This window comes from Hypanus sabinus, unplaced genomic scaffold, assembly GCF_030144855.1.
Source record: "Hypanus sabinus isolate sHypSab1 unplaced genomic scaffold, sHypSab1.hap1 scaffold_836, whole genome shotgun sequence".
Lineage (NCBI taxonomy): Eukaryota > Metazoa > Chordata > Chondrichthyes > Myliobatiformes > Dasyatidae > Hypanus > Hypanus sabinus.
This window is the reverse complement of record NW_026781689.1, coordinates 925-104028: the sequence shown is the minus strand read 5'-3', so window position 1 is coordinate 104028 and position 103104 is coordinate 925. Positions and strand designations below refer to the sequence as shown.

At 41.8% G+C, this 103104-nt stretch overlaps 1 long non-coding RNA gene across 4 annotated transcripts; it reads right to left on the bottom strand.

Annotated features, from left to right (window-relative positions):
* Positions 1-19669: 19669 nt before the first annotated feature.
* On the bottom strand, positions 19670-71169 carry LOC132390296 (uncharacterized). Of its 4 annotated transcripts, none has more exons than XR_009510854.1 (5): positions 70613-71169; positions 67399-67479; positions 61247-61357; positions 33750-33905; positions 19670-20221 (listed from the first exon to the last, which is right to left on the bottom strand). It is a non-coding gene; the product is annotated as an uncharacterized LOC132390296 (long non-coding RNA). The 4 variants fall into 4 exon arrangements; XR_009510851.1 differs by lacking the exon at positions 19670-20221 and adding an exon at positions 24898-26685; XR_009510855.1 differs by lacking the exon at positions 19670-20221 and adding an exon at positions 30690-30701.
* Between the last annotated feature and the right edge of the window lie 31935 nt (positions 71170-103104).

Genomic DNA, 103104 nt, shown 5'->3' with positions numbered 1-103104 from the left:
CCTCTCAGATTGCCCCTTCTCCAGCCCTTTAACAAACCAATCAGCTCTTTATTTCACTCCCTCTCCCAGTTTCATCTATTATCTGCCACCTTGTACTTCTTCCTCCCCTCCCCTCACCTTCTTATTCTGACTTCACCCCTCCCTTTCCAGTTCTGAAGAAGGGTCTCATCCTGAAACGTCAACTGTACTCCTTTCCATAGACATTGCCTGGCCTGCTGAGTTCCTCCAGCACTTTGTGTGTGTTTCTTTGGATCCCCAGCATCTGCAGAATTTTTCAAGTTGGTGGCATTCTGAAATATCCTAGCAAGTCAGTTTATCACCTGCTACATTAAAACACAGTTGGAGCACTGGTCAGTCAACTGTTCGATGCTACTGATTCGTGACCCTGAGTGTACCCTGTTTCATTGGAAGACCAGTCCTTTTAAGACTGACAGTGAACTTAAAGAGGATAATACACACAGCATGCTGGAGGAACTCAACAAATCAGGCAGCATCTAAGGAAGGAAATAAACAGCGAGGTTTGATATACCTATGTCAAGCAGAGCTACTCTTTAAATACTGATGGAATCTGATGAGATGCAACATTTCAAATACAAAACCACAAAATTGCAGATTAGGAAACATTCACAGACAGGTTAAACGCAGATAGGAAATCTGCTAATGAACACCCACCAACCCCAGCTGATGAATCAGCAATCTCTCACAGACAATCAATAACAATAGTGAACAATGGATGGGAAACAACATCACCAACAGAGACTCTGTAGCACCATCACTGACCTCCTGAAAAATCCTAGAAAGGTTCTTGGTTATAGACCACTCCATCACAGATAAAACCCTCTCCACCACTGAGCACATCTACATGGAGCACTGTCATAGGAGCACAACGTCTATCATCAAGAAACCCCACCACCCACCCATGCCATGGTCCCTTCTCACTGCTGCCATCAGGAAAAAGGTACAGGAGCCTTGGAACCCACACCACCAGGTTCACAAACAGTCATTACCCCTCAATCATCAGGCTCTTGAACCAGAGGAGATAACTTCACTCGTCCCATCACTGAACTATTCCCATAGTCTATGGACTCACTTTCATGGACTCTTCCTCTCATGTACTTTATATTTATTGCTTATTTATTTATTATTATCTTTTTCTTTTTCTATTTGCACAGTTGGTTGTGTTTTGCACTTTGGTTGTTGTCTGTCCTGTTGGGTGTATTCTTTCATTGACTTTACTGTGTTGCTTGGATCTACTGTGTAAGTTTGCAAGAAAATGAACCTCAGGTTTGTATATGGTGACATATATGTACTTTGAATTTTTGATAATAGATCTGCAAACCCAAAATGTTAGTACATAGGGAAAGCATGGTGGTATAGCAGTTAGTGCAACACTATTACAGCACCAGTAATCCAGGTTCAATTTGGCGGCTCTCTGTAAGGAGATGGCACATTCTCCCTGTGAATGCGTGGGTTTCCTCCCACATTCCAAAGACGTATGGGTTAGTAGGTTCATTGGTCACATGGGTGTAATTGGGTGTCATGGGTTCGTGAGTCCAAGCTTTCCAATGTTGTGCCTAACTTGCTGTGTTTTTCCCAGCAGGAAGAGTTCTGCTTTTATTTTATTATTGCTTCTCTGTATTTGATTTGGGAAAGAGAAAAGATAGATAAGGTGGCAAAGGCAGCAGATAATATACTTACCTTTACTGGCTAAAACATTAAATACAAGAACAGGGTGTGTCACGCTAGACCAAATAATACCTCAGAAAGACCACCATGTTAGCATGGCATACAGTTCTGTCTGGAAGGATGTGATTTCTCTAGAGTGTGTAGAGATTATCTGTGGCACAGAATAATACCATTCAGCCCATTATAACCATGCTGGAAAAAATAATTGATAACAGGTTAATCCCAAGTCCAAAATCTTGGCTCTTAATGAAAGGATCATCTTTAGTCAGAATCAGGTTTATTATCACTGACATTTGAAATGAAATCTGTTGTTCTGTGGCAGCAGTATAGAGCAAGAGAAAAAAATGCTATAGGTTACAATAAGAAATTTAAAAATAAAGATTAGGATTCTTGAGGGTTTTTCACCTGAGGTCATGAATGAGCATTGCTAAGCTCAAAGAGGTTATGTCGGAGCTTTTTAAACAAAGGTTTAAAGCCATCTCTTCATTATCCTACTCATCTTAGAATCACTCTGTAAGATGGTTCTAAAGAATGGTTTCGCTCGAGTGGAGAAACTCAGGATTTTTTAAAGACAATGGATTGACTGTTTAGTACCTTGTTATAAGAATAATCGCTTCTCTTACTTTTGGTGAACCTTCACAGCTAAACTTCCTTGTGATTTAAATGTTTTACTTAGAGAATAAGATTTTAATGAGTTAATGCCAAGTGTGATTATATGTTATGACTTTTGATAAGTTTTTTATTACTTTATACACTTTTCTAAAGGTTTTTTAAATCAATATGGCTTATTTTTGGGTATTTTTCATTCTATTGTTTTGAAACTGTAATAATTAATCTATTTGTGTTATGAGGGCTAAGTTTTTTATGGCCATTATTTAGTCTAGCCTGGAATACAGTTGATCTTGGAATTAATTTGGAGTCAAATCAGCAGGTTGTTTTGGGAGGGTGATGTCATTAGCTGTAGCTGCCAGCCTTCTTTTGGCTGGCCTTCTGACTTTGGGAGGGGTGGGTGTCTTTCTTTGGGACGTTAGCCAAATCTGTTGTTTGGTTACCCTATTTCAAGGCTTATTCTTTGGTTTTAATGTTCATTTTACTGGTTATTACTTTAATTTCTCTATTAAATAGAATAATGGGTCATACTATTAACTTACCCAGTCTTAATATGAAAGGACTAAAACACCCTGTGAAGCGGAATAAGATTTTTGCCTATATATTAAAAAAATTAAAGCCCCCAATTATTTTTTTACAAGAAACACATGTATGTAATTGAGACAACTTGGGTCTTTTCAGTAGATGGAAAGGACTACATTTTTACTTCTCTTTCCATCTCTAAGTCTAGAGGAGTTTCAATTTTTATGGATAATTTAGTTCCCTTTGTCCAACATAAAGTAGTGCCTGATAATAATGGGTGTTTTGTCATAGGGTCAGGAAAATTAGATAATAAATTAATGGTATTTGCCAATCTGTATGCTCCGAATACATATGATCCAGGTTTTTTGAGTGTTTTTTTTTCGTTTCTGCCAGACTTGAGCCTTTTCTCATTGGTGATGGGAGAAGATTTTAATTGTTGGTTAGATCCAGTTTTAGATCGGTCATCCTTTGAAACAGCAACACTGAATAAATCAGCTTTGTTTATTCAATCTTTTTTAATGAAATACGGCATTGTTGATATATGGCATTTCTTACATCCACTAGGTAGGGAGTATTCGTTTTTTCTCATGTCCATCATACTCAGTCCAGGATTGATTACTTTCTTATTGATAGTCAAATGATTCCTTTAGTTCGATCCTGTGAATACAAAGAAATTGCTGTTTCGGATCATGCTCCGGTACTTTTATCTTTAAATTTAGCTGGTCTTCCTCAAATAAACAGATCTTGGCATTTTAATTTAACTTTGTTATCTGATAAAGATTTCTTAAAGTTTCTGGAGAGACAAATTATTCTTTTTTTAAGAGAATACTTTGGAAGAAACTTCTAGTCTTATTAGATGAGACGTCTTTAAGGCTTTTATTAGAGGTCAAATTATTTCCTATACTGCAAATGTCAAGAAAAAAAGCTAATAAAGAGAGAACTGTTAGCTAATCAGTTAAAACAATTAGACTAAATATATGCCTTGGCTCCAGATCCTGTTTTATATGAAAGGCATGTTGAAATTTGAACTAAATATGATCTTCTTTTAACATATCCAATTGAAACTCAACAGGTAAATTATTGGCTAACCAATTAAAAACCTTTATAGCTAAACGGCAAATTAAAGAAATTTGTAAAGCCAATTGGTGATAGGACAACTGACCATTTAGAAATAAACGATATTTTTAAAGAATTTTATTCTATTCTTTATAGTTCTGACTCTCCCAAAGATAATACTGTAATGAATAATTCTTTAGATCAATTAACCATTCCTACACTTTCTGTTGATAACCAAAAACAGTTGGATCAACCTATTTCATATGAGGAAATGTAATGTTAAAATTGTACAAGGCATTGGTAAGGCCAAATTTGGAATATTGTGTGCAGTTCTGGTCACCGAATTATAGGAAAGATATCAATAAATTAGAGAGAGTGCAGAGACGATTTACTTGGATGTTACCTGGGTTTCAGCACTTAAGTTACAGAGAAAGGTTGAACAAGTTAGGTCTCTATTCATTGGAGCGTAGAAGGTTGAGGGAGGATTTGATCGAAGTATTTAAAATTTTGAGAGGGATAGATAGAGTTGACGTGAATAGGCTGTTTCCATTGAGAGTAGGGGAAATTCAAACGACAGGACATGATTTGAGAGTTAGGGGGCAGAAGTTTAAGGGAAACACGAGGGGGTATTTCTTTACTCAGAGAGTGATAGCTGTGTGGAATGAGCTTCCTGTAGAAGTAGTAGAGGCCAGTTCAGTTGTGTCATTTAAGGTAAAATTGGATAGGTATATGGACAGGAAAGGAGTGGAGGGTTATGGGCTGTGTGCGGGTAGGTGCGACTAGGTGAGATTAAGGGTTCGGCACGGACTAGGAGGGCCGAGATGGCCTGTTTCCGTGCTGTGATTGTTATATGGTTATATGGAAATTGTCGAGCCTGTACATTCTTTGCACTCAGGGAAGGCTCTGGGTCTTGATGGATTTTCTGGAGAATTTTATAAGGCTTTTTCCTCACTGCTTATATCTCATTTAAGTGCAGTTTTTTTGGACTCCTTTAAGTTGGGTAGGTTGTCACAATCTTTTTATGAAGCTTCTATTTTGCTCACTCTTAAAAGGAATAAGAATCCAACTGAATGCTCTTCATACAGACCAATTTTTTAATGTAACGTTGATACTAAAATCTTATCTAAAGTTCTGGCCCGTAGAATTTAAACTATTTTACCATCTATCATTTCTGATGATCAGACGGGATTTATTAAAATTGATCTCTTAATACGCAAAACCTTATTGGAGGCTCAAAGTGCAACAATAGCAAGAGGTTCCAGAGCCAGGTTAAATAACAACAGACTAAGAGGGCAACCCTGCCAGGTACCTCTATATAACCTAAAATAAGACTTTTGATTATTAGTTATAATAATCAAACCATACTCTTTTATTTAACCAATAAAAAGATTGATAAAGAAAGAAGAAAAATTGATATTCCCATTTTAATATTCATTGTTTATTAAACGCTATTTATTCCCCTTCTAAGGAGATATCGGAATGTGTGATTTTTTTGGACGCTGAGAAGGCTTTTGATTGGGTTGAATGGAATGACTTAAAACTTTAGAAATATTTAATTTTGGGCCCGATTTTATTCAATAGATTAAATTACTGTATCTATCTCCTTCTGCTAGGGTCCTTACTAATTTTCAGTATTCCAAACCTTTTAAAGTTCAATGTGGAACTAGACAAGTTTGTCCGCTGAGCCCTTTGCTCTTTGATTTAGCTTTAGAACCCTTAGCCATTGCTTTTCGAGAAAATAATGATGTTATTGGTATTCTAAGGAGAGGGACTGTTCATAAAGTTTTGCTTTATGCTGATGACCTATTGGTTTTTATTTCTAATGTCAAGGCTTCACTACCTCCTGTGCTTTCTCTACTTACTTGTTCTAACCAGTTTTCAGGATACAAACTGAATTTACATAAGAGTGAACATTTCCTCTGAATAATCCAAGAATTATAAATACCTATTTAATGAAAGTTTTCTGACCTTACTGAATTTTGTAAAAAGGACACTATCAAACTGGTTGCCTTTTTCGTTATCCTCGATTGGCCGAATCAACTCTATTAAAATGAACATTTTACCTAAATTTATATACCTTTTTCAGGTATTACCTGTTTTTAATTCCTAAATCTTTTTTTGATTCTCTTGATTCTATTATATCTTCTTATATATGGAAAAACAAACGTTCTTGACTAAATAAAGCTCATCTTCAGAAATCTAAGAAGAATGGAGGTTTAGCTTCACCAAATGTTAGGTTTTATTATTGGGCAGTCAATATACGAAATCTTGTGGCGACCCATTTCCTGGCACATCCGAACCGGCTCACAATTAGCCAGCGTTCCGGCTAAGGGTGATAGCCTACGGGGATTTGCGAGCACAGAGCTTTGGAGCCTCTGCGCCACGGGGGGCAGGTTGAGGGAGGCTTAAAAGCAAGGCTGGGGATTTCGAATAAAGTTTTTTCTTCGACTGCAGTTACCGACTCCGTGTCGTAATTTTAGCGCTGCATGTAGCACACTGCTACAATCTTACGCTTTGGTCATATTATATTAACCATGAGAACCTTCTGATATGGGTTTCTTTAGAAGCTAACTCTGTTAATAAATTTTCTATTATTTCTCTTCTCAGATCCTCACTCTCTTTATCTTTTAGTAAACTAACTGAAAATTTGGTAGTTAAACATACTTTAAGAATCTGGGTACAAATTAGGAAATTCTTTGGTCTATTGAGATCTTCTTTGTCGAGTCCCATTTGTTTTAACTATTTTTTTAAACCTTTGATGGCCGATTCAGTTTTTAAAGAATGGGATAGATTGGGGATTACAAACGTTTGTAAATGCTTACAGGAGTTTTTGTTGGAGGAAGTCTTCTTTCATTTGAGCAAATGTCAGTTAAGTATAGTTTATCCAAAACTCATTTTCTTAGTTATTTACAAATTAGAGACTTCCTGCGTTCTCAACTATATACATTTCCTATAAGTTCTGATAAAGACTTAGTAGATATAATTTTTAATTTAAAACCTTTTTATAATGGTTCAATATCCAATATTTATGGTATGTTGCTTGGAATAAGAAACGTTCCTATAGACAAAATTAAAAATCTTTGTAAATTGAAGATTTACAGACTTCAATTTCTGTGGAAACTTGGAATGAAAATTTTTAATTGGTGAACACTTCCTGATTATGTGCTCGTCATTCCCTTTTACAATTTAAAGTGGTTCACAGGACTGTCATGTCTAAAGATAAGCTATCTCATTTTTATTTGGATAGATCTTCTTTCTGTGATAGATGTAATAATGGAGAAGCTTCATTAATTTAAATGTTTTGGACATGTCCAAGCCTTGAAAGATACTGGAAGGAAATATTCCAAACTTTCTCTGTACTTTTCAAGGTAAATTTCAAGCCTAACCCTTTGGCCGCATTATTTGGTATTGCTGGAGGAAAAGACTTTATTTTGGAGACACCTGATTTGCATATTTTGTCTTTTACTTCTCTTATAGCTAGGAGGGCACTCTTGCTTAAATGGAAGGATGCTGTTCCGCCTACTCATGCTGAATGGTTACGGTATTTTATGTCATGCTTAAATTTAGAGAAGATCTGATGTTCAGTTTTTGAATCTAGCCAAGACTTACATAGATCGTGGGGGCCATTTTTGAGTTATTTTCAAAACCTTTGATTTGTTGTAAAAGTACAGATGATGGTTAATAATAATTTTTATTATATGATAAGGGTTCCCCCCCGCTTTTTTCTTGCTTTTCCTAACAGCTCTGACTTTGGTAGTGGGTTTAAGTTTTTTTTTCTGTATAACAAAATTATTATATTTCAATAATATGATTTAATTTACTTTTTATGAATACAGGATTTTGTGATTGTAACTGTATTTTTAATACAATGTATTTGGTACTATTTTATTTTTTTCTTTTGACTTATAATATATATTTTCTTGTACTCTGTATTCCTCTATGCAGAAACTAATAAAAAATATTGCAAGAGTCACTGAATATTATTTATTTATTTATAAATAAATAAATATTCATAAAAAACAAATGGTTTAAATGGTGTCAGGCTTCTGGTTTCACAACACTCAGACCATATCACATAGAAGCAGTTTGCTCCACCATGCTGCCGGAGATGGAGCAAGTGATTTGGAGAGGAGTTAATGCAGAAGAGATTCAATGCCCTTCTACTTAACCCAGGTGCGAGGATGGATTACTCCAAGCGCTGAGTCAATTTGGTGAGATCGAGGATAGCTTCGGGCTGGACGGTCCAAGCGTATTGCGACGCCAGGGTCTGGGTCTTAGAGTGAGGCACTACCGGGCGCTTGGATAATTTAAACATTGCAACAGAGAGACTGCCTGAATGATGGAAACAGAGGCGAGAGCCAGGCTGATTTTGCTCCCTCTCTTGTGAACTGATCCGGCTGCTGTGCGTTTTTGCCTTGCTGAGTTGGGACCAATGCTTGGGCCTACTCCGGTTGTTCTGGGAGTAGATCTAGGGACTCAGTCTGGTTCAGAATGCTGTTGCCTTGCTCCTGTTGTTAGCATGATTTGTGTTTTTTCTCTTTCTCTGTGCAGTGGTTTTTTCGAAATTGGGTCATTCCAGTTTCTTGCTTTGTGGCTGCCAGAAAGCAGACAAATCTCAAGGTTGTATAATTTATAGATTCTTTGATAATAAATGCGCATTGAATCTTTGAGAATTCATAGGGCGGACAGACAACAGTTCTTGAATGAACCATAACGCACCTAAGGTGAATCTGCAAAGTAACTAGAGATGAGCTTTTAACAAAGATTTTACAGCACAAACCATTGTAAACAGTGAAGAATTAGGCAACAATGGTACATCAAGGTGCCCTGTATCGTAAGAGAACGTTTGATACTGCATACCACTGACCGAGAAGATCTCTCACCTCTCATGCTTAGACTGAGAGCCACTGGGCTCACAGGTAGAGTCAGAAAGCCATCAATCCTGGGCGCCAGGGACTTAAATAAATCAGTGGATTGCACTCTTCTCTGTATGTTATTCCATTAACATTTCACTTTGACATTTAATTATATACCACCAAATCCACCTGAACTGGCATCGGGATGGTTACAGGGAAGGAAGGAATCTGCTCTGGATTTAGGGATTGGGTTCGTGTTGGGATAAATCTGGTGAGGATGAGATGAAGCTGAATTTGTCTCAACACGTGGCGCAATTTCGGTGAGAGGATGCAGAGTTCCTTCAGCGGGAGTTTTAAAGAAAGTTAACAGAAAGTCAAGTCAACTTTTATTGTCATTTCGACCATAACTGCTGGTACAGTGCATAGTAAAAATAAGACGTTTTTCAGGACCATGGTGTTACATGACAGTACAAAAAACAAAAAACCACGTAATAATAAAAAAAACACAGAGAAAGCCACACCAGACTACAGACCTACACTGGACTGCATGAAGTGCACAAAAACAGTGCAGGCATTACAATAAATAATAAACAGGACAGTAGGGCATGGTGTCAGTCCAGGCTTTGAGCATTGAGGAGTCTGATGGCTTGGGGGAAGAAACTGTTACATAGTCTGGTCGTGAGAGCCCAAATGCTTCGAAGCCTTTTCCCAGATGGCAGGAGGGAGGGTCTTGCGATCCGAGACGGTGCAATTTCCAAACCAGGCAGTGATGCAGCTGCTCAGGATGCTCTCAATACAACCCCTGTTATTAAAAGAGTTTGACAAACCCACGTCGCTACAGGGTCGCAATTACTAATCGGAGCGGTGCCTGGTGCAGAAGGAGCCGGTGAACCAAGAAATTAGCCAGGGTCTGTCCGGATGGAATCGCTCAGTCCCGGCAAAGTTATTTCGGAGCCCATCCCGCGTAAAGAACGCAAACAATATCCCAGTTGGTTGTAAACAGAGACCGACTCGGTTACACTGCTGCGGGCAAGCAGTATTAACAACCCGTGCCCTACCTGGCGAGAGACACAACACAACGAGGAGGAAGGTGAAGCCAGCCATCGCCACTTCAGTGTCGAGAGAGGAGGAACCGACACGAACAGCGACTTGCCCCGACAGCAGCCCCGCTCCCTCTCTCCTGCTTTAAACACCAAGGCTCGGCCAATGAGGAGAAGGGCGCGCCTCTTGCCGCGCCCAGCACCTTATGTCTCTCACATTGTGCCCCCTTTCCATCTCTGCGCGATTTTCACATCTCCGTGCTGGAGTAGATTAAATGTTGAACTTGTTACTTGCATCAGACTCATGTTGCGCTGAAACAGGGCCTTCGCCGCGTCCCATGCCCGTTCTCCAAGATGCCTGTCTGAACCGGTCACAAACATAAACACACGAGATTCTGCAGATGCTGGAAATCTTCTGGCAAAACCCACAAAAGGCTGGAGGGACTCAGCAGGTGAAGCAGCACCAAGTCACTCTTTCCCTTAACCATTTCTCCCCTCTCAGGTCACCCCTCAACCAATCTCCTCTGCTCTAGGGGAAAAAGTCCCAAGACTATCCTTACAACTCAAGTTGTCCAGACCTGGTACATTCCTCATAATCCTTCTCTGAACCCTTTCCAGTTTTTTCTTTATCAATCACTGCATAAGACTATTTTTGGTTCTTTGGTCAGATGCCTATATTTTACGTCTCTGTCTTTGTTCAGGTCCAGAACATACAGTGCAATGCATTGTTTGTGTTAATAACTTACACATTATGGCACCAACATTTCATATCCCCAATGCTTGGCAGAACAACACAGAATACAACAAGAAACAAAGCAACCTCCTCCCTCCCACCCATCCATAACATCTGTAGCAGTTTCCATCAACAAACTTGCTTTCATCATCTTAAATCACTCTACTAGATATTCTTCTTGTTCAAAGAACAGTCCCACCTCATAATTGAAGCCCCTCATCCCTGTGATCATATAAGTAAATCTCTTCTGTTGCCCTGCTAAAAACCTTTTATCCTTTCTCCATGACTCTCTTCTTGTACCTCTTCTGAAAATATTCCCTCCAGGTAACAATGTTTCGTCTCATTATTTTGAAAGAGTTCAAACACCGCAGTACTAAATTTCACTGCTATTTCTATTAGTGGGAGGCTGAGAAGATTTGGAACATTACCAAAGACTTGTACAAATTTCTATTTGTGTATGTTGGAGAACATTCTGACGGGCTGCATCACAGGCTGGTAAGAAGGCTCCAATGCTACAAGGCTCAAGGACAGCTTCTATCCCACTGGACTTTTCACCTCACAATCTACTTTGTTATAATCTTGCACCTTATTGTTTACCTGCACTGTGTCGTGCCTGCATTCTATTCATTCGAGGAGTAGGCAGGCCAGCCGTACTTGCCTGCTGCTGTTTTGGCATAGGAATACATGAATTAGATCCATGGCTGATCTGACCGTAACTTCATCTCCATACTTCTATCCAACTAGGGGAATGTTTCAGTCCTTTGGTTAACCAAAATCTCTACCTTAAAAATAGGCTCCACATGTATCACCCTTGAAGAAGAGAGAAAAGGACTTCTCTGCTCCTCCAGTCTTGTGTGTGTTGATCCATCTTCTTTCCACCTTAGATGGGCAACCCTTGATTTTAAACAGCTAATTCAGACTCTTCTACAAGAGAAAACACCTCCATATCCAGCTCAAGACCCCTCAGGATCTTACATGTTTCAATAAAATTACCTCCCATTCTTCCGAACTGTGGGGAAATACAAACTTAGGCTGACCACCTTTCTACTGGGTTTCCTAATTACCTGTTCTGCATAATAACCTTTTGCAAATCATCTACTTTGCCTTTATTTCTTCAAATTGTGTCCTTTCTTGTGTAATTTCAGTTTATTTTATATACATTCAGTGGATACCTTACTAGGTACTTAATAATTTGAGTTACTGTCACATTCCTGTCAGTTTGAACCAGTCTGACTGGTCTCCCATGACCTCTCTCATGAACTAGATGTTCTTGCCCACAGAACTGCCACTCATTGGATTTTTCTTGTTTTTCTTCACAACATTATCTTTAAATTCTGGAGACTGGTGTGCATAAAAATCCCAGAAAGTCAGTATTTTCTGAGATACTCAAACCACCCCATCTGGCACCAACAATCACTCCATGGTCAAAATCACTTAGATCACATTTTTTCCCATTTTGAAATAAATAATGTGACCACTGATTTATGTCTTTCTTGTGAATGTTGTCTATCTGATATCTGCGATGCTGCTGGAAGTAAGCTTTTCATTGCACCTGTGCTGTACGTAAATTTGACTTTGACACCTAGACTCTTCTGCACGTCAGAGCTCTGCAACCTCCCACCATTTAAAGAATATTCCTTTTTAAAATGTTTTCTTACCAAAATTTCATATTTTTCCCCTTTATACTCCATTTTCCAGATCTTTGATCAGTTAATGATAGTTAGGGGAGCAGACGGGAGATTCTGTGCATGTGAAAAGACACCGGATTGTGTTTGCCTCCCAGGTGCAAGAGTCAGGGATGTCTTGGATCAGGTCCACAGTATTCTGAAGGTGGAGGGTAAGCAGCCAGAATTTGTGGTACATATTGCTACCAATGACATGGGAGAAATTATGAACATTATGAAACATTATAACATTATGAAATGGGAGAGGTCTTGAAGAAAGAATATAGGGAGTCAGGCAGAAACCTGATATGCAGGATCTCCAGGATAGTAACCTCTGAATTGCTGTCTGAGCTACCTGCCAGTGACGGTAAAAACATGATGATTTGGCTGAGAAATTGGTGCAGAGCAGGATTTCAGATTTCTGGATCATTGGGATTTCTTCTGGGGAAGGTATATAAAGTATACCTTTACAGGTATATAAAGACATACTTTATAGGTATATAAAGTGATACTTTATATATTTATAAAGGTATAGGAAGGTATACATGGTTATAACTGAACCCAAGGGGATCAATATCCTTGTGGGCAGATTTGCTAGAGCTTTTGGGGAGGGTTTAAGGTAATTTGGCAGGGGTATGGGAACCTTGAGGATGGGGCACTCTGTATACAAGTAGATGCAGTGAGTAGTGAGACTGTGAAGAAGGATACAGCTACGAATACATGGCTACTCCATAGAAAGAGTTAAATGCAGCAAGTTCCTGGGAGTTCACATGACAGATGACTTCACTAGGTCCCTTATTAACAGCGTCCTGAACAAGAAGGTACAGCAGTGCCTCCACTTCCCAAGGAGATTGAGGCAAGCAAGGCTCCCCCACCCCCCATCTTAACTGTGTTTTACAGGCGCATGATTGAGAATATCCTGATAAGCTGCAGATCCATCTAGTACGGGAGCAGCTGAGCATTGGACTAGAAGTCCGTACAAAGGACTGTGAGAACAGATGAGAGGATCATAGGGTCTCCCTACCATCCATCAGGGACATTTATCAGGACTGATGCATACTTAGCATTATTAAGGATCCCACCCATCCATCCAGCATCCTGTTTGACATTCTGCCATTAGACATGATGCTATGATGCATAAAAACAAGAACAGTCAGGATGGGAAACAGTTTCTCCCCCCCACCCCCAGGCCATTAGGGTTCTGAACTCCCGGCAGCATTGTATTCAAAGTGCCACTGGCTAATTTGTTCTGTACCTACCAATATTTAAAATTAATTCACTTTAGTTTATTATTTATGTGATTCATCTGTAGACTTTTTCCGTGTCTTCATGAGTTATCGTGTGCTTTACACCCTGGTTCGAAGAAACATTATCTTGTTTCTATATACATTATATGGCTATCTATATTATATACATGTATATAGTTAAATGACAATAAACGTCACTTGACTTGACAGGCAGATCACAGGGCAAAATTGCAGTCAATGGGATGAGATGAAGTACAACATGAGGGCAAAATCAAAAAGGGTGATGAATGCAGAAATGAAGGCATTATATTTGAATGCACACAGTATATAATGTAGCACAATTAGAGATTATGGGCATCACAGATTCATGACTGAAAGAAGATCATATTTGAGAGCTTAACATCTAAGGAGTGTATCAAAAGGACAGGCAAGTAGGCAGAGGAAGTTGGGTAGTGCTGTTGGTAAAAAAATGAAATTAATTTCTTATTAAGAGGTGACATAGGATCAGAAGATGTAGAATCCTTGTGGGTGGAGTTAAGAAACTGCAAAGTTAAAAAGACCCTGATGGGAGTTAAATGCAGGCCTACAAATTGTTGCCAAGATGTTGGATACAAATTACAATGTGAGATAGAAAAGGGAAATTTTATGATAGACATGGGGAATTTCAAAATGTAGTTAGATTGGGAAAATCAGGTTGGTGCTGGATCCTAAGAGAGGGAATTTGTAGAATACCTACGAGATGGCTCTTTTGAGTAGCTTGTGGTTATGCCCACTTGGGGATCAGCAGTTCTGGAGTGAGTGCTGTGTAATGAACTAAATTGGATTAGGGAGTTCAGGGTAAAGGAATCCTTAGGAAGCGGTGATCATAATATGACAGAATTCACCATGCAGTTTCAGGGGGAGAGGATAAAGTCAGATATAGCAGTACTACAGTGGAGTAAAGGAATTTTCAGAGGCATGAAAGAAAAGCTGGCCAAAATTGACTGGAAATGGACACTAGCAGGAATGATAGCAGAATGATAATTTCTGGGGATAATTCGGAAGGTGAAGGATAGATACATCCCAAAGATGGAGTATTCTAAAAGGAAGATGAGGCAACTATGGCTGACAATGGAAGGCAAAAGCAGCATAAAAGCTAAAGAGAGGGCATAAAATATAGCAAAAATGAATGGGAAGTTATAAGACCGGGAAGCTCTTAGAAAACTAAAAGAAGGCAACAAAAAGCTATCAGGAGAGAAAATATGAAATATGAAGGGAAGCTCGCTAATAATATAAAAACAGATAGCAAAGGTTTTTTTCACATATCCATATTATGCATATATATAATATGCTAGAAGACACTAGCAGTATGCCAGAAATTTGAGAGTGTTCAGGGCAGAAGTGAGTGTAGCTGCAATTCCTAAGGAGAAGGAGCTTGGGAAGCTGAAAGGTCTGAAGGTAGATAAATCACCTGGACCAGATGGACTACACCTACATCTGAAAAAAGTATCTGAAGAGATTATGGAGACATGATGCACCATCAATAACTCTCCGAGACGTGAGGCGAGATATAGGCTTTTATTGGCTGGAAGAAAGGACAAGCAGCAATTGACCACCATACTACATCCTGGAGACTGAGACCAGGGCTCAGGCCCCAATCGCCTTTATACCGGGGTCCGTGGGAGGAGCCACAGTCAGTGGGAGGAGCCACAGGAGCAGTCAGTGGGGGGGGGGGGGGGGGGGCGTGTCCAGACAGGTATATGTAGTTCACCACAAGACATTAGTAGTGATCTTTCAAGAATTACTAGATTCTGGAATCATTCCTGAGGACTGGAAAATTGTAAATATCACTCCACTGTTTATGAAAGAAGGGAGGCAGAAGAAATGAAATTATAGGTCAGTTAGCCTGACTTTAGTGGTTGGGAAAATGTTGGGAGTCCATTACTAAGGGTAAGGTTTTGGGGTACTTAGATGCACATGATAAAATAGGCCAAAGTCAGCAAAGTTTCCTTAAGTAGAAATCTTGCCTGACAAACTGTTGGAATTCTTTGAGGAAATAACAGGCAAAGTAGACAAAGGAGAGTTAGTGAACGTTGGATTTTCAGAAGGCCTTTGACAAGGTACCATGCACGAGGCTGCTTAAGAAAATAAGAGCCCATGTTGTTACAGGAAAGGTAACACCAGGGAGAGAAGATTGCTGACTGGCAGGAGGCAGGAGTGGAAATAAGAGGGGCTTTTTCTGGTGGCTGCTGGTGACTAATGGTATTCCACAAGAATCAGTGTTGGAACTGCTTCTTTTCATATTACATGTGAATGATTTGGATGATGGAATTGATGCTAAGTTTGAAAATGATATAAAGAAAGTGGAAGGACAAGTAGTGTTGAGGAGGCAGGAAGTATGCAGAATGACTCAGGCAGATTGGGAAAATGGCAAAGAAATGGCAGATGTCATGCGCTTTGGTTTAAGGAATAAACGTGTAGACTATTTTCTAAATTAGAAGAAAATTCAAAAATCAGAGGTGCAAGGGGACCTGGGAGTCCTTGTGTGGGATTTCCTGAAGGTTAACTTGCAGGTTAAGGCTATGGTAAGGAAGGCAAATGCAATGTTAGCATTCAATTCGAGCAGACTAGAATATAAGGGCAAGGATGTAATGCTGAGGCTTTATATTGGCTTTATATTGACTGCATTGTGAATTTGTGATTTGTGAATAGTTTTGGGCACTTAATTAAGGAAAGGTGTGCTGGACTTGGAGAACATCTGGGGAGGTTCACGGGAATGATTTCAGGATTGAAAGGGTGAACATGTGAGGAGCGTTTGATGGCTCTGGCCTGTATTTGCTGGAGTTCAGAAGATTGGAGGGGGGAACCTATCAAATATTGAAAGGTCTGGATAGAGTGGATGTTTCCTTTAGGGGGTGAGCCTAGGAACAGGGGGCACAGTCTCAGACTAAAGGGAGGTCCATATAGAACAGAAAAAAGAAAGGATTTCTTTAGCCAGGGGGATGTGAACCTGTGAAATTCATTGCCACAGGTGGCTGTGGCGGCCAAGTCATGGAGTATATTTAAAGCAGAGGTTGATAGTTTCTTGATTAATCAGGGCATCAAAGGTTACATGGAAAAGGCAGGAGAATGGGGTTGAGAGGGATAATAAATCAGCATGATGGCACTTGATGGGCCAAATGACTCAACTCTGCTCCTTTGTTTTATGGTTTTAATTTTTATCCCTTTATGGTGTTTTTATGCATTCTTTGTAACTAACCTATCATTAGTTTATTAGTAAATTTAGTATCTGTGGCTTTACTGGCTTCTTCCAAGTCCTATGAGTAAATACTAAAGTGTTGAAAACATAGCATTGGTGAACTGGTTACATCTTGGCACCCAGTAAAGAACCCATTTATGCCTTTTTTCAGAACCAAACTCAGATTTATAATCATTGACTTATTGTAAGTGATGTGAAATTTGTTGTTTTGAGACAGCAATGCAATGCAAAGACACACAATTACTATAAATTACAAAAATAAATAAGTATTGCAAAGTAAAGGAATAATAAGGTAGTGTTCATGGGTTCATTGACCACTCAGTGTCAGGGGGGATAAAGCTATTTCTGAATCAAGGAGGGTGTCTGCCGGCTTTTGTGCAACACACTCAAAATGCTGGCGTGAGCTGACCACATAGCATCTACGGAAGGGAGTAAACAGTTGATGTTTTGATCTGAGTCCCTTCAACAGGCTCCTGTGCCTCCTGCTAAAGGCAGTAAGAAGAGGAGGCAATTTTCTCTGATGACAATAATGGTCTTTAATGATGGATGCTGCCTCATTGAAGAGGTGCTTTTTGTAGATATGGTGGGGAGGACCATGCCCATAATGGAGCGAGCTGAGTCTATAACCCTCTGCAGCCTCTTACAATCCTGTGCATTGGAGGCTTCATACCAGGCTCTGATGTCACCAGACTGAATGTTCTCCATTGTACATCTGCTGAAATTTTTAAGTGTTTTCAGTGACGTACCAAATCTCCACAAGCTCTGCTCCGAATGATAGAGCCACAGGCATTCTTTCTTTCTGATTACATCAATGTACTGGGCTGAGGATAGATCATTCCTGTTAACATAGAATACTACAGCACAGTACAGGCCCTTCAGCCCACAATGTTGTGCCGACCCTTAAACCCTGCCTCCCATATAACCCCCCCCACCATACCTGTCTTGTAATCTCTTAAATTTCATTAGTGTATCTGCCTCCACCACTGACTCAGGCAGTGCATTCCATGCACCAACCACTCTCTAAGTAAAAAACCTTCCTCTAATATCCTCCTTGAACTTCCCACCCTTTACCTCAAAGCCATGTCCTCTTGTATTGAGCAGTGGTGCCCTGGGGAAGAGGCGCTGGCTGTCCACTCTATCTATTCCTCTTAATATCTTGAATACCTCCATCATGTCTCCTCTCATCCTCTTTCTCTCCAGAGAGTAAAGCCCTAGCTCCCTTAATCTCTGATCATAATGCATACTCTCTAAACCACGCAGCATCCTGGTAAATCTCCTCTGTACCCTTTCCAATGCTTCCACATCCTCCTACAGTGAGGTGACCAGAACTGGACACAGTACTCCAAGTGTGTCCTAACCAGAGTTTTATAGAGCTGCATCATTACCTCGTGACTCTTAAACTCTATCCCTCGACTTATGAAAGCTAACACTCCATAAGCTTTAACCAAGCAGTCTTCTGTTCACACTGCAAGTACACCAACACTTTTAATTTCCTCACTAATATTTGATGTAGCATCTTAACAAGTGCCTCTTGGATATATCAAACTTACAAATTCCCTCTTCCTGCACCTCACCCACCACATGACATTCTTCAAATATGATCAAGTATGTTTTCCTTCACAAAATCATGTCAATTTTCCTGATTAGCTTGAACTTTTTCTGACCTGGTACAATGTCTTGATTAATAGCTAATTTGTCTGTAACAATACACTCAGTAGCTACTTTATTATGAGGGGTGATTGATAAGTTCATGGTCTAAGACAGGAGTCAATTTTAGAAAACCTAGCACATTTACCTTTCAACATAATCCCCTCCTACATTTACACACTTAGTCCAGCGGTCGTGGAGAAAGTGTCCACAGATGGGTAATTGATAGGTTCGTGGCCTAAGGTAGAAGGAGATGAGTTAAACAGCTCTCGTTACATGCACATGCAGGTCATCTCTTTGACTGATTATGCAGGAGGTTTGAAGTTAATAACTCATCAGTTAATAATTCATCAGAGGTGATTGATAAGTTTGTGGCCTATGGTAGAAGGAGATGAGTTTATTAACTTCAAACTTCCTGTATAATCAGTCAAAGAGCTGACCTGCATGTGCATGTAACAAGAGCTGTATAACTCATCTCCTTCTACCTTAGGCCACGAACCTATCAATCACCCATCTGTGGATACTTTCTGGAGGTCCAAGATCCGTATGCTCCACGACCGCTGGATTAAGTGTGTAAATGTAGGAGGGGACTATGTCGAAAAATAAATGTGCTACGTTTTCTAAAATTGACTCCTTCTGCCTTAGGCCACGAACTTATCAATCACCCCTTGTAAGTACCTCCTGTATATTCATGGTCTCCTGCTGCTGCAACTCATCCACTTCAAGGTTCAATGTGTTGTGCGTTCTGCATGCCACTGTTGTTACGCATGTTTATTTGAGTTACTGTCACTGACCTGCCTGCCTGAACAGTCTGGCCATTCTGCTCTGGCATCTCTGATAACAAAGCCTTCTTAACTCACAGAACCGCTGCTCTCTAGGTGCTTTTTTGTCTTTTTGCACCATTCTCTGTAAACTCTAAACTGTTGTGCGTGTAAACCCCAGATCAGCGGTTTCTGAGATACTCAAACCACTCCATCTGGCACCAACAAACATTCCATGGTCAAAATCACTTAGATCCCTTTTCTCCCCTATTCTGATGTTTGGTCTGAACAACATCTAAACTTCTTGCCCATGACTGCATACTTTTATGCACTGAGTTGCTACCACATGATTGACTGATTAGATATTTGCATTACAAGTAGTGTATAGGTGTAGCTAATAAAGTGGCCAGTAAGTGTAAGTTTCAACTCATAAAGATGTAGACAGCAGGATATTGAAAAAAGAGTTTTAACACTTACCCAAAAGGCTGGAATATGTCTAGGGGAAACGGAGATCCAGCCACTCACCAACCCACCTCCCGTATGCGCAGGTGCTGTGAGAATCGAGTTTATGCCTTGCGCCCGCCAACAGTATCAAACCCACAACAAATACCGTTATGAAATACACTTTAAAGAGTTTACTAAAATTAAAAGAGTATTAGGCAATACAATATATATATTTAAGGAAAAAAACAAAAGGTGCCAACTTATCAAAGTTCAGTCTGTTTAGTTCACTCGGAGCTCAACCATCGAACCATTCGACCCCTCGTCGCTTGCCTCCGACTTCCATGTCTTCCACCCCAGACTCCCCGGTGATCTTCTGAGCGCACGTCCACCTCCCTCGGCGTCTTTCTCCCGACTCCCCTCATACCAAAAACCCGTGAAAACCCCTCCCCTAAGTTCCCAGCCTCACAAGACACAATAACATTCCCCATTGATTAACAAATGAATACAGTTACCATATCAGCCATTTTAAAGCAGAACAACGGCGAGAGAAACACTTATCAGACAAAGAAGCATTCCTACTCGTTACAAACCAAAGAAGCCATTTTGAGTTACATACTCAGGACATTGTACAGAGTCTTGGCCCAAAATATCAACCGTTTGTTTGTCTCCCTAGATGCTGTCTGTCTTGCTGAGTTCCTCCAGCATTTTGTGTGGTTTGCTGTGGAAAACAAGTTTGGTTAAGACATTAAGTCTGCAAATGTATTTAATTATTCACATTAGTATGCAGTCTAGCGTAATGCAATTCCCTCTCATGAATTAAAAATGTCTCAAAAAATAAGAAAGAGGACAAAATATTTGAAGACGCTATTTACAGGGATTAAAAATTCAGCATTTTTGGATGCCTTTTTTGTGTATAGACATTCACTCTGCAGACCCTGAGGGTGAACTTCTACCACAGATGTCTCTCCTGCACAGACTGCAGATCCTGCAGCTATTCAATGTGGTCAGTAATTCTTGGAATGCTTCCCAGGATCATTGCTTGGCAGACTTCTCACATTTTGGATTTGGGCATATGTGGCACCATTTCCAAATTTGCACTCGACATAGAGCATGGAGCTGCAGTGAACTATGACAGTGACAGATTTCAAGAAGATATAGACTGGATAAGAATGAGAATCATTGATAAGTCTCTATATAGTTCTATTAGTCAGAATTACAACTGACTGATAGGGTCATACAGCATAGAAACAGACCCTTTGGCCCATCTAGTCCACACTGAGCTGTATTCTGCCTAGTCCCATTCACCCACACCTGGACCATAGCCCTTCATACCCCTCCCATCCATGTACTTATCCACTTTGCAGTCGACACCCCATCCACTACTTCTGCTAGCAACTCATTCCACACTTGCACCACCTCCTAAGTAAAGAAGTTCCCCTTCAGGTTTCCCTTACATATTTAACCTTTCACCCTTAACTTATGACCTCTAATTCCAGTTGCATCCAATAGAAAAAGCCTGGTTGCATCAACCTTATCCAATTAACATTTAACTTGTATGTATTTTTCTTATTGTAATTTATAGTGTATTTTTTGTATTGTACTGTACTGCTGCCTTAAAACCACAAATTTCATGACATATGTCAGTGACAATAAACCTGATTCTGATTTAGATTCTGTACTCTTCATAATTTTGTGTACATCTCATTCTCCTACATTCCAGGGAATAAATTCCTAATCTATTCAACCTTTCCCTAGTTGTGATGCTTACGGAGTATTAGAGATGCAAGAGGACACTTAAGAAAGAAATCGGGAGGGCTAAAAGAACACATGAAGTTGCTCTGGCAGACAAGGTGATGGAGAATCCTAAGGGATTCTACAGATATATTAAGAGCAAAGGATTGCAAGGGACAAAATTAGTCCTTTGGAAGATCAGAATGGTAATCCATGTGTGGATCCAAAACAAATTGGGCAGATCTTAAGTAAATTTTTACATCTGTATTTATGGACCCTATATAATTACAGAGGAGGAGGTATTTGCTGTGCTGAGGCAAATCAGGGTGGATAAATTCCCAGGGGCTGACAAGGTGTACCTATGGGAGGCAAGTGGAGAAATTGCTGGGGTCCTAACAGAGATAATTAGCTCATCCTTAGCAAGAGGTACCAGAGGATTGGGGGATAGTCAATGTTGTTCCACTGTTTAAAAAAAGGCTCTAAACATAAATCAGGAAATTATAGGCCAGTGAGAGTGACCAGTTGTGGGAAAGTTATTGGAAGGTACTCTAAGGGATTGGATATAAAAGTATATGATAGACAAAGACTGATTAAGGATTATCAGTATGGCTTCTGTGTAGTAGGTCCTGTCTAACCAATCTTATAGTTTTTTTGAGGAACTTAACAAGTAAGTGAATGAAGGCAACGCAGTGGATGTTGTCTACGTGGACTTCAGTAAGGCATTTGACAAGGTTCCGCATGGGGAGGCTGGTCAAGAAGGTTCAGTGACTTGGCATTCAAGATGAGGTAGTAAATTGGATTAGACATTGGCTTTGTGGGAAAATTCAGAAAGTGGTTGCAGATGATTGCCTCTCTGACTGGAGGCCTATGACTAGTAGTATGATGCAGAGATCGGTGCTGGGTTTATTGTTGTTTGTCACCTATATCAATGATCTGGATGATAATGTGGTTAACTGGATCAGCAAATTGGTGGATGATATCAAGATTGGGGGTGTCATTGAGGACAGTGAGGAAAGCTATCACACCTTGCAGAGGGAAAAATGGCTGAAAAATGGCAGAAATAATTTAATGCAGACAAGTGCAAGGTTTTCCATTTTGGTAGGATGAACCAGGGTAGGTCTTACAAAGTGAACTGTAGGGCACTGAGGAGTGTGGTAAAACAAAGGGATCTGGGATTACAGGTCCATAATTAATTGAAAGTGGCATTGCATGTTGTTAGGACATAAAGTAAGCTTTTGGCACATTGGCCTTCATGAGTCAATGCATTGAGTACAGGAGATGGGATGTTATGTTGAAGTTGTATAAGATGTTGGTGAGGCCGAATTTGGATTGTGTTGTGTGCAGTTTTCGTCACCTACCTGCAGGAAAGACGTAACCAAGGTTGAAAATGTACAGGTAAAATTTACCAGGATGTTGCAGGGTCTGGATGACCTGAGTTATAAGTAAAGATTGAATAGTAAGACTGTATTCCTTAGAACATAGAGATTGAAAGGCAATTTGATAGAGTATACAAAATTATGAGGTGCATAGATAGGGTAAATGCAAGGAGGCTTTTTCAGCTGAGATTGGATGGGACAACAATCAGAGGTCATGGGTTAAGGGTAAAAGGTGAGAAGTTTAAAGCGAACATGAGGGGAAACCAGGCATATAGAGGAGGGTAGTGCAGTGGATGTGATCTACATGGATTTTAGTAGGTTTGGTGGCAGGGTGGAGATATGTCTCTACCAAAGGAGTTGTAAGGCACTAATTCCCTCTGCTAGCCCACAGGACACCATTGGACAAAGTGTAGTACCTGCATAGTGCACCCCCCCCCCCCCCCCCCCCGCAACCTGATCAGGGTTATGTGAAGCCAAGGGAGCAGGTGGTGGATGGTCGTACGAGCAGCTGGCGCAGATCACAAGTCCTGGTTATGTGACCACTGACGCCAGGCAGACAATCTCTGAAGAGTATTGATAATGGCTGGGATCACCCATCTTATAAAGACACTGCCCTGAAGAAGGCAATGGCAAACCACTTCCGTAGAAAAATTTGCAAAGAACAATCAGAGTCACCATTATTACCCATAAGACACGACACATAATGATGATGATGATAAGTTGCATAAAACAAATATTCCTGTGAAGTATAAAAACACAACATGACAAATGGTTCATCTATGTCGAGAAGTTAGAGAAAACAAGAAGAAAGAGGCTGTTAAACACACTCTGTGGCCACTTTATGAGGTACTTACCTTTATGGTCTGCTCCTGTAGCCCATCCACTTCAAGGTTTGATGTGTTATGTTTAGAGATGCTCTTCTGCACACCATTGTTGTAACGTGTGGTTATTTGTGTTATTGTCGCCTGTCAACTCAAACCAGTCTGGCCATTCTCCTTTGATCTCTCTCATTAACAAAGCTTTTTTGCCCAAAGGACTGCCGCTCACTGATATCTTTTTGTGTTTTGCACTATTCTCTGTTGTATGTGAAAATCCCAAGAGAACAGCAGTTTCTGAGATTCTCAAACCAACCTGTCTTGCACCAACAATCACTTCACAGTCAAAGTCACGTAGATCATAGTTCTTCCCTAGTCTGATGTTTGGTCTGAACAACAACTGAACCTCTTGACCATGTCTGCATGCTTTTATGGATTGAGTTGCTGCCATGTGATTGGCTGATTAGATATTTGCATTAACAAACAGGTGTACCTAATAAAGTGGCCTCTGAGTGTATATTAATAACATAGTAGGAATGTAGGTGGCCCATGTGTTGTTGGTAGTAAGGAGGATCATAAGTAGGCTACAGGATAGTTTTGAACATTTGGTAAGAGAGAAAAAGTCATGGTAGATGGAATTTAATCCTGATAAGTGTGAGATGATGCTTGTTGAGAGGACTAATTAATATTTGAGATTCTCACACAAACTTACCCAAGAAGTGTCTCAGACAATGTACGTACATAAGCAGAGCACATTGCACTGGGTTTACCCAATGAGGTCACACACCTTGCCACAGTCTTCCTTTCTCTATATATATCCCCTCCCTTACCCCCCTTCCCCTACCCCTACCCCTACTGCTCTCAGATTGTGGTGGACATATATTGGATCTTTGGCCTTTGTTTGTGACTTTCTTCAATATTAGCACATCACTCAGGCAGGAATGAAAGTGAGTGTGAACAAAATTGCACCGTCTAAACAGAAATCTGTTTGGCCAAACAAATTGTGTTGCCATTGTGGCAGGGGCTCACATACACCAGACCAATGCAGGTTCAAATGCAAAATTGCAGAAAATACAACAAAGTAAGACACATACAAAGAGCATGTTGGGCAGTCAAAAATAAATGGACTGCACAGGGAAGAGAAGAAGATAAAAAGTCAAGTGGCAGTTTCAAAAAGAGAATTAATCTGCATGTTATTGATGAAAAATCTCATAATGTAGAGAGTGACAGAGGACTGAGTAACTTTGAGATTTACAAGTGAAAAAGAACACCAGAAGTGAACCAGAAGTAAATTAATTAATATGGAATCTGACACTGGCTCAGCTGTTTCAGTCATTCCATAAAATAAATTTGAATGGCATTTCAAAAATACTGAATTGAAACTTGCAGATATCCAACTTAGAACTTGTACAGGAGAAAAGATAACTCCTGCAGGAATGACATTTGTAACAGTGAAATACAACAAACAATAAGCCACATTGGGATTTTTTTGGGGTAAAAACAGGAGGGACCGTGTTGTGGGAACATTAGTGACTGAGGCAACTACACTTGATTGGAGATCCATCCACCATTTGCATGCCGCATTCCCTGCAATGGAGTCAACTGAAAGCTAATTAAGAAAGGGACTGAATGAGGCTAAGGCCACAGCAGTGTTCAAGGATGGCAATGGAAAACACAAACGTTTCAAGGGTAAAATAATGTTAAATGAAAATGCCATATACAAGTTTTACAAAGCCTGTCCTGTTCCATATACCATCTCTGATAAATTAGCCAGTGAGCTAGATTGCATGGAGGCTGAAGGAATTCTTTCCAAGGTTGAGTGGAGCCCATGGGCAACACCAGTGGTCCCAGTGGTCCAGAAGAATGGGTCTGTCAAAATCTGTGGTGATTTAAAGGACACTATCAACCCAGTACTGAAAGCAGATCAATAGAGAATATCTTTGTAAACATTTCTGGAGGAAAATATTTCAACAAAGTGGACTTAACTGAAGCCTACCTACAGATGGAGATAGAAGAAAAGTCCAAAGTGTTTCTCACCATAAACACTCACGACAGCTTTATCACTATAATAGTTTTTTTTTGGAGTAGCATAAGCATTTGCAAATGGTGGAAAGCTATGTGCCTGTTGCTGCAAGGCTGCTCAGGCACTCAGTATTATCTGGATGACATCATTGTTACCAGCAAGGATGACAAGGAACATCTCCAAAATCTTAAGACAGTGTTAAAAAGACGAGAAGTTTATTGGCTCAGAGCACTACACAACTCATGTGAATTCTTTAAAACAAGCATCACTAACTGTGGTCACACTATTGACTCACAAGAATTACACAAGTGTGCTCAGAATATTCAAGCAGTGGTGGATGCCCCAAGGCCAAAGGGCATGCTACAGTTCAGATTCAGACTAAGTTTATTGTCATTTAGAAACCACAAATGCAATGCAGTTAAAAAATGAGACAACGTTCCTCCAGAATGATATCACAAAAGCATATGACAAAACAGACTACACCAGAAAATCCACATAACGTTTAGCAATCCCCAATCCAGTGTCCGGAGAGGCTGCTGCGTGTTAATATTGCGCTACCATCTAGCGCGTTCCCCGGAAAGGAGCTCCCCAGACAAAACAAGACCAAAAACTAAAGCTACAAAACCTGCACAAAACCACATAGTTACAAAATATAGTTACAACAGTGCAAACAATTGCATAATTGATAAAAAAAAAACAGACCATGGACACGGTAAAAATAGTCCAAAGACGTTAAAGGACTATAAGTTCAAAAGAAATCACCACACAGTTTCCACAAGTCCCCAGGATCCTGACAGACTTGCCATTCCATGCCGGCGGCAAAAGGGAATACCCCCACTATGGACTTCCACGGCGCCGCCCGACTCAGCCTCGCAGACACAGCACACACCGAAAACGACCTGTCCGCAGCGGACTCCGAGTCCGTTGAATCTCCGAGCCTCCGACCATCCCCTCCGGTACAGTTTTTCCAAGCACCATCCTCTGCCGAGCGTGTTAAGAGGGCCCCGCCAATGGCCATCGGCAACGCGACCCCGAGGACTGGGGGCCTGTACTTCCCAGCAGAGTCCCGGACCTCACAACAGCAGCAGCAACGAAGAAGGTCTTCCTGGAGATTTCCCGATGTTCCTCCGTGCTCCCACGTCGGTTTACAATCGATTATGATTGCGCACGGCACCCCACTTCACAAATAACAGATAATCAGTTCCGGAGTGGCCGCTGCAAGTTGCGTCGCGCTGCCCTGTTGGAAAATTGTTGTGATTCTTTTTAGGATGTGTCAATTACTATGATGGGTTCCTGCCAAACCTGGCTACTGTGCTCCACCCCTGTGCTACTGCACTCATTACCACAGATCGGGAAGAATTGGTAATGGACAAAACAGTGTGAGGTGGCTTTCCAAAAGTTAAAGGAAATGGTGACATCAGACACTGTACTCACACATTATGATCTACCTTGTCCAGTGAAGCTTGCCAGTAACCCCTCGCTTTATGGTATAGGTACAGTCCCTACCATTGCCAAGAAAAATTATGAACAGATTAACAGAGAAGCCTTGAGTTTGGTTGATGTAAAACATATGGGAGAGAGTTTACCCTCATTACTGACCATCAAGCGCTGGTGCTCATTTTTAATCCGCTGAAGGGTTTGACACTAACAGCAGCAGCACAAATACAGAGATGGGCTCTGTTTCTTGGAGGACACAACTACAAGGTCGAATTCAAGAGGATAACTAATCATGAAAATGCTGATGGATTGTCCTGTTTACTCTTGGAAACGGAAATAGGTGAAAATTTTTAAAAAGATGTTCCTTTTGACGTATTCTTCCTAATACAAACTGGAAGTCTTCCTATCATGGCAGGAATGATCCGATGAAAGGATCCCCCACTGCCTCCGGCTTCCCAAAGTGGCTGGGATGTACAGCAGGAATTCCAGTTCCCCCATCTTTACCATGCCAGGATGAACTTGCCCTTGATGGATGTTACCTTATGTGAGGACTGAGAGTTGTACCATCCAAGCTTATAGCTGAAGTATTGGAAGAGCTATATGTCGGTCATCTGAGCATGGTTAAAATGAAAGCATTGGCTCAAAGCTTTGACTGGTGGCCTGGGATAGATCGGCAGATCAAGCAGCTTGCCATATACCGCTTGGGGTTCCAACACATCCAGAGGTGCCAAGAACAATGCCTCTTCATCCCTGGGAACAGCTTAACTGTCTTGGCAAAGGATTCATGTGGATTTTGCCAGACCATTCACGGGCACAAATATCTTGGTAGTAGTGGATGCAGCTACAAATTGGCCAGAAGTGTTCCCGATAGCCTTCACTACTTCATTGAAAACAGGTGATCTAATTTTCTACATCAACAAATTGGTTGACTTCGTAAGGTAATATAGTATATTGCAACTGAGTAAAGTTAATATAGTAATTACAAAGGGGATGAATACTTTTTAGTCTCACAATTTTGGTTTTAATTTTTATTAAATTATTGACAGGTTTTGGAATTTTTCTGTTGATTTGGCATGATGCACAATACTTTGTACATCAGCTCAAAATCCTACTTCAATATATTTTAAATTTAGAAAACGAGATAGTAAAGCGTGAAAATAGTTGTGGTGGCTGAATATTTTTTCAAGGCACTATAAAAGTATGTGAATGACGTACATCATTATGCCACCAGGTCATATGTGTGAACCTCACTAATGTAAAACTAAGTAGAGCTATTTCCCAGATCCTGTGTTTTTCTTTTGGTTAGTTTTTGGAGTTACAAAACATATCATTGGGGAAGCTATTGTTCCGCAACTTTTTCTGATCTGGTGCATTGGAGAACCCAAAACAGGCCATGATGCAACCAGTCAGAACACTCTCCATGATATATCTGAAGTAAATAACTAGAGTTGTTGGTTATATACAACATCTCAAACTACTCATTGAGCGTGGCTTCTTCATGGTGGCATCAATAAGTTAAGCTCAGAATAGATCCCCTACAAAGGGATCTCTCGTCTCTTTGTGTTTCTACAAAGGGGTTTCCTGATAAGTGGTCTCGGCCCAAAACATCGACAGCTTATTCCTCTCTGTAGATGCTGCCTGACCTGCTGAGTTCCTCCAGCATTTTGCTTGTGTTGCTCTGGATTTCCAGCATTCACAGAATCTCTTGTATTTCTCATTTTTTCCAGTTATTATTTCTGCTCTGACTGCCCGTGAGAGATAAATGAGCAACACATCCAAAACTTGTGATGTGTCTGTCATGCATAAAGGTATGAGATGAGTAACTGGAGGAGAAAATGATGACTGAGCAGGAAAATGGGACTGAGCAGGACAATACACAATGGGCCAGGAGCCTGCCCATTCCGTGCAGCTGATCCTGGAAGAGAATCAGATTCAGAATCAGGTCTGATATCATTGGCATTTGTCGTGAAATTTGTTGTCTTTGGGGCAGCAGTACAATGCAATACATAATAACAGAGGAAAAATTGTGAATTATAGTAAGTATGTATATATATTAAATAGTTGAATTAAATAAGTAATTAAATAAGTCAACAGCTTTCTGCAGCTTATTTTGATCCTGTGGATTAGCACTCCTCCCTTCCATACCAGGCGGTGATGTAGGCAATTGGAATGCTCTCCACGGTACATCTGTAGAAATCTGCGAGATTTATTGGCTCAAGTCCAGAGTTTGAGGCCTGGTGCTTGGGGTCCTTCAGTAGTCAAAATTGGCGAGTCCTGGGATGGGTACAGAAGATCGAAGCCTGAAGGTCAATTGAAGTTTGGAAGATGAGCCCTGGCGGCCAAAGCCTTGGATATGCGAATCCATTAGCAAAGTTAAAGGTCCAGTGTCTGGGAGTCTATTGGTGGCTGGAGGTCCAGAGATGGGCTGTCCTGGAGTTAGAGGATTGTCTGTGTGTATGCACGGCTACGTGGGTGAGAGGGAGGTGAGAGATTTGCTTTGCTGTTGTTCTGTGTGATGAAAACTACAATTATTACTAAGCAATGCAGTGGTTTAATTATTGAAATACATATATTTCTTAAGTTTTATATGCATAGAAAGGTAAAATATATACTATATACTAAGAAAAACATTTGACTAACTGACGCTAAATAAGACCAGATGTACCTGTTCCGACTTCAATTCTGACTTAAAGATGGACTCGGGAATGGAACTCATTCATAACCCAGGGACTGCCTGTACTTTAAAATAATCTCTAGATTACTTATAATACCTAATACAATGTGAATCCTATGTAAATAGTTGCTACACTGTATTGTTTAGGGAGTAACGACAAGAAATAATAGTCTGTACATGCTCAAACTACGAGCGCTGGAGAGAGAACTTCTGGGTTTTCCCGATCCGCTGTTGGTTGAAATCGCACATGTGGAATCCGCAGATAAGGAGGGCCAACTGTACTTCTTTCAAATTTCTCGAACTTCTATGTTCCAAGGTCTCTAATGCAAGATTCTGAAGTAACACTGCTTCAGTTTTCAGGGAAGGGATCTCTCAAAGACCTCAGCAAACAAGCTTTTGACAAAGTATCTGCCAACTAACATTTGTTAGGCTTACCACTCCAATTATTAACAGCACTTGGAGGATAGAGGGACCGTAAGGTGACATACACATACTGTAATAAATTTATTTTAAACATCAGAAGTATTGACTGAAGGAAAATTAACAAACTGGGCTGCTATCCTAAAGGGAGAATGTATGACAGAGTCATTTGATACAGTTGTCGAAGGTGGTATTAGTAGAAAGACAGTCAAAGCAAGTTTTGGATTCTCTCTCATCCTCACATTGAAGGCAACTTTCATTGGCGTCTACATTACTCTTATTGTACACATCAGGTAGATTTAGAATAGATTTAGCAGCTCAAAATTGGGGTGGCACAGTGGTTAGAACAACGCTTTACAGTACCAGTGAATGCGTTAAACTCCTGTCATTCTCCCTGTGACTGTGCAGATTTCCTCCAGGAGCTCCGGTTTCCTCCCAAGTTCCAAAGACGTACTGGTTGTTAGGTTAATTGGTCGTTGTAAATTGTCCTTTGCTTAGGGTGGGGTGAAATCCGGAGTTGCTAGGCAGCACAGCTCGAAGGGCTGGAAGGGCCTACTCTGTGCTGTATCTCAGTCAATCAATAAATAAGTAATTCAACCAACCAGATATTCCAGGACAACATGGAACATCAGATCCCAAAATGTTTTGCCATTACCATCGAGCCAAGGATTTCCATTAAAAAAAACCCAAACTGCTGGAGGAACTAATGGGTCTGGCAGCATCTGCGAAGGCAGAAGGATGGTTGAGACGCCACATCACAGTGGCTAGGAGGGTGGGCTCGAGGGCCCAGTGACCAACCACCTCTCCCATTTTATAGAACAGAACAGTACAGCACAGATGTGCCAACATTTTAACCTAATCCACGATAAATCTAACCCTTCCCTCCCACATAGCCCTCCGTTTTTCATTCATCCATATGGCCAAGAGTCACTTAAATGCCCCTACTTACCTGCCTCTACCATCACCCACAACAGTTGCGTTCCATGCACTTAACTCTCTAGAGTAAAAAAAAATCTACCTCTGATATTTCCCCTATACTTCCCTCTATTCAATTAAAGTTATGTCTTCTTGTTATTGTTACCCTGGGAAAAAGATTGTGACTGTTCACTATCTATGCCTCTTTATCATCTTATGCATGTCCTCCCATCCTCCTTTGCTCCACTGAGAAAAGCTCTAACATACTTAACCTATTCTCTTAAAATATGCTCTTTAATCCAAGTAGCATCCTGGTGAATCTCATCTCACCCTCTCTAAAGCTTCCGTATCTGACCACAACACAGTACTCCCAAATGTGATCTATCTAGAAATTTAAAGGCTGCAAAATAACCTCAAGGCTTTTGAACTCAATCTCTGCCCAACGAAGGAACTATGAGGCAGGGTTGCAGTTTTTTTAAGTAAACTTTTTGATGTGTTACAGCATTAATAGCAAGAGAGGGAGGAGGAGCTTAGGAGGATTAATGATGCCTAACAGCTCTATTTCCATTTTTTCTCTTTCAGGGTTCTTTTGAAGACGCTGATCTGGAGTTACACGCCGACTACAGTTCTTTGCGGGACTGGGACCTGTTCTCGGGTTTCAAGACTGGCCGTTATTCGGCACGCCAAGGGCTCGGCCTAAGAGCCTAGCTCGCCTCCGGAGGGTCAAGATTTCATGGCTCTGGGGACGGGCAAATCGAAGGTCGGTGTCCGGACAGGAGGTCGGTTTGTCATGGCAGATGGAAGATCTAAGGCTGTGTGCCCAGAGACCCGAGATCTTTGGGCACAGAGCTCGGAAAAAGTGGCACAAAGGACTTTTAACACTGTAAACCAGTGAGTTGTTTGTTATGTCTCCCGTCTCACTGTGAAACGGAGACACCTTATTTCAGGATGTTCCCCTAGCTTGTTTGTACGTGTTGATTTCAGGATGTGTATTGTATACATTTCTCTGACATTAAATGTACCTCTGAAACCTTTGAATTCCAGTAAACTGTAAAAAAAAAAATTAGATTATGTTTGGACAAGGAACAAAGAATCAAGAGCTTCTGCAGATGCTGGAAATCCAGAGCAACAAACACAACTCGGGATTGTCAGCAGGTGAGACGACATCTATGCAGGGAAATAAACACGCAAAGTTTTGGGCCTAAACCCTTCTTCAGGGCTGGGGGAGGGTTGCAGGGGAAGGAATACCAGCTGGCAGATGACAGGTGAAGCCAGGTGAGGGCCCAAGTGGACGGTTTGGGGGAAAGAGGGATGAAGTAAGAAGCAAGGGGGGTGATAGGTGAGGGGGAAGGTGGGTAGGAGGATGAAGTGAGAGGCTGGGAGGATACAGCATTGCTAAGTTATACCCAGCTCAGATCCTCCAGTCACGGGGGATGAGGTATCACAGAGATCAGATCCAAAGACAGAGTCAAGTTACCAGTGCAAGAGGGGAGGTATTAAAATTCCAGTAATTAAGCCCGAGTGTTAGCATCAGTAGCTGTGACCATGTTATTGTAAAACCCCATCCGTTATTACTGACATCTGTTAGGAAATTGTGGTCAAATCCATGGCGATGTGGTTGGTTCCTAACTGACATCTAGGTCAATGAGGAGCAACTAACATTGGACTTGCCAGCAAAGACTAGATCTAACAATCGAATAATGATAAACAAACACTCACAAGCTTGCGAAAGTAGTGGGTGCTAATTGGGAAGTTCGACCCTCATTGGTACAGAGCAGACAGACCTCTACAGTACTGTAAAAAGTTATATATTGCAAGGTCCAAGTGTTAATTGTAATGCTCTTAAAGAGACAGTTAGCAATTATTGTGAAAGATTGCCACAGAGAACAGCGAGTATATGTTGATGGTATACAGGGATGGCATACTGTTAATGGCAACAGTGCTGATGCAGAGAGTGACGTTGGGGTGCAAGTCCAAGGCTCCCTGAAAGTGGCTACCCAGGTTGATAGGGTGCTAAAGAAGGCGCATAGCACGCTTGCCTTTATTAGTCAGGGCATTCACTTCAAGAGCCGGGAAGTTATATTATAGCCTTAAAACTCCAGCTAGCCCGCATCCAGAATATTACATTCAATCCTGGTTGCCCCAGTCTAGGAAGGATGTGACGTTTTTGGAGAAGCTGCAGAAGAGATTCACCAGGATGCTAGGTTAGAGGGCACATGCTATAAGGAGAGGCTGGACAAACTTGGGATTTTTCTCCGCGGCAGTGGAAGCTGAGGGGAGACCTAACAGAAATGTGCAAGATTGTGATTGCGAGGGGCAAAGATAGAGAAGGCACCCGGTATCTTTTCCCCAGGCACTGAAAAATCAAATACTAAAGGGATGCATTTAAGGAGAGAGAGAGGGCAAGTTCAAGGTAATGTATGGGACAGGCTTTTTTTTTAATTATAAAGGCAAAGTGTGGGTGCCTGGAATGCAGCAGTAGGGGTGGTAGTGGAGGCAAGTATGATAGGTGTTTAAGAGGCTCTTAGATAGGCATATGAATGATATCATGTGCAGGCATGGGCAATCAATGAAAATTGTTCTCAGCTTCTTCCTGGGCATAATTTGCTAGTGCCACACTGAAGTAGCAGCCTAGATTACTTGCTCAAATCTTGGGAGCAAACCTTTAACTCAAAACATCTGTGCCTCAATCAGAACTGCTAGTCCCTCTCACACTCTGCGCCTCTCCCCCAGATGGTCTGAAGTGAAATCAACCCTTCCATTATGATGACCAAGTGGTGGAAGCCTGAATAATCTCATTCATTTCCTCAAGAGTTGAATTCAATCCCAATTCATTTGATTAAACTTCATCTTACCTGCTGAGGTATCCGGCTTGCAGGATACAGACGAGACGGAAGCAGGTGGGCCAGGCTTGGTTGCTGCTCAGGGATGGTGTTGGAGCGCACTTCCTGCTGGGGAAACTGTGACAGAGACTTGCACAGTCCCAGAGTGGAGCACATCACCTCTGGTTTCTGCCAGAGACCAAGACACAAAGTAAGCACGGAGCAAACTGCGGCAGAAACTTCTCACAATCTCTTGCTGACCTGCAAAAATACAAGCTGCTGAAAGAAAGCAGGTCAGCAGTATCCGAGGAGGGAGGGGAGGTGGACAGTCAACATTTCAGTTTGAGATCCTTCCCCATGGCCAAATGGTCAGTTTGGGTTCAGTAAGTTTTGAAAACAGTGAACACATGCAGTTAAGTTGACACAACTTTTCTTCCTAACTAGTCTTTCCTCTTGGTCCGTCTCACAAGCTTGCATGGATTTCAGGTGGCCTGAACTGTGTACAAGTGTAATGCCATCCTTTCATAAAGACCCAAGAACTAGGATCAGGAGTAGACCATCTGGCCCATTGAGCCTGCTCTGTCATTAAATAAAATAAGATCACAGCTGACCTGGCTGTGTACTCAGCTCCACTTACTTGCCCTTTCCCCATAATCTTTAGTTCCCCTGTTATGCAAAAATCTGCATCTTAAAAATATATTTCATGAGGTGACCTGTGCAGCTTTTCCCTGGGCAAAGACTCTCAGATTCACTACTCTGTGGGAAAAGCAGTTTCTCCTCATCTCTGTCCTAAATTTATTCCTCCGAATCGCGAGCCTATGTCTTCTAGTTACTAGTTGAAAAAATTTCTTACCTCTGTCTTAATTATCACTTTCATAATTTTATATGTTTCTATAAAATCCCCTCTCATTCTTCTGAATTCTAGCAACTCATTCTCTCCTCATCCTAATACCCTCACCTCTAGGATGAACCTGGTGAACATCCTCTGCACTATCTCCAAAGCCAGTATATTTTTCCTCAAATACGGAGACCAGAATTGAACGCAACACTCTTCAGCCTCAGGACTCACACTGCCAGGTTCAGGAACAGTTACTACCCCTCAACCATCAGGCTCTTGAACCGAAGGGGATAACATCAATCAACTTCATTTGCTCCATCATTGAAATATTCCCACATCCAATAGACTCACTTTCAAGGTCTGGATATTTCATACGTTCTGGATATTTATTGCTTAATTACTTATTATTATTTTTTCTTTTTTATTTGCACAGTCTTGTCTTTTGCGCACTGGTTGAACGCCAAGTTGGTGTGGTGTTTCATTGATTCTGTTATGGTTATTATGCTATAGATTTATTGAGTATGCCAACAAAGAAATGAATCACAGGGCTGTACATGGTGACATAAATGTACTTCGATTAAAAATTTACTTTGAACTTTAAAAACTTTTCCTTCACAATTTTAGAGATTTTTAATGGTTGTTGTCAAGTCCCATCCAAATTCATTATACAGAATGAGGAACTGCACATGCTGGGAATTGGTACAACACACAAACACTGGAGGAACTCAGCAGGTCAGGCAGCATTTATGAAGTTTCGGGTTGAGTTGCAGTGTTTTGTGCTTTGTTCCAGACGCGTCTCTTACAGCCATTGCTCCTCTCAGCTTGGCTGCACTTCAGTGGACTTCTTGCTTGGGTGACACTGGTTCCAGCTCGGACAGCTGACCAGTTGAATAATGTGAAGAAACTGAAACACAACTTTAAAAAAAAACAGGTGCCCACGATCATGATATTCGCAACACTAGAAAAGCTGAAAGTCTGCAGTGTTTTACTGAAGTAGTATGCTTTAAAGAGTAACATACACAAAATTCTGCAGGAACTCAGCTGGCCAGGCAGCATCCATGGGAAAGAGTACAGTCGCTGTTTCAGGCTGAGACCCTTCATCAGCTCGAAAGGGAGATTTAAACTTTTTCAGGCTTGGCATCCCTGGAAGAGACTTCGTAGTGTAGTAGTCCAATCACAAATAAGAGAAAATCTGCAGATGCTGGAATCCAATTCAGGCCGAAATGTCAACTGTTTACTCTTTTCCATGCATGCTGCCTGACCTGCTGAGTTCATAGAAACATAGAAAGCCTACAGCAGAATATAAGCCCTGTGCCAAACATATCCTTACCTTAGAATTTACCTAGGGTTACTTATAGCCCTTTATTTTTCTAAGCTCCATGTATCTATCCAGGAGTCTTTTAAACAACCCCATTGTATCCGCCTCCACCACTGTCACCAGCAGCCCATTCCACACACTCACCACTCTCTGCGTGAAAAAGCTTGCCCCGACATCTCTGTACCTACTTCCAAGCACCTTAAAACTATGCCCTCTTGTGCTCGCCATTTCAGCCTTGGGGAAAAAACCTCTGACTATCCACACAATCGATGCCTCTCATCATCTTATACACCTCTATCAGTTCACCTCTCATCCTCTGTTACTCCAAGGAGAAAAGGCCGAGTTCACTCAACCTATTCTCATAAGGCATGCCCCCAGACCAGGCAACATCCTTGTAAATCTCCTCTGCACCCTTTCTATGGCTTCCACATCCTTCCTATAATGAGGCGACCAGAACTGAGCATAGTACTCCAAGTGGGGTCTGACCAGGGGCCTATATTGCTGCAACATTACCGCTTGGTTCCTAAACTCAATACCACGATTGATGAAGGCTAATGCACCATTTGCCTTCTTAACCACAGAGTCAACCTGCACAGCTGCTTTGAGCATCATATGGACTCAGACCCCAAGATCCCTCTGATCCTCCACACTGCCAAGAGTCTTACCATTAATACAATTATTACATTGAAATGAGGAAGAACAGTAATTACATTTTATTAATTGTGATCATTACAAAAGTCATTGGAAAAGGAAGCCAGATATGCTCCCAGCATGTTACAAAATGCATGCTTGGAAGTGGCAGCTCATTCCGTACAGTCTGGTATCGCGGGATCCACAGCATCGCGCTTAAGAAAGACCTGATCTGCATTAGGATCAGATCAACATAGATCAATTCCATAGTGTGACTGCACCAGGACCACGTGATCTAAAGACACCCTGACCTTTCTTTCACAGCCACTTTTAAAAACACCAGAATAAAATGCATCAGCCCAGACCCATCAACTCAACCTAAAACGTCCATCGTTAATTCACAGATGCTGCCCGAATCACTGAGTTCCTCCAGCATCTGCGTGTGTTACTCTGGATTTCCAGCATCGACAGAATCTCGTGTTTAGAATAAAACGCACGACTTTCGAAATTGTATATAAACTCCAGTCAGGGTGTTATATCCTACCAATCAATATATCTCGAACACTGCAAGGTAACAGTAAATCCCGCTTCTCTTTTCAAACCACCCTCCTCCAACAATGTCAGATGGTTCACAATGACTTGCATCGTTAATGCACCAAAAAGTACACAAAAATGTCCCTCTCCTTGAGGAAGTGCACCTCTCATCTTTGTGACACAAAGGATTCTGCAGATACCGTCAATCGAGAATAACAAATAATAGAACAGAATTCCGGAGGAGTTCGGCAGGTCGGGAATAAACAGTTTACGTTTCAAGCCGAGACCCTTCCATCAAGACGGCAGATGAAATACAGATAAAAAGGTTTCTGCCAGGAAGATCTCTCACCTCTCGTGGTTAGACTGAGAGCCACTCGGCTCACAGGTGAAATCAGAAAGCCATCAATGCAGGGCGCCTGGGATTTAAATAAATCAGTGGATTGCACTCTTCGCTGTATTGCATTCCATTAACATTTCACTTTGACATATAATTATATACCAACAAATTCAACTAAACCGGCATCGGGGCGGTTACCGGAGGGAAGGAATTTAGGGATTGGGTTCATATCGGGATAAATCTGGCGAGGATGAGATGAAGCTGAATTTGACCCACACTCGGCACAATTCGGTGAGAGGATGCGGAGTTCCTTTCAAAAGAAATAGCAGAAAGACGGCGATGTTAAGCGAGTTTTACAAAGCCAGGCCGGCCCTTAGGCCGCAGTCACTAATCGAAGCCAAGCCCGGCGCAGAAGGAGCCGGTGACCGCAGGGAATTGGGACGGGGTCGGGTGGGGCTGCCCTCCGAGCCCATCCCGCGTAAAGAACGCAAACAATATCCCAGTTGGTTGTAAACAGAGACCGACTCGGTTACACTGCTGCGGGCAAGCAGTATTAACAACCCGTGCCCTACCTGGCGAGAGACACAACACAACGAGGAGGAAGGTGAAGCCAGCCATCGCCACTTCAGTGTCGAGAGAGGAGGAACCGACACGAACAGCGACTTGCCCCGACAGCAGCCCCGCTCCCTCTCTCCTGCTTTAAACACCAAGGCTCGGCCAATGAGGAGAAGGGCGCGCCTCTTGCCGCGCCCAGCACCTTATGTCTCTCAGATTGTGCCCCCTTTCCATCTCTGCGCGATTTTCACATCTCCGTGCTGGAGTAGATTAAATGTTGAACTTGTTACTTGCATCAGACTCATGTTGCGCTGAAACAGGGCCTTCGCCGCGTCCCATGCCCGTTCTCCAAGATGCCTGTCTGAACCGGTCACAAACATAAACACACGAGATTCTGCAGATGCTGGAAATCTTCTGGCAAAACCCACAAAAGGCTGGAGGGACTCAGCAGGTGAAGCTGCATTTATAGAGGGAATAAACAGTCGACTTTTCTGAACCAGACCCTTCATGTGCGTGAAGACCTCCGAGCTCCTTTAAATCGTTCCCATCTGAACCTCTGCCCTCCCCTACTCTGAGGAAAAAAAACTGTGTCCATCTACCATATCCATTGCTCCTCTGTAAAGTCATCCCTCAGCCAAACTCCTCTTCCAAGGAAAAAAACACCAGATTATCCACAACTCAAGCCACCCAGCCCTGGTACTATCCTCGCCAACCTTCTCCGAACCCTTAATGGAATGACACAGCGAAGAGTGAATCCACTGATTTATTTGAGCCCCTGGTGCCCAACATTGATGGCTTTCTAACTTCACCTGTGAGCCCAGTGGCTCTCAGTCTAAGTTTTGGTCTCTTTGAGTTTCCTGAGAATAATTTGGAGGTGCTATTACCATTAGTAACTGAAGAAAAATAATAGAACTTGGGATCTCTATACCACAGAATCACAGAATAGTCATAGCATGGGAAGAAGTCAATCAGCCCGATCTTTGTGCTGGTTTTTTGTAAGGGTATAGTAAGTAGTCCCATTCCCCCCTTCTCGCTGGAGCCGTGCTATTCTTTGCATTTAAATACACACCCAGATCCTTTTCAAACTCCACAATCGAATCTGCCCAAATCCGCTTCCATTGCCAGGCCCACAGTACAATCAAAATCCTTACTTTTTGGTTCTTTGGTCAGTCACCTGTATTTTATGTGTTTTTGTCCTTGTTCAGATTCAGATTTATTTAGCACATGTACATCAAAACATACGGCGAAATGTATTGTTTGTGTGAACTGCCTACTCATTCTGGCACCAACATAGCATGCCCATCATGCTTGGCAGAACAAGCAACAAAGCAATCCTCCCTCCCTCCCACCCACACATACACATCAGTGGAAGCAGTTTCCATCAACAAACCTTCCTTTCATGATTTTAAATCCCACCATCATATTGCCTTGTCGAAAAGAGAACAGCCTCGCCTGATAATTGTAGCTCCTCATCTCTCCAATTGTCTAGATAAATCTCTTCTGTTGCCTTCCTAAAACCTTTTTATCTTTCCCAAAGTGGGAGACAACAATTTAATAGTTCATCATGACTCCATTTATAAAGCCTGGAGCAAGTTGAGAAATCATTCTCCTCAACCTGCCTTGACACTTTCAAACAAAATGCTGGTGGAACGCAGCAGGCCAGGCAGCATCTATAGGGAGAAGTGCTGTCGACGTTTTGGGCTGAGACCCTTCGTCAGGACTTGTGAGTTATGACGAAGGGTCTCGGCCTGAAATGTCGACAGCACTTCTCCCTACAGATGCTGCCTGGCCTGCTGCATTCCACCAGCACTTTTTGTGTGTGTTGCTTGAATTTCCAGCATCTGCAGATTTCCTCGTGTTTGACACTTTCAAAGATCTCTGAATATATACCTCCATTCCTCTCTTCTTGTACTTCTTTGCAAAGTAATCCCTCCAGGTTATAATCTTTCTTCTTATTATTTTGAAACATTTCATACATCTCAGTATTAAACCTAACTGCAATTTACTCATTTCTATTAGTTGGAGTCTGACAAGATTTGGAATATCATCAAAGACTCTTTACAAATTTCTATAGGTGTATGGTGAAGGGCATTCTGACTGGTTGCATCAGAGGCTGGTAAGAAGGCTCTAACGCTAACAGCTTCTATCCTCCTGTTATCAAACTCTTGTACAATAACAAACAAGTGAAAATCTGCAGATGCTGGTGATCCAAAGTGGTGGAGGAACTCAGCAGGCCATGCAGCATCTGTGAAAAACAGTAAACAGTCGGCATTTCAGGCTGAGAACCCTTCTTCAGGACTGTTCAATAAGATGGATTCTTGACCTCACAACCTACTTTGTTATGATCTTGCACCTTACTGTTTACCTGCACTGTGTCGTACCCGCACTACATTCGCTCAGTGAGTATGCAGGTGAACTGTACTGCCTGCTGCTGTTTCTGCATGGATCTACATGAATTAAATCCCTGGCTGATCTGACCGTAACTTCATCGCCACGCCCCTATCTAACAAGTGGAATGTTTCAGTCCCTTGGTTATCAAGAATCTAACTATCTCTGCCTTAAAAATAGACTCTACATCCATTGCCCCTTAAGGAAGAGAGAAAAGGATTCTTCTGAGAAAAGAGTCTCCAGCTTTTTGTGTGTGTTGACTCATCTCCTCTCCACCTTAAATGGGTAACCCATGATTTTAAATAGACAATTCAGACTCTCCTTCAAGAGAAAATGCCTTCTCCATATCCACCTCAAGACTCCTCAGGATCGTATACATTTCAATAACATTACCTCTTGTTCTTCTGAACTGTGGCAAATACAAACTTAGGCTGACCAAATTTCCATTTTAAGACAACTACTTCTAGCACTTTAGCATCTTTCTGTACATGAGACCAATGCTGTACATATTCCAGACATGTCTCACCAATGCTCTGTACAACTGAAGCCTAACATCCTTACTTTTGTGCTCTATTCCCCTAGTAATAAAGACTGCCTCTGTTGGGTTTCCTATTGCTTACTGTTGTAGAATAGCCTTTTGCAAATCATCCACTTTACCTTTATTTGTTCAAATTACATTCTCTCTTATATAATTTTAGTTTAATTTATATACATTCAGTGGGCACTTTATTAGGTACCTAATAAAGTAACTATTGAGTGTATGTTCAAGGTCTTCTGCTGCGGCAGTTCATCCACTTTAAATTTCGATGTGTTGAGTGTTCAGAGATGCTTTTTTACACACCACTGTTGTAACGCCTGGTTAATTGAGTGTGGTGAACTATGTGCCTGTCGGGACACGCCCCTGCTGACTGCTCCTGTGGCTCCTCCAACAGGCCCCTGTATAAAGGAGATCTGCGGCCTGACGCTCGGCCTCAGTCTCCAAGACCTTGTATGAGAGACACTCACTCCTGGTTCCTTCTTCCAGTCAATAAAAGCCGATATCTCGCCTACGTCTCAGTGTGAGTTATTGATGGTGCATCATTGAGTTACTGTCGCCTTCCTGTCAGCTTGAAATAGTCTGCCCATTCTCTAAACACAAAGTACACTGCAGATGCTGGGGTCAAAGCAAAATGTCCAACAAGCTGGAGGAACTCAGCAGGTCGGACAGCATCTGTGGAAACGAGCAGTCAACGTTTCGGGCTGCCCAAAACGTTGACTGCTCGTTTCCACGGATACTGCCCGACCTGCTGAGTTCCTCCAGCTTGTTGTAAGCACTGGCCATACTCTGTTGTGAGTGAAAATCCTGGAGATCATAAGACATAGTAGCAGAATTAGGCCATTCAGCCCATCGAGTCTGCTCTGCCATTCAATCACAGCTGATCCCAGATTCCACTCAACCCCATACACCTGCCTTCTCACCATAGCCTTTGATGCCCTGGCCAATCAGGAAACTATCAACTTTTGCTTTAAATATACCCATGGACTTGGCCTCCTCAGCATTTCACAGATTCACTACTCTCTGGCTAAAAAAAAAAATCCTCCTTACCTCTGTTTTAAAAAGTTGCCCCTAGTTCTGGACACCCCCAACATAGGAAACATCCTCTCCACATCCACCCCATCTAGTCTTTTCGACATTCAACAGATTTCAGTGAGATCCGCATGCAGTCTTCTAAATTATAGAGAGTACAGGCCCAAAGCTGCCAAACGCTCCTCATATATTAACCCCTTCATTTCCAGAATCATCCTTGTGACCTGTCTCTGGAACCTCTCCAATGACAACACATCCTTTCTGCGTTATGGGCACCAAAACTGTTAACAATACTCCAGGTGCGGCCTGACTAGTGTCTTATAAAACCTCAGTATTATCTCCTTGCTTTTCCATGATCAGCCATATCTGAGATACTCAAACCAGCCTGTCAGGAGCCAACAATCACTCCACAGTCAAAGTCACATATATCACATTGGTTGTCCATTCTGAAATAAATAAAGTGGTCACTGAGTATATAATTCATGTCTTTGTTGTGAACGTTGTCTATCTGATACCTGTGATGCTGCTGGAAGTAAGTTTTTCACAGCTGTACGTATGATAAGAGATTTGACTTTGACACCTAGACCCCTCTGCATCTCAAAGCTCTGCAACCTCCTACCACTTAGATAATATTCGTTCTTTTGAATTACTCTTATCAAAATTTCCCACCTTCCTCCTTTATACTCCATTTTCCAGGTCTTTGACCAGTTAACTATAGTTAGGAGAGCAGAAAGGAGATTCTGTGTAAAAGGCACCGGATGGTATGTTGCCTCCCAAGTGTCAGGGTCAGGGATGTCTTGGACCGGGTCCACAGCATTCTAAAGGGGGAGGGTGAGTACCAGAAAGGGTAGGGTAATGTAGCTGGTGGAAATGTATGTAAGTCATAACCACCAGCATTTGAGTAGGGGTTCACTTTGAGGCTAGTTTGACGCGATGATGTAGTTACATGAAGTTGGGTTACTGTGTAGTTTTTAGTTTTTGGAGCACAAAAAATGAGTTGTTGTGGCTTTTCATCTGCGAAAACCTACACTCGTGACCCTGATGCTCTAGGACAAATCCAGAGTTATTGAACATGCCGGCCCACTACTGGGGTTTTGGGAATGGAATACCATTGCTTGGTTTGTACAAGCCGAGGCCCAATTCGCACTGCGAGAAATATCCGCTGACAACACCAAATAATTCTGTGTGGTAGCATCGCTCAGCAACTCCATGGCTGTGAGAGTGGTGAGTCTACTAGAACACCTGCCTGGACACAATAAATACCAATCGCTAAAACTCACCTATGAGACCAAAAGATATAAGAGCAGATGTAGGCAATCCGGCCCATTGAGTCTGCTTCGCCATTCAATCATGGGCTGATTCAATTCTTCCAGTCATCCCCACTCCTTTTACAGACTTTTGGACTATCAGAGTCTGAGCATGCCAAATGGTTGCTCTCTTTGCCTGACCTTGGTGACGCTAAATCGTCAGAACTAATGGACCACATGTTGTCTCTCCTGGGAAATCACCATCCTTGTTTTGTTTTTAAACAACTCTTCATGCAGCAAATGCCTGATCAAGTCTGCATTGCCCTCACTAATTTTTTTTATTAAGTGCAATCATGAACAACAGCCAGATCAAGTCAACTAGTTCCCAAAGAGATCTCTGATAGGCCGATCAGAATAGCTGATAGTCTACGTTCAGCCAGGCAGAGAGGCATAGTTCCTCCTCCTTTTCCTGCCTCAATAAACTCAGTCAGTAAGGCCTCCAAACAAACCCAGGTCTGTGTTTTTACCACACTTGCTTTGGTACAAACACTAGGAAGTGCCAACCACCCTGCAACTTTGACAGTGCCAGCACATTGGGACATGAGAGATTGGTGAAATCTGTGAGTTCCAGCTGCCAGGGATGTTCACTTTACATTATGGACACCCTTTCAGGGTGATGCTTCCTGTGTGACACAGGTGCTCAAGTGAGGATGCTGCTGGCATGGCTTATTGATAAGAAGACAACGAGCGATGAAACCTTGCTGGAGGCTGCCAACAGCAACAGGATCCAGACTTACGGGACCCCGAGATGACGCTCTGTTTCAGTGAGCAACCTAAGACATGGGACCTCGTTCCGGCTAAAGTGGCTAGACATCTGCTTGGTGCAGATTTCCTGGATGCCCAAGGACTGTGAGTCGATCTTAAGAAATGCCGGCTTGTGGATGTCAAGGACTTTGGGTCATTACCTTGATTTCCAGTATGTCTGCGACAATGACTCTGTCAAGCACATGCAGCACTGCATGTGAGTTTACTCAACTACTAGGTGAATTCCTACACCTCACCAAGCCCACATTCTCCACGACAGTCACAAAACAAAGTGTTGAGCACCAGATTTCCACAACTGGCCCAGCAATCCATGCCCGTCCTCCTAGAAAACCTGGCAACCATGAAGGGCGAGTTTGCCAACATGGAAAGACTTGACACTGTACGCCGATTGAAACAGCCCCTGGGCTTTGCCCCTACATTTGGTCCCTAAGCCCAGTAGTGGTTGCTGCCCATGTGGCAATTACCGACACCTTAATGAGGTTACCACTCCCCTCCTCCCGATCACTACCTGCTCCCATGCATCCAAGACTTTTCGGCACGTTTAGCTCGGAAATTGATTTTTTCCAAAGTCAATTTAGTTAGTGGTTACTACCAGGTACCTGTGTGCTTGGAGGACATTCCCAAGATGGCTGTGATAACCCTGTTTCGCTTCTTTCCGTTTCTGTGCATGCCGTTTGGACTGAACAATGTAGCACAGACTTTCCAACAGCTGATGGACTCTATTAAAAGACTTAGACTTTCTCCTTGACATACTTGCCACCAGTGCTTTCAAATCCGAACACTTATCTCATCTCCGCACACTTTTCAAGCGCTTAAGCCATCACGAGTTGATTATTAACCCTGCTAAATGCCAGTTTGGGTCGTCAACCACTGACTTTCTCCGCCATCCCTTCTCTGCAGAAGATGTGAAATCCCCTATTATGGATTTCCTACCAGCCTGCACTACTAGAAAATGACAAGAACTTTAGGTGTGATGAATTGCTATCACCTCTTCATTCTGTGAGCTGAATTTACACTTTCCCCTGTGTAGTACGCTTAAAGGTGATACTCCTAATCACGTGTTGTCTGGTCAGCAGACGTGATCAGGGCATCTGATGATACCAAACAAGCTCTTTCCAACCCGACCCTACTGGCTTCCCAATGCACCCACAGCCATTACTACTGATGCTTCAGATTATGCTGTGGGTGCTGTGCGTGAACAGTTGGTCAAAGGTGTGTGGCAGCTGCTCGCCTTCTTCAGCTGGCAGCTCCGCCTCCAACCCCCCCCCCCCACTGAAAGGAAGTACTGATGTACTGATCCTCTGACCGTGAGCTTCTCAGTCTCTATCAGGCCATCATTGTTTTCTTCTAGAAGGTCGCCATTTCACAGTGTTCGTTGACCACAAACCCCTTGTGCACATGATAACTAGAATATCAAACCCTTGGTCTGCACAGCAACTATGCCACCTGGCCTACGTATCAGAGTTCATAAATGAAATACAACAAATCAAGGGGAAAATTAATGCCATGGCTGGTTGGTTCTTATGGCCAGCTGTTGAGGCCGTACACATTGAGGTTGACTATGCCAGCATGGCAGTTACCAAGCTACTGACTCAAGCCCAGGCTTACCAAACAGCAGTCATGGGCCTGCGGTTAGCTGACATTAGGTTCACTTGTACTATTGTGGCTTTTCTTTAGCTTTGTGACCAAAATTCTACACTCTACCCAGGCTAATTAATGCTGTATACAGTTTCAGCATATCTTAAAAAATATATATTTATTTGTAAATTGGGATCTGAGTGCACCACCCAGGCACCCTGCAAGGTCAGAGCTTATTGCCTGTCACTCACAGTCTCTGACACAGTGGTGGTAAGCTGACACCTTGAACTGCTACTGTTCTTTTGGCAAAAGTACTCCCACAGTGCTGGAGGGTGGAAGTTCCAAGACTGCAACCAGCAACAATGAGGGATTGGCTGAGGCATGGCAAAAGCATGTGAGCGTCATGCAGCCAATGTACTTCTGATTGAATGATCACCAATGAGGTGGCTGTGTATTTGTACTTTAAACAACCACAGTCATCTTCCTTTGTGCAATGTTGGACAGCAGACACTGGAGTCTGTTCCCATTTATGCCATTGATTTCAGTGCACAGGGCTCCTAGGTTTTGCCGTCAGTCAAATGATCCCATAAAATGGAGGGCAGTCAATCCTTCCTCACACTTGGATCAGGGCTGTGAAGAGGTCTGGCGATGAGTGGTCCTGATGAAACTCAAAGTATTGGTAGCAGATTATTATTAAGTGTCACTTGAAAGGACTGCCATTGACACCTTTCAGCGCTTTGTTTCAGACTGAGATGCCTACTCAGCAGATTGGCTTTTCCTATCTTTTATAGAAAAGCTAATAGAAATGAGCTCATCTATTATCCTGAAATAAAAAAGCCGGAAGAACTCAACCAGTCGAGCAGGTGATAAGCAACATCAGTCCTGAGTGCACAAGACCATTTAAGAAAGCCATGAAAGACAGATAAATATAATGGTGGGAAGTGACCAGAGAGCAGTTTTACACCAAGGTAGAAAATTTAGAGGGTTGCAAAGTTCTGTGACAGAAGTTAAAATGTTGTTCTTCTAGCTTGAATTGGACCTCACCACGGCAGTGGAAGAGGCTGCATACAGACAAGTTAGAATGGGAGCAGAATTGAGAATAAAACTGACGTACAACAGGAAGCTCAGTGTCGTGCTGCATTCAGAACACAGGCATTCCACAGAGCAATCACCCAATCTGCATTTGGTTTCTCTGACGCAGTGCGGACAATGGCGTGAACATCAAATGTAATGCACTAGATTGGAAGAAGTTCAAGTGAATTGTTGCTTCACTTGTTTGGGCCCTTAGATGGAGGGAAGGGAAGAGGTGATTTGCTCTCCTCAGAAGGTGCCTTTGGACGAGGCGTGGTGGTGAGAGCATGGACTTGTGAGCCCCAGTGAATGGTCTCTGTGAAATGCAGAAAGGGGAGCAGAGGACAGATGATCAACTGATCTGACTTGTCTGCACTTGGTCTTTTGCCTTGAGGTTCACCTCCCCAACACCCTCTCTTCATCTGTGCTTTGAAAACTGTAAACCCCTTCTCCCCAACTCTGAAGAAGGATCCCTTAGTATTGGTGAATCTTTGGAGTTCATCGCCACAGATGGCTATGGATGCCAGTTGATTGGGTATATTTAAAGCAGAGGTTGATATGTTCTTGATTAGTAAGGGCATCAAAGGTTACGTGGAGAAGGCAAGAGAATGGGGTTAAGAGCAATGATAAATCAGCCATGATGGAATGGCAGAGCAGACTCAATGGGCTGAATGGTCTAATTCTGTTCCTTTGTTTTATGGACTCAAAACATTAATTGATTTCTCTTCCACAGATGTTAGTTGACTGGTTGAGTTTTTCCAGCAATTTTTGTTTCATATTCCAACATCTACTCTTTATTTATTTTCCGGCAATGAGTCGGATTGGATTTGCCCTGCTTTTCATGTGGATGCCTGAGGAATTTTCCACACTGTCAGGTGGATGCTAGTGTTGTAACTGTACTGGAATGGTTTAGCTGGAGATATAACGTCGCTCTGGAGCACGGGTCTTCCGTGTTCAGTTCTACAGCTCGGGAAGGTGCTCATTTTTGTAGCCTTTGCCCTGTCCAGTTCTCTGAGCTATTTTCCTGCTCTATAGGAAAATAACATGATTAAAGAAGGCATTTTGTTTGTTGCTTTCCCCTTTTAGCTGAGAGGTAAACTAGAAGAGCAGGTAAGTTATTTTGGGACATTACCTTGACTGTATACAGTTCTGTTTAGTAGAGTAATGGAGGGGATGAAGAGGAATTTTGCTAAGACTATAGAAAATTCAGCTGTGAGAAAGATTGATTGGGAATAGAGGTGTATAAAAATCTGTTGAACTAAAGGAAGACCATATTTCCTTTAGTGTAAGGGTGATAAACACCAGAGGACAGAGATTTATAAGTAATTGGAGGAAGTATTTAGAGCAAAGGTGAGGAAACCTTTTTCACATAGAGAATAGTAGAGTCTGGAACTTATTGACCCGATAGATAACAAGTGCAAAAAGCCATAAGACATAGGAGCAAAATTAGGCCATTCGGCCCTTCAAATCTGATCACCATTTCATTATGACTGATCCATTTCCCTCTTAACCCTATTCTCCTGCTTTCTCCCCATAACCTTTCATGCCCTAATTAATCAGGAACCTATCAACTTGCACCTTAAATGACCCACTGACCTGCCCCCACAGCCACCTGTGACAAAGAATCCCACTGATTTACCACCCTCTGACTAAAGAAATTCCTCATCTCAGTTCTAAATGGACGTCCCTCTTTTTGAGGCTGTGGCCTGTGGTCCTGGACCATTCCTCCCCCTCCCCCCAAAAGAAACATCCTCTTAAAATCCATTCTCCCTAGGCCTGTTAACATACGATGGGTTTCAATGAGATCTCCCCTCATTCTTCAAAATTCCAACAAGTACCAGCCCAATATCTTCGATTGATACTCATATGATAAGCCTTTCATTTTTAGAATCATTTTCGTGAACTTGCTCTGAACACTCTCCAGTGTCAACGCATTCTTTCTTCATCCTTCTAGTCCTCTTGAAATGATTTTGCCTTCTTCACCCATTCAACATCCAAATGAACCTTCAGGGAACCCTGCAAGAGGACTCCCAAATCCCTTTGCACCTTGGATTTTTGAATTTTCTCCTCATTTAGAAAATAGTCTATGTTTTTATTCCTTCTACCACAGTGCATAATCATACAATTCCCAACATTGTATCCCATCTGCCACCTTTTTGCCCATTCTCCTAATCTGCCAAAGTCCTTCTGTGGCCTCTCTGCTTCCTCATCATTACCTGCCCCTCCACCTATCTTTATATTGCTTGCAAATTTGGCTACAAAGCCATCTACTTCGTCATCACAGACCCCTGTGGGACACCACTAGTCACCGGCAGCCAACCAGAAAAAGCCCCCTTTATTCCCACTGTTTGCCTCCTGCCAATCAGCCAACACACTATCCATGCTAGTATCTCTCCTGTATTACCCTGGGCTCTTATCTTGTTTAGCAGCTTCATGTGCACCACCTTGTCAAAGGCCTTTTTAAAATTCAAGTGCAAAACATCCACCGATTTTCCCGTTGTCTATCCTGCTTGTTTGTTCTTCATTGAATTCTATCAGATTTGTCAGGCAACATTTTAACTTCAGGAAATCACGCTGACTTTGGCCTAATTTGTCATGTGCCTCCAAATACCCCCAAACCGTATCCTCAACAATTTACTCCCAACATCTTCCCAATCACTGAGGTCAGGCTAACAGGCCTATAATTTCCTTTCTTCTGATTCCCTTCCCTTCTTGAAGAATGGAGTGACATCTTCAATTTTTCAGTCCCCCTGAACCATGCCAGACTCTTATTGATTCTTGGAAGATCATTCCTAATGCTACTATAATCTCTTCAGCTACCTCTTTTAGAACTCTGGGATGTAGTCCATTGTGTCCAGGTGACTTATCTATCTTCAGACCTTTCAGTTTCCCGAGCATTATTCCCTAGTAATAGCAACTCCACTCACTTTTCCCCTTGACATTCTCAAACCTCTGGCATCTTACTAATGCCTTCCAGTGAAGAATGTTGCAAAATACTCATTCAGTTTGCCATTTTTTGTCCCTCATTGCCACCTGTCCAGCAGAATTTTGCAGCTGTCCAATATCTACTCTCTCCTCTATCTTATTCTTTATATATCTGGAAAAAAGCTTTTGGTGCATTTTTGTTATTATTAGCTAACTTACATTCATATTTCATCTCCCCCCATGTTTTTTTTAGTTGCCTCTGTTGTTTTTTAAAAGTCCCAATTCTCTATCTTCCAACTAATTTCTACTCAATTATATGCCCTCTCTCTTGCTTTTATGTTGGTTTTGACTTGCCTTGTCAGCCATGGTTGCATCACCTGCCATTAGAATACTTCCTGTTCTTTGGGATGTATTTATCCTGTGCCTTCTGATTTGCTCTCAGAAACCCCTGCCACTGCTGCTCTGCCGTCATCCCTGCTAGTGTCCCCTTCCAATCAACTTTGGCCAGCTGCTTTCTCATGCATCTGTAATTCTCTTTACTCCACTGCAATACTGATACACCAGATTTCAGCTTCTTCCTCTCAAATTACAGGGTGAATTCTATCATATTATGATCACTGTTACTTTAGAGTTCCTTATCTTAAGCTCCCTAATCAAATCCAGTTCATTACACAACATCATTCAGAATTGCTGATTCCCTAGGGAACTCAATCATAAGCTGCTCCAAAAAGCCATTTTGGAGGCACTCCACAAATTGGGATTCTCTTGGGATTCAGCATCAGCTTTATTTTCCCAATCTATCTGCATATTGAAATCCCCCATGACTATCATAAAATTGCCTTTTTGACATGCTTTTTCTATCTTCTGCTGTAATTTGTAGACCAAATTCTGGCTACTTTTCGGAGGCCTATAAATAACTCCCTCAGCCCTATCGTTCTTACCCTTGCAGTTACTTAACTCTACCCCAAAGGATTCTACATCTTCTAATCCTATGTCTCCTCTTTCTAAAGATTTGATTTGATTTTTTACCAGCAGAGCTACTCCTCCTTCCCTGCCTACCTGCATGTCCTTTTGATAGATTCTAAATTCCATATCCTTGGATATTAGGCTTCCAACCACAACCTTCTTTCAGCCATAATTCTCTGATACCTACAGCATCATACCTGCCAATCATTAACTGCACTAAAAGATCATCTGTCTTATTCCATATCTTGTGTGCATTCAAACGTAACACCTTCAGTCCTGTAATTGTCACTTTTCCATTTTGTCCGTTACACTGCAACCCATCCCACAGACTGCAATTTTGCTCTATCATCTGCCTGTCCTTCCTGACAGTCTCACTATACACAACCTCTGCTTGTAAACTAACATCTCTGTCCTCAGCCCTATCACTCCAGTTCCCATCCCCTTGTCAAATTGGTTATAACCCACCCTATCAGCTCTAGCAAACCTGCCCACAAGAATATTGGTTCAGATGTAGCCCATCCCTTTTGTACAGATCAGACCTTTCTCAGAAGAAATCCCAATAATCCACAAGCCTAAAAGCTTTTTCCCTGTAACCCTTGGCACAGGGAAATCAAGAATCTATCCATCTCTGCTTAAAATATACCCAATGACTTGGCCTCTGTAGCCACCAGTGACAATTAATTCCACAGATTCACCACCCTCTGGCTACAGAAATTCCTGTCATAGAGGGTCTTTGAAGAAATGAGATGTGCGTGGTTATGTTGGGAGGTTCATCATCAATGAACATGACAGTAATAGCTTCATAATGTGTTATAACTTTTTTATGTGTTTCTTTTTTGATTTCCAGTCCAAGTTTTATTTGCATATTACTTACCTCAAGATCTGTACTGGTTGGTCTGAGTGTGTAAACTGGGAAATACTGCAGTTAATTGTTTGACCTGACACATGATACTATGTGCAATTTTTGCTTACATAAGTAACTTCCTTGCAGATTATGCTGCTTCCAACTTTTTGTGCACTCCTGTCAGGGTACAGGGAAGTGGTACGAGCGGCAAGATTTACAAGTAATTGACATCTTGCTACAAATGATTACTTTATTTGAGGCTTCAGGACTGAAGAAGAGTCTTGGCCTGAAACGTTGACTGTTTGTTTATTTCCATAAATGCTGCCTGGCCTGCTGAGTTCCTCCAGCAATGTGTGTGCGTTGCTTCTTCCCATTATTTCTCTCAAGGGTGAGGGTGAGCATTCAGAAGTGTTGGTACATATTGTTAGCAATGATATAGGTATACGTGGTGAGGAGGTAGTGAAGAGAGATTTTAGGAAGTTAGGCAGAAAGCTGAGAAACAGGACCTCTAAAGAAGTAATCTCTGGATTGCTGCCTTTGCCAGTGAGGGTCAGAATTGGATGATTTGGCAGGTGGATGCATGGGTGAGGAACTGGTGCATTCAGATTGATGTATAATTGGAATCTCATCTGGGCATGGCATGACCCATACAAACGGGGAGACTGAACTTAAGGGGGATCAATATCCTTGTGGGCAGGTTGACTTCAGTTGATTGAGTGGATTTAAACTCATTTGGCAGTGCAACTGGAACTGGAGTGATAGTGCTGAAGATGAGGTAGTTGGTTTACAAACAGAGGCAGTGTGTAGTCAGACTCCGAGCAAGGTGAGGCTGATGAAGGGGCAAAATTGCAGTCAACAGGATGAGTTGCAATGTGAAAGGTGAAGAAAATTGACAGACATTGTATCGAAATGATAGCCAGGAAGGCAGACAGGGTGGCGTGGCTCTATTTGTAAAAAATAAAATTATATCATTAGAAAGAGGTGATCAGGGGTCAGAAGGTGTTGAATCATTGTGGATAGAGCTAAGGAACTGCAGGGGTAAAAGATTCTGATGCTAGTTATATACAGACTCCCAATCAGTAGTAAGGATGTGGTCTACAAATTTCAATGGGAGATAGAGACTGCATGCCAAAAGGGCAATGTTGCAATAGTCACGGGTGATTTCAATATGCAGGGAGATCGGGAAAATCAGGTTGGTGCTGGATTCCAAGTGGGGGAATTTCTAGAATGCCTCCGAGATGGTTTTTTAGAGCAGCTCATGGTTGGGCCCAATAGGGGATCAGTTATTCTGGATTGGGTGTTGTGCAGTGAACCAGAATTGATTAGAGAGATTAGATTAAAAGAGCCCTTAGGGGCAAGTGATAATAATATAATTGAATTCACCCTGAAACTTGAGAAGGAGAAGGTAAAGTCAGATGCATCAGTATTATAGTGGAGTAAAGGAAATTACAGAGGCATGAGAGAGGAGTTGCCAGAATTGATTGGAAAAGAACACTGGCAGGGATGACACCAGAGAGCAGGAATTTCTGGAAACATTTTGGAAGGCACAGGATAATTACACCCCAAAGAGGAAGAAGTATTCTAAAGGCAAGATGACACAACCATGGCTAACAAGGGACATCAAAGCCAACATAAAAGGCAAAGAAAGGACATATAATAGAATAAACATTAGTGGGAAGTTAGAGGACTAGGAAGCTTTTAAATACTAACAGAAGGTATTAAGAAGATAAAGATGGAAAATGAAAGTAAGCTAGCGAATAATATTATCGAGCATACAAAAAGTTTCCTCAGATACTTAAAGTATAAAGGAGAGGTGGGAGTGGATATTGGACCAGTGGAAAATGATGCTGAAGAGGTAGTAATGGGGGACAAGGATGAATTGAATAAGTATTTTGCATCAGTCTTTTCTCTGGAAGACACTTGCAGTACAGTGGAAGTTCCAGGCATTGGGGGCATGAAGGGTGTGTAGTTACAAAAGCTAGAGAGAAGTTTCTTGGGAAACCGAAAGGTCTGAATGTAGATAAATCACCTGGACCAGATAGTGCACACCCCAGGGTTCTCAAAGACATGGGTGAAGAGATTGTGGAGGCATTAGTAATGATTTTTCAAGAATCACTAGATTCTGAAATTGTTTTGGAAGACTGGAAAATGGCAAATGTCACTCCACCCTTCAAGAGAGAGAGGCAGAAGAAAGGAAATTATAGGCCAGTTAGCCTGACCTCAGTGGTTGGGAGATGTTGGAGTCGATTGTTAAAGATGAGGTTTTTGGGGTACTTGGATTCACATGATAAATTAGACCATAGTCAGCATGGATTCCTCAAGGAAAAATCTGTTGGAATTCTTCGAAAAAATAACAAGCAGGATAGACAAAAGGAGAATTGATTGATATGTACTTGGATTTTTAGCAGGCCTTTGACAAGGTACCATACATAAGGCTGCTTAACAAGATAAGAGCCCATAGAATTACAGGGAAGATTCTAGTATGGATAAAGCAGTGGCTGATTGGCAGGAGGCAAAGAGTTGAAATAAAGGGAGCCTTTTCTGATTTGATGCTGTTGACTAGTGATGTTCACAGGAGTTAGTGTGTGGACCCGATTCTTTTTACGTTATATGTCAGTGATTTGGATGATGGAATTGATGACTTTGTTGTAAACTTGGAGGGGAAGGTAGTGTTGAGGAAGTAGAGAGGCTAAGAAGGACTTCGACATATTAGAAAAATGGGCAAAGAAGTGGCAGATGGAATATTGTGTCGGGAAGTATATGGTCATGAAATTTGGCAGAAGAAATGAAAGGACAGTATTTCCTCAGTGGAGAGAAAATTTAAAAATCAGAGGCGCAAAGGGACTTGGGGGCCCTTCTGCAGAATTCCCTAAAGGTTAATTTGCAGGTTGAGTCTGTGGTGAGGAAGGCAATTGCAATGTTAGCATTCATTTCAAGAGGACTAGAACATAAAAGCAAGGATATGACATTAATTCTTTCTTAAGCACTGGTGAGGCCTCACTTAGAGTATTGTGAACAGTTCTGGGCCCCATTTCTTAGAAAGGATGTGTTGAAACTGAAGAGGGTTCAAAGGAGGTTCATGAAAATGATTCCAGGATTAAACGGCTCGTCAATGAAAAGTGTTTGATGGTTCTGGGCCAGTATTCACTGGAACTCAGAAGAATGAGGAGTGTTCTCATTGAAACCTATCGAATGTTGAAAGTCTTTGATAGAGTGGTTGTGGAGTGGGTGTTTCCTATGGTGGTAAAGCCTAGGACCAGAGGACAAGGAATAGAACGGAGGTGAAAAGTAACTACATTAGCCAGACAGAGGTGAATCTCTGGAATTCATTGCCACTGTCAGCTATGGAGGCCAAGTCTTTTAAGTATATTTAAGGCAGAGGTTGATAGATTCTTGATTAGTCAGGGCAGGAAGGGGTAAGTGGGGAAGGCAGGAGATTGAGGCTGAGGAAGAATGGATCAGCCATGATGAAATGGCACAGCAGATTCGATGGGCCAATTGGCCTGATACAGATCCTATTTCTTATAGTCTTGTGATTTACCTGGTTCCTTGCATAAACCTGAAAACAAACAAATCATTGGGGTGGAAAAACATGATGCTGCTGCTCAGGTGCATAGTTCACGATCAGAATCAGAATTATTATCACTGACATATGTCATGAAATTTGTTGCTTTGTGGCAGCAGCACAGTGTGATACATTAAAAAAACAGAAATTACAGGGAGAATCAGCTGACACATGATTATCGCAGCCTTGACATGAGCAGATCTGGAAGCTGTTGGCAATAGCTGAACCAAACTCTGACTATATCCCAGTGTTCGGCAGATATGGATTGAACTGATTTGTCATTGATGCAAAGTGATTTCCCACCTCTGCTGGGATTTGGGGTGTTTTTTGGATTGGTTGAAATAATTTTTATAAAATAGAGCAAGAGTAAAAATTATCACTGAAATATTTCCCTGTCTGCTTCCTACCTTTCAGCTCATTTCTGTCAACCAGGGTAAATAAAATTTTCAGAATTGTTTAAGCATTGAGCAATTGGTGTCAGTATGAATGCTGCGTTGTTGATATAACTGAACAAGCCTTAGCCACCTGAAGAGTAATGCCATATGTGTGTATATTTTTAAGCATTTGGCATTATTATATATATATATTTTTAATCTACTTCTCTATTGCTAGTTCCAATTCCTTGCTTTCTGCAGATATAGCTTTTACTTTGTGTCTAACAAATGTACAAGCCCGGATGGTGGTGATCGACAATCTTATTTGATCAGGATTTGGTCCTCAGGGAACTGTTTGTTTTGTGCATACCCTTACCCTGGCGCACTTTGGATAATGGAAAACTAATTAAATTTATAGTTTTATAGTTCAGAGTTGCACAGTCACACAGAACAAGGCAGCAGGCCATTGACATCCCAAGTCTGTCTCAACTATAGAGTACATCTTTGCATGAACCCTACACAATCCTGTTGTTATTCTCCTCAGATTCTACTAGGGACAGTTTACTGGGGACTTCAACCTACAAACCTGAACATCTGTGGGATGTGGAAGGAAACTAACAGCACCTGAGCAAAAGCCACATGGTCACAGCAGGAACATGTAACCTCCAAACGGTCGGAGGTTTAGGTTAAAATCTGGGTCACTGGCCAGCATTCTATAGCGGGGAAGATGGATTCCTTATAGGAAAGTCAAATGAGGAAGAAGCGGATTGTTGGGTTGTGTTGACATTTTGCTATGGCATTGTGTTTTGACATCAAATCATCGAGAAGTACAGAACAGAAACAGGCCCTTTGGCCCAACTAGTTCATGCTGAAACCACTTAAACTGCCTACTTCCATCCTGTACCGGGACCAAAGCCCTCCATAGCCCTACTATCCATGTACCCATCCAAACTTCACTTAAACATTGAAACTGAGCTTGCATGCACCACTTGTGCTGGCAGCTCATTCCACACTCGCACAACCCTCTGAGTGAAGAAGTTTCTCCTCATGTTCCCTTTTTAAAATATCTCTGCAAGGGCTCTGGCAATTTCCGCAATTGCCTCCCGTAGGGTCTGAAGGAGCATCTTGTCAGGCCCTGGGGATTTATCTACCCTGATTTGCCTCAGGGTAGCAAACACCTCCTCCTCTGTAATCTGTACAGGGTCCATAAAGTTGATGTTGCTTTGCCTCTGTATTCATCCCCTGAGTAAGTACAGATGCAAAAAATGCATTTAAGATTTCCTCCATCTGTTTTGGCTCCACACATGGATTACCATTGTGATCTTCCAGAGTACCAATTTTGTCCCTCTGGGTCACTGGACTCCACTTTGAGGAAAATGTTTGCATATAGGAACCTCAAATGATGGAAGGGCTGACCACAGGGCTGTGTTGATATATCTGCTGTGGTGTCATGTTTTGTTTGGGTAGGAAAGGCTGTGTTCTCAAGTTGATTTGTTTATGATGCCTTCTACAGCAGGGAAGTGTTGAGCCTTGTATGACTGACTACTTGAGGCAGGTTCAGCAGCCAGATATTGAAGGGTACGAGAATGAACCACAACTCTAAAAGCTTATTTAAGAAACAGAACATGATTTTAAAGCACTTTAGTCTGCTGAATTTTTACAGTTGATGAAATCAAAACCCCAATCAATATTTGTCATTGAAACTCTGCGTATATAGCATCTGGCAATGTTGATTCGATGGAAGTAAAGGATTACCAATAATCTCGTCTCTGTAACATCTCACAATAAAAGAGATTGCATTGAATGCACAAGCTACAGCAACACAAAATTGCTTAAAGGAAACATGCAAACACACAAGCAGAATCATCATTTAACTGGTACTAAAGGAAGAGCCTTTGCATTTTTTTAAGTATTCAATTTCTGTTGCCTTCCACCAGTGATATGAAATTAGCCATGTTTCCAGCGGTGTTTCTTACAGTAATCAACAGCCTAAAAAAAAATCCAAATAGAAATAAGATATTTTTGTATTATCAAATTCACAATACTCTTTCATTTTACAAGCACCTGATCTTTAAAATTGCTTACATTTTTCTTAAGTTCCTCTAGATTGATTATAACCTGTTATGGGTAACCCTAGGTAATTTCTGAATTAAGTACATGTTCAGCACAGCATTGTGGGCCGAAGGGTCTTTATTCTGCTGTAGGTTTTCTACGTTTCTATGTTTGTTAATTTTATTTAGTGATACGGCATGGTAGCAGACCCTTCCAGCCCAATGAGCCCATGCTGTCCAATTGCACCCATACGCCCAATTAATCTAGTAACCAGCAGGTCTTTGGAATGTGGGGAAACCAGAACACCTGGAGTAAACTCACGCAGTCATGAAGAGAATGTACAAGCTCCTTGTAGACAATGGTGAAATTGAATCTGGGTCACTGGCACTGTAGTAGCATTAGGATAACTGCTATGCTACTGTGTCTTGTCACCATTTTGGCTGCATATGGAAATGTGTTTTTTTAAGTAGAGAGATAACTGCAAGGTGTATCTGAAAGATCAAGAAAATGGCACAGAAAAGGAGTTGAGGCGGGCATATATCATAGTGAACGGTGGGGCAGGCTTGAGAAATGGAGTGTCCTACTACCCCTCCTAACTTTTCTTTTGTGAAAGAACACAAGAAGTTAACGTGAGGGCATACCGAGTAATTAAGATAAATGTTACTTTAGCCCACAGCGAAAAAAAAGTCAGAGTACAAGTATAGAGATGTCTTCCTCTAATTATTTAGATCCCTGGTGAGACTGCATTTGAATTACATACAGGTTCAGTTTCCCTACCCAAGGAAGGATCACAGTGACTTATCCAACTTGATGCTTTCCAAAAGCTCCAGCACATCCTTTTTCTTAATGTCTATAAGCTCAACCTTTTCATTCCACTGTAAGTCATCCCTACAATCACCAAGATCCTTTTCTGTAGTGAATACTGAAGCAAAATATTCATTAAGTACCTCCACAATTTCCTCTGGCTCCATACACACTTTTCCACTGTCACACTTGATTGGGCCTATTTTCTCACAACTTATCCTCTTGCTCTTCACATACTTGTAGTATGCCTTGGGGTTTTCCTTAATCCTGTCTGCCAAGGCCTTCTCATGGCCCCTTCTGGCCCTCCTAATTCCATTCTTAAACTCCTTCCTGCTAGCCTTATAATCTTCTAGATTCATATCATTACCTAGTTTCTTGAACCTTTCATAAGCTTTTCTTTTCTTCTTGACTAGATTTTCAGCAGCCTTTGTACACCATGGTTCCTGTGCCTCACCATCCTTTCCCAGTCTCATTGGAATGTACCAATGCAGAACACCACACAAATATCCCCCGAACATTTGCCACATTTTTGCCGTACATTTCTCTGAGAAAATTTGTTCCCAATTTAGGTTTCCAAGTTCCTGCCAAATAGCTTCATATTTTCCCTTACTCCAATTAAACCTGTCTGTTCCTGTTCCTCTCCAATGCTATGGTAAAGGAGATCAAGTACAACCTCTCCTCTTGTAGGCTTATCTACATATTGTGTCAGAAAACCTTCCTAAACACACCTAACAAACTCCACCCCATCTAAACCCCTTGCTCTAGGGAAATGCCAATCAATACTGGGGAAATTAAAATCTCCTACCATGACAACCTGGTTATTATTGCATCTTTCCAAAATCTGTCTCCCTATCTGCTCCTTGATGTCCCTGTTACTATTGGGTGGTCTATAAAAAAACACCCAGTGGAGATATTGACCCCTTCCTGTCCCTAACTTCCACCCATAGAGACTCTGTAGACAATCCCTCCATGACTTCCTCCTTTTCTGCCACCGTAACACTATCTCTGATCAACAATACCCTGCCCTCACCTCTTTTGCCTTCCTCCCTGTCCTTTCTGAAACATCTAAAGCCTTGAACTCTTAAGTAGCCATTCCTGCCCCTGAGCCATCCAAGTCTCGGTAATGGCCACAACATCACAGCTCCAAGTATTGATCCATGCTCTAAGCTCATCCGCTTTGTCCATGATACTCCTTGCATTAAAATAGACACATCTCAAACCATCAGTCTGAGCGAATCCCTTCTCTATCACCTGCCTATCCTCCCTCTCACACTGTCTACAAGCTTTCTCTATTTGTGAGCAAACCACCCCTTCCTCCATCTCTTCAGTTCTGTTCCCACCCCCCAGCGATTCTAGTTTAAACTCTCCCCAATAGCTTAAGCAATCCTCCCTGCCAGGATATTAGCCCCCTCAGATTCAAGTGCAACTTGTCCTTTCTGTACAGGTCACGCCTGCCCCAAAAGAGGTTCCAATGATCAAAAAATCTGAATCCCTGCCCCCTTCTCCAATCCCTGAGCCACGCATTTATCCTCCACTTCAGTCTATTCCTATACTCACTGTCACATGGCACAGGCAATAATCCCAAAATTACTACCTTTGAGGTCCTGCTTCTCAACTTCCTTCCTAACTCCCTGTAGTCTGTTTTCAGGATCTCCTCCCTTTTCCTACCTATGTTGTTGGTACCAACATGTACCACGATCTCTGGCTGTTCACCTTCCCACTTCAGGATATCGTGGACATGATCAGAAACATCCTGGACCTTGGCACCTGGGAGGCAATCTACCATCCGTGTTTCTTTCCTGCGTCCACAGAATTGCCTGACTGACCCCCTAACTATAGAGTCCCCTATCACTTCTGCCATAATCTTCCTTTCCCTACCTTTCTGAGCCACAGGGCCAGACTCTGTGCCAGAGTCTCAGCCACTGCTGCTTCCCCCAGGTCAGATGTGGGAAGTCCAGGAGTACTTATTGTAAAGGGGGACAGCCACAGGGGTACTCTCTAGTATATGACTCTTGCCCTTCCCTCTCCTGACTGTTACCCTCTTATCGGTTTCCTAAGGCCCCGGTGTGACTACTTGCCCATAGCTCCTATTACCTCCTCACTTTCCCTGATCAGACGAAGGTCATGGAGCTGCATCTCCAGTTCCCTAACACGATCCCTAAGGAGCTGCTGCTCGACGCACCTGGCACAGGTCTTGCCGTCCAGGATGCTGGCAGTCTCCCGGACATCCCACATCTGAACACATCCCAGTACAGAACACCGGCCTCACAGACATACTTTCTATTCCTATTCTTCACAAGTAACTTACCTTGCCTCAACCTGTTATCGCTGAAGCCCCATTAATGCCAAAGCCCTCCTGTTCTGACTCCCTCTACTCTGTCTCCCGCTCTATAAAGCTGTCTTATTTTAAAACTGTTCCTGCTGGTCTAACTCACTGGCATCCATGCGCCTGCGCAGTCGTTCCTTGATCTTTGTTCCTGATAGCTGTAACACACTTGTGGAAGAATGAGGTTCTGTTCCCTGAGATTGCATTGGGCTTCATTGGAAAAGAGTAAATAATACATTATCTATCTGATGTCACGATAGTATAGTGGTAAGCATGACACTATTACAGCTCGATGCATTCCAAAGTTCATTTCCAGAGCTGTCCTGTCTCTGTATGTCCTCCCCATGAAATATGTGGGGTTTCCCTAGTTGCTCCGGTTTCCTCCCACATTCCAAAGACATAGCAGGTAGGTTAATTGGTCATTCAAAAATTGTCCTGTAACTAGGTTAGGGTTAATTGGGATCGTGGGGTTGCGGGGCCGGTGCCTGGAAGGGCCTAATCTGTGCTTTATCACTAAATAACCGTTGCAGAATACCTTGTTCCTGTTGTAGTCATGGTGGCTCTAGTGCAGCCCCCCTGATATTGGTATAAATTATATTAAGGTCTTTAAGTTGGATGCGACCACAGTGTGAAAGGCAGGCTCTCGGATCCCAGTTTTGTTGGTTCAGTGCAATACTCCAGGAGGAAAAATAAACAATCAGATCTGTTTGTCACCCACTGTCTTCTTTTGTATCTCTGGCTGCTAAGACTATTCCTGTATCACATCAAAAAATGACGTTTACTTACATGACACTTGTCAGCTGTTTTTCGGTCCTTACACCACTGTGCTGGTCCCCAAGTACATTCATTCTCTCCAAGCAGTCGTTCAGTCTGTTTCCTTACACAGAGGTCCAGTTCCTATCAGTAAATCAGAGGCATAGATAGGGTGGATAGTCAGTACCTGTTTCCCAGGGCACCAATAGCAAACACCAGAGGGCATATGTACAAAATTAAGGGAGGGAAGTTTAGGGGAGACTTCAGGGATAAGTTTTTTTTACACAGAGGGTTCTGAGTGCCTGGAATGACTTGCCAGGGATGGTGGTGGAGGCTAAAACATTAGGGGTATTTAAAGAGCAGGGAATCTGCAGATGCTGGAAATTCAAACAACAACACACACAAAATTCTGGTGGAACACAGCAGGCCAGACAGCATCTATAAGAAGAAGCACTGTCGACGTTTCGGGCCGAGACCCTAGTCCTGACGAAGGGTCTCGGCCTGAAACGTCAACAGTGCTTCTCCTTATAGATGCTGCCTGGCCTGCTGAGTTCCACCAGCATCTTGTGTGAGGGGTATTTAAGAGCCTCTTGGACAGGCACATGGATAAAAGAAAATTAGAGGGTTATGGGGTAGTGTGGGTTTAGTACTTTTTTTAAAGGATTATATGGGTTGGCACAACATGGAGGGCTGAAGGGCCTGTACTGTGCTGTAGTATTCTATGGTTCTAAATGTGCAACATTACACTAGTTAAAATTATTTTGAACCATTATGGGTTTGTACAACTCCAAAAGATCATGCTGGAAATATTCAGCAGCTGAAGAAATAAACAAAACTATCACTTCAGGTTGATTAAAATTACTTTTCGCCGAAACTAGTAAAGGTTTGGAAGCAAGTGTAATTTAATTAGAGAACAACTGGGAAAATAATGGAGTGAAGTCAAGATGGCGCTAAGTGGCGACTCCTCTGTTTGCATCTTCAGAAACATTTATATCTTTGATATCTCTCTTTTCCCTTTTCAAGGTTCTTCTGAAGACTCTGGCCCGGAGTTACTCTCTGACTTTGGTTCTCTGTGGGAATGGGACCCGCTCTCAGGGCTTAAAACTGGCTGCTTTTCAATATCTCAAGGAAATGGCCTGAAAGGTGAGCCTGTCTTTTTCCCTTATTGGGGGGGGGGGGAAGAGAGAGAGAGAGGAAGGAGAGGAGAGGAGGAGGAGGGAGAGGGGGAGGGAGAGGGAGGGGAGAGAGAGAGAGAGAGATGGAGGGAGAGAGAGAGGGAGGGGGAGAGAGAGAGGGAGGGGGAGAGAGAGGGGGGAGAGGGAGAGAGGGACAGAGAGAGAGGGAGAAGGAGAGAGAGAGGGAGGGGGAGAGGGAGGGGGAGAGGGAGGGGGAGAGAGAGAGACAGAGGGAGGGAGGGGGGAGAGGGGGAGAGAGGGAGAGGGCGAGGGAGAGAGGGAGAGAGAGAGAGATCAAATTACCAGGAAAATGAGTTGTCTTTGGGGTACTGCAAGTCTGTGTCTTTATTGATGCTTTGCTGCATGCTTGAGTGCTTGGTGTTGGGCTCAGGGGCGTTTGGGGTTCTAATATTTAACAGTCATTCATTCTTTGAGGAACTCCTCTGTTTTCGTGGACGTTCGCAAAGAAGAAGAATTTCAGGATGTATATTGAATACATTTCTCTGACATAAATGTACCTATTGAACCTATTGAGAGAACAAAGGGTAGAGAGCAGAATGACCGTGGACACAGTTTGTTGATTGTCGCTCACCTGTTTGTAGATGTGAACTGAGGTAAATAAAGGGAATGGCAGACAAAAGTATGTGCTGGGACAATAAGATTTGGAACATTGGAACTTAAAACAGTACAGGTCCTTCGGCTTATCATGTTGTGCTGACCCTTTTACTTATGACAAAATCAATCTAACCATTCCTTCCCCATACAGCATTCAATTTTTCCATCATCCATCTTAAATGTCCCAAATTAATCTGCTTCTAGCAGAACCCCAGGCATTGTGTTCCATGCACTCAATATTGTTAAAATAATTCACCTCCTATACTTTCCTCCTTAAACCTTAAAGTTAAACCTCTCACTGCTCTGGGCAGAAGTTCCCACTTGCTTCAAAAGGAAACAATTTTACCAGTGCTTAAGAAGAATAATGTGAGCGGCCTTAATGACTATCACCCAGTAGCACTCACATATACAGTGATGAAATACTTTTGAGAGGTTGGTTATGACTGGACTGAACTCCTGCCTCAGCAAGGACCTGGACCCACTGCAACTTGCCTATTGCCACAATAGGTCAATGGCAGATGCAATCTCAATGGCTCTGCACACGGCTTTAGACCACCTGGACAACACAACTACCTATGTCAGTGTGCTGTTCATTGACTACAGCTCAGCATTTAATACCATCATTCCCACAATCTTGATTGAGAAGTTACAGAACCTGGGCCTCTGGTGTGTGCTTAGCCCACTGCTCTATTCTTTATATACACATGACTGTGTGGCTAGGCATAGCTCAAATACCATCTATAAATTTGCTGAATTTATATAAATAATATAATATAATAACATAAATACACCCATTGTTGGTAGAATCTCAGGTGGTGACGAGAGGGTGTACAGGATGGAGATATGCCAACCAGTGGAGTGGTATCACAGCAACAACCTGGCACTCAACGTCAGTAAGACAAAAGAGCCGATTGTGGACTTCAGGAAGTGTAAGATGAAGGAACACAGACTAATCCTCATAGAGGGATCAGAAGTGGAGAGAGTGAGCAGTTTCAAGTTCTTGGGTGTCAAGATTCCTGAGGATCTAACGTGGTCCCGACATATCGATGCAGTTATAAAGAAGGCAAGACAGCAACTATACTTCATTAGAAGTCTGAAGAGATTTAGTACATCAACAAATGCACTCAAAAACTTCTACAGATGTACCGTGGAGAACATTCTGACTGGCTGCATCACTGTCTGGTATGGGGGGTGGGGTGGGGGGGGGGCTACAGCACAGGACCAAAAGAAGCTGCAGAGGGATGTAAATTTAGTCAGCTATATTTTGGGTACCAGCCTACAAAGCACCCAGGGCATCTTCAAGGAACGGTGTCTCAGAAAGGCAGCGTCCATTATTAAGGTCTTCCAGTAGCCAGGGCGTGCCCTTTTCTCACTGTTACTATCAGGTAGGAGAGATAGAAGCCTGAAGGCAAACACTCAGTGATTCAGGAACAGCTTCTTCCCCTCTGCCATCCGATCCCTAAATGGACATTGAACCTATGAACACTACCTTACTTTTAAAAATAAATACTATTTCTGTTTTTGCACAATTTTTAATCTATTCAATATATGTATACCATAATTGATTTACTTTATATTAAGTATTATTATTATTTTTCTTCTTCTACATTATGTATTGCATTGAACAGCCGCTGCTAAGTTAACAAATTTCATGACACATGCTGTTGGTAAAAAACCTGATTCTGATTCCTTTATATTAGCTTATTCCCAACTACCCCCCCCCCCCACCACCTCGGAAAGTCTGGTTGTCCACTAAATCTATGCATCTTATCATTTCACCTCTCATCCTCCTCTCCAAAGAGAAAATCCCTAGCTAGCTCAACATATTCTCATAAGGCTGCTCTCTAATCTGGGCAATGTCTTGGTAAATCTCTGTACCCTCTCTGAAGCTTCTACATCCTTCCTATAATGGGCCATCTAGACATAAGATAGAAATCAATGTGAGAAATTCTCTACTGCTCCTAACTGATTCTATAACTTTCAAGGGCTCTTTATAATTTTATTTGCACAGTTTATCTTCTTTTACTTATTGGTTTATAGCTGGCCTTTGTTTATGGATAGCTTTTTGTAAAATTTGATTATGTCTTTTTTTTTCTGTAAATGCCTGTCAGAAAATGAATCAAGGTAATACTCACAAAATGCTGGAGGAATTCAGCATCTATGGAAAAGAGTAAACATCGACTCTTTATTCTTTTCCATAGGTGCTGCCTGACCTGCTGAGTTCCTCCAGCACTTTGTGTGTGTTGCTTTGAATTTTTAGCATTTGCAGCCCTTCTCGTGTTTGCGAGTACATGCTAACATTTGCACAATGATAATACACTTACTTTGAAATTTGAATTAATTGTTATATTTGATGAAGCCGCATCACAACTGGCCAGTCTTGACACAAACTATATTGGCTGGCTACCTGAAATTGTTGAATTCAATATTCAGCCCTGATGACTGTAGCACAGCTATGGGAAAATAAGGTTCTTTTCCCCAAGATTATGTTGGGTTACATTGGAGAAATGAAGGCAAAGTCAGAGAGTTCAGAGTTGGAGCAGGATGGAGAATTAAAGCAATAATCAGCCAGAAATTCAGGATGTCCTTACAGATGTCTCAGACGTGTTCTCTGAAGTGGTCAGCCAATTCATCTTTGCTTTCTTCAATATACAGGAAACCACAATGTGAGCACCCAATGAGCAAAGTCTGGGGGAAGGAAATGGGAATCACTCCCTTGTGGATGGAATGTCTGGGGCCTTTGGTGAGGAAGGAAGTAGATGGGTAGGGGTTACTTTTCCTATAGCTGTAGGGAAAATGGTGTGAATAGGACAGGAGGTGGATGAATAAACCACTATGTTAGGAATGATCCCTTTGGAATGCTGGATGGGAAGGTGATGTCTCTTGATAACATGACATCCGAGGTAATGGAAATTACCAGGAAACCATTGCAAAGTGGACAGGGAAACCATTTTTGGTGTGGGGAGGGGAGAGGGTGTAAAAGGAGGAAATGTAACAGATGTAGTTGACCCTAGGGGAAGGAAGCTGTGGATATGGAAGCACGGGTGGGTAAGTTTCCTTGGTTAAGAACAGGTGAATGGAGCCATCAGAGGGAAGCAAGATGGGAGGAGATGCAGTTGAGGTAGCCGTGTTCCAGTTTAAGATGGCGTTGGTGAAGTACAGCAACAATTTGCTGACATCAAACACAACTATTAACTACATTTTATTAACTACACTATTAACTATATTATTAACTACACTTTTTCTCAAATGATCACTGCAATCAATAGCTTATAACTTACGTTTCAGAGCTGAGCTTTTGAACTGCCTGTACAACTGGGCATTTTTGAGGTGTGAACTGAATTCTCGAAGCTGCTGGACAGTTGCAGCATGGCATGTATGGGCTGAATTGAGACAGGGGGACCCAGGCCCAAAGGCAGGGAATGAGCCAATACTTGGACGGACTTGGAGCTGATTTGAAAAAGCAGAACATAGGCAAGGCAGAGTTGAGACAGCAGGGCCTTGGCCCGAGAATGAGGAACAAGCCGAGGTCTAACCGATTTAAGTGCCAGGCAGAATTGAAAAGGTCAGGTATGGGCCAGCTTAAGGCAGCATGCTCTGGGCCTGAGAGTGTACTGAAGTGACTGGGACCCGATTCAAGAGTGAGGAAAGACTGAAGTTTGGCCAATTTTAGCGCCGGGCTGAATTGAAATGGTGAGGGTGTTGGGGCGGGAGGCAACCTATGGGCTGGTGTTCAGCTCGCTGCTCTATGAAGCTTACTCATCTCTGTGCCGAACTGAGGCAGTGGCCTGCAACTAATGGGCTCCTGGATAAGCCGCGACCGTCTTCGTGGCTGTGGACTCGCTTCATGAAATTCAGCCTATTAACTACTTGCATGACTCACTTGGCTCCCACTATTACAGTAGTTCTTTGTTCTCTCCAACTTCAGCCACAATAGTTACCCATTTCTGATTAAAGGTCACTGACCCCAGATATTACCTCTCCTCCTGCTGAGCTTTTCTAACGTTTTGCAGTTGTGCAGAGATCCAGTATCTGCAGATTTTTTAGCTTTCCAAATGGATCAATCATGCCCATTTGTAATTCCAAAGGCATTTTGTAAAATAAGGGGGATACATCCTCGTGGAATAATAACATTAACTATCTGCGATATTTTAAACAGCCCAAATTAGTGTGAGCCACAGCAGACAGGATCAGCAGCTCACATAACTTGTCATGCAGCAAAGACCCCTGTGCTCCCTCCATATTATCACCTACCAGTCTCACGATTCATAATGGTGAATGCAAGCAGTCATTATTTCAACTAAACATTTCTATAAAGAAATATCTGAACAGTAATTACAAAATATCCCTCTTTGCAAACGTGAAGAATACCTGAAGGATATCATTTAAACTTACCCGACAAATGTCCTTTTCCTCCTGGGACTTTTGAAGCAATTTGCTAAGCTCTTTTTTGTAAGATTGAACGAAGTTTTCACACTGAGAAGACCAAAGCAAACAAAGAAAATCAGTTCCATCCAGGTAGAAGTAACAAATTCTGCTGTACATTGTTCTTACCATCAGTACAGTGTACACCAACTACCAGAAAGCAAAATGAGACAGTTACAGATGAGCATGGGGAAGTATTACATAGAACACTTCAGCCCACATTGTTGTGCCGATCTTTTAACCTACTCTAAGATCAATCTAACCTTTACCTCCGACATAATCATTTTTTTATCATTCATGTGCCTATCTAGAGGTCCTAATCAAAATCAAATCAAATCATCTCTAGTTATCATTCAAACAAACATAGATACAGCTGAATGAGACAATGTTCCTCTGAGGCCAAGGTGCAAACACACAAAATAGCAAGCAAAAAAGCATATTCATTAAAGATAATATAGATAGCCCAAGACTCTGATGGTACAGTCTCCCAGCAGTCCACAAACGCACGGAGTCCAGCCTGTTACTCCATTGCTCGAACACAGGAGAGTGGCACTAACGGGAGAGGCCAGTCCCCAGCCAAGCTCGGATGCCACACTACAACACTCACACGTCTTCTCACCTGGTCCAGCAGCAGCAGGCAAGCCTGATCATTGAGGCTTAGTCCTCACTACATGGAGGCTGCACAGCTCCCATGTCGCCTGTCACGCCACCAGACAAGGGCAAAAGGCTGTGGCAGCCTACATTATCATTGCCCAACAGAGAGTGAAATATCCGAGACAATCTCCTACCGTTATACCGCATGCCACCTTTGCACACCAACTTCGATGCCTTGGAGTAGCAGGCAGTAAAATGCTCTGCAGCCAGGTCTGCATCTCCGAACCCGCATCTGCTCTGACATCCCAAATGGCTCCTTACCTGAGTTTCTTAAATGCCCCTAATGTACTTGCCACTGCCAGTACTTCTGGCAGAGCAATCCATGCACTCACCACTCTCTGTGTAAAAAAATATAGATGTTACCTCTCCTATATTTTCCTCTAATCTGCTTAAAATTATGCCTCCTTGTATTAGCTTTTTACACCCTAGGAAAAAGTCTCTTGCAATACACTTGATGTGTACCTCTCACCATCTTCCACACCTCTAGCAAGTCACCTCTCATCCTCCTTCACTCCAAAGAGAAAAACCCTAGCTCACCCAACCTATCCTCATATGACATTTCCTCTGGTCCAGGCATCATCCTGGTAAATCCTTTCTGCACCCTCTCCGCTCTCCAAAGGTCCACATCCTTCCTATAAAGAAGTTTCAAAGTACATTTATTATCAAAGAATGTAAAAATTATACAACCTCGAGATTTGTCTGGTTACAAACAGGCACAAAGCAAAATACCTGAAATAACCCAATTAAAAAAAAGACCAACACCCGATGCATAGAGAAAGGAAAAAAAAACAATTCATGCAAACAATAGGAGCGAGCAAGAACATTTCGAATCAAGTTGAGTCCTTAGATCCAAATCCTTGGAGCAGCCCGGACTAGGCCCAAAGCCTCAGTCTCAGTTCATCATATTAGCGGGACAAATCTTCATGAAACACAGCAGCCAGGGCAGTCTCATATCCTCAGCGCCATGGAGAGAGGAGTGAACATCACAGAAGAATGAGCAAAATTGGCTCTCCCTCCAATTCTGACACCCTGTCTTTCCAGTTTACCTGGGCCAGCAGATCATACCTCACATTAGGACCCAGGTACCACTGCAGCAAAAGGCTCAGGGCCTAGAACATGCTGCCTAACAATTCACTCTGGGCCCAGACTTCACTTTGAGACTTCCTACCTACTTTTGATTTCTTCTCAATTTTAACAGTCATTTCACTCTGTTGCACAAATATTTTCTGTAATCAGGGAGTGGATGCAAGGTTAACACTTACTGCTTGTCCCTTCTTTTAAGTGCTAACGTTCCTCTGGCAAGACCGTAAGACCAGAACAGAATTAGGTCATTCAGCCAATCAAGTCTATTTGATCATGGCTGGTTTTATTTTAGGTCAGTACTCCCACAATGTAGTTGGGCAGGGTGTTCAAAGACACTAACAATGAAGGACTGGCAGTATTTCCAAGCCAGACGTTCTCAGGCACCTTGGCCTAGGTCAGTGGAGATGCAGGTTTGGGTGGCACTGTCAGAGTAGCCAGGGTGCGTAACTGAATTGCATTTTATAGATTGTGGAGATCTCCTGCACAGACTGCTTCATTAGCTTTGGCAGTTCCACATGTATTTAAACATTGTCCATCCTGCAGCAAGTATCCTTCTGACCAGCAGGCTCCTGTATGGAGACCGCAGGGAAGGTTTGGGAATTACTGATACTCCTTTGCTGGCTTTTCCAATCCCCACTACATCAATTCACAAGCCAGGAGAGAACATCCTGCCAGTCACAGTCACGCCAGGAAATTGTCAAAGTAGACCCAACAGACTGCATGGCCTCATTTTGCGATGTCTTGTGGCATTACAATGGAAGATTGTTTCGAATTCAGCTCTCTGGACAAGCTCAGTATTGGCTTGTGAAGTCCTTGTGAAACCCAATCTGAATGTTGGTGAGTCCAGTTTGCTGAAAAATGCTGTTGAATTCTCCTTCTGAGACTCTGTGGAGAACTCAGAGTGAACCTACTAGGCAGTGATTAGATTGGATTTTCTTGCCTTTTTATTAAAAGGACTTCCTAGGCAATTGTGCATATTAGTAGTTTAGTAGTTGAATATGGAAATGGGGCCAGAGATGCGACTATTCAAGTTAGCAGACTTTCAGTTCTACCACTGGGACGTTGTCAAATTTGAAAGCCTTTTCTATTTTCCGAGTTATCAGTTTTGTCTTGATATCTAAAGCATCAGAAGACTGGCTTGTGAGAGCCTTGGAGAAGCTGGGATGGATCTTCCATCCATGACTTCTTGCTGAACAAATATATTTTGGGAAAATGTAACCAGACATTTCAATGTGCTGACTCACTCTTAACATGAGTGTCGCACACGCATCAACCAAACCCAGCATCTCCACCAGTCACCCTGGAAGGGCAGAATCTGGAGGTGTTTGAACGTTTGCTGGACACCTTTAAAAACAAATTATTTTAGTGAAATTCTGAGTGAAGATGAATTTCTGGCATCATTGCTGTTGGAGTCCAAACGTACACTTTCACATCCCCATTAACTCACCAGAGAACGTTGGGTTCCAGACAAGGAGTTGCAACCTTTCTCCAGCAGTGTCTTCACTTCTGAACCACTCTTCTGAGCCTGTCTGAGATGTTGCGCAATGCTGTCACATGCATCACAGGATATGATATCCCGCTGTTCATACAAAAGTTCTGGATTGTGGAGGGATTTGTATTAGATAGGCTACAGATTTTATCAGGGCAACATTGATCTTTATAATGTATAACTGCAATAATGGAGAAATCCAACTATAAAAATTTCACTTGCACTGGTGATCCTACTGTGGGGATTTAGAAAGTTAGGAAAAAAAAAACTACTGTGTGGTGAACTTTTGGAATTCTTGAGTTTGGAGTTGTGGAGGCTCACTCATTGAGTTTGTTCAATTTGACTTCCCATTCCAATGTATCAGGCCAGGGTCTCCTCCTATGACGCAGCAGCGACACCCCAATCTGTTTGGATAACCTCCAGCCTGATGGTGTGAACGTCACACTTTAATGGAAATACAGTGAAATGCATTGTTTGTGTTCAGACTGGACTGGAGGCAGGCTGCAAGTGTTGCCATATCTCTAGTGCCAACATAGCATGCTCATAATTTACTAATCTTAACTTGAAATGGAAACTGAAGGAAACCCGTGGTGCGGTGGAGAGAATGCACGAAACTCCTTACAGATAGCAAATCTTGAACTTACAGCTGGCACTGTAAAGTATTATGATGACTGCTATGCTACTGTGCTGCCCCAATATTGTGGAACTGAATGAAACCATTAAGTCATAATACCTATCACTTCTCATTCACAAATTCCACCATCGTTCCTTTTTTCCCCACTTTCTTCCCAGGAATATCCAACAATTAGATCCATTTTTAGTTCCTTTTATAAGACTATAACTGAAGGAGGAAATATTGGGTCCATGTTTACCTCAGCATTCAATACTTTCATGATTTCCATCTCAACAATTTAGCCACCCACCCATATCCCTCAGAATCTGAATCTGCTGATCTTTAGCTTCACTCCTTGTTAACGCACAATCCCAGCAATCTACAAATAGGCTGAATATTGTTGGGATTAAAGAGGCAAGAATTCCATCAAACTCCTGACTTGGGCTGTGCAGAGATATTTTGGTGAGTCAGGAGGCTAGCTACCTGTTACAGCATATCAAGCCTTTAATTGTGTAAGTACAGAAGGTACAGAAGCAAGTCAATCTGGTCTGATGGAAATTGTATATTTCTCCTTATAGTTCTATACTTGTATTTAGAAACACACGGTGAACTTCCAGTTCTGCTTTACCATGGCAATGAACTACTTGTTCAGTAGATTCAAGCCACTTCCTCATGAGAAGTGGTGAGATCATATTTCAGCTCCTCGAGTGCAGCGGCTGCAGGATATTTTGAGGTAATATTGATCAGAAAACAAGAGGAGATGGAGAGGCAGACCTGTGAGATTGAACAGTAAGATGTCAACTGACAATCTCAGACTCTCCTTGATTTACTTGCTATATCTTAATGCCCTGTAATCTAAGAAAACAGCTGAGTTCTGAATGACTCTGTCTTTGAAGCTCACTGGCATAGAGAAAACTCAAGATTCACAACTTTAGAGGAAGGAGGGAAGAAACTCTTCATTTTGGTTTTGTGGTAGAGACTCCACCATTGATTGAACTCTTCCCAGCATTATCTTTCCAAAGACCTTTCGATCTGTATTTCTAAGCTCCGGAGGCCCAACTTTCCCCCTTCCTTCTCAACAAGCCTCTCATTCTAGGAATGGGCTACTGGTCTTTTATCACTCTACCTGCAAGAACCCCAAGAGTAGGTGAGGCACCAAGGTCTCTGGTTCCCCCACCGCCCACCGGCTTCCTCCTACATCCCAAGGTGTGCAGGCTGTTAAGTTATATTAACCCTAACGTGTAGCTGAATGGTAGAAATCTGAGGGAATTGATGATGGAGTGCTGAGAATAAAAAACAAGAGTAGAATTAGTTGATATGATTGATTGATGGATAGCACAAGCTCAATGGGCCAAAAGGCCTACTTATGCCATGTATTTCTATGGATGGATGAGTAGGACAGAAGGAACAGCATTCAAAGAGATTACAGATATTTGTGAAAACTATGTAGTGGTTGCTTTGGAGAAATAAAAGCCTGTGTTATAAACTAGAAGATTAATATCACTAAGCACAGAGTGTACAGGATAATTTTCTGGAGCAATACATTTCTAGTTCGGTGAGGCAGGAGGAATTGCTGGATCGAAGAATACGGGGAAGTAAGTTTTATATAGAACTGCACAGCATAGGAGCAGGCCATTCGGCCCACAGCATTGTGCTGAACCAACTAAAAAGCAATTCAGAAATACCCAAACACTAATTCCTCTTACCTACACAATGTTCATGTCCCTCCATCTTCCTTACGTTCATATGCGCATCCAAATGTCTTTTAAAAGCCTGTAATATATTCGTCTCTTCCACCACACCAGGCAGCACATTCCAGACATCCACCACTCTGTGAGTAAAAAACTTACCCCTCACATCTTCTTTGAACCTATGCCCTCTCACATTCAATGCCATCTGGTATTAGACATTTCAGCCCTGGGAAATAGATAGTCCCGGTCTACACTATCTTTGCCTCTCATAATCTTATAGACTTCTATGAGATCTCCCTTAATTAAGCCTGAGCTCCAGAGAAAATGACACAAATTTATCCAGCCTCTCATAATAGCACATGCCCTTTAAACCAGACAGCCTCCTGGTAAACCTCTTCTGTACCCCCTCCAAAACCTCAATGTCCTTCCTATAGTGCTGTAACCAGAACTGTCTGCAATACTCCCGATGTGGCCTAAGCACTAATAAAATGCCTCGACTAATAAAATAATTCCATCAGCCTTCTTAACCACCTTATCGACCTTAAGGAGCGTTGAACTTGGATCTACGGATCTCTCTGATCAGTAACTCTGTTAAGAATCTTGACCATAACTGTGTACTGTCTCCTTCCATTTGCCCTACCAAGGTGGATCACCTCACATTTATCTGGGTTAAACTCTATCTGCCATTTCTTTGCCCATATCTGCAACAAATCTGTCATGCTCTATTCTATGCCCGGATTCTACACCATCCACAACTCCACCAATCTTGGTATTATCTGCTTACTTACTAACGCATCCATCTACATTAGTCGAATCCATGTAGAACTCCACTAATCACAGACCTCCAGCTCAAATAAGTCCCCTCAACTTCTCCCATCTTCTACATGCAAACCAGTTCTGAATCTAAAGAGCTAATTCACTGCATCTTCATCTTCTGGATTAGTCACCCATGAGGCACTTTGTCAAATGCCTAACTAAGTAATGTAGACAACGTCCATTGCCCTGCCTTCATCAATCTCTCTTGTCACCTTAAGAAAAAACTCAATGAAGTTAGTAAGATATGACCTGCCCCTCACAAAGGCATGCTGACTCTCCATAATTAGGCCATGGGTTTCCAAATGCTCATATATTCTATCTCTAAGAATATTCTTAAGCAAATGTCCTGCAACTGACGTGAGACTCACTGGTCTATAGTTCACAGGATTTTCCCTTCTTACATAGAGGTACAGTCTTAGCCACTCGTCAGTCCTGCAGGACCTTACCCGCACTACAGAGGACATGAGGCGCCAGCAATCTCGTCTCCTGCCTCCTTCAATAAATTGGGGTAAATCCTATTGGGTCCTTGGGACTTATCCAACTTTATACTCATTAGGAGGCCCAACAGTTCCTCCTCCTTGAGCTCTAAATGCCCTAATGTATTTATGCACTCAGCTCTGGTTCTCCATACCCTTTTCCTTGGTAAGTACTGAAGCAAAGTACTCACTGATTACTTTGCTCACATTCTCAGGATCCAAACAAATGTTCCCCTCTTTATCCTGAGTGGTCCTGCCCTCTCCCTAGTTATGAGATCATAAGATATAGAAGCAGAATTAGGCCATTTGACTCATCGAGTCTGCTCTACCGCTCCATCATAGCAGATCCATTCTTCCTCTCAGCCCCAATCTCCTGCCTTCTCCCCATTTCCCTTCCTGCCCTGACCAGTCTAGAATCTATCAACATTTGCCTTAAATATACATAAAGTCTTGGCCTCCACAGCTGCCCGTAGCAATGATTTCCACAGATTGACCATTCTCTGGCTGAAGTAATTTCTCATCTCTAATCTAACAGGACACCCCTCTATTCTGAGGCTGTGTCCTCTGGTCCTAGACTGTCCCACTGTAGGAAACATCCTCTCCACACCAATTCTATCAGTAGGTAGATAGGTTTCGATGAGTTTCAATGGTTTCAAAGGTACATTTAATGTCAGAGGAATGTATACAATATACATCCTGAAATGCTTTTTCTTCGCAAACCATCATGAAAACAGAGGAGTGTCCTAAAGAATGAATGACAGTCAAATGTTGGAACCCCAAAGTAACCCCCAACTCCCCTTTCCCATGTGTAAGCAGCAGCAAACAACCCCCACCGGCAAGAAAAAGCATGGCACCCACCACTGAGCACTCAAGCGTGAACAAGGCAACAGCAAAGGCACTGACTTGCAGTTATCCCAAAGGCTTTGCGTTTCACCTCGTACTCAACATACCACAGGTTCTCTCTCTCCTTAATAAAGGAGAAAGAGATGTCTCCATTTTCCCAGCGAGCAGGGAGACATAACAACTCGCTGGTTTACGATGGTTTACGTCCACCACGTCGCTTTTTTTTTTAGCTCTGTACCCTAAAAACTAGGCACTCAACCGCAGATATTCCGAAACCCCCAACGACACATGGGTGTCCTGTCATGACACCGACCCTCAATCCGCCCATCTCCAGAGCCCCAAGATCCTAGGCTTCCAAATTTGAGCCAGACTCTTAGGCCGAGCCCTCAGTGTGCCGAACAACAACGGCTGCTTATGAAACCCTGACAGCGGATCCCATTCCCGCAAAGAACTGTAGTCAGCGTGTAACTCCAGGACAGGGTCTTCAAAAGAACCCTGAAAGGGAAAAAAGATGGAAATGGAACTGTTTACGAACATGCAAGCAAAGGAGTCGCCATTTAGTGTCATCACCACTCCGTTCTGCCTTCTTAGGTCACCCCTCATTCTTCTGAATTCCAGTGAATACAGGCCCAGAGCCATCAAATGCTCTTCATATGATACGCCGTTCAATCCTGGAATCATTTTGTGAACCTCCTTTGAACCCTCTCCAGTTTCAGCACATCCTTTCTAAGATATGGGGCCCAAACTGCTGACAATACTCTAAGTGAGGCCTCACCAGTGCTTTATAAAGCTTCATCATTACCTCCTTGCTTTTATATTCTAATCCTCTTAAAATGAATGCTAACATCACATTTGCCTTTCTCACCACAGACTCAACCTGCAAATTTTCCTTTAGGGAATCCTGTACAAGGAGTTCCAAGTATTTCCTCCATTTAGAAAATAGTCTACCCTTTTACTTCTTCTACCAAAGTGCACAACCATACACTTCTTAACACTGTATTCCATCTGCCACTTCCTTGCCCATTCTCCTAATCTGTCTCAGTCCTTCTGCAGCTTCTCTACTTCCTCAAAACTATTTGCCCCTTCACCTCTCTTCATATTGTTTGCAAACTTTCCGGTTAAGATGGCACTACTGAGCGTATGCGACATTCCACTGGTAGTTCAAAAGGCAAGAAATTTGACTAAAAACATTACTAACAACACCTTTTCTGTAGTAAATTGTTGTAAATTATCACCACTAGCAATGAAGTGGCAAGTGAAAGCGAAACAAGTTCGGGGATGAGCTGTGCTGGTGTGTTGCAGAATTGACACAAACGGAGTGAGCCGCCATTCAGAAAGGAGAAGTTGGGCGGAGGAGTTCTGATGCCTGTACAACTGGCCTGGGTGCGAGGTTGGATAGTCTGGCTGCCGAGCCGATTTTAAGAGTTTGAGAGTGGCAAAATCTGAGCCCGGAGCAAGCTGTTGGGCGGCATGGTCTTGGCCCGGAGCCCTTCGCAGCAGTGGTTTCCAGGTCCTAATGCGAGGTACATTAAGCTGTCTGGACAGTTTGCACACTGGCCAGGCATCTAGGGATCAGAGTTGAGAGCCAATTTCACTCACTCTCTGCGATGTTCACTCCTCTCATCATGGTGCTGAGGCTATGAAGATTGCCCAGGCTGCTGTGCTCTGTGCCTGATAATATACTGAGGCTTTGGGCCTACTGTGGGGTTTGGATCTGAGGACTCAACCCAATTCAGAATGTTGATGCTCGCTCCTTTTGTTTGCATGGTTTGTGTTCTTTCCCTCTTTCTCTTGCGCATTGGGTATTGGTCTTTATTATTATCTTTTGATTGGGTTTGTTGGCCAGAAAGAACTACAGTCAGCAAAGCAGTGAGTTCAAATGAATTAAGGGCACTGGAAGCAGACAGACCAATTACCTTTGTTCTTGCCAGGAGGGAGGAGATGGAGGCTACCATTTTATGAAGAGATTCTTCATTTTGTGAGTTAGTCACTTGGCTTGATCAGTGTTTTAAAGTCAATATAATGATGCCTCAGGTAATCTGCTGGACTAGAGGTCATTTCCAGATAAGAAGTTATTTGTGAGATATCCTTTGGTTGGATGGAACATGCAGGTTTTTGACTGTTGGAGTCTGTATCTGTTCTGCCTGATTCACACATGTTACTGATTGAGAACAAGCAGCTGTCACGGTCCGTAAGGTCCGCATTCCGGTTCACGGTCTGGTCCGTGGATTCCGTATTCTGGTTGTTTCTGTTTTTCCTTGTTCCATTGGGTCCTTTAATTGAGGCAACTGATCCTCATTTCGAGCTTGCAACATAAATAGCTCAGGGGTCCATCTATTCCTTTTCTGGACCATCCCTGTCAAGAAACCCGCACCAGGAAGCTTGGCGTCTGAAACCCACATCTGGAAGCTCAGCATCAGAAACTCATACCAAGAAGAGTCCCGGCTCTGTGTCCTGTGTCCAAGAAGAGTCCTGGCTCTGTGCCCTGTGTCCAAAAAGAGTCCTGGCTCTGTGTCCTGTGTCCAAGAAGAGTCCTGGCTCTGTGTCCTGTGTCCAAAAAGAGTCCCGGCTCTGTGTCCTGTGTCCAAAAAGAGTCCTGGCTCTGTGTCCTGTGTCCAAGAAGAGTTCCGGCTCTGTGTCCTGTGTCCAAAAAGAGTCCCGGCTCTGTGTCCTGTGTCCAAGAAGAGTCCCGGCTCTGTGTCCTGTGTCCAAAAAGAGTCCTGGCTCTGTGTCCTGTGTCCAAGAAGAGTCAAGTCTAGTCAAGTCTGAGTCTGAGCTTGAGTCCGAGTTCCAGGTCAAGAGCAAAGTCAAGATGCAGGTACCTAGTCCCGGCCAAGACCCGAGTTCTCAGTCAAGTTCAAGTCTCAAGTCCTAGTCCAGGTTTTCCAGTTTGTTATTTTACACTCATGTCCAGGTTGATATTTTTTCCTCGCTCCTTGGCTTCCCTAGTATTGTTAATAGACATAGTCTTGTTCAGACAACTACAGTGTCTGTGATTTGCATTTGGGTCCATTCCCAACGCCCCCTTGTGACAAGAGAAATAAATTTCCGATTGTCACTTGCTGCGAAGAAGGCAATAGATGGATGCTGGCTTGCAGCAGAGCCACTAGCTGTGTTAAAGGCCAGACACATGACCTACAGCCAATGACACTGGAATGCAATATCTGAATTGGTAAGAAAGGAATATAAAAGCAGTGCTAGTGACTTTAACTCTGTAGGAGAACAGCTATCGGGGATGCGAGGTGCCCTGCTGACACCTGGAGATTTGTAAAAGGACGATGAGGAACATGTGGCCAGCAGCAGAAACTCCTTTTTAACCGGTATTATATTTTCTGTTCTTTGACTGTTCATGGAAGGTCAGGAAAACTTAGCTGGTTTGCACACAGGTATTGGTTGTCTAAGTTCACATGTTCTTCCGTTGAGACAATAAAGGTACTTGGCGGTAAATACAGATTCTCTCTTGTGCCTACAAGGGGTGATTCTTGTAACAAATTCTTTCAGGTTTCTTGCTTTGTGGCTACCTGTAAGCAATCAAATCTCGATGTTGTATAATTTACACATTCTTTGAAAATAAATGTACTTTGAAACAAAGCTACAAATTCCATCATCTAAATCATTGACATACAACATAAAAAGAAGTGGTCCCAACACAGACTCCTGTGGAACACCGCTAGTCACTGGCAGCCAACCAGAAAAGGTTCCCTTTATTCCCACTCTTTGTATCCTACCAAACAACCACTGCTTTATTCACAAAATACACTGCTGGATTCCATGCTGGAATCTCTCCTGTAATACCATGGGTTCTTAACTTGTTAAGCAGCCTCATGTGTGGCACCTTGTCAAAGGGCTTCTGAAAATCCTAGGACACAACAGCAATCGATTCTCCTTTGTCTAACCTGCTTGTTATTTCTTCAAAGAACTCCAACAGGTTTGTTAGGCAAGATTTTCCCTTGAGGAAACAATGCTGACTGGCCTATTTTATCATGTGTTCACATCCTGAACAATCAACTCCAACATCTTCCCAACCACCGAGGTCAGGTTAACAGGCCTGTAGTTACCTTTCTTCTGTCCCCCTCCCTTCTTAAAAAGTGGAATGACATTTGCAATTTTCCAGTCTTCCAGAACCATTCCAGAATCAAATAATTCTTGAAAGATTGTTACTAATGCCTCCACAATCTCTTCAGCCATCTCTTTCAGAACCATGGCGTGCATACCATCTGGTCCAGGTGACCTCATCTACCTTCAGGCCTTTCATTTTCCCCAAGAGCCTTCTCTCTGTAACGGTAATTTCATACATTTCATGACTTCTGATACTCTGGAGCTTCCACCATACTGCTAGTGGCTTCCACAATGAAGACTAATTCAAAATATTTATTCCGTTCACCTGCCATTTCCTTGTCCCCCATCACTACCTCTCCAGCATTGTTTTCTAATGGACTGATATCCACTCTCGCCTCTGTTTTACACTTCATGTATCTGAAGAAACTTTTGGTATCCTCTTTAGTATTATTGGCTAGTTTACTTTTGTGTTCTATCTTTTCCTTCTTAATGATTTTTTTAGTTACCTTCTGTTGGTTTATAAAGTCTTCCTAATCCTCTAACTTCCCACTAATTTTTGCTCGATTACATGCTCTCTCCTTGGCTTTATGTTATCCTCTTGCTCTTGATGTATGTACAGAATGCCTTGGTATTTGCCTTGATCTTTTCATGGCCTCTACTGGCTTCCCTAATTCTCTTCCTTAGTTCTATTCTGGCTTCTGAATACTCGTCATCTGCTCCATTTGATTCTAATTTCTGAATCTTTACATACTTTCCCTTTTTCTTCTGGACTAAATTCATCAGCTCTCTGTGGTCTTGCCAAGAAAAGGTGGTCCCAATTAACTCTTCTTAGTTCCTGCCTAATGCCCTCATAATTTGCCCAATTCCAATTTAAAACTCTCCCATAAGGACCATACCTATTTTTATCTAAAGTTAAGGAGTTGTGGTCACTGTTCCCTAACTGAAAGGTCAGTAACCTGGGCAGACTCATTACCCAATGCTAGGTCCTCTCGTTGGTTACCCACATACTGATTTAAGAACCTTCCTGGATACACTTAACAAATTTTGCCCCATCTAGACCCCTTGCATTAATAAGGTCCCAGCTTATATTAGGGAAGTTGAAATCTCCATGAAAACAGCCCCATTATTTGTTTACACATATCCTTAATCTGATTACATACCTGTTCCTCAATGTCCCAGAGGCTATCAGGGGATCCGTTGGACAATCCTATCAGTGTGATTGCACTTTCCTGTTCCTGAGTTCAACCCGAATGGACTCAGTATCTGACCCCTCCATTATGTCTCCTCTGAATGCAGCTATGACATTGTCCCTGATTAATAGCGCATCTCCACCCCCTTTTTTACCTCCTGCTCTATTTTTCTAAAACTTTACAAACCTGGTACATTAATCACCCATTCCTGCCCCTCTCTCAACCAAATTTCAGTAATGGCCACAACATCATAGTTCCTCGCACTGATCCATGCTCTAGGGTCATCACCCTTCCCTACTATAATACTCCAAGCATTAAAATATAATACTCCAAACTATCCAACCAATCATATCTGTTGTTTTGATTTTGCCTTTCAATACTATCCCTGATGTCTACCTCTGGTTCGATCCTTCCCTTACCAACCTGATGTTCCAGTTCTCAGTTTTCTGTAAAACTAGTTTCAACTCTCATGAATAGAACTTGCAACCCTCCCGGCTAGGATATTGACTCCCCTCCATTTCAGGTGCAACTTGTCCCTCTTTGCCCATGTCATTGGTGCCAATATGTGCCACGATCCCTGGCTGTTCATCCTTCCCATTAAAAATATCCTGCAGCCACTCTGTTACATCCTAGCACCCAGGAGGCAACAGAATCTCTTTTGTGGCCACAGAATCTACTTTCTATCCTGTTAACTATCAAGTCCCCTATAACTACCGCACTGCCCGACTTTACCCTCCCCGTTGAGCCTCAGAGACAGCGACTTTACCACCAGGGCTGGTTTTTGCTGCCGTGATCTGATGGGTTACTGCCCCCCTCCCCCCCCCCCAGCAGTATTCAAAGAGGTATACCTGTTGCTGAGGGGAATGGTCACAGGGGAATCCTGCACCTTGGTGGTCACCCATCTACAGTCCAAAGCCTGACTCTGTGTCTCACCACCTATTCAAAAGTCTCATATACTTATTAATGTCTTCAGCCTCATGAATGATCCGGAGCACATCCAATCCCAGCTCCAACTTTTTAACCCAGTCAGCCAGGTGCTGAAGTTGGGTACATTTCCTGCAGATGTAGTCATCAGGGAAACAGTCAGGTATCCAAAATTTCCATATCTGACAGGAGGAGCATTCCTTTCTGACTACTCTGACCTAAAAAGGCTTACCTCTCCTTAACTATAAATCTGCCTGTTCACACCAAAGCCTTCCCACTCTGTCACTGGCACATTCAAACAATGGCCGCTCTGCTTAAGCCTACCTTCCTTTTATTTGCAGCTGAGTTTAGGCATCTGATGCTGACACTTACCATGCCTGCGCAGCTGAAAATGTTCGGCCTTGCCCAAATCTGCTGCTTTTAGTTGGGGAACACCTAGGAGACAGTGAAGAAAACATCATGAGATTAAAGTTATCTTTAGAAAAGGAGCAATGCAAAGTAAAAGTCATTAATTGGAGAAAGACTAATTTCAATAGATTGATGGAACTTGACATTGAGGGTTAAAACTGCAAACAGAGATCAATCAGATTTCCTGAACTTCTGGTAATGCTCCAACCACCCCCCCTTCATTTCCCATTTCTGTTTCCCTCTCTCATCTTATCTCCTCACCTGCTCATCTCCTCCTCCTTCCCTTTCTTCCACGGTCCTCTGTCCACTCCTCTCAGACTGCCCCTTCTCCAGCCCTTTAACAAACCAATCAGCTCTTTATTTCACTCCCTCTCCCAGTTCCATCTATTATCTGCCACCTTGTACTTCTTCCTCCCCTCCCCACACCTTCTTATTCTGACTTCACCCCTCCCTTTCCAGTTCTGAAGAAGGGTCTCATCCTGAAACGTCAACTGTACTCCTTTCCATAGACATTGCCTGGCCTGCTGAGTTCCTTCAGCACTTTGTGTGTGTTTCTTTGGATCCCCAGCATCTGCAGAATTTTTCAAGTTGGTGGCACTCTGAAATCCACAAAATCTCAGATGCACTCAATAGATTAGGAAACATTCACAGACAGGTTAAACGCAGATAGGAAATCTGCTGATGAGCACCCACCAACCCCAGCTGATGAATCAGCAATCTCTCACAGACAATCAATAACAACAGTGAACCATGGATGGGAAACAACATCACCAACAGAGACTCTGTAGCACCATCACTGACCTCCTGAAAAATCCTAGAAAGGTTCTTGGTTATAGACCACTCCATCACAGATAAAACCCTCTCCACCACTGAGCACATCTACATGGAGCACTGTCATAGGAGCACAGCGTCTATCATCAAGAAACCCCACCACCCACCCAGGCCATGGTCCCTTCTCACTGCTGCCACCAGGAAAAAGGTACAGGAGCCTTGGAACCCACACCACCAGGTTCACAAACAGTCATTACCCCTCAATCATCAGGCTCTTGAACCAGAGGAGATAACTTCACTCGTCCCATCACTGAACTATTCCCATAGCCTATGGACTCACTTTCATGGACTCTTCCTCTCATGTACTTTATATTTATTGCTTATTTATTTATTATTATCTTTTTCTTTTTCTATTTGCACAGTTTTTTGTGTTTTGCACTTTGGTTGTTGTCTGTCCTGTTGGGTGTATTCTTTCATTGACTTTACTGTGTTGCTTGGATCTACTGTGTAAGTTTGCAAGAAAATGAACCTCAGGTTTGTATATGGTGACATATACGTACTTTGAATTTTTGATAATAGATCTGCAAACCCAAAATGTTAGTACATAGGGAAAGCATGGTGGTATAGCAGTTAGTGCAACAATATTACAGCACCAGTAATCCAGGTTCAATTTGGCGACTCTCTGTAAGGAGATGGCACATTCTCCCTGTGAATGCATGGGTTTCCTCCCACATTCCAAAGACGTATGGGTTAGTAGGTTCATTGGTCACATGGGTGTAATTGGGTGTCATGGGTTCGTGAGTCCAAGCTTTCCAATGTTGTGCCTAACTTGCTGTGTTTTTCCCAGCAGGAAGAGTTCTGCTTTTATTTTATTATTGCTTCTCTGTATTTGATTTGGGAAAGAGAAAAGATAGATAAGGTGGCAAAGGCAGCAGATAATATACTTACCTTTACTGGCTAAAACATTAAATACAAGAACAGGGTGTGTCACGCTAGACCAAATAATACCTCAGAAAGACCACCATGTTAGCATGGCATACAGTTCTGTCTGGAAGGATGTGATTTCTCTAGAGTGTGTAGAGATTATTTGTGGCACAGAATAATACCATTCAGCCCATTATAACCATGCTGGAAAAAATAATTGATAACAGGTTAATCCCAAGTCCAAAATCTTGGCTCTTAATGAAAGGATCATCTTTAGTCAGAATCAGGTTTATTATCACTGACATTTGAAATGAAATCTGTTGTTCTGTGGCAGCAGTATAGAGCAAGAGAAAAAAATGCTATAGGTTACAATAAGAAATTTAAAAATAAAGATTAGGATTCTTGAGGGTTTTTCACCTGAGGTCATGAATGAGCATTGCTAAGTTCAAAGAGGTTATGTCGGAGCTTTTTAAACAAAGGTTTAAAGCCATCTCTTCATTATCCTACTCATCTTAGAATCACTCTATAAGATGGTTCTAAAGAATGGTTTCACTCGAGTGGAGAAACTCAGGATTTTTTAAAGACAATGGATTGACTGTTTAGTACCTTGTTATAAGAATAATCGCTTCTCTTACTTTTGGTGAACCTTCACAGCTAAACTTCCTTGTGATTTAAATGTTTTACTTAGAGAATAAGATTTTAATGAGTTAATGCCAAGTGTGATTATATGTTATGACTTTTGATAAGTTTTTTATTACTTTATACACTTTTCTAAAGGTTTTTTAAATCAATATGGCTCATTTTTGGGTAATTTTCATTCTTTTGTTTTGAAACTGTAATAATTAATCTATTTGTGTTATGAGGGCTAAGTTTTTTATGGCCATTATTTAGTCTAGCCTGGAATACAGTTGATCTTGGAATTAATTTGGAGTCAAATCAGCAGGTTGTTTTGGGAGGGTGATGTCATTAGCTGTAGCTGCCAGCCTTCTTTTGGCTGGCCTTCTGACTTTGGGAGGGATGGGTGTCTTTCTTTGGGACGTTAGCCAAATCTGTTGTTTGGTTACCCTATTTCAAGGCTTATTCTTTGGTTTTAATGTTCATTTTACTGGTTATTACTTTAATTTCTCTATTAAATAGAATAATGGGTCATACTATTAACTGACCCAGTCTTAATATGAAAGGACTAAATCACCCTGTGAAGCAGAATAAGATTTTTGCCTATATATTAAAAAAATTTAAGGCCCCCAATTATATTTTTTTACAAGAAACACATGTATGTAATTGAGACAACTTGGGTCTTTTCTGTAGATGGAAAGGACTACATTTTTACTTCTCTTTCCATCTCTAAGTCTAGAGGAGTTTCAATTTTTATGGATAATTTAGTTCCCTTTGTTCAACATAAAGTAGTGCCTGATAATAATGGGTGTTTTGTCATAGGGTCAGGAAAATTAGATAATAAATTAATGGTATTTGCCAATCTGTATGCTCCGAATACATACGATCCAGGTTTTTTTGAGTGTTTTTTTTTTTCGATTCTGCCAGACTTGAGCCTTCACTCATTGGTGATGGGAGGAGATTTTAATTGTTGGTTCGATCCAGTTTTAGATCAGTCATCTTTTGAAACAGCAACACTGAATAAATCAGCTTTGTTTATTCAATCTTTTTAAATGAAATACGGCATTGTTGATATATGGCATTTCTTACATCCACTAGGTAGGGAGTATTTGTTTTTTTCTCATGTCCATCATACTCAGTCCAGGATTGATTACTTTCTTATTGATAGTCAAATGATTCCTTTAGTTCGATCCTGTGAATACAAAGAAATTGCTGTTTCGGATCATGCTCCGGTGCTTTTATCTTTAAATCTACCTGGTCTTCCTGAAATAAACAGATCTTGGCATTTTAATTTAACTTTGTTATCCGACAAAGATTTCTTAAAATTTCTGGAGAGACAAATTATTCTTTTTTTAAGAGAATACTTCGGAAGAAACTTCTAGTCTTATTAGATGAGATGCCTTTAAGACTTTTATTAGAGGTCAAATTATTTCCTATACTGCAAATGTCAAGAAAAAAAGCTAATAAAGAGAGAACTGTTAGCTAATCAGTTAAAACAATTAGACCAAAAACATGCCTTGGCTCCAGATCCTGTTTTATATAAAAGGCATGTTGAAATTTGAACTAAATATGATCTTCTTTTAACATATCCAATTGAAACACAACAGGTAAATTATTGGCTAACCAATTAAAAACCTTTATAGCTAAACGGCAAATTAAAGAAATTTGTAAAGCCAATTGGTGATAGGACAACTGACCATTTAGAAATAAACGATATTTTTAAAGAATTTTATTCTATACTTTATTGTTCTGACTCTCCCAAAGATAATACTGTAATGAATAATTCTTTAGATCAATTAATCATTCCTACACTTTCTGTTGATAACCAAAAACGGTTGGATCAACCTATTTTGTATGAGGAAATTTCCGAGCCTGTACATTCTTTGCACTCAGGGAAGGCTCTGGGTCTTGATGAATTTTCTGGAGAATTTTATAAGGCTTTTTCCTCACTGCTTATATCTCATTTATGTGCAGTTTTTTTGGACTCCTTTCAGTTGGGTAGGTTGTCACAATCTTTTTATGAAGCTTCTATTTTGCTCACTCTTAAAAAGAATAAGAATCCAACTGAATGCTCTTCATACGGACCAATTTTTTTATGTAACGTTGATACTAAAATCTTATCTAAAGTTCTAGCCCGTAGAATTTAAACTATTTTACCATCTATCATTTCTGATGATCAGATGGGATTTATTAAAATTGATCTCTTAATACCCAATACCTTATTGGAGGCTCAAAGAGCAATAGCAAGAGGTTCCAGAGCCAGGTTAAATAACAACAGACTAAGAGGGCAACCCTGCCAGGTACCTCTGTATAACCTAAAATAAGAGTTTTGATTATTAGTTATAATAATCAAAACATACTCTTTTATTTAACCAATAAAAAATTGATAAAGAAAGAAGAAAAATCGATATTCCCATTTTAATATTCATTGTTTATTAAGCGCTATTTATTCCCCTTCTAAGGAGATATCGGAATGTGTGATTTTTTTGGATGCTGAGAAGGCTTTTGATTGGGTTGAATGGAATTACTTAAAACTTCAGAAAAATTTAATTTTGGGCCCGATTTTATTCAATAGATTAGATTACTGTATCTATCTCCTTCTGCTAGGGTCCTTACTAATTTTTAGTATTCCAAACCTTTTAAAGTTCAACGTGGAACTAGACAAGTTTGTCCGCTGAGCCCTTTGCTCTTTGATTTGGCTTTAGAACCCTGAGCCATTGCCTTTCGAGAAAATAATGATGTTATTGGTATTCTAAGGAGAGGGAAAGTTTTGCTTTATGCTGATGACCTATTGGTTTTTATTTCTAATGTCAAGGCTTCACTACCTCCTGTGCTTTCTCTACTTTCTTGTTCTAACCAGTTTTCAGGATACAAACTGAATTTACATAAGAGTGAACATTTCCTCTGAATAATTTATTAATATTAACCTTCCTTTTAAAATTGTAAGAAATTTACCTATTTGGGTGTAACAATTACCAAGAATTATAAATACCTATTTAATGAAAATTTTCTTACCTTACTGAATTTTGTAAAAAGGACACTATCAAACTGGTCACCTTTTACGTTATCCTCGATTGGCCGAATCAACTCTCTTAAAATGAACATTTTACCTAAATTTATATACCTTTTCAGGTATTACCTGTTTTTAATTCCTAAATCTTTTTTTGATTCTCTTGATTCTATTTTATCTTCTTATATATGGAAAAACAAACGTTCTTGACTAAATAAAGCTCATCTTCAAAAATCTAAGAAGAATGGAGGTTTAGCTTTACCAAATTTTAGGTTTTATTATTGGGCAGTCAATATATGAAATCTTACATTTTGGTCATATTATATTAACCGTGAGAACCGTCTGATATGGGTTTCTTTAGAAGCTAACTCTGTTAACAAATTTTCTATTATTTCTCTTCTCAGATCCTCACTCCCTTTATCTTTTAGTAAACTAACTGAAAATTTGGTAGTTAAACATACTTTAAGGATCTGGGTACAATTTAGGAAATTCTTTGGTCTATTGAGATCTTCTTTGTCGAGTCCCATTTGTTTTAACTATTTTTTTAAACCTTTGATGGCCAATTCAGTTTTTAAAGAATGGGATAGATTGGGTATTACAAACGTTTGTAAATGCTTACAGGAGTTGTTTGTTGGAGGAAGTCTTCTTTCATATGAGCAAATGTCAGTTAAGTATAGTTTATCCAAAACTCATTTTCTTAGTTATTTACAAATTAGAGACTTCCTGCGTTCTCAACTATATACATTTCCTATAAGTTCTGATAAGGACTTAGTAGATATAATTTTTAATTTAAAACCTTTTTATAATGGTTCAATATCCAATATTTATGGTATGTTGCTTGGAATGAGAAACGTTCCTATAGACAAAATTAAAAATCTTTGGGAACAAGATTTACAGACTTCAATTTCCGTGGAAACTTGGAATGAAAATTTTTAATTGGTGAACACTTCCTCATTATGTGCTTGTCATTCCCTTTTACAATTTAAAATGTTTCACAGGGTTCTCATGTCTAAAGATAAGCTATCTCATTTTTATTTGGATAGATCTTCTTTCTGTGATAGATGTAATAATGGAGAAGCTTCATTAATTTACATGTTTTGGACATGTCCAAGCCTTGAAAGATACTGGAAGGAAATATTCAAAACTTTCTCGGTACTTTTCAAGGTAAATTTCAAGCCTCACCCTTTGGCCGCATTATTTGGTATTGCTGGAGGAAAAGACTTTATTTTGGAGACACCTGATTTGCATATTTTGTCTTTTACTTCTCTTATAGCTAGGAGGGCACTCTTGCTTAAATGGAAGGATGCTGTTCCGCCTACTCATGCTGAATGGTTACGGTATTTTATGTCATGCTTAAATTTAGAGAAGATCTGATGTTCAGTGTTTGAATCTAGCCAAGACTTACATAGATCGTGGGGGCCATTTTTGAGTTATTTTCAAAACCTTTGATTTGTTGTAAAAGTACAGATGATGGTTAATAATAATTTTTATTATATGATAAGGGTTCCCCCCCCACTTTTTTCTTGCTTTTCCTAACAGATCTGACTTTGGTAGTGGGTTTAAGTTTTTTTTTCTGTATAACAAAATTATTATATTTCAATATTATGATTTAATTTACTTTTTATGAATACAGGATTTTGTGATTGTAACTGTATTTTTAATACAATGTATTTGGTACTATTTTATTTTTTTCTTTTGACTTATAATATATATTTTCTTGTACTCTGTATTCCTCTATGCAGAAACTAATAAAAAATATTGAAAGAGTCACTGAATATTATTTATTTATTTAAAAATAAATAAATATTCATAAAGAACAAATAGTTTAAATGGCGTCAGGCTTCTGGTTTCACAACACTCAGACCATATCACATAGAAGCAGTTTGCTCCACCATTCCATCATGGCTGACTTATTTTCTCCTCACACCCTATTTTCCAGCCTTCTCCCTATTACCTTTGATGCTCTTTCCCCTATTAATCAAGAACCTATGCTTTAAATATAACAACTTGACCTCCACAGACATCTGTGACAATGAATTTCACTAAGTCTGGCTAAAGAAATTCCTCATGTTATAAAGGAATGTTCTTTTCTCAGTCCTAGACTCTACCACTATAGGAAACATCCTCTCCACCTCTATTCTATCTAGGTCTTTCAATATTTGGTAGGTTTCAATGATTCTAAACTCCAGTGAATACAGGCCCACCGTCTTCAAATGCTCCGCAAAAGTTAACCCTTTCATTCGCAGGATCCCTTCAGAGAATAAGTTCCAGCTCTTCACTCACTGAGCAAGATAATTTTCTCTCATCTATTCCCTAATCCTTATAACAATTAACGTAAAACTAATCTCCCTAGTTACTGAACAGTCCACCATGGAGTACTGGTGAATCCTGTTCCCTTGTCCAAGCCTCCCATGATTTTATACACCTTTATCAAATCTCCACTCACACTTGCTTCTTATATAGAAACCCAACACTGGCCAATCTCGCATCTGCAATTTTCCACACCTGGAAGCAACCCTGAGGCATATGGCTTGCATCTTGCCTCAGGCACAATGGCTTCTTCTCTCATTTGATGTAAACAAGGTTGTTGCTGGGTCTGGCAGACCTGATTTATAAGGAAAGATTGAATGGGTTAGGACTGTCTTCCTTCGAACAAAGACTGAGAAGATGTTTGGTAGAGTTATACAAAATTATAAGGGGTATAGACAGGGTAAATTCAAACAGGATTTTTCCACTGAAGTTGGTGGGACTCTAACCAGAGGTCATGGGTTAAGGGTAAAAGGTGAAATGTTAAGGGGACCGAGAGGAAACCACACACAAAGCAGACCAACATACAACCAATGTGCAAAAGAAGTTGACCAGGGACATTCTGAATCGCAATATGTTCAAGCTAGGGTCATAGACCGAGTTGGTGTTACTGCTGCCGGAGATGGAGCAAGTGATTTGGAGAGGAGTTAATGCAGAAGAGATTCAATGCCCTTCTACTTAACCCAGGTGCGAGGATGGATTACTCCAAGCGCTGAGTTAATTTGGTGAGATCGAGGATAGCTTCGGGCTGGACGGTCCAAGCGTATTGCGACGCCAGGGTCTGGGTCTTAGAGTGAGGCACTACCGGGCGCTTGGATAATTTAAACATTGCAACAGAGAGACTGCCTGAATGATGGAAACAGAGGCGAGAGCCAGGCTGATTTTGCTCCCTCTCTTGTGAACTGATCCGGCTGCTGTGCGTTTTTGCCTTGCTGAGTTGGGACCAATGCTTGGGCCTACTCCGGTTGTTCTGGGAGTAGATCTAGGGACTCAGTCTGGTTCAGAATGCTGTTGCCTTGCTCCTGTTGTTAGCATGATTTGTGTTTTTTCTCTTTCTCTGTGCAGTGGTTTTTTCGAAATTGGGTCATTCCAGTTTCTTGCTTTGTGGCTGCCAGAAAGCAGACAAATCTCAAGGTTGTATAATTTATAGATTCTTTGATAATAAATGCGCATTGAATCTTTGAGAATTCATAGGGCGGACAGACCACAGTTCTTGAATGAACCATAACGCACCTAAGGTGAATCTGCAAAGTAACTAGAGATGAGCTTTTAACAAAGATTTTACAGCACAAACCATTGTAAACAGTAAAGAATTAGGCAACAATGGTACATCAAGGTGCCCTGTATCGTAAGAGAACGTTTGATACTGCATACCACTGACCGAGAAGATCTCTCACCTCTCATGCTTAGACTGAGAGCCACTGGGCTCACAGGTAGAGTCAGAAAGCCATCAATCCTGGGCGCCAGGGACTTAAATAAATCAGTGGATTGCACTCTTCTCTGTATGTTATTCCATTAACATTTCACTTTGACATTTAATTATATACCACCAAATCCACTTGAACTGGCATCGGGATGGTGACAGGGAAGGAAGGAATCTGCTCTGGATTTAGGGATTGGGTTCGTGTTGGGATAAATCTGGTGAGGATGAGATGAAGCTGAATTTGTCTCAACACGTGGCACAGTTTCGGTGAGAGGATGCAGAGTTCCTTCAGCAGGAGTTTAAAAAAAATTAGCAGAAAGTCAAGTCAACTTTTATTGTCATTTCGACCATAACTGCTGGTACAGTGCATAGTAAAAATGAGACAAGGTTTTTTTCAGGACCATGGTGTTACATGACAGTAGAAAAAACCAGACTGAACCACGTAATAAAAAAAACAGAGAAAGTTATACTAGACTACAGACCTACACTGGACTGCATAAAGTGCACAAAAACAGTGCAGACATTACAATAAATAATAAACAGGACAGTAGGGCATGGTGTCAGTCCAGGCTTTGAGCATTGAGGAGTCTGATGGCTTGGGGGAAGAAACTGTTACATAGTCTGGTCGTGAGAGCCCAAATGCTTCGAAGCCTTTTCCCAGATGGCAGGAGGGAGGGTCTTGCGATCCGAGACGGTGCAATTTCCGAACCAGGCAGTGATGCAGCTGCTCAGGATGCTCTCAATACAACCCCTGTTATTAAAAGAGTTTGACAAACCCACGTCGCTACAGGGTCGCAATTACTAATCGGAGCGGTGCCTGGTGCAGAAGGAGCCGGTGAACCAAGAAATTAGCCAGGGTCTGTCCGGATGGAATCGCTCAGTCCCGGCAAAGTTATTTCGGAGCCCATCCCGCGTAAAGAACGCAAACAATATCCCAGTTGGTTGTAAACAGAGACCGACTCGGTTACACTGCTGCGGGCAAGCAGTATTAACAACCCGTGCCCTACCTGGCGAGAGACACAACACAACGAGGAGGAAGGTGAAGCCAGCCATCGCCACTTCAGTGTCGAGAGAGGAGGAACCGACACGAACAGCGACTTGCCCCGACAGCAGCCCCGCTCCCTCTCTCCTGCTTTAAACACCAAGGCTCGGCCAATGAGGAGAAGGGCGCGCCTCTTGCCGCGCCCAGCACCTTATGTCTCTCAGATTGTGCCCCCTTTCCATCTCTGCGCGATTTTCACATCTCCGTGCTGGAGTAGATTAAATGTTGAACTTGTTACTTGCATCAGACTCATGTTGCGCTGAAACAGGGCCTTCGCCGCGTCCCATGCCCGTTCTCCAAGATGCCTGTCTGAACCGGTCACAAACATAAACACACGAGATTCTGCAGATGCTGGAAATCTTCTGGCAAAACCCACAAAAGGCTGGAGGGACTCAGCAGGTGAAGCAGCACCAAGTCACTCTTTCCCTTAACCATTTCTCCCCTCTCAGGTCACCCCTCAACCAATCTCCTCTGCTCTAGGGGAAAAAGTCCCAAGACTATCCTTACAACTCAAGTTGTCCAGACCTGGTACATTCCTCATAATCCTTCTCTGAACCCTTTCCAGTTTTTTCTTTATCAATCACTGCATAAGACTATTTTTGGTTCTTTGGTCAGTTGCCTATATTTTATGTCTCTGTCTTTGTTCAGGTCCAGAACATACAGTGAAATGCATTGTTTGTGTTAATAACTTACACATTATGGCACCAACATTTCATATCCCCAATGCTTGGCAGAACAACACAGAATACAACAAGCAACAAAGCAACCTCCTCCCTCCCACCCATCCATATCATCTGTAGCAGTTTCCATCAACAAACTTGCTTTCATAATCTTAAATCACTCTACTAGATATTCTTCTTGTTCAAAGAACAGTCCCACCTCATAATTGAAGCCCCTCATCCCTGTGATCATATAAGTAAATCTCTTCTGTTGCCCTGCTAAAAACCTTTTATCTTTTCTCCATGACTCTCTTCTTGTACCTCTTCTGAAAATATTCCCTCCAGGTAACAATGTTTCGTCTCATTATTTTGAAAGAGTTCAAACACCGCAGTACTAAATTTCACTGCTATTTCTATTAGTGGGAGGCTGAGAAGATTTGGAACATTACCAAAGACTTGTACAAATTTCTATTTGTGTATGTTGGAGAATATTCTGACGGGCTGCATCACAGGCTGGTAAGAAGGCTCCAATGCTACAAGGCTCAAGGACAGCTTCTATCCCACTGGACTTTTCACCTCACAATCTACTTTGTTATAATCTTGCACCTTATTGTTTACCTGCACTGTGTCGTGCCTGCATTCTATTCATTCGAGGAGTAGGCAGGCCAGCTGTACTTGCCTGCTGCTGTTTTGGCATAGGAATACATGAATTAGATCCATGGCTGATCTGACCGTAACTTCATCTCCATACTTCTATCCAACTAGGGGAATGTTTCAGTCCTTTGGTTAACCAAAATCTCTGCCTTAAAAATAGGCTCCACATGTATCACCCTTGAAGAAGAGAGAAAAGGACTTCTCTGCTCCTCCAGTCTTGTGTGTGTTGATCCATCTTCTTTCCACCTTAGATGGGCAACCCTTGATTTTAAACAGCTAATTCAGACTCTTCTACAAGAGAAAACACCTCCATATCCACCTCAAGACCCCTCAGGATCTTACATGTTTCAATAAAATTACCTCCCATTCTTCCGAACTGTGGGGAAGTACAAACTTAGGCTGACCACCTTTCTACTGGGTTTCCTAATTACCTGTTCTGCATAATAACCTTTTGCAAATCATCTACTTTGCCTTTATTTCTTCAAATTGTGTCCTTTCTTGTGTAATTTCAGTTTATTTTATATACATTCAGTGGATACCTTACTAGGTACTTAATAATTTGAGTTACTGTCACATTCCTGTCAGTTTGAACCAGTCTGACTGGTCTCCCATGACCTCTCTCATGAACTAGATGTTCTTGCCCACAGAACTGCCACTCATTGGATTTTTCTTGTTTTTCTTCACAACATTATCTATAAATTCTGGAGACTGGTGTGCATAAAAATCCCAGAAAGTCAGTATTTTCTGAGATACTCAAACCACCCCATCTGGCACCAACAATCACTCCATGGTCAAAATCACTTAGATCACATTTTTTCCCATTTTGAAATAAATAATGTGACCACTGATTTATGTCTTTCTTGTGAATGTTGTCTATCTGATATCTGCGATGCTGCTGGAAGTAAGCTTTTCATTGCACCTGTGCTGTACGTAAATTTGACTTTGACACCTAGACTCTTCTGCACGTCAGAGCTCTGCAACCTCCCACCATTTAAAGAATATTCCTTTTTAAAATGTTTTCTTACCAAAATTTCATATTTTTCCCCTTTATACTCCATTTTCCAGATCTTTGATCAGTTAATGATAGTTAGGGGAGCAGACGGGAGATTCTGTGCATGTGAAAAGACACCGGATTGTGTTTGCCTCCCAGGTGCAAGGGTCAGGGATGTCTTGGATCAGGACCACAGTATTCTGAAGGGGGAGGGTGAGCAGCCAGAATTTGTGGTACATATTGATACCAATGACATATTGGTATGAAATGGGAGAGGTCCTGAAGAAAGAATATAGGGAGTTAGGCAGAAACCTGATATGCAGGACCTCCAGGGTAGTAATCTCTGAATTGCTGTCTGAGCTACCTGCCAGTGACGGTAAAAACATGATGATTTGGCTGAGAAATTGGTGCAGAGAGCAGGATTTCAGATTTCTGGATCATTGGGATTTCTTCTGGGGAAGGTATATAAAGTATACCTTTACAGGTATATAAAGTCATACTTTATAGGTATATAAAGTGATACTTTATATATTTATAAAGGTATAGGAAGGTATACATGGTTATAACTGAACCCAAGGGGGATCAATATCCTTGTGGGCAGATTTGCTAGAGCTTTTGGGGAGGGTTTAAGGTAATTTGGCAGGGGTATGGGAACCTTGAGGATGGGGCACTCTGTATACAAGTAGATGCAGTGAGTAGTGAGACTGTGAAGAAGGATACAGCTACGAATACATGGCTACTCCATAGAAAGAGTTAAATGCAGCAAGTTCCTGGGAGTTCACATGACAGATGACTTCACTAGGTCCCTTATTAACAGCGTCCTGAACAAGAAGGTACAGCAGTGCCTCCACTTCCCAAGGAGTGAGGCAATCAAGGCTCCCCCACCCCCCATCTTAACTGTGTTTTACAGGCGCATGATTGAGAATATCCTGATAAGCTGCAGATCCATCTAGTACGGGAGCAGCTGAGCATTGGACTAGAAGTCCGTACAAAGGACTGTGAGAACAGATGAGAGGATCATAGGGTCTCCCAACCATCCATCAGGGACATTTATCAGGACTGATGCATACTTAGCATTATTAAGGATCCCACCCATCCATCCAGCATCCTGTTTGACATTCTGCCATTAGACATGATGCTATGATGCATAAAAACAAGAACAGTCAGGATGGGAAACAGTTTCTCCCCCCCACCCCCAGGCCATTAGGGTTCTGAACTCCCGGCAGCATTGTATTCAAAGTGCCACTGGCTAATTTGTTCTGTACTTACCAATATTTAAAATTAATTCACTTTAGTTTATTATTTATGTGATTCATCTGTAGACTTTTTCCGTGTCTTCATGAGTTATCGTGTGCTTTACACCCTGGTTCGAAGAAACATTATCTTGTTTCTATATACATTATATGGCTATCTATATTATATACATGTATATAGTTAAATGACAATAAACGTCACTTGACTTGACAGGCAGATCACAGGGCAAAATTGCAGTCAATGGGATGAGATGAAGTACAACATGAGGGCAAAATCAAAAAGGGTGATGAATGCAGAAATGAAGGCATTATATTTGAATGCACACAGTATATAATGTAGCACAATTAAAGATTATGGGCATCACAGATTCATGACTGAAAGAAGATCATATTTGAGAGCTTAACATCTAAGGAGTGTATCAAAAGGACAGGCAAGTAGGCAGAGGAAGTTGGGTAGTGCTGTTGGTAAAAAAATGAAATTAAATTCTTATTAAGAGGTGACATAGGATCAGAAGATGTAGAATACTTGTGGGTGGAGTTAAGAAACTGCAAAGTTAAAAAGACCCTGATGGGAGTTAAATGCAGGCCTACAAATTGTTGCCAAGATGTTGGATACAAATTACAATGTGAGATAGAAAAGGGAAATTTTATGATAGACATGGGGAATTTCAAAATGTAGTTAGATTGGGAAAATCAGGTTGGTGCTGGATCCTAAGAGAGGGAATTTGTAGAATACCTACGAGATGGCTCTTTTGAGTAGCTTGTGGTTATGCCCACTTGGGGATCAGCAGTTCTGGAGTGAGTGCTGTGTAATGAACTAAATTGGATTAGGGAGTTCAGGGTAAAGGAATCCTTAGGAAGCGGTGATCATAATATGACAGAATTCACCATGCAGTTTCAGGGGGAGAGGATAAAGTCAGATATAGCAGTACTACAGTGGAGTAAAGGAATTTTCAGAGGCATGAAAGAAAAGCTGGCCAAAATTGACTGGAAATGGACACTAGCAGGAATGATAGCAGAATGATAATTTCTGGGGATAATTCGGAAGGTGAAGGATAGATACATTCCAAAGATGGAGTATTCTAAAAGGAAGATGAGGCAACTATGGCTGACAATGGAAGGCAAAAGCAGCATAAAAGCTAAAGAGAGGGCATAAAATATAGCAAAAATGAATGGGAAGTTATAAGACCGGGAAGCTCTTAGAAAACTAAAAGAAGGCAACAAAAAGCTATCAGAAAATATGAAATATGAAGGGAAGCTCGCTAATAATATAAAAACAGATAGCAAAGGTTTTTTTCACATATCCAATTATGCACAAATATAATATGCTAGAAGACACTAGCAGTATGCCAGAAATTTGAGAGTGTTAAGGGCAGAAGTGAGTGTAGCTGCAATTCCTAAGGAGAAGGAGCTTGGGAAGCTGAAAGGTCTGAAGGTAGATAAATCACCTGGACCAGATGGACTACACCTACATCTGAAAAAAGTATCTGAAGAGATTATGGAGACATGATGCACCATCAATAACTCTCCGAGACGTGAGGCGAGATATAGGCTTTTATTGGCTGGAAGAAAGGACAAGCAGCAATTGAGCACCATACTACATCCTGGAGACTGAGACCAGGGCTCAGGCCCCAATCGCCTTTATACCGGGGTCCGTGGGAGGAGCCACAGGAGCAGTCAGCGGGGGTGGGGGTGGGGTGGGGGCGTGTCCAGACAGGTATATGTAGTTCACCACAAGACATTAATAGTGATCTTTCAAGAATTACTAGATTCTGGAATCATTCCTGAGGACTGGAAAATTGTAAATATCACTCCACTGTTTATGAAAGAAGGGAGGCAGAAGAAATGAAATTATAGGTCAGTTAGCCTGACTTTAGTGGTTGGGAAAATGTTGGGAGTCCATTACTAAGGGTAAGGTTTTGGGGTACTTAGATGCACATGATAAAATAGGCCAAAGTCAGCAAAGTTTCCTTAAGTAGAAATCTTGCCTGACAAACTGTTGGAATTCTTTGAGGAAATAACAGGCAAAGTAGACAAAGGAAAGTTAGTGAACGTTGGATTTTCAGAAGGCCTTTGACAAGGTACCATGCACGAGGCTGCTTAAGAAAATAAGAGCCCATGTTGTTACAGGAAAGGTAACACCAGGGAGAGAAGATTGCTGACTGGCAGGAGGCAGGAGTGGAAATAAGAGGGGCTTTTTCTGGTGGCTGCTGGTGACTAATGGTATTCCACAAGAATCAGTGTTGGAACTGCTTCTTTTCATATTACATGTGAATGATTTGGATGATGGAATTGATGCTAAGTTTGAAAATGATATAAAGTAAGTGGAAGAACAAGTAGTGTTGAGGAGGCAGGAAGTATGCAGAATGACTCAGGCAGATTGGGAAAATGGCAAAGAAATGGCAGATGTCATGCGCTTTGGTATAAGGAATAAACGTGTAGACTATTTTCTAAATTAGAAGAAAATTCAAAAATCAGAGGTGCAAGGGGACCTGGGAGTCCTTGTGTGGGATTTCCTGAAGGTTAACTTGCAGGTTAAGGCTATGGTAAGGAAGGCAAATGCAATGTTAGCATTCAATTCGAGCAGACTAGAATATAAGGGCAAGGATGTAATGCTGAGGCTTTATATTGGCTTTATATTGACTGCATTGTGAATTTGCGATTTGTGAATAGTTTTGGGCACTTAATTAAGGAAAGGTGTGCTGGACTTGGAGAACATCTGGGGAGGTTCACGGGAATGATTTCAGGATTGAAAGGGTGAACATGTGAGGAGCGTTTGATGGCTCTGGCCTGTATTTGCTGGAGTTCAGAAGATTGGAGGGGGGAACCTATCAAATATTGAAAGGTCTGGATAGAGTGGATGTTTCCTTTAGGGGGTGAGCCTAGGAACAGGGGGCACAGTCTCAGACTAAAGGGAGGTCCATATAGAACAGAAAAAAGAAGGGATTTCTTTAGCCAGGGGGATGTGAATCTGTGAAATTCATTGCCACAGGTGGCTGTGGCGGCCAAGTCATGGAGTATATTTAAAGCAGAGGTTGATAGTTTCTTGATTAATCAGGGCATCAAAGGTTACATGGAAAAGGCAGGAGAATGGGGTTGAGAGGGATAATAAATCAGCATGATGGCACTTGATGGGCCAAATGACTCAACTCTGCTCCTTTGTTTTATGGTTTTAATTTTTATCCCTTTATGGTGTTTTTATGCATTCTTTGTAACTAACCTATCATTAGTTTATTAGTAAATTTAGTATCTGTGGCTTTACTGGCTTCTTCCAAGTCCTATGAGTAAATACTAAAGTGTTGAAAACATAGCATTGGTGAGCTGGTTACATCTTGGCACCCAGTAAAGAACCCATTTATGCCTTTTTTCAGAACCAAACTCAGATTTATAATCATTGACTTATTGTAAATGATGTGAAATTTGTTGTTTTGAGACAGCAATGCAATGCAAAGACATACAATTACTATAAATTACAAAAATAAATAAGTATTGCAAAGTAAAGGAATAATAAGGTAGTGTTCATGGGTTCATTGACCACTCAGTGTCAGGGGGGATAAAGCTATTTCTGAATCAAGGAGGGTGTCTGCCGGCTTTTGTGCAACACATTCAAAATGCTGGCGTGAGCTGACCACATAGCATCTACGGAAGGGAGTAAACAGTTGATGTTTTGATCTGAGTCCCTTCAACAGGCTCCTGTGCCTCCTGCTAAAGGCAGTAAGAAGAGGAGGCAATTTTCTCTGATGACAATAATGGTCTTTAATGATGGATGCTGCCTCATTGAAGAGGTGCTTTTTGTAGATATGGTGGGGAGGACCATGCCCATAATGGAGCGAGCTGAGACTATAACCCTCTGCAGCCTCTTACAATCCTGTGCATTGGAGGCTTCATACCAGGCTCTGATGTAATCAGACTGAATGTTCTCCACTGTACATCTGCTGAAATTTTTAAGTGTTTTCAGTGACGTACCAAATCTCCACAAGCTCTGCTCCGAATGATAGAGCCACAGGCATTCTTTCTTTCTGATTACATCAATGTACTGGGCCGAGGATAGATCATTCCTGTTAACATAGAATACTACAGCACAGTACAGGCCCTTCGGCCCACAATGTTGTGCTGACCCTTAAACCCTGCCTCCCATATAACCCCCCCACCATACCTGTCTTGTAATCTCTTAAATTTCATTAGTGTATCTGCCTCCACCACTGACTCAGGCAGTGCATTCCATGCACCAACCACTCTCTAAGTAAAAAACCTTCCTCTAATATCCTCCTTGAACTTCCCACCCTTTACCTCAAAGCCATGTCCTCTTGTATTGAGCAGTGGTGCCCTGGGGAAGAGGCGCTGGCTGTCCACTCTATCTATTCCTCTTAATATCTTGAATACCTCCATCATGTCTCCTCTCATCCTCCTTCTCTCCAGACAGTAAAGCCCTAGCTCCCTTAATCTCTGATCATAATGCATACTCTCTAAACCAGGCAGCATCCTGGTAAATCTCCTCTGTACCCTTTCCAATGCTTCCACATCCTCCTATAGTGAGGTGACCAGAACTGGACACAGTACTCCAAGTGTGTCCTAACCAGAGTTTTATAGAGCTGCATCATTACCTCGTGACTCTTAAACTCTATCCCTCGACTTATGAAAGCTAACACTCCATAAGCTTTAACCAAGCAGTCTTCTGTTCACACTGCAAGTACACCAACACTTTTAATTTCCTCACTAATATTTGATGTAGCATCTTAACAAGTGCCTCTTGGATATATCAAACCTACAAATTCCCTCTTCCTGCCCCTCACCCACCACATGACATTCTTCAAATATGATCAAGTATGTTTTCCTTTACAAAATCATGTCAATTTTCCTGATTAGCTTGAACTTTTTCTGACCTGGTACAATGTCTTGATTAATAGCTAATTTGTCTGTAACAATACACTCAGTAGCTACTTTATTACGAGGAGTGATTGATAAGTTTGTGGCCTAAGGTCGAAGGAGTCAATTTTAGAAAACCTAGCACATTTACCTTTCAACATAGTCCCCACCTACATTTACACACTTAGTCCAGCGGTCGTGGAGCATACGGATCTTGGACCTCCAGAAAGTATCCAGAGATGGGAGATTGATAGGTTCGTGGCCTAAGGTAGAAGGAGATGAGTTAAACAGCTCTCGTTACATGCACATGCAGGTCATCTCTTTGACTGATTATGCAGGAGGTTTGAAGTTAATAACTCATCAGTTAATAATTCATCAGAGGTGATTGATAAGTTTGTGGCCTATGGTAGAAGGAGATGAGTTTATTAACTTCAAACTTCCTGTATAATCAGTCAAACAGCTGACCTGCATGTGCATGTAACAAGAGCTGTATAACTCATCTCCTTCTACCTTAGGCCACGAACCTATCAATCACCCATCTGTGGATACTTTCTGGAGGTCCAAGGTCCATATGTTCCACGACCGCTGGATTAAGTGTGTCAATGCAGGAGGGGACTATGTCGAAAAATAAATGTGCTACGTTTTCTAAAATTGACTCCTTCTGCCTTAGGCCATGAACTTATCAATCACCCCTTGTAAGTACCTCCTGTATATTCATGGTCTCCTGCTGCTGTAACTCATCCACTTCAAGGTTCAATGTGTTGTGCGTTCTGCATGCCACTGTTGTTACGCATGTTTATTTGAGTTACTGTCACTGACCTGCCTGCCTGAACAGTCTGGCCATTCTGCCCTGGCATCTCTGATAACAAAGCCTTCTTAACTCACAGAACCGCTGCTCTCTAGGTGCTTTTTTGTCTTTTTGCACCATTCTCTGTAAACTCTAAACTGTTGGGCGTGTAAACCCCAGATCAGCGGTTTCTGAGATACTCAAACCACTCCATCTGGCACCAACAAACATTCCATGGTCAAAATCACTTAGATCCCTTTTCTCCCCTATTCTGATGTTTGGTCTGAACAACATCTAAACTTCTTGCCCATGACTGCATAGTTTTATGCACTGAGTTGCTACCACATGATTGACTGATTAGATATTTGCATTACAAGTAGTGTATAGGTGTAGCTAATAAAGTGGCCACTAAGTGTAAGTTTCAACTCATAAAGATGTAGACAGCAGGATATTGAAAAAAGAGTTTTAACACTTACCCAAAAGGCTGGAATATGTCTAGGGGAAACGGAGATCCAGCCACTCACCAACCCACCTCCCGTATGCGCAGGTGCTGTGAGAATCGAGTTTATGCCTTGCGCCCGCCAACAGTATCAAACCCACAACAAATACCGTTATGAAATACACTTTAAAGAGTTTACTAAAATTAAAAGAGTATTAGGCAATACAATATATATATTTAAGGAAAAAAACAAAAGGTGCCAACTTATCAAAGTTCAGTCTGTTTAGTTCACTCGGAGCTCAACCATCGAACCATTCGACCCCTCGTCGCTTGCCTCCGACTTCCACGTCTTCCACCCCAGACTCCCCGGTGATCTTCTGAGCGCACGTCCACCTCCCTCGGCGTCTTTCTCCCGACTCCCCTCATACCAAAAACCCGTGAAAACCCCTCCCCTAAGTTCCCAGCCTCACAAGACACAATAACATTCCCCATTGATTAACAAATGAATACAGTTACCATATCAGCCATTTTAAAGCAGAACAACGGCGAGAGAAACACTTATCAGACAAAGAAGCATTCCTACTCATTACAAACCAAAGAAGCCATTTTGAGTAACATACTCAGGACATTGTACAGAGTCTTGGCCCAAAATATCAACCGTTTGTTTGTCTCCCTAGATGCTGTCTGTCTTGCTGAGTTCCTCCAGCATTTTGTGTGGTTTGCTGTGGAAAACAAGTTTGGTTAAGACATTAAGTCTGCAAATGTATTTAACTATTCACATCAGTATGCAGTCTAGCGTAATGCAATTCCCTCTCATGAATTAAAAATGTCTCAAAAAATAAGAAAGAGGACAAAATATTTGGAGACGCTATTTACAGGGATTAAAAATTCAGCATTTTTGGATGCCTTTTTTGTGTATAGACATTCACTCTGCAGACCCTGAGGGTGAACTTCTACCACAGATGTCTCTCCTGCACAGACTGCAGATCCTGCAGCTATTCAATGTGGTCAGTAATTCTTGGAATGCTTCCCAGGATCATTGCTTGGCAGACTTCTCACATTTTGGATTTGGGCATATGTGGCACCATTTCCAAATTTGCACTCGACATAGAGCATGGAGCTGCAGTGAACTATGACAGTGACAGATTTCAAGAAGATATAGACTGGATAAGAATGAGAATCATTGATAAGTCTCTATATAGTTCTATTAGTCAGAATTACAACTGACTGATAGGGTCATACAGCATAGAAACAGACCCTTTGGCCCATCTAGTCCACACTGAGCTGTATTCTGCCTAGTCCCATTCACCCACACCTGGACCATAGCCCTTCATACCCCTCCCATCCATGTACTTATCCACTTTGCAGTCGACACCCCATCCACTACTTCTGCTAGCAACTCATTCCACACTTGCACCACCTCCTAAGTAAAGAAGTTCCCCTTCAGGTTTCCCTTACATATTTAACCTTTCACCCTTAACTTATGACCTCTAATTCCAGTTGCATCCAATAGAAAAAGCCTGGTTGCATCAACCTTATCCAATTAACATTTAACTTGTATGTATTTTTCTTATTGTAATTTATAGTGTATTTTTTGTATTGTACTGTACTGCTGCCTTAAAACCACAAATTTCATGACATATGTCAGTGACAATAAACCTGATTCTGATTTAGATTCTGTACTCTTCA